The sequence below is a fragment of the Mastigoproctus giganteus genome, chromosome 7 (assembly GCF_048544385.1).
Source record: "Mastigoproctus giganteus isolate SK-2022 chromosome 7, ASM4854438v1, whole genome shotgun sequence".
Classification (NCBI taxonomy): domain Eukaryota; kingdom Metazoa; phylum Arthropoda; class Arachnida; order Uropygi; family Thelyphonidae; genus Mastigoproctus; species Mastigoproctus giganteus.
Window position 1 is genome coordinate 196,363,539 of NC_143581.1, and position 144,179 is coordinate 196,507,717.

The following is a 144,179-nucleotide window of genomic DNA, read 5'->3' on the forward strand; positions in this document are numbered from 1 at the left end:
TTAAAATAAGGCAGAAATGAACAAAGAAAGCAATAAGTATATATTTTCCTGATTTACTGTTTTAAAGAGTATTTTTTTAATGATTATTATATTAGACAGCAGATTTACAAAACTGCATTGTTAAAACACAAAACACTTCTATAAACCAGAGCCTAGCAGCTGTAACTTGATTCTATATTAATAGATATTAAAAAAAAAAAATCTCCCAATACAATTTCAAAGTATACTTTTTATAATCAAATTTTATCAGAAGTTAATTTCAATTTTTTTAAAATGGAATAACTTTTAAATAGACAAAAAAAAAAAAAATCTTTGCTAAGTGGTCCTTAAAAAATATGTAACAGAAAGGCCAGCCTTTAAAAAGGGATATGACTAAGTATGAGAAAAACCATGCTTTTACCGAAGATAACACATTTACTGTATTTTTGAGAATCCTCAGCTATACCCTACTCCAGCATTTCTTGAAATAATAGATAGCTATCTAATAAGTTGCATAATGATTTTAAATTTTCACTGGAACAGATTTTACTTTACACATACTATCCTTGACAGATAAGAGTAGTGTAGCTTGATTCTTTTAAGATACATGTTAAAATGAAACACATGTATCCGACTTTACTTACAATGGGCAGTCAGTTCAACCCCCAGCATAACAATGTCCATAGATGTCTCCTAGAAAATGAATGTTGTGGTTGTTGCTGCTGCTGTCAAAGCAGTCTAATGTGAGCCAATGGAAAACTCTAAATTCTTGTCAAATATATTGGGCGAGCCATCGAAACCCTTCACCATATCCTTGTCTTTTCAGCACACTACACATAAACAGTTCTAGAGGACGTCCCGGTAATTCTTGTCTTAGAACCTTTCCCTGTACAAGAAAATATGAGCATAAACTATACTGAGAAATATCTTAACATACTAATATAAAATACAAAAAATTACACTTTCATTTAAAGTTTTGCCTACAATTAAATTCATTTTAAGCATGTCATTGTTCAGTTAAAATATGCACAGTATATTTCTGACAGAAATATTTAGTCACAAAGTTAAAACTTAAAAAAAGGAAAAAAAAAAAAAAAAAAAAAAAAATTTCCTCCTGTTACCACTGTTTGCAAGAAAAGTTTTAAATGACATTTGACAACAGTTAAGGCTGCTAATTAGAGGTCTAAATACTAACATTTGAATCACTGAGTTGAATGAGAAAATTTTTGGCAGAGTCCAGGAATTCTGCAAAATCATGAAAAAAAAAAAAAAAAAAAAAAATTTCATGTGCTAGCTACAAAATTACTACAAATGCTTAATTTCACACCTCAAAAGTGACCACGCAGGCAGGAAACAATAAACAGAGGGATTGCCAAGCCTCTGACACAAGAGCAAGCTAGGTGCTATATATAGTTCTCATTATCAGTGCAATACCACCATTCCTTACATTTATAGGGAATAATTTAAACTGGTTTTCACGGGCCAGCCATAAGACAGAACCTATTGTAATGTTCTAAAGGAGAAAGAGGGGGGCATCCAAATTGGTGCTTCTTGCTCCTCTCTACTCTGCTAGTGATGACTGGAGCAAATCTAAAAACTTCATAACTCCATATTCCCCCTCCCCACACACCCAACTTTTATTTCATCAAGTTCACTAATAGATAAATGAAATATATGAACTTTTGTAATTTTTGACCAATTAAGTTTACCTAATCTTATATTGAAATAAACTGCAACTAGACAAGGCCCTAAAACTAAAAGAATCACGACCGTATACAGATAATTAACGTTCTGGAACCACTTTGGGCAGGCCCACTGGTAAATTAGTGATTCCAGAATGTTGACCGACCGCTATTTGCATACATCAGTATGTAATAGTGGTCCTGCTGTTACCACTTACTTTTGTCTTGAAAATGATTCCCAAGGGGTTTTAAAATGTCAACTATCTGCATTCAGGCTTACCTGGTTTATTATAAAAGTTAGTGTATTTCATTTATCTATTTAGCAATACTGCTTAGTCCTATATATGTCTTTCACTTATCTATTTAGCAATACTGCTTAGTCCTATATATGTCTTTCACACAACAAATTACATCTATGGATCATAAATAATCAAAGTAATGAAATGAAATCTGTAAAAAAGTACTAAAGCTCCCAAAAAGTTCCTAATTCATCTTGTAAATATACAGTTCTAATTTCAAATGACATTACACAATCTCTTAAGTCCCACTTGCCTCTTTCAACAGAATGTCAAGGTTGGCCCAATGACTGCTTCTCATTTGACATAATTATCTGTTCTACAATTCCTTCTGCTTTAAGAGTGATACTTCTGTATATATTAGCCTTAATACTCATTGTAAGAGATATACTAATAACTATTCTCAAATCTCATCTTTTTGATCTATTTCAGCTCAATCTCTTTATTCCCTTCTGTCAAATTCATTTGTTGTCCCCACTATTTCCCAAACTAATGGTTCCTGTATGGTGAACTCTATGTTATTTGTATTGTAGGTAATTAGCATTAGTAGAGGCATATGATGCAAGGAAGCAAGCTTATGCAGCATCAGCCAAAAGAAATAAAAAAAATAAAAATGCTCCCATTTCACCCCTCCGTTCGTTCCAAATACTTGTCCAGCTTATCCTTAAATTTATTTAGACTATCAACTTCCACAATGAAAGATGGAAGTCTGTTCCACCAATCAACTACCTGCTGGCTAAAGGCAAACTTCCACACATTTATCCTACATCTGTCTTTCTCAATTTGAATTTATGCCCTCTCAGGTGATTATTCTGAGCAAGAATCCCATCAGCATTGAGCATGCTCGAACCATTCAAGACTTTATACACCTCAATCAGATCACCTCGCAGGTGCCTAGTCTCCAGACACTAATTTGCAAAACTTAAGGCTTTCTTCATAAGAGCAACCCTTCGTTCCATTCACTAATCTTGGTGCCCATCTCTGTACTCGTTCCAAGTACAGAGAAGGATTAAGTTCTGCAAATGGTCAGGCCACACCTTGAGTACTGTATACAGTCTACATCCTTCTTAAAATGAGGCCTCCAGACCTGTATACAGTACTCAAGGTGTGGCCTGACCATTGCCTTATACAAGGGGATAATCACCTCCTTATCCCTGCTAGAAAAATTCCTGTATATCATTGACAAGACACCATGAGCTACTCTTGCAGACCATCTGCACTGCTCAGAAAACTTCATATCTGCCTGCACAATTATCCCCAGGGCCTTTTCATTCTCTACCACTGTCAGTGTAGTACTACAGAGTTGATACGTTGTTCTGGGGTTACTGCTTCCCATATGTAGTACTTTACATTTGTCAATGTTAAACTTCATTTGCCACCTCTCAGCCTATCTGCTCAACTTCTCTAGATCCCGTTGCAGCAGCATACTATCATTAGTGTCCTTAACAATCCTGCCAACCTTTGTATCATCTGCAAACTTGGACATTAAGCCTGATATACCATCATCAACATAATTTATAAATACAGAAAACAACAATGGACCCAACATTGAACCCTGAGGGACTCCACTAATAACATTAGTCCACAAAGAGCAGTGTCCATTGATTACCACTGTCTTCTCCCACTCAACCATCCCTTAATCTATAGCAGCAATTTGCTTCCAGTGCCACACTGCTCCAATTTGTGCAGCAGTATCAAGAGCCTTTCTAAGATCCAAATATATGATAAAGTTATTCCCTGCATCCAGTTCCTTTGTGACCACATCATAGTATCCAATCAAATTGGTCAGGCAAGACTTTCCCTTAACAAAACCATGCCGTGTCCAAGTTATAAGTGAAGTCTTGTCTAGAGGATTCTGCAGTGCTTCTTTAACCAGTGCCTCCATTAATTTCCGTGGAGCACAAGTTAAACTAATAGGTCTATAATTACTTGTGTCGCTCTTTGATCCTCCTTTGTGAATTGGGGTTACATTTGCACATCTCCAGTCCATGGGTTCCTCCCCTGAATCCAAGAATGCTCTCATAATTATGGCTAAGGGTTTGCTTACTTCCTTTGCTGCCTCCTTTAATATAACTGGATAGATCCCATCCACCCCAGGTGTCTTTTTTATGTTTATCTTCAACAATTTCTCCTCCACTTTCCTCTCAGTTATTACAAAATCATCCAGCTCACTGCCAGAGTTTAACTCACTTCTGGCATTCCCCTCCCTGAATAACTCCTTATGACCAGTTCTAGAATATTCTTGCCCCTAGTATTTTCTCTAACACACAAACAGTACAGTAATCTAATTTATTTAAAGTCTTCCCCTGTGTGTGTGTTTCCTTCTCACGTGTTCCAATTAATAAGAAACAACTTTAAATCACTCATAAGACATTTCCCACTTGCTAGCCCATTCCATTTGCAAGTAGAGGCTCTTCTAATACTCTTCTGCTTGGTAGAATATCCCTACTGTAATCTTACCTTTTTTTTTTTTTTTTTTTTTTGCATCAAACTACTCCATGACACACAAATTCTATGTGGTATGCATAAGTATTGGGAACTGTAGTCGTGTTCAAGCTACTTTTGATAAGAAGCATGAACATGCCCCTTCTATCTTGTTTATCTTTCGTAAGTATGGTATACGTACATAGATAATGAAATTCACCATCCTCTATTTCTGTTATCCCTATTATTTCAGTGTTAATTGTCAGCCTTAAATTTATTTAAGCTATCAACTTCCACAACAACAGATGGAAGTCTGTTCCACCATCAACTACCCACTGGTTAAAGGCAAACTTCTACACATCTATTCTACAAATGCCATTCCTCAACTTGAATCTATGCTCCTCAGGTTCTTAATTTGAGCAAGTGGAAGTACCCCATCAGCATTCAGCCTGCTCAAACCATTCAAGGCCTTATACACCTGAATCAGATCACCTTGCAGGTGCCTAGTCTCCAGATACTGCAATTTGCAGAACTTAAGCCTTTCTTGGTAAGAGAACCTCTTCGTTCCCCTCACCAACCTTGTGCCCTTCTCTGTACTCGTTCTAGAAACTCTACATCCTAACTAAAATGAAGCCTCCAGACCTGTATGCAGTACTCAAGGTGTGGCCTGACCATTGCATTGTACAAGGGGATAATCACCCTCTTGTCTCTGCGAGGGGATAATCACCCCCTTGTCTTTGTGACCACATCTTAGTGGTCACAAAGGAACTTTTGTTGTCGACTCCTAATTATCTGAGCTGGCTGGAAAATAAATCTGTCTGGATAATCAAACCCCATATAACCTGCAGAATGAGAGAAGGGGGGGAAAAAAAACCCTAAATGTAAAGAAAATGGAAATTTATTTACATATTTATCAATACATTAAAAGTTTTCCTCCTAGTAATATTAATTTGAGCCAGTGGGAGAAGAGGGCGGGGCAATTATGTCACTTTTGTTATTATTATATAAATAATAACAAAAAACTAAAATATCGACAAGATACTGAACTATTTACAATCATACCTCTACTGTATTGGGATGATAGGTTCCTTTGTCAGCTAACATTAATATACAAAAAACATTACAATGGAACACCAAATGATGCTGGGTGTGGTCATGTATTACACAGTGAAGCATGTGCACGAGGTTGGTGAACATTAAATGGAAGGAACACAAATGGGTTACTGGTTAGAATCAGACACTTGTTGACAATGTAGAGCACATATGTGGAATGCATTGCAAGACAACTCCTCCATAATATTCACCAACCTTGTGCACATGCTTCAGTGTCCTAAGTTTCATGTCAAAAGGTCATAAACTTTCCCTTGCAAAATATTTATTCAGTTTGTCAGCAATCTGAACAGGACCATCAATAGTTATGTGGCAGGGAGCTAAATGATTTTGTAATAACTGAGAGCAAAGTGAAGGAGAAATAGAACATAAGAAATGCACCTAGGGTGGATGGGATCTATCCAGTTATATTAAAGGAAGCAGCAAAGGAAGTAAGTAAACCCTTAGCCATAATTATGACAGCTTTAAGCAGAAGTTAGTTTAACTTCTGTTCCAGAGAAAATAATGGAGTCACTGGTTAAAGAATCAATGCAGGATCATCTAGACATGACTGCAGTTATAGTTAAGACACAGCATAGATTTGTTAAGGGGAAGACTTGTCTGACAAATTTGATTGGATACTATATGGTCACAAAGGAACTGGATGAAAAAAATAATTTTAATATCATGCACTTGGATTTTAGGAAAGCTTTTGATATTGTTGCGCATGGAAGACTACTGTACAAATTGGAGCAGTATGGCATTAAGAGAAAGTTGCTACAATGGTTAAAAGGTTGGCTGAGTGGGAGAAGACAGAGTGGTAATCAATAGACACTGCTCTTCATGGACTAATATTATTATTATTGGAGTCCCCCCAAGGTTCAGTGTTGGGCTCATTGCTGTTTTGTATATTTATCAATGATATTGATGAAGGTATATCAGGGTTAATGTTTAAGTTTGCAGATGATACAAAGGTTGGCAGGGTTGTTAATGACAGTAATGATAGTACACTACTAAAACAGGATCTGGAAAAGTTAAGCAGATGGGCTCAGAGGTGGCAACTGAAGTTTAACATCGACAAATGTAAAGTACTGCATATGGGTAGCAATAATGTACCAATTAGGTGGTACTACACTCAGGGTAGTGGAGAATGAAAAGGACCTGGGGGTAATTGTGCAGTCGGGTATGAGGTTTTTTTAGCAGAGCAGACAGGTTTCAAGGATAGCTCATAGTGTCTTGTCAATGATGTAAAGGAATTTTGCTAGCAGGGATAAGGAGGTGATCATCCCCTTGTATAAGGCATTGGGCCGCCCACATCTTGAGCACTGCATACAGGTCTGGAGGCTTATTTTAGAAGGATGTAGAGCTGTTGGAACAAGTACAGAGAAGGACAACAAGATTGGTTAATGGAACAAAGGGTTGCTGTTACCCAGAAAGGATTAAGTTCTGCAAATGGCAGCATCTGGAGACTAGGCACCTGTGGGGTGATCTAATTGAGGTGTATAACGCCTTGAATGGTTTGAGAAAGCTGAATGCCGATGGGACTCTTGCTCAAATTACTCACATGAGAGGACAAATTCAAATCGATGAAAGACAATTGTAGAATAGCGTGTAGAAATTTGCCTTTAGCCAGCAGGTGGTTGATAATTGGAACAAACTTCCATCTGCTGTAGTCGAGGTTAACAAGTTAAATAAGTTCAAGGCAGAACTACAAGCATTTGGAGTGAATGGAAGGGTGAAATGGAAAGTTTTTTTTTTTTTTTTTGGCTGATGCTATATAAGCTTGCTTTCTTGCATCATATGCCTCTACTAATGCTAATGTCATTCATACCAGTCAGCCAATGTGGTTCATCCCTTCATGTTCACATAAGCAAAGAATTCTTTGCACACAGCAGGCCAATTCTTCTCTCCTCTTTGTAGTGTTTTTAGATTAAGTTAGTTCAGGCAAAAATTTGAGCTCTATCTTTAATAATTTATTGTTGATAAAGGACATTGGTAGAATTCTGTATTCTTTTAATTTTCACCAAGTCAACTCCAGAAATTAGAAGCTGCAGAGTGGAGAGTCATTGTGACATGTGACCCTTTGCTGCATAGTCATGTTTGACCAGTTCTATGTGGGTTTATCTCCATGGTAGCTATTGTTAACTTCATACTACAGCAGTAAGTCTTCACATATGACCATTATGTGCTGCATAATTCTACTAAATTTCAAAAGAATTATGGGGTAAATTTTCTGGTATGTGCATTCCACACAAGAATGCAATTCATAAATTGCAATCAAACTACGGACCAAATGTGTATAGAAGTAAACCAAAGTGAGATTGGTGAGTATTAAGAGAGGAAAAACTGGTGCACAACTAGAATATTCACTGCATAAGTAGCAACTCTCACAAGAAATGGGAATTTAATTGCTGCACCAATAGCAATTGTTTTGTTCCTACAAAACAATAGTAGTGAAGCCTTTGTACCCAAGAACCAATAGCTAGAGTCAATTATTGTAAATGGTTCCTTCAGTCAGATCACAAGAAGAAATTGATCCACAATTGTATTTTTTTCCCCAGGTGAGGCATGGTTTTATTTGAATGGATATGTGAACAACGAATGTCAACGACAGGTACTGGAGCTCAGAAAATCCACATCTGCATGCAGTTGCTCTCCGCAATGTAAAAGTGGATGTTTGGCATGCTTTGAATGCAAGGAGGGTCGGAGCTATGTTCGTTGCAGAGATTAACTCAAAGAGTTATGCAAGTTTTTTATCTGATTTTTTTTTTGGTTCTGATATTGAAACCACTTTTAATTAAAAAAAAAAAAAAAAAAAGTCATATGAACATTTTCAAAAAGATCCTTCTACTGTGCATACCCACAAACACTCAATGAGAAGGCTGTTTGGTAAAAAGATAAGTCATGGATTACAGTGGCCTCGTTCTCCAAAAATCATGCAATGTTTTTTTTCTAGTAAGGTTATTTAATCTTTTCAAGATTATATACATAGATCTACATTTTTCATGTGAGGCCTCCTCAAGAATATGTACAGATGATAACATGAAAATTATCTTTGAAAATCAGGAAGACATCACCTGTTGGCCATTGTTGTCCAATCTTGACTTACAAATTCCAATACTGAAAATTAGTGAATACATAAATAGATGTAGAGGATATTATTATTACTTTGAGAAAAAAGGCAACAGTGAATTTATTTTTTAGCATTTTTTTAAAAATTCTGGTTTGTGATTTTTGAAAATATTATTCCAATCACAGCTATCAAAAATTCACTTTTGGGGACCCACCCATTTTTGTCAAACTTACTTGAGTGTTTGCCACATGTGGGTGGGTTAAAGTTACTTATTAGTACATGGTGATCTGACAACCCAGTAATGGTATAATTCACGACATGACAGATGTCAAAAAATATCAACTGTAAGTTTTTCAAATATAAGTTCAGAAAGCTCTGAGCCTATTTGCAATCATACATTATAGCTATAGTAGGATTTACACAACCTTGTTTTATAGCAGAAGAAAAGAAATTCAAAATTTTTTTTGAAAGGCAGTGATCTCACAAATTATAAGGCTATTATGAGTTACTCCATGCTGTAGTACTAATAAGTAACATTTCTATTAAGAGAAGAATAATGTTGCTTATTAACATGCAATGCCTCTCCCCCACCAGATAGTTATTTTGGTTTTGGCAAAAGAATTTTACCAAATGTTTTCCCAAAATAATGGCATTCAAATAATTTTGGTAGGGTAGCATACATTATACTCCCTGATATATTCATAAATTTTCCTCCAAAACTACCAAAATAGGTCTAATCAGCCTTGTGCATATCACAAGCATTTACATGACAAGCAGTTCCAAAGCTGTTAGTAACAGCCATTAGGGAACAGAATGGCTGTTCCCACTTACAAGTTGAAAAAGATGATTGCTGATGTCATATTAGCCATTTCTTTTTGCATGGTACTGAAAACCATTTGATCCTTCACAGTTAACTGCAGCAAAAATCCAGCATTACAAGAACACCTATGATGAGGAACTGTCTCTTAAGGAAGTAGCAATAAGAAGTCCTTCAACTATACATAGGAAGTTATGCCTTAGTTTCCATGGTTATTGTTATTGTGGTTGTTAGGAGCATTAGCAACTAAGGCCATATTGCTCCGGGGATATGCAGTGGTCATTCCCTGACCTTTCTGCATCCTCCTTATTTGGTGGCTCACGGGCTCGAACTCTGGTCTAATCAAGAAGCATGTGCTACACACTGCTGCTCTTACCCACCTGGCTACGGAGGCGCCTGTTTCCATGGTAGAGTTACAATTAAGTCCAACATAATTTCATTTTTTCAACCACTATTTGGAAGGTTTCGCTGCCCATTCTGTTCTTGATTTCTCTTATGCTGGAGAGATTTTATGGAACAACAAGTGGCATTATCCTATCAGAAATGTATATAAGGGGAGATGTTATTATGTAGTGCTACATCAGGATATTATACATTATTGTGCTGGTGTTTTATATCTGTAAAAGTATATGTTCACGGGCCAATTTGCATGGTGTATAGGTTGAAAAAACCTGGAATAACAAAGGGAAAGGTACCTCCACCTGAGATCAGCTAACTATACATTCCCAATTGAAAGGCTCTTAAAGAATTTCTCCAGTTTCCAACAGGATTTCTTTATCAGAAATATGTTAAGAGTGACTAGACCTGTCCGTGGAATAGACATACTGAATATCCCGCTCCTAGGCAACACGTTGATAAAGTTTGGAGCAGACAAGTTGGTGACTGAATGCAGTTAGCTGATGGCATATCAAACTTGATGGTTAGGTGATCACACGATTTTAGCAGCACTGTTCATCATACAGCTAGCCTACCACAGATTTATGCTGCTTTGTGTGGGGGCACAAAATGCTGCTCCCACATTGTTACCCCAAAACTTCTCTTCAATTCCTGTTTTGAGGGCAGTCAGGTTAATTATCTTTGCACTCAAACTCATGTCATTCCCTATCGCAGACATTCAGTTTGTTGTTTTTTTTTTGTTTTTTTTTTGATTTGGTAGTTGTTGGCGCATCGGCTTCTGTGGCCATATTGCACCTCCCAAGGTTTTTGCAGTACTTTGATCCAAGCCCGAGGCGGGAATCGAACCCACGACCTTTGGGTTGCCAGGCAGGTACTTAACCCACTCGGCTAGCCCGGTCGGCACATTCAGTTTGTGCTGCATGCCTTTTCTACAGATATTTCCGTGGACACAAGAATTATCTACTGACTTTGGAGTTACTGAAAACACGCACACAGGGAAAAGTGTTTGGGAAGCACAGTCAGAAAGTTTAAAGCCCCAACTTCACTTAAAATTTGTGGTTGTTCATATTGATGAGTGTGACAAAAATGCCCCTGGAGTGTAGAATTCATGTTTTGAATGAATTGGATATATTCTCAATGCATAGATAGGCTCTTTTTTTTTAATCATTAATATGATTAATTTCTCATTAATGTTTACAAACATGTACACTCAAGAAATGAAAACACATTAACATAGGCTACATATACAAATACTACTATTAATAAATATAATAAAGACTAATTAAACATTAGAATTATAAACGGTTCCAAAGTCCTAATTTCAATTTCCCATTCTATTTTTCTTCTATTCAATAAGAATGGCACAGGAAGAGATTTATATACAGTGAAACTTCTCCTAACGGACACCTCTCTACAACGGACATTTTCAAATTCCCCAACTCACCTCCATTGGTTTTAACGTGTTTGCAGCTTCTGTCTAGCGGACATTCTCTGTAACGGACGCGGACAGGCAATCTGCACTGTTTCGTTTAGATTAGCACTTAATTTGATCTTCCCAATTACGGACAGCGGGCGAGCTCACGGCCATTTTTCTAGGAACGTTTCTTCCACGTATTGCCCCAATCGTGTGTTTATTTTCTATTTCCGATTCTCTGAATTTTATCAAGGTTTATGTCGCGGTTCTAAACCCTTTTTCAAGAATTTTAAGGCACGTGTAAAACTTCTAATGAATTCGGTGTGCAGGGAGGGGGGGGAATATGGTCAGCCTTTCGTCTTTTCAGTTTCAGTTTTGTTCAGTGTCGTGTGAAGTGCACAATGTCTTCTTGTAAACATTTAACTTAAAAAGATAGTCGAACTCATTAATGCGTATGATCGGCAAAAAAATAGTGTTCGCAATCTTGCTGTAAAATTCAAAATCGAGAAGACTCAGGTAAGCGACATCCTAAAGAAAAAAAATGAACTGCTCAAACAATTTTGGCAACACGTAAATGATCAGGTTCAAAAATCATTCCCGAAAACTGTTGGACTTCAAATTTGTCGTGCACATGCTAAAAAAATTCCCATTAATGGGCCTATTATTAGGGAAAAGGCTTTGGAGGTTGCGAAATCTATGGGAGTAAATGAGTTCAAAGCTTCTGTGGGATGGCTAGACAAGTTCAAAACTTGGCATAAAATTTCTTGGAAAACCGTAAGTGGTGAAGGTGGATCTGTTGATACTGGGGTTGTAACAGAGTGGACCGTCAAATTGGAAGATTTATGTCATGATTTTGAAGCTAAGGATATTTACAACTGTGATGAAACAGGGTTGTTTTTTTAAAGCTCTTCCTGAAAACACAATGAGTCTAAAAAACGAAAAGTGACAGGGCGGAAAAATTTCTAAGGAACGCTTGACTGTACTATTGTGTACAAATATGCTGGGAGACTTTGAACAACCTCTTGTTATAGGAAACCCACAAAATCCTCGTTGTTTCAAGGGCATAAAGTTGAATCTTTTGGATGTTGACTGGAAGTCTAATAAAAAAGCGTGGATGACACGAGATATCATGAGGGAATGGATAAGTCACTTTAACCAAAACATGATTCGTCAAAACAGAAAAATTATTCTTTTCATGGATAATGCTGCATCTCACCCGCACATTGAATTGTCCAACATTCAAATCATTTTTCTGACACCAAACACATCTGCAGAGTGTCAGCCCTTGGATCAAGGGATAATAAAAAATTTTAAACTTCACTACAGAAAACGTGTTTTAAGACATCTCATTGCAAACATGAACGATGTAACATGTGCGAGTGACCTTGCAAAGAAAATCAGCATCCTAGATGCGATTCAATGGATTTCCTCTTCAGTAAATACAATTAGAAAACAAACTGTCGTGAACTGTTTTGTAAAATCTGGCTTCTCAAAAGCAAAAATTGAAGTTGTGAACAGCAATGTGGAGCACCAAGAAGAACAAGAACTTCAACATCTATTGATAATGTACGATACTTCCGCTACAAGTGACCCTGGCTACAAAGATATAGATTCAAACCTCACTACAGAAGATGGTGCTCTAGATTTCAAGAAGTTCCTCACGAGGATGAAGAAATGGAAGGAGGTCATTCTGTCGAAGAACATATTAACGACGAACCACCGATGAAAATATAAGCGCTCATACAAATCAATCGTTTAAAAATGTTTTTCGCCGCTGAAGAAGATACTGAAGGACTTTCGATGGTTTATTCACTCCAAACAAATGTTGAAAACAAAATTATCAGCCGGAAGAAGGTGCAGAAGAAAATAAGTGATTACCGTATGTATTTTTCTTAAGATAAAATCATAATATGCATAGCACAATTGTATGTATATTATTTACAAAAATATTGTGCAAAATCTGTATATAATTTAATTTTACATTAAACGTTTAACGATTTTTCTTTATCTCTTGTGTATGTAATTGTATATTATTTACAAAAATATTGTTCAAAATCTGTATATATTTTAATTTAATTTTACATTAAACGTTTAACGATTTTTCTTTCACCCTCAGACTTCTTGTTAGCGGACACTTCTCTCTAACGGACACATTTTCGTTCCCCATGGCTGTCCGTTAAAGGGAAGTTTCACTGTATATGCAAGGAAAAGCTTTCATTGATTGTTTGAATGCTGTGATATACTTTGCTACAATACTAGCTGACATCTTGATCAACTAGGCTTGCAGCAAAGTAGCACAACTCCATTAATGATTATCCAATAGGTGGCCACTGCCAGCAGTCATTGATACAGTTAGACTAACTTTATTGGCATGTGGAGGTCACTGCAGGAAGAACAATTAATGTCTTGACATGCAAGGATTTGTCTATAATAACAAGCTTAACTTTCTCAACTGTTCTGCTGAAGGAACACAGAAATATTAATGTCAACATGTCAAAAATTAGTTGAAAGTTCCATAAAAACTCGAACAATTCAATGTCCAAAAGGAATCCAATTTCTACAACCAAATGATAAAACCCTACGGACATATATAAGCGATAACAGGCAACAAAAATGTGTTTCTTATTTCTTTATCCACACTCACCAGAAAATCAGCTGTATTCAGGATCAATACTTTATTATTTTTTTTTATTTTATGACAATCATGTTACTATTACTATGGGAGTAGTAGCACAGCATTTCTTCTTCTGCGCACCCAGATTGTGGTTATCGTTTCTTTAACTTATCCTAAGTTATTGTTTCGTCTCCCTGCTGTTCTGTTTGCCTTATCTGCACAGAGTTCAATTTCTTGCAATTAATACATTTCAGCATATGCAAACAAGAAATTTGCACTCAATTTTGTAGCTAATTTTGATAGCTAGTGACAACTTAAAAGAATATCGAATTTTTTATTTTTAATCTTATAATATAACATGAATCAAATTAAAAAGTCAAAATAATAATTAAAAGGATTTTGGATTACAAAAGTAGATTATAACAGTTTAAGATACCAAAACACACCTTTCCTGTAGTCTGTCCAAAGAGCCCAAAATACGTTCTAAGTTCATCTTCACTAGCAGCACCTGGCCTATCAATTTTATTACCTAGTATAAGAACCGGACAATTTGCCAGCTGTTCATCTGTCAATAAACTCTAAAAATATAAACAGTTGCAAAATTAGCAAATGTACCTAAAATGTGATAAACAATCACATTTAATCTACAATAATTTTTTTCAATAGCTGCAATAATTTAAATAAACTAATTCCAAAAATGTCTACATGCAGAAAGAAAAAAGTGAAACTGAAGAGATGAAGAATCATTTTGATCATGAGAACTTAATAAAATAATCTAGATTTAAGTTCAAACTTCATCAATAACGAAAGTACTTTTACAGAAAGGCATTCTCATAAAAAGTTTTAAAAAGATAAGCTGTTATAATCTATCTAAATAAAAGCTTAAAATAATTAATTTTTAAAAATAAAACAAAGAAGGTAATTTTTCTATATTTCAGCAATACAATTAATTCAGCTCACCATTTTCCATCTCTAATACATCAAAAACCTGCACAATTAAAGTACCACTAGTAATAGATAGATGTTTAGTTATGGATACAACTATTCAATTAATTGGTTTTCAAGTTTTGTTGATTAAATAATATTGTATAAAACTGAAAAGGTTACTTAAAAAAATAAAAAGTGAACATCTTTTTTTTTTTTTTTAATGAAAGATCTCATCAATTTTGCAAGTTACTTTGACAACACAGCAAATTTTTCTAGAATATATCTAAACCTACTAAAAACATACAGGAAAGGCATGAATATATTTTTTTCATCTTTTATATAATGCGAAAAAACATCTTTGAGGTTCTACTTTGAGTCTGTCAACCATACTTGACTAGAAAATTACCACTTTTTAATGAATTCTTTAGTTTGAGGAAAAAAAAAAAAAAAAAAAAAAAAACACTGACACTGTACAACGTCATATGAATAAAGATTGTTTGTTATTATAATTATATAGTATTTGGAAAATATTCAGAAATTATCATAACAAACATAACCCTTATTCACATGACATTGTATAATGTCAGTAGCAATCCATGAGAGTAATCTCAATTCTTCCTTGTCCACAGATAAGGTCTCATTCCAAATGCATCCTTCAAGCATTTAATGATTTCTAAGTAATCATCACTACAGACTTAAGTAATTTATGATATTTTCTGACATCTGTCATGTGAATTATACCATTACTGGGTTGTCAAGATTGAGGTTCCAACAAGCACCAAAATGGTCATCTGAGGGTGGCACCATATGAATTCATAATGAATTATGTAGCTTTATAGCCAAAAAATAATTCTTAACTTTACCTTTAGACCTGTCAATCTCAATTTTATTCTAATACCACATTCCACCAATTCATACTACAATCATTTGTGTGGAGCAGTATCAAAAGCTTTACTAAAATCTAATTATATGATGCCAAAATTCTTTGCTTAGTATATTTTGTTTAGTAGCTGGTTTTATTTTGTGGTAGGTCTAAAACTATGAAAAGTGCAAGGATTTGCTCATCTGAACTCATATTTTTGTAGCCAGCAGAATTTAAACTGCCAGTAAATGGCACACACAGCAGCTTGTCATTTGATTAAAAGTAGTGTAACGGGGAAACTTGTCAATTTGTTCTGCTGTGGCCACTAACACCATCTTATTTATTAGCTTAAATTTTGCTAGCCACAAAACTACAACTGAGATAGCCCTCCTACTTTTCACATTTTTAAAGACCAAACAGCATCAGATATTTTATATGAGCAAAACTATCTATGATGAACACACTAACTTTAAATGTGAAGAAAGGTTTTTTTTTTTTATTAATTTTACTCCTACAATTCACTTTCTTTAATCACAGTGATTTGAATTTTAAATCCATTTTTCTAAGTTATATATATATATATATATATATATATATATATAAATTTTTTTTTTATACTTAAGTTATGCTTCAATTATTTAATCAAGTTATTTTCACTGCATAAAAAAAAAAAAAATTAATCTTGCCTATTTTATTTGGGGAAAGGGGTAGTTACTGATGCCTATCTTCTACTTGGATACACATTTCTGCTCATGGTGATCATGCTTTTATCGTTCTTCCTATTACATTGATTATTTAAAATGTAGTCTGTGGCATCCAAAATTTTCCAAAGCAGTGCATCCCTATTGTTAACTTTTGCATATGCCCTAATGCTTTTGCGTGATCTGAGATACAATAGTTTAAAGGGTTAAAGTCAAGATATTCAGATAGCCAAAGATAAGGATATCATCGACCAATCCAATGGTTGGGATAGTGATAGTTCGGACAATCAGAAACCTGTCAGAAAAAATAGTAGAGCATTATCGTTTGTTTGTTATTTGGTTTTAGGAGCATTAGCAACTAAGGCCATATTGCTCCGGGATATGCGGTGGTCATTCCTTGACCTTTCCGCATCCTCCGTATTTGGTGGTGACGGGCTCGAACCCCGGTCTAATCAAGAAGTGTGTGCTGCGCACTGCTGCTCCTTCCCACCTGGCTACGGAGGTGCCAGAGCATTATCGTAATGAAAATATGTATTGAAAGTTGTCAAGTCAATAAAAGGAAAATCCTTCTAAAAGGCCTGGCACTTTGACAAAAAATTAGGTATGTTCCCTCACCAAGATGAGCACATATGTTCTGGTTATTTGGTTTGAAACAACTCCACACCATACATTTACCAAAAATACATTTCAACTGTTGCATGAAGATTATCACCATGCCCACAAATGCTCACTATGAGTATTATTCATTCCTCAAGTAAATGTTGCTTCATTGATAAATAAAATGTATGTATTTGTAGATATCATGGTTAATGAGCATAAAACAAGAAAAGTTCACTTATGGCTCATAATCTGCCTCTTCAAAGTGCTGTACATGTTGCAAATTGCACAAGTATAAACACTCTTTAGTCAGCAACATTCAAATGGTCATTTTAAGAATTACAAAGCAAATGAATATTCACTGAGTAGTTGTTCCTGAATTGTACTAGGAATCAACACTATTCTAAACTTCTTGATTAATGTTATATTCTGATGCAACACAAATGATCCAGTTACCCACAGACTTTAAGGTGCATCAATAAAAATTTGTGGATTACAGAGAATACAGTCGGGAAATCACTGCAGTGATTACTCCGCTGTGTTTGTCCAAATCAACAATAGCAACTCTTGCATTACCGTCACAAAAACCATAAACAAAGTGAACACTGGCATACTTCTCATTTGAAAACTTAGCTGGGATCTTTTCAGTAAAACCACATCTGTCCAGAATTGGATCCATGTTGATATGAACATTTTTGTTTAAAATCACTAAAGGAATCAACCCCTGAAATTTGACAAATTCCTCCTGGGACACCTAAACATAAATTGAATATGATCTTTTAAGGATTACATAATGGCAAACATTCAGTGATTCCCTACATACATAGAGTTGGCTTTGCTAATACCTTGTGTGGCCATCTTTTGCCCAAAATATAGCCCATACACATTTTGGCATGGACTCCACAAGATGTTACAGGGTGCCTGTAGTAGTGCTACCAATGCATTGCACGTGCCCAGTAATTCCTGCACATTGTCAAGTGGATGGTCTTATGTCCTTTTCCAGCAAGTCCCAAACACACTCAATTAAGTTGAGATCAGGGGAGTTGGGCAACTGTGGGAGGATGGAGAATTCACTATCATGTTCCTGTTGGCAACTGGATGGGACTTGTGGTGAGGCACACTATCTTGTTGATAGCCTCTGGAGTTGCGTGGATATACTGTCACCATGAAGAGGTGTACTTGGTTGGCTATGATAGAGAGGTAACTGTTCTCATTGAGCCGTTGATTAATAGCAATCAGAGGACAGAGCATGCCATGAAAACAGACCCCAAAACATCTTGACACCACCACCTCCAGCCTGCTGACAACAATAAATCCAGGTGACATAGCCTCATGTTGATTTCTCTAAAATGGATATGCCCGTCAGCATAACAGAGCTGAAAATGGGTTTTATCAGACCAGGTAACAGATTTCCACATGTCAGTGGTCCAGTGTTGGTGCTGATATGCCATGAGAGGCAGTTTCTTGTAGTGAACATGTGTACCTGTGATTTCCATCAACTGCCATGGTTTATACGAGATGTACAGGGCATAGTCATGTGGATATTGGCCTTGTAACAGCAGAGTATGGGAGCACTTAAACATGTTGCACCCGCACATCTCTTGCTCCCACAATAATTCCACATTTGATGTTGAAAAGATTTTGATGTCGATCCATTCTTCCTTGCACATTCAAAACGTGATCACCATGTGTGCAGACTATAATTTTATATCAGCTGTTCCCAACTTTGAGCTTTCACAGTATCACAGACCAGTCCATTCCTACATAAGGTGTTTTTGCTAATACTAACAAAATTGAATGTCCACCACTAAGATGGCAGTTAACAATCAATGGCTATTTATTATAAGCTTTGTAGTGCAGGCATTAGGATGACAGAAATATAATAAAATATTTTAGGCTGTAGGGTTACATAATTTAAATGATCAAAGCTATTTACAAAGTATTCATAATAGAAGTATGAACTCACAGGGTGACTAATTTTCCATCCATTTTACATTGATGAGTTTCATTTCTACTTGACATCGATTGTATCTATCTTTCTAGCTCAGTTGCTGATTTTTAAACATCTTATTTCATTCTATCATATGCTTTATCATTTTACATAAACACCATTGACAGGTAACAGTTTGCTTTAGAATTTGCCAAGTGACATGGGTGTTACACATATATATATATTCAATTATTTAATGTTACTACAGCATACCAAAGAACAATTGTTTTATTATCAAAAATTATAACAGTTAACTCACATCTAACTCAGCTTTAGACTCATGAAATCTTTCTCTGTCACAGGCATCTATTAGAAAAACTATAGAATCGACTGCTGGGAAATAATCTTTCCAAACTCTTCTAGCTGAAAGGAAAACAAAAAGAGATGTTTATTAAGAGAAGGAATAATTATTTTCTATATACAAAATCTTTAATTTTCAATATGAAATAAATCAGACCATAATGAATTTAACAAAACAAGGAATTAGGAGCCCACTTTCCAAAAATAGTGAAAATTGAGACTATTTCTCAAGAAGGCAGATAAAAATAAAAATTTCCTTTAAGAGCACCTTTGGAATCCATGCACTTAAAATTTAAAAATTTTTTTTTGTATCACCCTGCAAACAACTATTATAATAAGGAGTCACCAAGTTAAAAAAAAAAAAAAAAAAGGTGTTAAATAGCCTTTTATTTAATTAAGCTCAATTCACCAATCTACACCACAGTTATTCTTTATATTAACACTTTGCAGTCAGCATTATTTTTGCCATCTTCTCCATATGATACATAAAAAAAAAAAAAAAAAAAAAAAAAAAATTAAATTTTTAGATTTTATTTATGGGTTTACATGGGTTAATATAAAAAACTATATAGTAAAACATTTAACATAGAGATCCTAGTTTTCTGATGAATGACTCACAATAACAAACGGTTTTTCTCCCAGCTTTAAAATAATCTTTCTTCTTATTTGAATTTTCATCTTTCATCACAAAATGAGGATAGCCATTCAATCTATCTTCCACATCTAAACTTAACAGCTTTTTACAAGAAAGAATTTTTTTATTTAGAACTACTAGTTGAATAAGCAACTTCTTTCAAAACTGCTTGTGATAAAGGTTCTTTTGAGATAGATCTGCCACCTTTATCAACATGAAGCTGTTCAAAATTAAGACTTAATATACAGGAAAAATAACTTCCTCCTCTATTTCACTGACTTTTGACTACAGTTTTCTTTACAAAAGCCAATGATCCTGTATTATTCAATTTTCTTTGAGGTATATAGGTTAATCTCTGGTTGTAATCCCATAACAGTGTTTATTAAGTGTATATTCAGTTTATGAAGTTCTGTTAGTTGAATACTAATGTAAAATTGGCCAGTGAATAAATGAAATCTACTAACTTTGATACAGAATAAACTTTCCAAAATAGAGAACAACAGCTGACACACAGCCTGTTTCTGAGTCAGCTAAAACAAATACATAACAAGCTCCATTTTGTTGGCTTTTGAGGGCTATAACAATTGAACAACCCTTAAGATAAAAAAAAAATTGTAAATAAAATTTTGCAAAAAAAAAGGATTTTTAAGTCCTAACATTAAAAGCATATATTTCTCTGTGAATTTTTTTCCTGTTAGTAAAGAATAGTATATTATATTCATATCTATAGTAGTTTTTTAATGAATTTTTGAACGTGCCTCAAAATATTTATGACATGATAAAATATAAAATACAGATTAATCATTCATTTTTACAAAAAATATCAAGGATACTCTTCTTATAGAAAATATAAATGATGGTAACCAATCACTTCTCAGATAACCAATTTTCTTTTTAATTTTAGAAAAAGTTTTGTTTTTTGAATTCTGCTTGCAGTATTTCATCTTTTAATGAACAAATATATAAAGAACATTAATTTGAAAAAAAAAAAAAAAAAAAATTAAACAAAAATACAAACATCAGTAAGCTTTTCAGTTTTAGAGATTATTAAGTATGTGAAATTTCACAAGTACAAGTCGGTTCTGCTGTAAAGTGCATTTTGGCAACACGAATTTGTTCCAACGTGACTGATATGTTGGAGAACAAGGCAAGTATAATGCAATTTCTGCGTTGGCTCATGCGTGATTTCGTCTGCGAGTAACACCAGGTAAACACAAAACCCCGACACCGACTAAAAGTAGAGACCTGTGCAGCAATACATACATGAAGCTTAAAAAATGTCAACCGTCGAATGTGTGAGTGCTATATTTCCAATTTACTGCAGTTGTATTGGTCAGAGACACAGACTGACTATTTTTTGTGCATGGCTTGTCACAATTGTGCTATTGACACATGAAAAACTGTGGATTTTATCAAATATTGGCTTCTTTCAAAGTGACTACAACCAACCAAAACAGTGTATTGATTATTTGACTGTATTTTGTTGCATATCAACAACAGATAAAGAGATGGCATTATTTAAAAAAAAAATTATAATCAGTTTTCCTCAAACATAGTGAGTTTCTTAGTAGGCCTATTCTTTCTTCGTTTTCAAATGGATAAAATGCCCTTGAGGATTGACCAAAGTCTTATGACTAATGGAGGGTTAAGACAAGCTATGAAAAATAATTTCAGCATGGTTTACAACATTCTGGTGGAGGATAATACCAAATCAAAAACTACTACTATCAGTACAAGTATATAAAATAATTTGAAACGCAAATAAAATTTACATACCTTGATGATGCCCTCCAAGATCAAATGTTGTGAACCTCATATTACCTATGGATAATTCTTCAGATGCTGTAAAGAACAAATATATGAATTACCAGTGGTGGGGAAAAAAGTTCTGAGAACAGAGTATTAATGAATTACAGAATAGATTATTGTATGAAGAATTATAATTCCAGGGCTTCTAGTTATCGCATTTCAATAATAATTGCTTAGTAATATCTTCCAAAATAAATCACCCGTTTATTCTGCATATATAAATGTGTGTGGTAAATGATTAAATTAAAAGAAAGAAACCTATTAAAAAGGCTATAACTCTGAAGTACACTTCACTGTGTAAAAACTTAACTGACAATAAAAAATAAACTAAACTCTTGAATAAATGTAATGGCAAGAAGAGAATTAATCTTCAGAAGCTCACTGTCAATTTCCATATTACATAATACGGCGATTGACAATGTGTACCTCTAGAGATTCAATATCAACTGCAAAGGTTTCTTGGAAATTAATAATATAGATAAAATTAAATTATTTCACTGTTTTTAATGATAAATATATTGTTAAAAACATTTTATAGAAATCATCAAAAAGTAATGCATGCAACATCAAAGTTACTTACTGGGATGGAGGGTAGGGACATGTTGAGCCATTCTATCATCTTTCAACATGTGTAGTAATGTGGTTTTACCAGCATTGTCAAGACCAAGAAATAACAGCTTACCACTTTTCTTCCATAAACCTTGGATAAGTATTAATAATAATATTATCAGAAATTCTTGTCAGGTACTGAGTAACAGTTTAAACAGAAGACCTCAGTTACTATAACTAGTAGAAAAACACATTGGAATAATAACAAAGAATAATTACCACTATGCAATGCTGACCAACAATAATTTAAAAAAATTTTTTTTTTTTCCATAATAAAATATGTACACTGAGTGATCATTGAATCATGACCACCTCCTAATACTTCATAGGTCTTCCTTTTTCCCTCAGTACAGCAGCTATTCGATGTGGCATCGATTCAACAAGATGTCGGAAGTGTTCGGGAGGTATGGCCAACCAAGCTGTGTGTAATGCAGTAAGCAATACAGGTATGGAGGTGATTGGTGTATCCAGATGCCTGATATTCCTTTCCATAGTGTGCCACAAGTGCTCTATGGGATTGATATTGGGGAGTTCAAAGGCCAATCGATATGCTGGAAGTCAAAACCATGTTCCTCAAACCATTCCTGCGCAACAAGTTTCCGATGGCTCGGTGCATTGTCATCTTGGAAGATGCCATCGCCACTCGGAAAAAAGTGTAACATAGTGGGGTGTACACATTCAGCAAGCAGTTGACGATGGCGGAGACTACTGATACGTTGTTCCACATGCACCACGGCTCCAAGTTCCTGCCAGTGAAACATGCCCCACACCATACAACCGCATCCACCAGCCTGCACTTTTGATACCATGCATGATGAATCAAGAGCTTCGTGTTCTTGACGCCAAATTCGTACATGACCATTACCAGTGTGGAGTAAATAACATGACTTATCCGATGAGCACACCTTCTTCAGGTCTTCTAATGTCCAACTTGCATGCTCTTTGCACCAGGCGAGTCTTTTACACCGATGAACCTTGGCTAGGAGAGGATGCCGTAGGGGGTCATCTGCCAGTATAGCTCATACGTGCAACGCATGGTCATGCCAGATATTGTTCTGGGTTGAACCATGTTGTATTGGGTAGTCAACTCTTCAACAGTGCTGCGCCTGTTCATCTATATGAGTCGTTGGACCCGGCATTTACCTTTAACATCAACAAACTGCAAAAAGGTTTTGCAGTTTTGCCATCGGGTCGTGGTTTGACCATTTTGACGCCAGTCCCGGTACACTTTAACTGAGGTGGCTCTCGAACACCCCACCAGTTCAGCCGTTTGGGAAATCGAGGCACCAGCTCGTTGAGTACCCACAATCTGTCCTTTATCAAAGTCTGATAAATCCTTCCTTTTACCCATCGTTCGGAATTTTACTACCCACTGACACCTTATCTATGCTACGTAGGTCGACTAACTCCGCACTCTCGTACCTCACGTGGTCAATAGGTTCCATTCAGTTTTCATATGAGTGGTCATAATTCAGTGATCACTCAGTGTATATTATCAATAGGTATTCTGCAGTGCTTTACACAAAAATTACCTTAAAATTTTTTTTTATCACATCTGCTTTTCAAGAAAATTTAAATTTTTGTTTTAATAGTTTATTAACACATCATGCTTAATCTGCTTGTAAGTTGCATTAAGATGCTTGTGCTTTTAAGAAGTTTTTCATTTAAGCCTAATTTGATACAAAGAGAGCAATAAAATTTACTTTATCAACTAGTGATAGATGGTCAATGTTTTTCTCTCCAGAAACAACATGTTCCTGGACAGAAAAATGACCAATAAGTTAACCAATTCTTGACAGTATGAGAATCCCTTCTGCTGTCACACATGAAAAACCAAAATTTTGTGAAACCAAGTTTCGAACTTAATAAATGTGGAATTATTTTCAGATCCCAACAAATTTTCCATTTATATATTTTATTAAGTGGCAATTCTATATTTTTTTATGATTCAAACAGTTAACATGTCCAATTGGTGTATATGTATAAGTATTTCCATTTCGTAACAGCATAGCCATTAAACTATGTTTCAATGAGTAATAGTATTTGAAGGCACCTCCATAGCCAGGTGGGCAGGAGCAGCAGTGCGTAGCACACGCTTCTTGATTAGACTAGGGTTCAAGCCCGTGAGCCACCAAATACAGAGAATGCGGAAAGGTCAAGGAATGATCACCGCATATCCCCGCAGTAATATGGCCTTAGTTGCTAATGCTCCTAAAAACCAAATAACAACAATAGTATTTGCCATATAGTGCAAGGAAGCAACCGGCTTTTGCTGCACTGGGGGAAAAAAAAAAAAAAAACCAAGTAGATAAGAAAATAAAAATTATGTACTTTCCTCCTCACAGGTAACTATCTAGTTGATCTTTGAATTTATTCAAACTGTCAACCTGAACTACATGTGAGGGCAACTTGTTCCAGCAAAATCAATGACTCACTGGCTAAAAGAAAACTTCCTACAATCTAATCTAAACCTCAACCCCTATAGTTTGAGTTTATGATTCCTAGTTCAGGAATTCTTTATAACAGTGAGAATTCCACCATCATTCATTTTACTAAACCCTCTCAGAGACTTATAAACCTCAAAGCAGGTCACATCCGAGGTGCCTGGTTGCCAAGCACTGTAGCCCACATAATCGGAGTCTTTCTTCATGCAGTCATCCTTCTGCCAAACTCATCATTTGAGTTACCCATCTTAGGACCTCTTCAAGAAGCTCAATGTCTATTTTCAGATGAGGTCTTCATACTTGAACACAGTACAAGTAGGTCCCGTTTTACAATGGTCCATTTTACGACTTTTCACATTAACAACTGTTTCAAAATATTACCTGAAAAAATTGAAAATAACAAAAAAAATCACAACTCAGTAACATGTTGCAGCAACACCTGCAAGTCCAAACACGCACTAGATGTTTCTTTTGTTTTTTGTGGTGCATTGTGGGTGGAATGATAGCTATGCCAAGAGTTATTATTAATAGCCATGTGGTGCAAGGAACCCCGAGGCTTATGCTGCACCAGAAAAAAAAAAAATTCCCCAAGTTACCCTGAGAGAGAGAGAGAGTCAAAAGTAGAAGGGAATCACCAAGAAAGAGAAGAATGATGATATCTAGCTCAGGACCCTGGGTGTGCCAAGCCCATACTCACCAAATGTGAGCCCCCCCCGGGGTTCTTTGTTTACATTCAGTGTGCCATGTTCATTTTATTGTGAATTTTCCCTCGATTGTTAACGGGTTACACAGTGTTATTTCTAATTATTAATAATTTTTGTGTAACCATGAGCTCTAAACGTAGGGCAGTTTCTGTGCCGGGGGGGGAGGGGCAAAAAGAGTGCAAAATACTAACAATTAAGGAGAAAAATGGATGTGATCGTCACATGGAGACTGGTGAGCATCGGTCGGATGTGTATAAGACGTTGAGTTTAGCACCTTCTACTGTATCAACAATTATGAACAATGTTGATAAAATAAAGCGCGCGTGCATGCACGCACACACACACACACGGATAACAAGTGTGTGATCCTCCAGAGCAACTTATTCATGCAGTGAGACAATGAAAAAAAAAAAAAAAAAAAAAAAAGGAGAAATTGTTAGTGTTGTGGGTTGATGATATGAACCAAAATAATATTCCTCTTACACAGGTGGTAATTCTGGACAAGGCAAAGTCGTTATTTGACAAAATGTGTGAGGAGTCTGGTAGCACCGAGACATTTACAGCCAGCAGAGGGTGGTTTCACCAGTTTAAAAACTGTTGTAAAATTCACAATGTGAAAGTCTGGTGAGGCTGCTAGTGCTGACGTTGCAGTGGTGGAAGAGTATCCTTCCGAATTTAAACGCTTAATAGACGAAGGCAACTACCACCCTGATTTAGTTTTTAATGTGGATGAAACGGGTAGTGGAGTCATCACTTGAGTAAATATGTACTCAAATGATGACTCCACAGGACCAAAGTAAAATTTTATTTTATTAATTATTTTATATATAAGTATAAATAAAACATGTACATTAAATGTTTGAAATATTTAATTATTTATAAAGAACAGAAATATTAGTGCATACTTGGAAAAATTTTGGAACCTATCTCATTCGATTACATTATAATTTGGTTTTGTTTTACAACTTTTCATTTTACGACCCTGTTTTGCTGGAACCTAACCATGTCGTAAAACGGGTCCTACCTATATTCCAAATGCTGTCTAACAGTTGGGATTATGACACTATTTCTACAGGATAACGTTCGATAAATTATCGATAGGACACCATGGGTTTTCCCAGCTGCCAGTTTACACTGTTCAGAAAACTTCATAACTGCCCGTTTTGTAACTCCCAGATCCCTTTCCTCCTCCACTGTTTTCTATTCAATCACCCCACCAAGTGCATAATTTATTTGTGGGTTGCTATTCCCCAAGTATAAGACCTTGCATTTAGCATCATTAAAACATAGCCACCATTTCTCTGACCACATTTGAAGTCTATTCAAGTCATCCTGAAGGAGTGCTGCTTGGCACTGATTATTAACGACTCTGCCATTCTTTGCATCATCTGCAAATTTTTAAATCATGCCTTCTATCCCTTTGTTGATGTCATTTATGAAAATGAGAAACAACAGTGGTCCAAGAACCGATCCTCGAGAGACCCCATTCCTAATGTTACACCAATCTGAAGAATATCCATTAATTACAACACTTACCTTCTGTCCTGCAGCCACTCATCCATCTTAGAATCTTTACCAGTATCCCAACCTGTTCAAGCTTATACAGTAACCTCACATGAGGGACCAAGTCAAATGCTTTACTAAAATCCAAATAAACTAGGTCGAAACTGTTCCCTAAATCCAGCACAGTAACTGTGTCAAAATAGCTTACTAAGCTAGTTAAACATGATTTTCCCTTAAAGCTACGTTGTGTGTCCTTCAGAATGCCATATCTATCTACATGTCCCTAGATTACACTCAATCATTGCCTCTAAGATTTTTCCTACCACTGAAGTCAGACTAACTGGTCTGTAGTTACCAACTTTACTCTTAGAGCCACTTTTATGTATTGCAATACACTGGAACTCCAAACCAAAGAAATATTCTCTGGGTCCAAATATGTCCTTACAATTAACCTCAATGGTTCAATATGCCCCCCTCAAAACTACAGGGTATTTGCCATCAATTCAGGAAGCCTTACTTACCTTTATGCTGAAAATTTTTTCTAATAAACAATAAATTTAATATATACAACGTAATAAAGTTACATTGTATGTATATCTACTACTTTTTTTATGTTAATAACTGTGTATTATTAGGCAACAAATGCTTTCTAAAGCTCAATTACACCACCTAATTTTGTATTAAAGAAAAATGAGGAATAATTCTATCTTTATAAATTTAATGCATGATTCCTTGGGATTCCTCATTTCCTAACTACATAATATGGTATATATAATTTGTTTTCTTTAATTACTAAAATTATTCCCTTTGTTTATTGATCGGTACCATTCATTTAAAAAAGTACACTTCAACAAAACTTAAAACTTTGGTCTCAGAATACCCATTCTATTTTAAATATAAACCATATTACAAACAACTGTTACCTAACATACTTTTAATCTAATATGATTTACTAAACTAGAATCCTCTCACTTTCCTGTGACCAACAAAACAAAAATATCTGATTTGCACAACCTAAAAATAGCTGATGTTTTAAGAATTTAATCAAATTCCTACAGCATACCTGAATATGAAATAAGAAATGCACAGAACTAGAAATAAAGGTAATCTGTGAAGGAACATGGCTACATGATGATTTCAAAAATAAATAAAAATAATATATATATATATATACACACACTGTACACACACAATCCCAGTTTAACAAATGAACCTCGAACTCTGGACAGTGCTTAATATCAAGATAACTATCAAACAAAGCTATCAGATTTCCAACAGATGCCACAAGTATATTTCTTAATATACTTACCAAACAAGTTTAAGAATCCAGTAACCCAGTCAACAAGGAACATTGTGCATATATAATCTAAAAAAAGAAAAGAAAAAAAGGTAAAGATCAGATGATAATGTCTAATATTAAAAAAATATATTATTATTACTATCATAAGAGCTTTAAGCATGAGTGACAAGATAAGATATCAGTATAACAAATAAGTACAGTAGAAGTATTTGAAACACCCATATGAATAATATAAATATGTCATCTAAGTCTGTATATAAACAGACTTTTAGGTGACATTTATATTAGGCGAAAAAAAAAATAAATTATAACAATAGTATAAAACTGTGGGACACGATTTTACTTCAAAATTTTAGAGATTACTTTCAATACCTGAATGTGAACAATAGTAAATGACAAAAACTAATTTCAAGTTTATATTAGTATAAAAAATGTTTGCTATCTTATCCTTCAGTAAAAGGATACTTCGAATTGTAACTAAGCAAATTTGCAGACTTCCCTATTTCATAACAAAGAAATTTGTGTAACTACATTAATCAATATTCTGAGGTGGGAAATTAGAAATGAGTGGCAATTTTCAAACTATCAATATTTTAATTAGCCTACTCGAAGGTTTATCAATGATACTCTGAATCTCTATTAAATAAAATTATTAAGCACAAACATTTTTCAATAAAATAAATTCCTAGCTTTCCCTGTAGGATGAGGTGAATGATGGTTAAATTATAATCAAATAAATCAAAACTTCCAAAATATATGCTTAATGAAAGAACTAAAAAATATTGACAACAGAAAAAATACTTGGATAAAAAATATTTGCTAAGATGATTTCATAATTAGTAGGAATAGACATTTACAGAAAAAAATATTTAGCAAAAATCATGGAGTTATGGAAAAAAAAAAAATCACAGAAGAGTTAAAGTAAAAAATATATTTTATTATCTTTAATATTTGTTTTACTGTGCTAAAGCTTGCTAGCATGCCAAGCAGTGACTGGTACCAAAGTTTAAAGAAAACCCTATCTATTAATATTATTAGATTTTAGCATCAGAACATCTCGGTCCAGCACACAGAACACTAGTGTTCTGCAGACACATGGTCTGAGAACTACTGGACTAAATATCAATTAACCAGGACATAAAAACCAATAATACTTGTGCAGTATAATAAAGAAATGCATGCGCTTCAAAGTTTCTGATTGCTAAATGTCATTATTTGCCATTGAATGTTTACTGAGGATATCTCCTTGGACCACTGGCCAAATTTGAGGCTCTGAGAATTCATGCAATTAGTGCCACTGCATTTTGAATTAAATATGGTGGCATTAATTTGAATTAAATATGTACTGTAAATTGAACAGTCTTAAAAAATAAACACATCCATGTGTCTTGAACTTCTACTTGTTTGCAGTTTCTAAGCATTTCCCATGACCAGTTCAGAATTTTGTAAACAAGCAAGAGCAAACCATTTAAATTAGTTATCAAACATTTATGGACTCTGAAATAAATGCTTCTTGTACAATAATTTAGAAAAGGTGACCTAAAAACACAAAACAATCCAATCTTAAATTAGTGATCTATTGAATCCATTGTAGAGCAGCCCAAATTTTAGAAATGAGAAAAAATGAATTCTAAAAATGATAAAACTTTTACAAAAAAAAAAAAAAAAAAAAAGGGGGGGGGGGTTAGAAATTGGCTATAAAAGCTGGGATGATGCCATTTTTAACTCCTTGACTCTTCCAGCAATTTAATATTAACAACACTAATATCATCTCATAAAACAGTCCACAAATAGATTCATAATTCCATTTTTGCTCCAAGAAAAAGTATCAATCAACAAATGTAGAACACAAATTCTAATCTAGATACAGTTATCACATTTCGTATAATACATTAACTACAAGAACACAAGAGTCAAAATACATTTTACATTTAAAAACACACCAGTTAATCATATTCGTGACCATTTCATGTTTTCCATTACGTCTTGTTTTTTTTCCCCCTTGTTGATTTTGCTTTTCTCTTGTGGAAAGTGAATATAATAATATTTTCTTATTATATCACACAAGAATTTGCTTTAAGGAACCTAAAAATGCTAAATCTGCCACTAGCTAAAACCCTTTTCACAATAAGCTTGCTACTTTATTATTAAATCACAAGTCTTTCTATTCTGACTGTGTAAGTAGAAAAATATATAAAAGTTTACTAAAATGCCACATTTTCACTTACAGTAAAACTCCACTAATTCAAACTGGGGGATGGGTAGTCCTAATTATTGAATAATTATATTTATTCACAAATTTATTCACAATCCAGGAATACGTGTTAATTCAGATTGTATTAAGACACAAATATAAATATAACTAAAAGAAAAAATATTTTATGAAAATGCATATTTTTACAACAAAATTGAATACAAAGAATTGTATTGGCCTTGCTGTTCTTCATTTTTCTTAAGGCAAATTTTGCCTTATGATTTAACTTTTTCTTCATTTCTCAGTTTGCCGACTGGGCTAGCCGGGTGGGTAACGTGCATGCCTGGCAACCCAAAGGTCACGGGTTCGAATCCTGCCTCGGGCTTGGATCAAAGTACTGCAAAAACCTTGGGAGGTAAATTATGGCCACAGAAGCCGATGCGTCAACAACTACCAAAAAAAAAAAAAATTCTCAGTTTACCTATAGATATTTCCCTTGAAACATGGCTGCTATATCATATGTTTCTACATTCCACTATCAAAATATATATATATATTTTTCTGTGAACCCCAAACACGAGAGGTATTAGAACCTATAGTACTTAGTACCGTGCTTGGGTTGGAGGTTGAGAAGACGAAAGAAGATATTTGTTGACATTGGACTTGAACTTCTGTAGATTGTAATTTTCAGGAAATATGTATGAAGGAAGGTTGTTCCAGAAAACAGCAGTTGAATGAATAAATGAGGAAGATGAAAAATTGGTTCTGTGGGTTTGAAGTTGACAGTAAATGGATGTTGGCTGGTGGCAGCACGTGTTCAGACTGTTTTGAAAGAGAGAGCGGGAATTATAGAAGCCAATTCAGAAGAACAGTGCCCATGGAAGTATCTGTAGAAGAGGCATGCAGCAGAAACAGTACGTCTATGAGAAAGCGAGTGGAGAGACTCTGTTAGAGATGAATCATTAATTAACCTAACTGCCCTCTTCTGAATGCAATCAAGAAGCCTGAGAGAGGTTTTGGGGGCACCACCCCAGATGTGGGAACAATATTCCATGGCAGGGCGGTTTTGCGATTTATACAGAGTGAGCAGCTGTTTGGAAGAAAAGTAACACCGAGAGCGAAACAGAAAACCAAGTTTTTTAGATGCAGAGGAAGCAATATTTGTAATGTGCTTGTGCCAAGAGAGATTAGAAGTCAGGGTAATCCCCAAAAGAGATATATCATTTTGCCTAGAAATCGGAGTGTCACTAAAGATAAGCATAGGAGCAGAAGAATCCTTTTTGCGAGATAAGGCAAGACAATTTTAGAAGGGTTGAAATCAACTAAGTTGTCTTTGCCCCACTGGAGAATTACCTGAAGATCGGCATTTAAGGAACTGGTAACAGATTTTCGAGAAGTTGAAGCTGATTGAGCAGGACAAGGTTTCTCAAAATGGAAAGCAATGTGCTATCATCAGCAAAACTATGGATAGGATTTCCAGTCAATGGAAGAAGGTCATTAATATACAAGAGGAAAAGAGAGTGGGGGAAAGAACTGAACCTTGGGGGACACAGGCATTAGTGGAGAAGTTAGAAGACAGAGAGCCATCTACCATCACCCTCAGTGAGCGATCAGAGAGAAAACTGGATAACCAATTACTAAAAACAGTTGGCAAACCATAAGATGGAAGCTTGTTTAGAAGACCTTTATGCCAAACACGATCAAAAGCCTTTGAGATGTCAAGAGCAACTACTTGTGTTTCACCGAACCTTTCCATTGAATTAGTCCATAAATGGGTAACATAAGCCAGAATGTCACCAGTGGATCGACACTGACGGAATCCATACTGGCGATCGTTGATCAGACGGAAGGTTTCTAGGTAGTTTAAGAGTTGGCGGTTAATTGATTTCTCCATTACTTTAGAAAGAGTAGAAGTAATTACAATGGGACGATAATTGGATGGGAGGGATTTATCACCCTTTTTAGGAACTGGCTGGATATGAGCAAATTTCCAAGCAGAAGGAAAAGCACCTTTGGAATAAGAAAGTGAAAAAAGACGGCAAAGAATAGGAGTAAGTTCAGGAGCACAGGGTTTGAGAACAAGTGGAGAAATACCACCAGGACCTGGAGCTTTCTTAGCATCAAGATTCATCAAAATCCAATATGACAAAAACAATAACAAATTTATGGAAATTAACACCATCCTTTTCGCACCAGAAAGTGGTCCTTTCTAGAGCAATATCTTTGTAGCTCTCTACAACTTAATTTTACCATCTTAGAAAAAGATCCTCCTCAGTGTACTTACTGCAATACTGTTCTCGTAATAAAACTTTTTACATAACAACAGGACAGATAAACATTTTTATCTTTCAGAAATCTGCAAAAACTCATCACACTGAAGCAAATCGAGATGAATTTGTTTTTCTTTTTAAAGGGCATATTCTCCCACTTCGGATCAGTGTGCCCACATAGAAACTGATCTCAAACAAAAACTTGAACGGTGTAATATGACCAGTATACTCCGTGTGCTAAAAGCTATTACATCAACCAACTTGTAGCCCAGTTGTAAATGCTGTGTTATACTCTTTAATATTAGCCACCACCTTTCCTCGTCTTCTCAGAATCATCAAAAAGCCTGCTCTTCAACTATTTCTTTGATAATATAAATGCCTATTCCTGAACTACAGGTTATATGAGGCTGTAGGGTTGGGAGGTTGAAAAGTCACTTGATACTACCATCACTGCTTGATAAAATTTCAATGGATGGATGTGTAGGGATATTATCCAACAATATCTTAATGTTTACATTTGCATTTTAATTTTTCCTTTTCAATGATTTCACTTTTTTTACAGTGACTGTGCAATCAATCTGCAAGAATATGGGATCAGTATCATTAAATTCGTGTTTAGAAGAAACTGTTCTGCATACATAAAATACACACATAAAAAGGGCATTCTAAATTAGCAAGGTTTTACTGTGCTTCATTATTCGTGTTATAATAAACAGCATAGTTCCCCCCCTTTTTTTGCTATTGTATCAGAGTTACAACCCTTCTATATGGTCAATTTCACCCAGAGCACTTGAGATGTAATATGAAACAATAATTGACAAGCTCTACTCAAGTAAGTCTTCTCAATTCTTTCAGTTCCTATACGTTTCAGATGGAGTGACATGGTATAGGGCTCACTGGGTGAAAGGGCTGTTAGTGTTATCACTGAATGGAACTATAGATCAATTTTTTTTTTTTTTAATTCGAATTTGTTTCTGTTTAATACTCTTACAGCAGGGAGGAAAACAACAGGTGACCTAAAGTCACTCAATTAGCGTCCAACTCAGTACTAATGCTGTGGAACAGGCCTAGATAACCTTGGGCCATCTATTGTTTTCCTCTCTGCTATAACAGTTCAGTTTATTTTCTCTGTCAAAATATTGCAAAAAAAAAAAAAAATTTTTTTTTTACTGATCTGCAATTACTGTATGTCTATTACTATCTCCTACCCCCATAAAAACAAAGAAACATTTCCTTTACAGCTTCATCAACTGTCTGTTGCAATAATGGATATTATTAAAGCTCCTGTTTTTGTTCATTTCTGATGAAAATTTGAGTCAGCATACAAAACATTTCCTAAATTACTAGTGCAAACAGCAAATTTAAAAGTATGATATTATATTGTAATAAGCTAGATTTTAACTCGGCATAACTGTTTTAATTTTTCATTGAAATACTGTTCAATTTAAAAAAAAGTTATTTTGAAGGACCTGCAATCAGAGCCACATTAACACAAAAGTCACGAAATCCAAGCTTCAGCTCTCAAGTGCAGAAAATAGTATTACTGTGACCTTCATATATAGTGTGGGGCAGCATTTTCCTCCATTTGTATATAGGCACTTAAAGCAGTCCTGTCTGCCAGGACCCGTCCTCAGGAAATGGGGAGAGGAAACAGCAGCTAGACTAAGACTATAAATGGCCCCAGGCAACAAATGACAATCCAGGCAAGGTGAATGCCTCCTTACTGTCCTTTTACTCAAACGTTGATCCTTGCACTTAGGTACCCCCTGAACTATAGGAGCAGTTCTGCTGGTTGCATTGGCAATTTTGCTTATGCAAGCTTTTATATCACAACACCCACCATGTCCATTGCTTTACAATGTTATTCATAGTACATATTCACCTTTGTCATCAAAGTAATCTTTCTCTTATATTATTAATGTTCATTCCTCTGAATAGTCTTCTTTGCAAAAACATTTATGCATAAGCATTGTACTGAATGGGGAGAAAACAGAATATTCACTCTAATTTTTTATAACAATTATAAAATGCTTATGTTTACCATGATTATTCCACAAAAACAATATGGCATATTTTGAATAAATAATGCATGAGCAAGCAATTATATAAATGCATTTCTGTTTATTATGATAATATTAGCTGTCATCTCAAATAAACATAATTGTATGCTATTAACTTTAATTACATATTTAGTTAAGAAAACAGCGTTACACAAAAAAATCATCCGCTACTTTTTTGAGAGGATGCCAGGACATTATGCTCAAAATTGGAAGGTCTAGTGAAGATGGCACAATGTAACTTCTAGTATAAAAATATAGCAACCAACTAAATTGAGTCTTCTTTTCTGCATGTTGGACAGACAACTTGTGTGATCGAGACCCACTAATTAGCAGGTCTCGATCACACAAGTTGCCTTTCCAACATATTTAGTAAAGTTTCAAGACAAGAGGATTCCCATAATGTTTTTTATACAATGCCAATGTCTCCTTTTCTGCCTGAACAACACTGGCCAACAAATTTAAACTTTGTTTTTTCTCATAATAAAACATTATCTATACATATTTAGTAGTGTTAAACATAAATATTACTCAAATTTTGCTATCCCTCTGATTTTTGAGAAAATTTATATTTTTGTGCTACTTCTTTATCAACAAATTATTTCACAAGCTTTAATAGAACATGAATTTTTATGGGCTAAAATTTTTGAGCTCTAATTTCTGTTTGTATGTTGTCCTGGCTTCTCTCATAAGTGTCCAACAGTAATTAACAAGAATGTGTAGGTTCCACTTGCTTTCATACCATTTTTCTATGCAAGAAATGTTCTGGTTAAAATATCCACCACATATCAACAAACAAATGTCAAAAATGAATTTTTGATCTCACATTGCAACCCAGTTCTTAGTACAGCAGGCCAACAAGTTCCTCACAGTTTCCCCATCTTTGATTTCCTACAAAGTATTAGCACAGTATCGAATTGGCTCAATCCATTCAAAATCTTCAGGGTCGTGTATCTGACTTAGAGAATCCACTAAGCCTTCAATATCACTGCAGAAAGTGAGATCTGTCAGTGAGAAAAACTGCATTAAATCCTTTTGGTAGTTGTGATATCCAGATATGGCTGTGTAAGCAAGTTACATCCCTGTAACATGGAACACACGTCATGTAGTTCCACCTGAGTAATCAAATTGAGACTGACTTTCTCTTCAGTTGGTATATATCCTTTGTTCTTGTTGGATACTTCCATTTGTTCATCATCTTTGTTTCGGGAGGCTTAGGAATTGGCACATCAACAGAATGGAGTGTTGATGTGCCAATTCTTAGATGAAAAGCCAAATCTTAAAATAAAAATATAGCACTCCACAAAATGGTCTAATTTTCAGCTAAAATACATATATAATTATGCTTTCTTGTTCAAAGAAGAAATTCTTCTGTGTTGTTCAATTAATATACTTACATAAAACAGTTTTATTAATAGAATAAAGTGACATTTTAGTTCTCACATTTCAGTATTTCATTTGCACATGATGAATTATGGAAACAACTGATCTCAAATTTGTACATTAAACAAAGACCTGTACTTCTACTTCATACAGTAAAAACAGCATCTAACTCTATGAGATAGCAGCACTGTCACTAACTTTTCTAAGGAAAACTATACAATATAAACAAACAATATTAAAGCTCAGGATCACTGAATCCAATAAAATCCCCATCATGAAGGAGTTATATACGTTTTTTATATAGGATAGGTAAAACTAATGATCACAATGTTGATAAAGTGAATAAATATTTTGTTTGTTATTTGGTTTTTAGGAGCATTAGCAACTAAGGCCATATTGCTCCGAGAATATGCGGTGGTCATTCCCTGACCTTTCCACATCCTCCGTATTTGGTGGTGACGGGCAAATATTTTGTATTAATGTTCACACAGCAACAAGCTGTCAGAGATGGGGTTAGCAGAAGTCTATCTAATGGTGATGACAGAAAGTAAAGTGAAAAATAAATTGTTGTGGCTAAAAGTAAAGCAAGCACCTAGGGATGATGGAATTTCTCCAATTGGATTAAAAAAGCTGCAAACGTAGTAGCTAAACCTTTAGCCATAATAATGAAAGAAGTACCTATTGACTGGAGTTGTGCAAATGTATCTGCTATTCACAAGGGAAGTTCAAAGGGTGAAGTGGGTAACACCCTTTAACCCTTTAATAAGTTTAACCTCTGTGCCAGAGAAAATAATTCCATTACTAGTTAAATAAGTAATTCAGGATTATCTTGATAGGAATAGAGCCATAAGGCAAATACACCACAGGTTTGTTTAAAGGGAATTCATGCCTCACCAATGATTAGTAACTATGAGGTTGTCAAAAAGGAACTGCATGCAACCGAATAATTTTGACATTGTATACTTTGATTTAAACAAAGCCTTTGATACTGTACTACATGTATGATTACTATATAAATTGGAGCATTTTGGCATTAATGGGTGACAAGTTACTATTATGAATAAAGGGATGGTTAAATGGTAGGAGACAAAGAATGGTTATAAACAGCCACTGCTCTTCGTGGACTAATGTAATTAGTGGAGTTCCATTGGGGACAGTGCTGGTCCCTTACTGTTTTTAATATTTATTAATGATATTGATGTAGGTATTTCAAGTTTAATGTCTAAGTTCGTGGATTAAAAAAAAGAGGGCACAGTGGGTAATGACAGTAATCACAGGAGATTACTTCAAGAGGTTCTAGATAAACTAAGCAGATGGGCTGCAATTAAGGCTTAACAGTGATATATGCAAAATACTGCATATGAGAAGCAGTAATCCCAGAATAGAATATTTGTGTGGCACTGAACTCAAGGCAGTTGATAAGGAAAAAGACCTAATGGTGATTATAGTCTGATATGAAATTCCCCGAGAAGTGAAAACAGGCTGCTAGAACAATGACATACAGAAACTTTGCCAGCAAAGGCAAATACATTCATCCTATTGTATAAGGCAATGGTTAGGACACATCTGGAATACAACAAAGAGGTTTAGAAACATATCAGGAAGGACACAGGTCTGATGGGTGTAGAAAAGAGCAACAGGATTGGTTACAGGAATGAAAAGATGTTCTTACCAGGGAAGATTGCAGTTTTTGGAAACTAGGCATCTTGCACAGTTACCTAATTGAAGTGTATAAGGTTTTAAAGCGGTTAAGTAAACTAAATGCCGATAGTATCTTTATCCTTTCTCAGTTGAAATAAACAAGGGTGCATAAATTTAAACTGGAAAAGAATGTTTGTAGATTAGATGTATGTAAATTAGCATTCAGCCAAAGGGTGGTCAACTGTTAGAATAATTTTCCACAGTGTTGTGGAGGTGGATACTTTGAGTAAATTTAAAGGTTTGGAGAAATTATTGGAAGGGGTGGTAATTTTTTTTTTTTTTTTTTTTTTTCGCTAGTGCTGTATAAGCTCTGCTTTGTAGCATCACATTACCAATACTAATTACAAATTCAATTTTGGTAGTAGTATAAGGGTAAGGGCAAAAAGTTATAATTTGAAGAAAAGATTACCCTAAACTAAGGAGATTTATCTCAATAATCAACCTGGATTAAACAAATAAGAAAAAAGTATACATCAACTATAGATACTTGCAAAACATTCGTCATTAAATCCACTAATGCAGTGGTGTTTCCCAAACTTTTTTAGTTACAGAACACTTATGAAAGTTTAGCAGGAGCCAAAGAACTGTTGCTAATATTTTATTACATATGATGCACTGTGCATCAGGAGCATCTTTATTTCCAACACATGTAAAGGCTAAATTCAAATAACTGTTATATAATACAGGTATACCTCGGTTAACGTTACCTCTGATAACGAAGCTTCGATATAACAAAGTCGGCAATTTCAAGCCCCATTTAACATAAAAAAAATATATTCCAGTTTAATCACCTGAAATCTAAACAAACTGAAGAAATTACGGAAACCTTTGGGGATTCTCGTGGTTGGTTCGAGAAATTTAAAAAAACGGGCCAGGATTCATAGTGTAAAATTAACAGGAGAAGCTGCAAATAAGTTTCCAGAAAAACTAAAGGAAATAATTGAACGTGAAAATTTTCCAAATTTGGTGTTCAATGTTGACGAAAGCGGTTTGTTCTGGAAACGGCTACCAACAAAAAGCTTCATATCTATTGAAGAAAAATCAGCTACTGGGTTCAAAGCAGCCAAAGACCGTTTAACGTTACTCTTTGGATCAAATGCCTCTGGCGATTATAAATTAAAATTGTTATTAGTTTACCATTCAGAAAATCCGAGGGCGTTAAAAGATAACATAAAAATGAATTTACCTGTAATATGGAAAGCAAATAGAAAAGCGTGGGTTACCAAGGAGTTATTTACTGATTGGTTTGTTAACCACTTTTGTCCTGAAGTAAAACGGTATTGTCAAAAAAACAACTTTGAAGAAAAAGCTCTTTTGTTGTTAGACAATGCTCCGGGACATCCTACTGATCTTAACACGTTGGACACATGCATTCCTGTCAAAGTTGTGTTTCTTCCAGCAAACACAACTTCCCTGATTCAACCATTGGATCAGGGAGGAAAAGCATCATTTAAAGCTTATTATCTGCGTCGAACATTAAGCAGTTTAACTGAACTAGATTATAAAGAGGAAATGGCAGTTAAAACTTTTTGGAAAAACTACACCATTAAAAACGCAATTGAAAACATTGATAGTTCTTGGAAAGAAGTCACTAAGAAATGCTTAAATGGAGTTTGGCGCAAAATATGGCCAGAAGTTGTACTAGAAGAAGAAAATAACATCCAAGAAATTGGAAATGAAGTTATCCAGATGGCTCAATCAATAGGTTTCGAAAATGTCGATGAAGAGGATGTTAGAAATTTATTGAATGCAGAAGATAATGGTTTTTTAGTGGAAGATTTAGAAAACCTTGTTAGCAATGAAGACGAAGTTAAAGAAGTTCCTGCCGAAAAAGTGTTAACAACCAAAGATTTAAAAAGGTGCTTAAATGACATTGAAAACGTTTTAAATTTTTTTTAGTGAAAATGATCCTGATTTAGGAAGAAGTTGTTGTTGTTGTTATTTGGTTTTTAGGAGCATTAGCAACTAAGGCCATATTGCTCCGGGATATGCGGTGGTCATTCCCTGAATGACCTTTCCGCATCCTCCGTATTTGGTGGTGACGGGCTCGAACCCCAGTTTAGGAAGAAGTATTATTGTTAAGCAATCAGTGTTAAATGCAATAACTCCGTATAGGCAATTGTTAAATGAAAGAGAAAAAGAGCATAAACAATCAACTTTAGACTCGTATTTTAAAATGTGATTTCACTTTGTATGTAAGTTGACTGTTTATTTAATAAAACTTTTCTTTGTCCGAAAAAAAAAAGCTTTTCATTTTCTTTACGTAAGAACGTATCCCTATTCTGGCCATAGTATTTTTACCTCTGAAAACGAAGTTTCGCTTAACGAAGTAATTTCGTGGAACGCATCCTATTCGTTATTCGAGGTATGCCTGTACTTTTTTTTTTTTTGGTCTTTTATTAGTTGGTTCCTGTTTTTTCACTTTGGATTTTTGGGGAACAAAAGGCTGCGATTGTGTTCATCACTTTGAAGTGTGACAATATTGTGTTTTCATCGACCACAGTTGCACCACTAGAAGTACTTTGCTTCTTGTTTTAAAGTTCCTTTTTTCAACCACAAATCCATGGTCATATATTTTAATAATAATATTTTAAAATACTAATAATTATCAAAAAAAATTTATACAAGGAAGTGAGTTTAGTTATGATATCAGTTCGCTTCCTCCTCTCCTTCAACCCGTGTACTCCAGGCTAAACTGCATACTAGATCACCACATTGCTACTTTTTCTGTAAGGAAGGAGAGGGGAGAGCTAAATGATTTTGTAATAAGGTAGCAAAGTGGCAGTAAATCTAGTGGGAAGATACGTTAACTTCCCATTACATTTACTGCCACTTTTTGGCTTCTGTGCACTCTTTTTCATCTTGATTTTGTCTTAACAATGCACTACATATATTTCATATCAGAAACCTTACTTCTTGTTATATTTCCTTTGTTTTTGGCTACTGATCCTTGATGAAGAAGTTAAATTCATCAGATCAATAGCATGAAATACCATTGTAATTCATTATTTTTTACTTTTCAGGTATCCTATGATTTTTTTCATTGTTACTAGTTCCAGTTTTGTCAGCCTTCTTCCACCTTTTTCCCCAATCTACTTATCTATACAGAGGAACTCCCTGACTTACGTAAGGGTTGCATTCCGCCGAACGCTACATAAGTTGGAATTTCCCCCATGCTTGTGCAGCACTCGCAACTGTGCTCGCTGAATTGATTGAATCAAAAAAGAAATGTTCAACAACATGTAAATAGAATTATTTATCGTATTTATTCAATTTTTTATCTCATGCGCAGGAAAAATTAGAAAAGTGTGCAATTTAAAAATTTCAAAAAAGAGAGGAGACAGGAATCGACATTGTAAGCTGATAAGAATGCCGCTGCAGAGGTTGAGGACTGTGGAGATTTAGAAGGGTTGGCCGCTTATGACTGGAAAGTGGCTTTTTTCATTTCATTGTAGATAGCAAGCATATCATTCGCCCCTCTGTTAACTTTTAAGAATCGTTCGCTGTCAGGATCCATCTTCTCAAACCTCGGCATTGCCGATACAATTTCACAAAATGCCATTGCCATCTCTCTGGTGATGAAGCATCTCGGCTCCTCATTTGGTTCATCTTGAGCTTTGTCGGCATTTTCTTCTTTCACTATCGCTACCTGCAAGTCAATACGTTCTTCGTTACATAATTCCTCCACTTCTATGGCATCAATCTCCAACTGAAATAGCTCTGCAACCTTTACAATCTTATCTGTAACCCCTTCATATGATTCTTCTTTTTCAAATTCTCCGAAGCCTTTTACGTGCCGTGGGCATATTTTATTCCATGCACCATCACTTTTAGTAATTTCTGCCCAGGCCTTATTAATGTTTATATTAATAAATGGCACAATAAATATTGTAAGATCTGAGCAAATGTTGTGCGTAAATAGTATGCTTTTTAAATTCGAAATAAGACCCTGATCCATAGGTTGGATGAGTGAAGTTGTGTTTGGCAGTAGAAATATGACTCATGTTCGAATGGAAATCATCTAGATGCGTAATGTCCAGGAGAATTATCTAATAGAAGAAAGATCTTGAAAGGAACATCATTGTCTTTACAATATTTTTAAACCTCAGGAATGAAGCAGTATTTAAACCAATCTTGAGAGATACTGTTATCCATGCTCTCTGGTTCGATCAGATATGTATGGATAGGGTGGCTATATTGATGCCCTTATATGCACAAGGTTTTCCAGAATGGTACACAAGCAGTGGTTTTAATCTGTAACCTTTCACTACATTAGCCCCAAGCAAGAGCGTGGCCCTACCTTTTGATGTCTTGAAACATGGCATTGTATTTTCCTCTTTGGCAATGTATGTTTGATCCGGCATTTTTTTCCAATACAGAGCAGCCTCAATATCAATAATTTTTTCAACACATCACAAAATTTCTCTGCAACTGCAGAATTGGCACTGGCAGCTTCACCACACACTTTAACGTTGTGGAAACCAGCATAATGCTTGAACGTATTAAACCACCTGTTGCTTGCCATGAACTTGGTTTGGGGTTTGCCGTACTTATCCTTAATATCTTTATAAATATTTCTTGCTTTTGCTTGAATGGTCATTAGACGCAGGGGCACTCACTTCTGAATCTGATTTTCCATCCATATTATTAACAGCTGTTTCATCTTCAATATAGCACCTGAACGCTATTTTGTGATCACTGTTGATCCTTTGACATGTCCTTTTATACGCGCGCTGTCCTTTAAAATAGTATTCACTGTTGAAGCAGCAAGGTCTAATTCCCTTGCGGTAGATGACAAACTTTGTTGTGCTTCGTACTTCTTAATCATTTTCATCTTCATTTCTAAATCAATTTTGTTTCGTTTCCTAGCACTGTCACAACACTTGCACTTTTCGTTGGTCAACATTGTAATACATATATAGGAATGAAGAGAAGTTTCTGAAAATTTATTTTTTATATGATTGAAGATTTCAGTGAAGGGAAACAGATTTCACCATAACAGTGCAAAAACCAACACAATTGCAGTTATCGGGTTTATCGCAAATGCAATAAGATCGAGTTTACTACTCGTTTATAATTAGAGGCACTAAAAGAAAAGGCCAATAAACTGGAAAGTGCAAATTGTTTCTTTGCCATGACTCTAGAAATGTGCTCATATTTATAATGGAAATTGCAATTTCCATTATAAATATGATCTTTTAGAGAGATAAATAGCTTAGTAATATAGTGAAATTTTCAACTTCCAAGGACATAGAACGAATTAAAAAAAAAAAAAAAAAAACCCAATGTGTTATTGCACTAGGTTTTTCAAATTCTTTCACCTGTTTAACCACTACTTCACTTCCACTATCACTTAAACTTCTCTTAGTTCTGGCACCTTGTGGACTTTTCGTTTCCATTTTCACAGACACCATTTATTGGACACCTCCGTAGCCAGGTGGGCAGGAGCAGCAGTGTGTAGCACTCGCTTCTTGATTAGACCGGGGTTTGAGCCCGTCACCACCAAATACGGAGGATGCGGAAAGGTCAGGGAATGATCACCGCATACCCCCCGAGCAATATGGCCCTAGTTGCTAATGCTCCAAAATAACAACAATAATAAAAAAAAAAAAAAAAAAACCACCATTTATTCTACAAACCACACATTATTTATATCCTTTTGCTTCCTCTACTGCACGTTTTGGAGCATTAGACATACTTTTATTTTCCTTTTTCTGCTTATTTTGCTTCTTAACTGTTACATATTACTACTATATATATATATATCTACACACACACACACACACACACACACACACTGGTGTACAAAGAAAGTGCATCATCTAAGAATTTCACATTTCTAACCTTTTTTTGCAATGGTATGTTACATTAATGACTAGCATCACAAATAGAAATATAAATAAAAGATATTTATTAATAGTTAAGGCAAAGCTAAGTAATATTTGACAGGTGCTCTCAAAATATTCCAAAATGAGCATTTGCAACCTTTATACAACAGTTTTGGTAAACACAACAATTAGGACTGAAATATTATCAAAAGCCCTCAATTTGCTTCAGTTCATCATTTTAAATGGAAAACAAAATGAAAAGTTCACCAGGTGCAAACTAATATTTAGTTGAACCTCCTCTGACCCTGATGATAGCAACACACAGTCGAGGCATTGACAAGATCAATTTCTGAAGATAATCAACTGATAGTTCGTGGTTCCAAACATGAATTATGGCTTCCTGAAATTCACGATGAAGGGTCTTGTTTCTTTCTGGCAACTGCAGATTCCGCACGATACCAACAATTCTCTATAGGATTCGGTCCGGGCTGTTTCCTGGCCAGCTAAGAGCTGTGATGGACCGTTCTTCCAACAATTTTTTCACCTGTAACAAATGTAAACACATTACTGTTGAACCTCTAATGCAGAAATGAAACTAAAATAACTACAGAAGTGCCTACTTACACTTTTTGCCTAATGAAAAGGAGCAGAGTCATCCTGAAAGATGCAGTTACTTGGCAGGTTGAAATGGTCTCTAATGGTTGGCAGCAATTTGCTTTCCAATATAGCCAGGTATCCATTGGTATTTATGGAACCTTTTATAAACTGCAGGTGACCTACTCCGCGATACGAAATGCACCCCCATATCATTTGGGTGGTAGAGAATTTCACTGTACACACCATGCAGTCTCGATGGTATTCTTCACCGAGTTTACGGCAAATCATGTCTCCCATCAGAGCCATGCAGGTTGAATTTCTTCTCATCTAAGAAAATAACTGACTTCGACTGCTTGGGGGGTCCATTTGACATGCTCCTTACACCAAATTAATCGGGCCTTTTTCATTTTTTGTATGAGGAGGGGCTTCTTCTTAGTACAATGGGCTACAAGTCCATTTTTGAAGATGTCTTCTGACTGTTATTGTACTTGCTACCACTCCTGTATGTTGTTCCCATTTTCTTTTCAGCTCAGATGAAGAAGCTTTACGGTTTTTAAGGAATAAACGCTTCAAAATGCGGTCCTGTTTTGGCATAGAGACTCGTTTGCATCCGGTTCCTTTTTTCTTATCAGCAGAACCAGTATTCTTGAGTTTGGAAAGAAATCTACTCACTGTCAACTGATTACGAGACACCCTATAAGCAACATGACGGGAAGAACATCCTTCCTCACCTAAGCAACAATAGCGCTCTTTCTTGGTGGCATCAACTGCATCTAACTCGCCATCCTGACACATGTAAGGAATGACTAACTCTTGAAGAGCATGCTTATATAGCTGAAAGTAACAGCTGATGCAACATTACATCATCACCTATGTGTGTCAATCTTATCTGATGCAATCTGTAAGAAATATTGCCATATACCTTTTTCGTACAACAATTACAATTTTAAGGGGTGAACTGGGACTGAAGGAAAAAAAAAAAAAAGGAATATACAAGTAAATAAATAACACTATGTTCAGATATGGGAGGGCAATTTTAGCAAGAGGTCTAATCAGGGGATGGCAAATATGCATAATCTGAATATAGTAGATGGAAAAATGATACATAGCCAGGAAATTCATCGGGGTACTGCTCCTGACCATATATCAGGCACTGCGTTTCCAAACTTGTCTGCAGAATTAGAAAAAGGGGGGCAAAAATACAGCGTTTTATCGTAATACTAGTAGACAAGGTAGTCCCTATGCAGTGTAAAACATGTAAATTAAAATAAATACAATTTTACAAAAGTGTAATGTGGAATATAATACAAATGTATGTGAAGTGCATGAAAAAGTATAAACAAGCAAATGGAATAGGGAATGGTATAGCAAATGGTAAAGGGAATTTTTTTGCACTAGGTTTTTCAAATTCTTTCACCTTTTTAACCACTACTTCACTTCCTACTATCCCTTAAACTTCTCTTAGTTCTGGCATCTTGTGGACTTTTCCATTTTCACAGACACACACATATAATATATACATATCACTTAGAAGTGATATTTCACACAATTTGGACCAGGTGCTAGTCAGAGGACACCACTAAATTTCATGTAAATTGGCATATTCAAAAATATTTGTTATTTAACATATTTTGCTCTTTCTAAATTATTTTATGAACGTTTCCTTCTGCAATACCCTTTACTTCATCCCCCCCCCATTTTGTTTTGTTTTAGAAGTATGATTTTTTTATTTTCACCCCACTGGATTGCCATGTACTGGCGTTCGATTTAATTTGTATTCTAATTTCAAGCAACATGCGGCAGATTATGCATTAGTGCTGCCCTGATGCTTGCAATGTTAATTTTATTATTTTCACTTTTATCATAAATAATTTTCTTAATTTCCATTTTGTTGTAATTAGTTAATTTTTCATATATATATATCTATATATATATATATATATCCATGATAAGCAAAATGCATTGATATATTTAATAAATATATCAGCATAAATAAATTAATTAAATTAACCCAGAACTGATTAATGCCCTCTATATAAGATTAAACATTACATCTGTCTGTATGTATACCATTGGCGTGCGCATAAGCCATTGTACGTTTCCCAGGTTGTTGCGTCGCACAGGTTGTTCTCGGTCTGCACCATATCCCGCAATATCTGTAACTATACCTCAAAGTAGATTCTGTATTTTACAACAGATATAATACTTAGACTATATTAAATAATATTAAAGATATATATACACACACATACACACACAGTATATGATTATGATATTCCACTAAAGCTATGATTATTACTAGAAGAAGAAAAAATATCAAACACTGATGGAAGATACAGTACTCTGACTGCATTAATAATACAGTCAGCACTTTACTCTGCCACACCAAATGTTTTTTAAAGATGAGATTTTCACCAAATTCTCTGTGCCACTGGATTTCTAACTCTCTAGTGGAGTTCTATTGTGTTTCTTAATAATTTGCTGGGATTTTTTTTTTTAATACACACATTTTTAATATCTCCTGGCAATACTGAGCCAACTTATTTCTATAACAAATCTGTTTACTCAAATTGCTGTATACAGGTACACTCATTTTCATTTTTATAAAAAAAACTATTAAAAACTTTTTTTTATAAAAATACTTTCCTTTTTTTCACCAACAAAAATTTACAAGACTACAAGTCTCAACCCCCTTGGGTTTTCAAACAGGACTAATCTTGATTCGTCTACTGATAGTTGCATAAAATCATATATTGTCACTGTGAGCAATTCTGATACTACTGAATAGCGATTTCCACATTTTTAATGGCAAAACTATGACAAAAAATATTACCCTGAAAAGCACATTATGAATTTCTGAACAAACAGAATGGTTTAAGAGGGAAAAAAAAAAAAAAAAAAAAAAATTACCCATTTCAAAATTAATAAAATGGTTAAAACAAGTTAGCTAATGCATGCAGTGTAACATTTCAGGTGCATTAGCAAATAGTAATAATTCGTGGTTTATAACAATAAAGAAAAAAAAAATGTTATACACAAACCAGGAACATTTCATTCCTGTGCATCTATACCAACACTGCCCATTCATTTCTCCAATCGGCATACAGCAACAAATAATATCCAGTGCTTTAGCTACAATCTATGGATAACTTATGTGATACAGTAGAACCCAAATAAATTCCCACATAAGAAGTTTTCCCCTATAATAAGTTTGGCTTCTTAATTCCCAATTTGAATTCGATATATCGTAATGTATTATTTTCCCACATAAAACGTTTTCCAGGTAAAAAGCTTTCCAGCATAAAAATGTGATAAAGAATACACAGTGTATTATTATAATGACATTTTCCCACTTAATACGTTCTTTAAATATAGAAATTCTAAAAATGTTTCAGGGCCGAAAGCCTCAGACTATAGAAAATTTACTAATCGAACAAGTTAGTGCAAGGTATCATTTTTTGTTACATCTCATATTGTGAATGCCTTCACAACAAATTACTCCACCTTGAATAAGCACTGCTTCACCAGTGGAGAAGACTAATGTTACTTATTCTTCCCAGATGGCACCGTTTCAAGGCTTGTTGGCCTTGAAACAGTGCCACCACCTGGCATCTCTCCCTCTCGTATTGTGGAGTTATACTTCATAATTGGGTTGTCATTAATTGTATTACAGGGGTACCTACCACCCACCGATCAGAGGACAACAAGCCTTGAAATGATGCTTGTTTGGGTGGTGGTATCTGCTGAGAATAAGTAACATTAGTCTTCTCCACTGGCGAAGCATTGCTTATTCGAGGTAGGGAATATCAGGGCAACTCGTTGTGAAGACATTCATAATAATAGATATAAAAAAACAATGCCATCACCTATTTTGGCGATTTACTAAGAACTAAAATGATGCTATGCACTAACTTGTTCGATATAGAAATTCTTTATTTTTATATTAAAAAATATAAACATTTTGATATAATGGAAGTGACATATTGCAACTGTTTTCATTGATATCCATAATTGGATAGCGTTGGCTATGTGAAGCATTTGCCATTCTCTGTTTGAGAGTATTTAGGAGCTCTATATTCAAAGATGGCAGGAAAGAAGAGAAAAATTCTTTTATTTGTCGATAACTGCCCTGCTCATCAAAAAAAAAACAATGTCCATGAGGAGTTCTTCCCTGGAGATTCCACGTCAGTTGTGCAACCAATGGATCAGGGGGTGATCAACATTTTAAAGATGCATTTTCCTAAATACCCTAGTACAGCGGTTCCAAAACTGTGCTGCAGCACCCCAGCAAACTCACAGGGCACTGAAGGATATTTTAAATTCTTGAGGGAAACAGCGATACTAGACATCTGTTGGACACCATGTGAACTACTAGATCTAGGTAGTTCACAGTTTCAACATTGCTTATTAGGTTGTTTGGATCTAACTACTTAATAAACAGAACTGTTAGGTATTTCTTGTGGCCTAGGGACACCGTGAAAAAATTACTGAGACACTAAGGGCAGCATGAACCGAGAAAGTTTGGGAACCTCTGCCCTAGTATATAAATTGATTACCCTTGTAAAACTGGAAAGTTCAAAATGTCTTTGTTAGATGCAATGCATTATTTAGCAGCATCATGGGATACAGTGAGCCCTACTGTTAAAATTAATTCCTTTAAAAAGGCTGGGTTCTATAATGATAAAGAAGAAAATTTTGAGTGTTGAAGAACAGAAAGGGATTCCTTTTGATGAATGGGATTTCCTACAGAGTAATTTGGGATTTACAATAAATGTTTATGCTTGTCTGAAGTATTTTGTAATGAGTTTAATGAACAGAATGTTAAGTAATTAGAAATCCTCAGTTTAAAAATGTTTCCCCATAGGCAGAGTAAAATATTTATAAATTCTAAAATAGTACTTAAAAATCATCTTTAGCTTATGTATGTGTATCTATATCAGAGAGATCATACACAGTTTAGTCACTAGCCAGAAATTCAAGAAGCAGGCAATCAAGTTCATGGAGAAGGGGATAGCCTGTGGACAGTGAGCCTGGTCGACCAATCAAATCTGTTCACTACAACCATCAGACCTGGCCAAATGGTGCATACTCCCCCCCCCATGGTACAGTACCCAGTACAACATAACTAACCTCATTAAAGTGTAGCTATGTGAAGAGGAACTAATAAAGGCCATCAACACTCTGGTCAATAAGAAAATGATGGGAAGTGATCTGTTCCCACCTTTTGTCTAAAAATCGCTTCCTACTTCATCAGTGAGGAGCTGTACAACAGAATCCTCTAACGGGGAGTCATCCCAGTCACTTGGCTGAATTATAGAGTCGTCCCAGTTCCAAAACCCCAACTCAACTACTGAATACAGGCCAATTTCTATTTCCTCACCTCTTCTCAAATGTCTAGAGAAGTGCATTTTCAAAGCAGTTGCCAATCAGATCCTCTCCCAGCGACCTCAGCACACACACACACACTCACAAATAACATGTCTACAGGCTCTAAACTTGAAAACCCTTCAGGCCTGGGAACAAGGCTCTGTTCTTCATGCTGTCTCCCTGGATCTGAAAGCTGCCTTTGACAGTACAGATTAATCCTCTCGTGTGCCTCCTGGAGAATTACTAGTTTCCCGGGTAATATCACTAAGCTCCTCAGAAGTTTACTCACCTTCCAGCAAGGGAATCACTGCATCACCAAGCAGGTGGAAGTCAGCATACTCTAAAGGTTGATGTTTGTTGGCAGTGCTATTTTCGGCGATATTTCTACCATTTATGACCTATGCTAACAATATCGTATGCTATCTACCAAGCCCTGCTAATACCTCAGCAGACCCGGCAAAGAATCTATCGAAATCTGTTATCCTCAACAAACATCTATAAATACGCCGCCTAAACTAAACCTGGAAAAATTAAAGTATATTGTCTTCTCACCGAGAGCACAAGCAGACCTCAATCCAGCAGTCTCTCTGGAGCCCTCAATTGAAGTCTGGTCTACAGCTCCTTTCTCCAGCCTGAAGACTCTTTGGGGTCTAGAATTCTGGGTCCTCAAGTGGGTGCACCTTCCCTATATGACATCAAGATCACAGCCCCGCAAAAATCTAAGCTACAACCCAGCCCAGCACATGTGCGGAAGCTCACAATGGCACTCAATCTGTGCTCTTCAGTTCATCACTTCATCAACATCTGGGAATTCGTGGGCTGAAAAATCCCAGGTAGAGCTCTCAGAAACTCTCCAGTACTCTGCTCAAACCTGCAGAAGATCTAGACCTTGAACGAAGCTGCACTTTCCCAAAAGCATCATTGGCGCACTGAGCTCCGTTGACACTGATTTTGATCTGTGGTCCAGTGATTTGGCCTACAGGGAAAAAAAGAAAATCTATATTCACGTGCCGCCACCATTCCTGTAATTAAAGCTAAAACTGACTCCAGGTGAAAGACGTCCAGACTGGCTCAATTGGTCTATCAGGTTTGTACTCTATGGTATGGCCCTATATCATCAGTTTAGGTTAATCTTATGTTGGAAAAAGCAATAGATTTGCTATGATTTATGTATTCTATGAATGTTATGTATTATATGGATGTTGTATGTATTCTTTGCAGTTTTTTAATGTTTTAGCAGTTTCCATGTAATATGTCTCCAATTAGACTGTTAGATTCCTCTGGATGCCTGTAAAGGGAATGTATCCTTGTAAAATTTTGTGAATAAAGAATTTTATTATCTTTACATTTTTATTTGTGTAGTTAACATTTCATATCCTTAGGTCATTTTCCCTCATAAGAAGTTCTAAACCTTCACTCCCTTGGAAAACTTCTTAATATGGTTCTACTGTAAGAAAAAATAATAATAATTGCTAGATTTCTATTGATCTGATTTTAATGAAATTATTTGAATGGCTCAAATCTTTCTAAAGAGCCAAATATAAAATCTTATGAAAATCTATTCATTAGGAGTAGTATTATTACATATGGATGCATTGACACAGTGAAGGCAACATGCTCTTTATGCATATGCACTAAAAACACCAAAAAAATTCTTGAATTGTGATATGGTTTTAATGCACAAGCTACAAATATTAGTCAGGGGAAAGAGAGGAAGGAGCCTACATTCAATTTTCTTTAGTAGTATTCCTCCCAAAGAACCTTAGTAGCTTAATTTCAGTAATCAGACAAGAACTAGATATATTCAGATTCCCTGAATCTAAATATATCAGTGTGATCGATTCTTAATGCCAAGAAGCCACCACATGCTGTTGGCAAACACTTCTATGGTTCTTAGAAGCACTGTCCAGAGGTAACCGATTTTATTCACCAGCCAGTTTCTAAGGGCAATATCCCTCCCACCCATTCAAAAAACAGAGAAATCCACAACTGTCAACTTGGCTGTGTCAACCTGATGAAGTCCATATAGGCTTTGCTCACCAATATGGATTCCATTAATACTTATCCACTGGTGATATCATGATGTATGCTACTCAATTCTAGGCAAATTTCACAGAAAAGTTGAAAGTTTTCACTTTATGGTTAGCTTTAATTTTTGTTACTTGATAGATGATTTTATCTATAACCACTCACTGTTTGTGATCAGTAGCTAGCTTTGTTTTATTATTTCTCAATGAATAAAAAATTTATTTTGAAGCTCCCAAAGCTCTGTTCTTTTTCCCCCAAACTCTTCCTTCTGTACAAATAACCTTCTCCCAATAACTGGAAATCCTGTAGTTTTGCCAATAATCATACACTACTCCACTTTCTAGTTCAAACCTTGTTCTATACAAAACAGCTACAACGTTTTGAATTTCTACAATTTCTAAAATGCAGATTCTAGTGGGGAGGAAAAGAGAAGGCCTGACGTAACCGAGTGGCCAGAAGCGAGAGTGCATAGCACGCATTCCTTGAGTGGACCGGGGTTCAAGCCCGTGACTACTAAATACAATAAATATTTGTATTGACAATTTGTTGTAAACTCTACTGACTTGATTGTCGTGCTGGAGTATAAACAGAAAACTTAACTTAAATTCTCAGCTTGTCTCACTTTTTACAAAAAAAAAAAGTCTGCTACTCCCTTGCTCATGTTCAACAGTACATTTCTAGAAAATAACATATCTTTACTAGGGACAAAACCACATCTCTAGATAGTGCTTCACCCCACCAAACCTCTCTCAAACAGCTTTATTAATATCTAAAATAATGATCAAGTTAATTAAAGGCCCATTTCTTTATAAACTATCAGCAACAGACATTTAGTGTTTGCTGCATGCCTTTTCCACAGAATGCGCACTATTCTTCTGAATTAGCAACAAACAAAAACTTCCTTCCAATCCAGCCCAAAGATTTTCATCAGACAGTTAGCATTCATTCACAGTTAAGCTCCTAACTAACTTTTCTGGGGTTTTTTTCCCCAGAAAATCTGAACGAAATGAAGAAAGTAGGTTGAATTTTAAAATGAGATGGAAGAACCATCTTTCCAATACATCTGATTCTCTCTCTATAGAACTGGAACTATCTTTAGAAAATTACAAACATGGATTTAATACAAAATTCATCTACTTAATTCTTATAAAAAGTTAATAAATATATATTTAACAATATCAGAGCTCATACCAATATCATGGAGCACATATCAAACCAATGTAATTTTTTTTTTGTTAGAAATAATCATACATACAGTTAAAAAAAATCTGCAGCAAAGTAATGGAATCCCTTAAAAGTGCAGAATTTCTTATGGAATTTATGCACTTTTGATTTTAAGTGAACGTTATATTAATTCATATAAACTGCAGCAGCTAGTTGAGGCAAGTTAAATAAAATAGTATTAGTATTATACAGAATCAGCCAAAAAAACACACCTTCCAACAGTTTATTTAGTTCTTCCTTGAATTTATTCAAGCTATCCACTTCCACATCAGATGGAAGTCTGTTACAGCAACCACCCATCCACTGGCTAAAGGCATACTTCCACACATCTTTTATTCTGCATATTTTTGCATTAATTTCATAAAAATTAACTTACATTAAAAACTGACCAGAATTTAGCTAGAGTTAAATTCTAGTTAATATCATAAACAATTCTAGGTTGACTTTTTGAATGATATACAATTTATCTCTGTACATGCAAAAACTGAGGCCGATAATTTTAGCGAATATTGAAATACATATATATTTATTTTGAATTCTCATAAAATAAGTTTATGCTCATGGCTCCATCAGTATTTTAAATGCTAATATGAAACAATGCATTTCAGATGCTGCTGATAAAAGGCGAAAGTGGTATGATGCTGTAGCATTGTCTCAACTTTTAAAGAAATAGCAAAAAAACATTTTGGCAAGACCATTTGTATGATGGTGCAATACAAGGGCAACTTGTGAAGGCAAAGTATGTTTTAGGGATTAAGACCATTGCTTTAACTAATGCTAGCCACAAAAATAAAGGACTAGATAGGCCTTCCACACTCTTTATAAATTTATTTCATTTTAAATTGGTTTAGACTATAGTGCAGGTTAAAAGCTGTTTCTCAAATAAAATTTCAATAATTATGCAAAAAAAACAACTACTGCACTGCATTTTCTAAATGCCCATTCTTTACTTTCTGAACAAAGCTAAAATTATTTCCCTTTATATAACAAAAGATTAGTTAGTTAAACAAACAAAGAACATTGTTAAACAATCTCATCCATGAAAAATTTATCTTCAAATCTTTTAATAGCACAAAAATTGGGACTGAACCAGAAACATTTGGTTCATCAGCTGCATGTTCTTTAAATTCATCCAATCAGCTACAGAAGACAAGTGGTCTCCTAACTTCACTATTTTGATGAAATAATACCAACAAACAGAACATCGATGATAATGGTTCAAATTTTTGTAACAAATCAACTAAAACCATAGTTTCTCACTAATTCAAATTAACAGTTTAGTTAGTTATCTTGGACATGAATGAAATGCTTTGATATTTAGTTTGTCACTGTGTATAAAAAAAATTGCTGCTGAAACCAAAAATGAAATCACAGAATACGATATGAACATAAATAACACAAAGATTAGTATTTATTTCTTCCACATCTTCTGTCAATATAAAAGTTGTTAAAAGCATGTCATTACTAGTATACTTGATCTAGAAAATATAACAACATCCTGAATGCAGTAAAATATACTGAAATAAAGATAAGGATTCAGGTACTGAGCAATCAAGGAGTCAGTGATCAATTGAAATTTGATCGTAAATAATAGTGATAAGACGAAGAAAGTTGTTTTTTTGAACTTTTCACTCAGTTCATTTAATTATAAGCTCTTAGCAGAACACTCAATACACACAGGTACAAAATGTGTGGATCCTCATTTGTTAAATCAAACTTAATTTAAATATTCAACGCGTATGTCATTGTAACTACTACATAGTTTTATTAAAATTAAATATATATTTTACAGTGATGGGCATAATTGAATGATTCCATAATCGATTATGGGAATTATTTCAATTATTAATGATTATGAACAAAAAAAAAAAAAAGTCAATGAATGGAATCAAACTATGTTATTAAAATTCTGTGTGCACATTTCCCACCTTCCTGGTTATGTTTCCATTCAATTAACAAAAATCATAATCAATTTTAATTATGTCCATAACTAATATTTTTGTTATTAATAGTGTAAATTACTATATGATTAGTACAGCTTAAAAGAAACAGTTGCCTCTTCATAAAAAGGTATGCTAATAATGCAATTCATCACATTTCACAGAACTTGAAGCTATCCTACATATCTACCATATAGCAGTACTGTGAATTATTTCATATAAAGGCTAATTTAAAGACCATAAAAGTGAACTTTTTGTTACAAAAAGTCATGATTAATAGTGATTGCTGAAGTAAACACATCTACATAAACAATATAAACCATCAGCAATAGGAAATATATCATTAATATGGTATGAGCATTTTCTTTTAAAAGATTGTTTCATAACGTTTTAATGCTGGCAATGTATAAAGTTCGCCCCCCCCCCAAGTGGTACATATTGGTAGCTATTTGTTCCGTCCTAGAATTCATGTTATATAAGGAAGAATGGAACACTGTACAAATAAATATAATGCCTTTTGGACTCTGATCCAAGAAGTTAAATGGACCTATAATTTACTGTGGAAATCAAGAAAACTCATCTACAGCACAGACGGTGCTTTGCTGTGTGCACATTTCCACAGTAAAGCACCGTCTGTGCTGTAGATGAGTTTTCTTGATTACCCAAAATCTAAGCTTATAATAAAAAACATTCAAGGCTATTCCTGAATTTTAAAATTTAAGACAACCGGCATTTTTTTTTTTTTCTGGATAACAAATGGAATAAAAACTTGTCTTAGTTGTGATTAAATATGATATTCGTATATCAAGGATACCTTGAGGAAAACTTGCATGCTCATCCATGCAGTCATTTTTAGTTAACAACAGTAAAAACACTACTTGAAATGCATAGTGATGGCATCATATAATAAAAATCACATTCTCTTGTATTTGAAATATTTCATTTTTTTTTATTAATACCACACACAACATTATTTAAAATCTTTTATTGCGATCTAATATGGAGGAGGAAATTACGTAAAAAAAAAAAAAAAAAAAAAGAAGGAAAACGAAAGAAAATAATGAAAAAAATGATACTGATTCAAAACAGCTGACTAATATCGGCAACTCGCTAATATATGGAATCTAGGGGAGAGAAATCACTTAAAAATGAAGAAATTTTCTTTGGGGTTTCATTATAATCATATTATACACAACAGAATTTGCAAATTACGTTCAACTCCAATAATAATAATGATTAATATGATTTTAGGAGATTATCATACGTAACCACATATTAGATAAACATAGTGCAGAATTAAACTAGATATTAAATTTTGTTAATGTATTCTGTAACAAGTTTAGTTTTGGACAGAATAAAACATTTATGCATAACAAAACAATAAATGAGAAAAACTTCAGTAATACTTATTAACTGTAAGTAGGCGTAGTGATAATTAAAGGCAGTCCAGTTTATGGGTTAATTCAGAAAATTTAAATACTTACTAATATAATTTAATAAGAAAATCCAGCGTGCGGCCTACTACCGAATACTGATTATTAATATTATTACAATAAATAAACTAGACTGAACTTTAACATGTACAACAGCGCAAATAAAACACTCCTAAACAGCAGGCAACTACGAGAATGACACGATACGTCGAAATGACTTATGGGATTGACATGAACAACATGGCAGAAATGACGTTTGTGTGACGTCACGTATTATTCTGTATTCTATGCAGACTATCAGGCATCGTGGTTTCTGCTTTGTCTTTCTTATTGTGAATTTATCCTATGGCGCTACATCTTTAAGCCTTAGTAAAATATGGCGTTATGTCAATTGGTAAGTCAGCAGTATGTTGCATATATGCAGAAATAAAGGCAGGCAATAGCTCAGAATGGTTGGTTGATACTACAGTAAGGAGAGCAAAAAGTCTCTTCGGGTCGTATTGTATATATATATTTCCCCAGTTTCTCAACTTATAGGCACGAAATTTTTAATTCTTTTTTTTTTTTTTTTTTTGTTTGAATAGATAAAGAAAATTCTGAGTAACCTTTCAGATTTTTGTTTATCTATCATATCCACACAAACATTATATTTAGCAAATTTATATACACAAAAGTAATACAAAATAAGAATTAACAGACAGAAAGGATTAACATTCCCTTTAATTAACGATCATATCAGAGGAAATCAGCTGTAGTAACTGTAAACTGATTGCTCAAACTTTCACCGTCTGAACATTGAGACGTCGTTCATACATCCTTAGAAACAAATGAGAGACTTGTCAGAAATTCCAACAAATAGGCACTCTGCAGCCAGTCGCGCCAAACATAGATGCCAAACTTTTGATTTTTAGCGTTGGGGGTAGGGAAAAAACTAGGAACAGCAGGGAAAAAAAATCTGTACTTATGCTACCAGTTGACAGTCTATGAAACGGCCCACAGGTACCTACACCTGTAAGTTTTAATTACTGGTCAGGAAGGAGTTTAATTTTCTAAAAAAGAAACCGCACTGTTGAATTCGATAAAAAATTATTTATTATTATTCAGAGGTTGGCTCTTTTTTTTTTTTTTTTTTTTAATTTATTATTTCTCTCCCAGAAATCCAATGTATTGTTTGTATCTATATTGGTGTTGGTATGTTAGTGTCTATGGTATTAATTTCATTTTGCATAACATGAACACTATGTAATTATATCATGGACTTTTGCTTTTATAGGGTTTGATGTTAAATTATGAAAAAAATTTATTAATTTAAATTTTTAATTTTTGGCATTTCAAATTTAAAATATTAGAAATATTTTAATAAAAATTTCTGAAGGTCTAATTAATATGTTAATGTCTATTTTGGGAATATTGATAAACTGGCATCTCCGTGGGTAGGAGCAGCAGTGTGAAGCACATGCTTCTTGATCAGACCAGGGTTCGAGCCCGCGATCCACCAAATACGGAAGATGCGGAAAGGTCAGGGAATGACCACCGCATATCCCCGGAGCCGAGTGGTCAGGAGCGGGAGTGCAATAGCACACGCTCTTTGAGTAGACCGGGGTTCAAGCCCCTGACTACTGAATACGGTCGATCTGCCAACCCGCACTGGACCAGCGTGGCGAATTATTATGGTCCATTTCCCTCAACATGAATTGTTGAAGGAGGCTTCCATCCTGCAGTGGGTTGATAATGGCTGCACTTTACCTTTTTTTTTTATCCCCGGAGCAATATGGCCTTAGTTGCTAATGCTCCTAAAAACCAAATAACAAACAAATATTGATAATCTAAGATATTACTTATCACTACTTTCCAATAAAAGGAAAGTGAGTTTATGAAATCACCATATCTGTATGAATCCTCTTCTCTCAGTGATTGAATAATGGCTACATTATTCATTACTTGTTTGGAAGGGTCTGAAGTTTGATTCCCATTGCAGGTCGAAGTGCAGTGTTTTCTTACCACATATTTGCAAACTTGTATAGAATACAAGCAGTTTTTAACATTGATATGCTGACAGTTCATGGCCTTAGATGTGTCATCACTTATCATATCTGTTTACAGTCTAATTTAAATCAACTTAACAGTACATGGAGGGCAGGGAAGAACAACCTATATTTCTATTTCTCTACACCTCATAGGGAATGTATAGAAATACATGTTCAAACCTGAAAAAAAATTACACAAATATAGATGGGTTAGACTTATGGGGACTGCTCAAAGGCAAAATAGGAGCATATGGATAAAGGGAAGAAAGACTAAAAAGAATGTACACCATGAAATGCATATTTTCAAATTTTTATAATTTCCAGAGTTCCAACCTAATAGATAAATATTCAGACAGCCAGTTGGGGGGGGGGGGGGCATGCCCATATTATACATGTGAGGTGAATGCCCCTTCCCTATAAACCAAGAAAGCAGTTTCAAACACACATATGTTATTGGTGATAACAAAGGAGACCGAGGAATTTTGAACCAAGTTACTATGTTGCATTTCTTCCTAATTGCAGTCTCTTTGGGAGTTTGGTTCTGTGGCTTCCAGATTCTTAACCCCTTGTAGATAGTCAGCCCTCACTGCCCCAACTAGTTTGTGCTGGCACAGCCTTCTACCCTTTTGGTAAGCTTTCTGTTTCCCAGTTTTAAGAATTTGTCTCAGCTTTGATTGTTTTCATGGTTCTTGAATGTGTGCTAATCATCACCCAAGGGTTTGTTTGTCCACTATGTCAACATAACTCATAACTGTAAACTTAAAATCTTATTTTGTTTTTATTGTAAATTGTAATTTTAACTTTGTTATCCCCTTTAGGACTGATGACATTACATTACTCATTTGAGTTTCGAAATGTCACCACATTGTTAAATTCCTATATTGTGATGGTTTATCTTGTTCTCTTGTAACCATTGAAATAAATGTTCTTAACATTTACACTTGTTTTAATAGTATCTTTTTTCTTAATGTCATTTGCTATGGATTACCATATGTCATCTCCATTTAAAATATTTTCAGACATTTTTTTCATATGCCTTACTTTTATCACAGCCAGTGAGTTCTGGACAGATTATTTCTCTTTGAAAGCTGGTAACTGAGATTGTCAATTTCAGATGGCCTTGGCCATCTGAAATTGACAATCTTGAGCTTTGTATCACACAGTTTCTTCTCTCTCTCACTCCTGTGTACTAGTTTTTGGAGCCGACCTGGCTAGCCAGGTGCGTAAAGTGCCTGCCTGGCAACCCAAAGGTCGTGGGTTCGATTCCCACCTCGGGCTTGGATCAAAGTACTGCAAAAACTTTGGGAGGTGCATTTTGGCCACAGAAGCCTATGTGCCAACAACTACCAAAAAAAAAAAACTAGTTTTTGGCCCAAAACAAAGTCAGTTGCTTGCTATTGCATTTACTGTCAACTTAACGATAAGAAACAAATGAGATGGAGTGCCAAATAGCAAAATTCTGGGTTTGGGGTGTAAAGTTATTTTTGGCACACAATGTTTTCATGCCAGAAAACTTTTGAAAACAGTGATATATACAATTCTCTATTTATATACAGGGTGTTTCAGTTAAACGTTTCAGAACTTCTAAGAGGGGTAGGGTACATCCTGACAACTTGAAATCATATAGCAATGTGGGGTCGGAAATGCTTTCCTGAAGCGGTGTTGTACACAGAAGCACCATAAAGAAAAGAGACCGTAAGTGAGAAATCGTTTTAATAATACATGAAAAGAAGCAAAAGGTACATGGATTAAAGTAAGTGTTCGAAGTTTCTTCCACGGGCTACAATGCACGCCTCACATCTCCGACGCATGGACATCCGAACATTCTGGAATACTCCAGGCGAATTTCGAATTTCTTCGGCAGCTACTGCGATTCTTGCAACCAGCTCCTCAGCATTGTCAACAGGGGTGTCATAAACTAGCGATTTCATATGACCCCAGAAATAAAAATCAAGACATGATAGGTCGGGTGACCGAGCAGGCCAACGCACGGGACCACCACGTCCGATCCACTGTTGACCAAATGTGACATCCAGGTAGTTACGAACATCTCCGCTATAATGAGCAGGGGCTCCATCGTGTTGGAACCACATTGTCTGTTGCGTCGATGCAGAAATCTGTTCATCTCTCAAAAGTTGTGGCAATACTTGCTGCAGAAAGATCAAGTAGATAGGTCCAGTTAGACGACACGGTAACAGGTAAGGTCCGATGAGGTGATCTCCCATAATACCGGCCCATACATTGACCGAAAATCGAATCTGTGCTGCACGACGTCGTATTGCATGCGGGTTCTCGACTGCCCAGATATGGTCGTTATGCGTGTTGAAAATTCCTTCCCTTGTGAAGGATGCCTCATCGGAAAACAACATTTCAGCAGGAAAAAGGGGATTTGTAGCACATTTTCCAAGGTACCACTGTGCGAAAGCAATACGAGGTGCATAATCCTCCGGTTGCTGTGTCTGGAGTATTCCAGAATGTTCGGATGTCCATGCGTCGGAGATGTGAGGCGTGCATTGTAGCCCGTGGAAGAAACTTCGAACACTTACTTTAATCCATGTACCTTTTGCTTCTTTTCATGTATTATTAAAACGATTTCTCACTTACGGTCTCTTTTCTTTATGGTGCTTCTGTGTACAACACCGCTTCAGGAAAGCATTTCCGACCCCACATTGCTATATGATTTCGAGTTGTCAGGATGTACTCTACCCCTCTTAGAAGTTCTGAAACGTTTAACTGAAACACCCTGTAAGTGGTTTTGTCACTTGTTTGGAGAGGTTTGGGTTCAGATCTTCTCAGTGATGAGAAATTTCTAACAGTCCTCTCAATTGAGATTGTAGTTCACTGATCTCAGGAGGAGGGAGTAGAGTTCCCCCATGAGGTATTTTGTATTTTTCATCCTGCTCAACATGCATTAGAGGCAGATAATAATGCAAGAAAGCAAGCTTATGTAGTATCAGCCAAAAAAAAAAACATTTCACACATCCATTCTCTCTACAGGTCTGAAGGCGTCATTTTGGATAGGATGTAGAGTTGCTAGATTGAGTACAGAGAAAGGTAACAAGATTAGTTTGGGATACAAAGGGGTCCTCTTACCAAGAAAGGCTTAAGTTCTGCAAATTGCAGTGTCTGGAGACTAGGCATCTGTGAGGTGATCTGATTGAGGTGCATAAGGCCTTGAATGGGTTGAGCAGACTCAATGCTGATGGGATTCTTCCTCTTGCTCAGATTAACAACTTGAGGGGAAATAAATTCAAATTGAGGAAAGTCAGTTGTAGAATAGATGTGCGGAAATTTGCCTTTAGCCAGAGGGTAGTTGATTGCGAGAACAAACTTCCATCTGTCGTTGTAGTTGATAGCTTAAATAAATCCAAGGAGGAACTGGACAAACTTTTAGAGGAAATGGATGTAAAGTGTGTGTTGTTGTCTTCTGTTGTTGTGGAAAAACACACTTTAAATCCGGGCACCTCCATAGCCAGGTGGGCAGGAGCAGCAGTGCGTAGCACACACTTCTTGATTAGACTGGGGTTTTAGCCCGTGACCACCAAATACGGAGGATGCAGAAAGGTCAGGGAATGACCACCGCATATCCCCAGAGCAATATGGCCTTAGTTGCTAATGCTCCTAAAAATCAAATAACAACTTTAAATCCATTCCCTCTAAAAGTTTGCTCAGTTCCTCCTTGAATTTATTTAAGCTATCAACTTCCACAATGACAGATGGAAGTTTGTTCCAGCAATCAACTACCCGCTGGCTAAAGGCAGATTTCTGCACATCTATTCTATAACTTTCTTCAACTTGAATTTATTCCCCCCTCAGGTTGGTAATCTGAGGAAGAATCCCATCAACATTGAGTCTGCTCAACCCATTCAAGGCCTTATACACCTCAATCAGATCACCTCGCAGGTGCCTAGTCTCCAGACACTGCAATTTGCAAAACTTAAGCCTTTCTTGGTAAGAGAACCCCTTCGTTCCCCCATCAATCTTGTTATCCTTCTCTGTACATGCTCAAGCAACTCTACATCCTTCTTAAAATGAGGCCTCCAGACCGGTACTCAGCACTCAAAGCATGGCCTGACCATTGCTTTATACAAAGGGATAATTGCCTCCTTTTCCGTAATAGCAAAATTCCTGTATATCATTAACAAGACCCCATGACCTTCTCTGTCTGTACTGCTCAGAAATCATATCTAACTGCACAATTACCCCCAGATCTTTTTCGTTCTCTACCACTCTGAGTCTAGTGCCACACAGTTACTGTGTGGTACTAGGTACTATATGGGTGGCATTACTGCTACCCATATGCAGTACTTTGCATTTGTCAATGTTAAATTTCAGTTGCCACTTCTCAGCCCATCTGCTCAACTTTTCTGGATCCTGTTGCAATAGATTACTGTCATTAAAAACCTTGCCAACCTTTGTATCATCTGCAAACTTGGACATTAAGCCCTAAATATACAAAACAACAATGGGCTCAACACTGTACCCTGGGGACTCCACTAATGCATAGCCTTTGATCACACACTATTGTATAATAGTGTGTGATCAAAGCATGTCGACATGCTGGCCAAAAAAAAGCCACCAGACTGAGATGGATAAGCAAGCAACATCTTCAACATGTAACAGACAAATCCACCATGGTCATGTACATCTCAACAATAGTGTATACTCCACTTCTCTATGTTACAGAGATTTGGGCATCAGCATCTCCCCCTACCACCAAACTAGTGTTCTCAACTGAGTATTGGCTTCTTAAGTGGGCCTGCCACAAGCTTAGCCTGCCTTCCCAGTCCTTGACCATTGCTATGGCCAAGGCTCACATGGCTCATTAATGAAAGGAGGCTCATCACAACAGTCAAGCTCATGACTGGTCCCATCTCCTCCCCCTTCTTCTGGAACAACTGTGCATGAAGGATCCCAGTGGCACATCCACAAGCAACTCCCCAGCTATGCCCTCTGCAAAGACTCCTTTACTTGTCAGACCGGTTTCTTCTGCAGCAGATACTATCTCGAGTCCAGGACTTAAAAATGTCAATCTCAACGAATTCTGTCAAGATTGACAATATAGGAAAAGAATACTCAGAGGGATGGCCAAGGCTATGGCTGTTATCATATACTCTTAATCTAAATCAATTATGCACTTCAATGTATATCCTTATATTATGTATTTTTGAAACAAATGGTTCATAGACTCACTGTTCTGTATAACATTATGTAGTATACTCAAGTCATTTTGCCATTTTCCTGTACTTTATTTCACTTATATATTTTTTATTTATGTATTTTCTGGCTTATTGAGGCAATATCTCTGTAGTACATTGTTAACCCGCGGACACTGTGCTGTGACGGGCTGTTGCCACTACTATTATGTAAATTATCATTCTAAGTGTTGCAATAAAGATTCTTCTTTTGAAAGAAATGTACAAAAATATGGAATTCCTCCTGAAAAAAAAATTAATTGCACAAGATATAATCGTGAAATTTGTTGTGACCTGAAAATGGTTGCATTTTTACTTGGTTTGTGTGAGTGGGACAGCAGAGAAAATGGTTCCGATTACATTATGGCAAGAATTGGTCAACTTGAAAGGTATATGTTCCTGGACAGGAGAACATTCACTATCCACCACAAACTGATAGAGAAAGATTTTCTGTCCCTGCTTCATATCAAATAAGCGTAATGAAAAACTAAAAAATGATATTAAGAGTAGGAGACCAGCAGAATTACTTAACAAGTACAAGACAATGCTGAAAAAAAGCCGTGAGTTAGAGTTGAACTTGAAAGTATTTGCAGTTCTGCCCTTGAGCTGAAGTGGCTCAAGGGGCAGAATTTTTCTCAGCCTGGTCTGTGCTTGTTAACAGCAGAGACTGCTTCTACAGGGATGGGATACACTCAAAAAGAAAGGGTGCATGAATATTTGCTGATGCTATTGAGGCAGAGTTAGGCAGGTCGGAAAACTGCTAGATTGGGGAGATACACAGACTAATAAATTAACAGTAGCCACTGGCATAGGTTAAAGTTATTCTTGCACTACTTCTATTGAAATGCAATTGAGCAGCAGCCTGGAAAGCAAGGCAATCGAAATGTCCAGGACTGCTTGGAGTCATAATGAAACAAGTAAATACATGGGCTGTGTTAGGGTAACTAAGAATAGAAACAGGTGCATGTATACTTGCATGTACACCAATGCTAGGAGTATAGCATTGGTGTACATGCTATACTCGTGTACAGTTAATAAATTCAATGAGCTTGAAGTGCTAGTCAAGACATCAAAGACAGATATTGTTGGGATATCAGAGACATGGTGTCACACAGACATAAGCAGTGCAGAACTGGAATTTGGGGAGTACAATGTGTACAGAAAGGATAGACAGGAAGCGAGGAGGGGTTATGCTGTTAGTTAAGAAACACATAATCTAAGGAAGTGCATTGCATTGTCCACCCACATCCAATTGATGTGGGTGGATAATGCAATGTTTGGTGTTGACATAAGCACTGGGAAAGGAAAAATGAAAGTAGATGTGTGTTATAGGCCTAATGAATCTGATGAGTATAATGAGCAATTGTGCAGAGAAATAGAGTGGGCCAGTAAATTAATGTCTTATAATGGGAAATTTTAATTTCCCAGATATTGACTGGATTTTGTGGGTTGGTCCTCACATACTAGCAAGGCTTTTGTGGATTTATTGAATGATTGTTTTCTACAGCAACATGTTCGGGAGGTAACTAGAGGGAGTAATATTCTTGATCTGATTATCAGTAGTGATTCTTCATGCATCAAGAATCTGCAGATAAAGGAACCACTAGGTGGCAGTGATCACAGTGTGCTGAAGTGGGATTTACTCAAAAGAGGTAACTACCATCAAGAGTAAAGGGAAGGGTTTTTGCTTTCGTAAAGGTGACTATGGTGGTCTGAGACAGTATTTAAATTCTATACAGTGGAACCAACTGATGATGTTACCAACAGCAAATTCAAAATTGGAAGCTACTAGGCTTTTCATACCAACAAAGAGCTGACCGGGCTAGCCAGGTGGGTAAAGTGCCTGCCTGGCAACCCAAAGGTTGCGGGTTCAAATCCCCCTCGGGCTTGGATCAGAGTAAAACGCAAAAACTTTGGGAGGTACATTGTGGCCATAGAAGCCGATGCACAAACAATTAACAAAAACAAATATATATATATATACCAACAAAGAAATATTGTTCAAGATTTAGGCCTAAATGGATGTCAGATGAACTAATTGGACATGTTTTTTTTTTTTTTTTTGATAGTTGTTGGTGCATAGGCTTCTGTGCCCATAATGCACCTCCCAAGGTTTTTACAGTACTTTGATCCAAGCCCATGGCGGGAATCGAACCCGCGACCTTTGGGTTGCCAGGCAGGCACTTTACTCACCCAACTAACCCGGTCGGCATTAGATATGTGACAGAAAAGAAAAATGCATGGGATACATATAAATTAACATGTGACACAGAAGCCTATGATAGATATAAGCTGGTCTGTAACTAAGTTACGAAGGAGGTTAGGCAGGCGAGGGCATATTACGAGCAATCTTTGGCCAAAGGCTGCAAAGAGTTCTGTAAACTCTAGAAGGATGGGGATGAATCAGATTGGTCCACTTAATATCGATGGTTCAACTGTTGATGATTCTGCTCAGGTAGCTAACAAACTACAGTAAATGAATATTTTGCATCAACATTCACACATGAGGAGTTATTCAGGGAGGGGAATGCCAAAGGTGTATTCAACTCTGTCAGTAAGCTAGATAATCTTGTAATAACTGAGAGTAAAGTGGAGGAGAAATTGTTGAAGATAAACACAAGAAAGGCACCTGGGGTGGATGGAATCTATCCAGTTATATTAAAGAGGCGGCAAAGGAAGTAAGCAAACCCTTAGCCATAATTATGAGAGCTTCCCTGGACTCAGGGGAGGTACCCATGGACTGGAGATGAGCAAATGTGACCCCAATCCACAAAGGGGAGACAGGTAATTACAGACCTGTTAGTTTAACTTCTGTTCCAGGGAAATTAAATGAGGCACTGGTTAAAGAAGCATTGCAGGATCATGTAGACAAGACTTTGGTCATAGCTCGAACACAGCATGGGTTTGTTAAGGGAAAGTCTTGTCTGACTAATTTGATTCGATACTATGATGTAGTCACAAAGAAACTGGATGCAAAGAATAACTTTGATATCATGTATTTTGGATCTTAGAAAAGCCTTTGATACTGTTGCAAATGGAAGACTGCTGCACAAATTGGAGTAGTGTGGCATTGGAGGCAAATTGCTGCTATGGATAAAGGGATGGTTGAGTGGGAGAAGACAGAGTGGTAATCAATGGACACTGCTCTTCGTGGACTAATGTTATTAGTGGAGTCCCTCAGGGTTCAGTGTTGGGTCCATTGTTGTTTTCTGTATTTATAAATGATATTGATGATGGTATATCAGGCTTAATATCCAAGTTTGCAGACGGTACAAAGGTTGCAGGGTTGTAAATGACACTAATGACAGTACACTACTGCAGCAGGATCTAGAAAAGTTGAGCAGATGGGCTGAGAGGTGGCAAATGAAGTTTAACATTGACAAATGTAAAGTACTACATATGGAAGCAGTAATCCCAGAGTAATATCTGCCTGCACAATTACCTGGGGGTAATTGTGAAGGCAGATATGAAGTTTTCTGAGCAGTGCAGATGGTCTGCAAGAGTTGCTCATGGTGTCTTGTCAATGATATACAGGAATTTTTCTACCAGGGTTAAAGAGGTGATTATCTCCTTGTATAAAGACAATGGTCAGGCCACACCTTGAGCTGTATACAGGTCTGGAGGCCTCATTTTAAGAAGGATGTAGAGCTGTTGGAACGAGTACAGAGAAGGGCAACAAGATTAGTGAATGACAAAGGGTTGCTCTTATGAAGAAAGGCTTAAGTTTTGCAAATTAGTGGTTTGAGCTTGCTCAATGAGGATGGGATTCTTCCTCTTGCTCAGAATAATTGCCTGAGAGGGCATAAATTCAAATTGAGGAAAGACGGTTGTAGGATAGATGTGCAGAAGTTTGCCTTTAGCCAGCGGGTGGTTGATTGGTGGAACAAACTTCCATCTGTTGTTGTAGAAGTTGATAGCTTAAATAGATTCAAGGCAGAACTTGACAAACATTTGGAGCGAGTGGATGGGTGAAATAAGGGTTTTTTTTTTTGGCTGATGCTATATAAGCTTGCTTTGTTGCATCGTGTGCCTTTACTAATGCTAATGCAATGCAGTGAAGGATGTGGTTTCCAATACTTGGAACAAAAGTTATTAACAAAGGAGGATTCTTCTGATAGTGTCCCCAATGTATGCAAAAAAGCATCATGGAATGCCTTCAAGGCCAAAACTTTATAGCAAACTGTGAGCAGCTTTTTGACCAAATCCTGCAAGTGTTTAATGAACTGAGTTATATATTTTTTTTGTGAAACCTCGAAACATGAACGATATTAGAACCTATAGTACTTAGTACTGTAATCGGGTTGCAGGCTGAGTAAACGGATGATATTTTTGGTAAATACATGTGAAGGAAGTTTGTTACAGAAAACTGAAGGGATAAATGAGAAAGAGGAAAAACTGGTTCTTTGCGTTTAGAGTTGGACAGTGAATGGATGCCAACTGCTTTTGGTAAATGTTTGGACTGGTTTGAAAGTGGCAGAACTACAGGTGCCAATTCAGAACAGTACCCATGGAAGTAACTATAGAAAACAGTATGCAGCAGAAACTGAAGATCTATGAGATAGAGAGTAGGAGACTTTGTAAGAGATGGGTCATTAATTAACCCGAGTGCTATCTTTTGAATGGAGTCAAGAATATTGAGAGACTCCAGATATGGGAACAGTATTCTGTGGGAGAGCAGATTTGAGATTTGTGCAGAGTGAGCAGCTGTTGGTAGAAAAGTAACACAGAGCGAAAGAGAAAAACCAGTTTTTAGATGCAGAGGAAGCTATATTTGTGATGTGCTTATGCCAGAGAGATTTAAAAGTTAGGATAATCACTAATAGAGCTTTGTCTTCTCTAAAAATCTAGATGTCATTGAATGTAAACATAGGAGCAGTAGACTTTTTTTGAGAGAAAACTAAACTGACTTTTTAAAAAAATTCAGTTAACTAAGTTTTCTCTGTCCTGTTGGAGAATTACCCGGTGATCAGCATTTAAGGAATTGGCAGTGTGTATTATAGATGTTGAGTCTGTGCACTGAAAGGTGGAATGTAATATGCTGTCATCAGCAAAACTATGGATAAGATTTTCAGAAGGTCATTAATATACAAGAGTGGGAGAAAGAACTGAACCTTTGGGAATACTGGCATTAGTGGAGTAGTTAGAAGACAGAGCACCATTGCTCCTAGTAAGCAGTGGTTTTCAACCGGAGTGCCACAACAACATTTCAAGGGTGCCACGTAATTGGAGTATAAATTGGCAGAATTTGTGACCAATAAATTTTAGTGAGAGGCCAGAATTTTATACTACCATTTTGATAAGAGACAGAGTGGCAACATTCCTCTGTGGTATTCATACATGTGTGTCATAGTTATTCATCTGTAGCAGCCATGCCTCAACCCTCTGCTTATGTTGGTTTACTCCTGGTTGGTCATCTCCAGTATACTAGGTGCAGTGTGTTTCAATCTTTCCACATGAGGATTACTAACAATCCCACCAAGTGAAGGTACAAGCAGAGAATTTGGTTGTCTCCAAATGACTGTACTTCAAATTTCAGTCCACTTGACTCTCAAGTGGGACCTGAATATCCGTCTATCGGTGTTTTAGACTCACAGGTAAGTTAGCCCAGAAAAAATGTCTGTGATGAGCTTCACGGACCACATGAAATCAAAAATTAATTTTGTACATTCTCATCTTAATTTTTATCCTCCAAACTTGGGTAATGTCATCAACAAACATGGGGAAAGATATCACCAGGGTATTTCTTGTATAGAAAAACAGTATGGAAGCAATTGAGTATGAACATGCTTATGGATGTAGCACTTGTGAGGGAAGTTGGGGAAGGGGGACTGCCAGGGTATAAACAGAAAATTTATTTACAAAAAACAAAAAAGTGTAAAGTTTTCACCAATGCAAGTAACAAGAATATTACCATTAATCATGTTATTGGTCATATGAGCTCAAACCGTGGTTAGTTCAAATCCATGTATTCCCACTTGGTCATGTTAATTGATCTTTCCCTATATGTAACTTTGTAATAAACTATTATACGCTACTGTTTGTTTATACAGGTAACCCTCGTGTAACATAGTAGTTTGGTTCCTACAAAATCTCGTGTAATGTGAAACTGTGTTATGCGGGACTAAGAACTAGTACAAAGGGGGGGTTATGTTCCAAAAGATAACAAAAATTAGCCTTTTTTTTATATAACTATCAGAAACTTAATTTTTATAGTAGTAATAACTTAAAATTTTAACTTTATTTTTATAATAGTAGTAACTTAAATAGTAACAACTGAACAAACGTCTTGCCTTACAAACCCTGATACTTATATGTGAGATAATGTACATTCATTTAATTTTCTTCCTCTTCATCTCTGCTAAGCACAATCTCTTCTGCAGCATCTAGATTTCGTGTACCTTCTACTCTCTTTAAAAGTCATGAACTACACTCTTTGAAGTTAGATATTTTTTATGGTCTCAAACAAGCACAAGTTCAATAGCACAGAACCTACTAACCCAGGGATCTCCCAACAAAATTCAGTGGACCCTCGCTTTAAATGATATGTGAAAATTGGAAGAATATTTTCCAGTTAGCAAAATAAAAATAAATTTATGCTTACGTACATTACTTAATTAATACATACTGTAATATGTATATACTAATTGATATTTCTGTTCACTGACTTTTTTTTTTGTTGTAAAATTTAAAACAGTAAAAATGATAAGCAATTAATAACAAAGAACACGGCCTGCACAAGTTGCAACAAACATGATTTGTTTTATTTGGTTTTTAGGAGCATTAGCAACTAAGGCCATATTGCTCCGGGATATGCGGTGGTTATTCCCTGACCTTTCCGCATCCTCCGTATTTAGTGGTGACGGGCTCGAACCCCGGTCTAATCAAGAAGCGTGTGCTACGCACTGCTGCTCCTTCCCACCTGGCTACGGAGGCGCCTCAACAAACATGATACGAGGTAATGAGTTTCTGAAAATTTATTTATGTTTTTTATATGATTGAATATTTCATGGAAGGAGAAACACATTTCACCACAATAACGTGAAAACCCACAGAATTCCAGTTATAAGTACTATAGCAAATGCAAGATCGAGTTTACTACCCGTTTATAATTGATTACACCAACAGAAAAGACCAATAAACTGGAAACAGCAAATTGTTTTTATTGTTTTATAATAGTGACCTCCAGAAATGTGCTTTAGAAAAATGTCACGAAGATGATAACAACTAGCAAATCAATCATCTGTTTGAACTATCTTGAACAGATGATTTGCAAAAAGGAATAGAAATGTTGAAAATTACATCTAACATAATAGCAGGGCATCCCCAGCACAAAAGCTCAAAAATACCGTGTTATGTGATATTTCCAGCAATTCTGAAACTGTGTTGTAGAAATACCGTGTTATACAAGGGTTGCCTGTATTAGTTTTATCTTATCATATTTTGCTTTTAATTATTTTGCATTAAAATTTCCATATCGTTAAATTTTTTAGAATCTATTGGCTTACAAGAGTACTGTGTTATCATCACCATTGAAAAGATTTATACATACAAGTAGCATTTGCTGGAAGGTTCAAGCTGGAAAATATAAAGTATCTCGAAAGCATGATCGTCCACTCACCTACGAACAAGCAAATCCACCTCAATTCATTGCACATCGAAAGTCTTGGAATTCTTGGAATACAAGTAAGAAACATTGTCATAAACTATAATATCCTATTAAAATCAACATCACTCAAAAAAAATTAGCATTAAGCATAATTGGCATAAGGTTGTGGTTAATTGCTCTACCTATAATATATATACTCAGCCTGACTTCTGTTTGGTTGCAGTTCCTACTCAAGGCCAAATGCTGAAATACCAAAATGAAATACACTTACTTATCTCCTCACATGCTTTAGAAACAGTTACAGAGGAGAATTTGCATGTTTAATAGATATGAATGGTGAACTGCCATCAGTGTATAGTTAGCTATTTTAGTGGTGAAAAGGTCAAATGTTTCTTGAGTATTGTTCTTTTTTTCTCTACCATATTTGGTTGCTTTGTCTGAAATAAGAGTTGTTGCACTTGAACTACACCTGGAATACTGGTTCTCTCTTTGCAGACTGCTAGGGCAATGGCATCATATACAAGGTGTGACAATAAAGTTCCTGGACTAATGCTGTTGCAGTCATGTTCAATGAGTTTGAAAATAAACAGAAGTGCTATGTGTTCTAGTTTGAACTATCTCGAACAGATGATGGTATAGAGATTGTCCAGTAGGCTGACAGGTTGCAAGTAACAACCAGTTTCTTTAGCAGCATTAATATTCCATGTCACAATTTTGCACCAGTGAATGAATATCAAATTTTGCTTTGAACTGGAAAATCTACAACAGAAATGTATAAAATGTTAAAAACTGTTTATTGTGATGAAATTAAGTCATACCAGTGTGTTTGAATGGTGAGCGATTCAAAGACATACATTAGGATGTTCATTATGATCAAAGAATTGGACATCCATTAACCTCTTGAAACGAGGACAGAGTTGAAAAGTTCAGGAAATTGTGGATTGGAATCATCGTTTGGCTCTCAGAATGATGGCTGATGAATTGGATTTGAATAAGGAGATGATTTGTATATAAAGTGCTTAGCATCATTGATTTGTCAAATTCTACATGAAGATTTAGGGAAAAGGAAGGTCTCTGCAAAATTTGTGCCCCACAGATGAGCAGAAGCAACTAAAAGTACTGCGCAGTACTTTCTCCCACCGATCACAAAACATTGGCTCGGCTGTACATGTAAATCAGTCAAACTTGACTTAAATTATTGCATGTATTTAAAAATTTGGTGAATAAAAAATTTATTCCCACATGCAACACCACCTTGCAAAATATCCTGCCAGTGCCCATGCTGTCTTATAAACATTATACAGCAATTGTTGCTGTTATATCTGCTATAATAAATATTGTAATATCTTCTAATTGTTTTCAGTAATATATTTATAAATAGGGTGTATATTTATATATTTTCATTTTGTGAATTTTATCATCTAGGTATGATACATAAATATAAAATAGGTCTGATTTGTAATTAAATTACATATCGGATATTTTGATTAAGAAAGTCCCTAACGGTTTATTGTTATAACAAGCACATCAAAGTTGAACTACAGTGATACCTTAAATCAGCTTACTAGGCTTTGGGATAGAAAAATTCATGAATGAAACTAAAATTATGGTATTCCGAGGTGCTTTCACGGCTCAAAATAACGTAGAGTTGAATATTTGAATCAAAAAGGCAGAGGAAAAAGTAATGTGATGCAAGGAGACAAGCTTATATAGCATCAACCAAAAAAAAAACACTCCCCATGTCATCCCCTCTAATAATATGTCTAATTCTTCCTCATGTGTATTCAAATTACCGACCTTCAACACAAGATGATAGGCTGGCCTTTTTCAATTTAAGTTAGTGTCCCCTTGTGAGTGTTGTCCAAGAAAGAGCAAGAATACCATCATCATTAAGTGTTTCAATCCATTTAAAGCCTTAAACACTTCAATCAGGTCTTCTTACAGGTGTCTAGATTCCAAGCATTGCAATATGCTGAATCAAAGTCTTTTGTGGTAAGAGTATCCCTGTGCATTTTTAACTAATCTTGTTGCTCATGTCTGCACCTGTTCCAAGGGGTCCTTATCTTTCCTAAAATGAGGCTTTCAGACCTCTATGCAGCACTCAAGATGTGGCCTAACCATTGCCTGATAATTACCTCCTTGTGTTGAGCCACATAATTGCATTGGTTTTGTCTTGGGCAAAAGTACAAATGTATATAAGCCAGAGCTGAAATAAGTTTGTAGAATCATGATATGGACTGCTTCCTTGAAGACAGGATTCAACAAAAGCTGTCACCAAGTTGAATACCTTTGCGTACAATGTCAAAGGAGTTGTTATTTGTTATCATGGTTGAGATGGTTTCACTCTTAATGCATTTGACTACTTTTTACAGCAACAATTAGTGCACTGTTTGTGAACCACCACAATAGTTTAGTGAGTTTGCTGCTTATCGCTCAATTTTTTGCTTGTTTGGTGAAGGCTAGGTTTGACTCCTGTTAGACTAGACAAAATCATAAAGGCCTCTGTGAGTTATTTTGGCTTTTTCATTTTGTACAACGTGCAGATTGTTCTGTGAACCCACATACAGAAATAATGAATGGCAGAGTATATGAACTGGAACATAAGAATTGGTGCACTATGACCTGAGTAGTTGATGCACCAAAAAGTTCTTAGAACAAGAACAACCATTCATTTAGAGAGCCAGTGTTCAAATCTTATTTGTGACTGGAATAATTATTTTTAATTATTTTTCAGTCAAATTTCTAGTTAGCCCACCTTGAGCAGAGGGAGTAAGGACTCCACAAGTCACAAACTGCATTCACTTGATCTCAGCCCATTTATTGACATGCGCAGATGCCTCCATAGCCAGATGGGCAGGAGCAGCAGTGCGTAGCACACACTTCTTGATTAGACCGGGGTTCGAGCCCATCACCACCAAATACGGAGGATGCGCAAAGGTCAGGGAATGACCACCGCATATCATGGAGCAATATGGCCTTAGTTGCTAATGCTCCTAAAAACCAAACAACTTATTGACATGCTTACAAGGAATATTAGCAGATGAACCTGTTTTTGGAGGACACTTGTGCTTAAGTGGATGCATTTTTTTTTTGGTAAATTTTATTGGTGTTACAATTATATTATTATGAAAAAGTATACCACTATTATAATTAGTATTGTGTTGAATGTATTGTGATATTTTTGTAATTTTTTCACTTTAATAATGATTAACACAGTTGAGTCAGAATGATACAACTCACTATTATGTGATTCTAATAGAAATCTCGTGCATGCCATTAATTCGTCACTTGTATAGCCCATGGCATGTATTCCTAGATCACATTTTATAGATAATCCTCTCTCAGCTGATGATTCTCTTATATGTCCCAGATGTATGGAGTGTGGTGAACTGAAACTAAACTTGTTGCATTACTACATGAGATTGACTTACTGAGGGAGTGAACTGATGTTATGGAGCAGTGATATTCACTTTTTTGTTGGCATTCACCTACAATTCAGCCTTTTTTGTTGACATACCTCTTACAAATTTCTTCTATATTTTTTTTATTTTTTTATTTATGTCCGCTAAATATATTTTTGATATAATATCTGTTAGTAATACTGATAATAACTGAAAAATTAATCCAAACACATGATTAATTCAAATAAATTTGCCATATAGATACTAAAATTATAGATAATTTTTTAATGATTTCATATGCCAGTATACTCTCTGAAAGGTCCTCATATACTACTGTCCTAGAGTGAAAAGAACTTAGAGACCTGCCATGGATAAAGTATCCGGTTACCTGCCAGGTGATGCACTCCTGATTTAAGCTTCTTTAGAAATCTCAAATGCTGACTGCTCTGGTTTTTCTGAAAGGATGTAGTTTTATTGGAGGGGGGGCTGTCTTTTGGAAAGGAAATGTGTAACTTTTTTTGGTGGACTAGAACCAGGGTGTCTGCCTAGAACAGAAATTGATGATGTAACAAACATCAGTTTTTTTAGGTACCTAAAGAGGGCATTGTTATTTGTGTGCAAACTAAGAGCATTAATTTCATATGAATTAATGACTTTGTGGATAAAATATAGAGCATGCCTAAAAAACATTGCAAGTTAATTCAAAATGTATTTGTGTCTGGCATTATGTCCAGAAATGATAAGGAAATATATGCCAAAACTTTTATGGATTAATTGAAGTCTCAAATAACTTTGTAAGGCTTTGGGTAGGATGGTAGGGGATTTTGCTTCACATGACCTGCCATAGTAGGTATAAAGAACTTAGAATTCATCCGAGCAGAGGAGGTTCAATGGTGTTTGCTAATGCCACAGAGGAGGCCTTAAGGGGTCAGAGAAACTGATAATTTGGGGAATTAGTGGAATCGCTAGAAAGTGTCAGGTTAGCAACATGGACAAGTTTATATATATATATATGGCACTTGTGCCTTTGCTGGAAACCTTGTATGCAACCTCAAATTACCATTTTCACTGAAAGTGGTAAAGAAATGGGTACTTAGATCACAGAATACACAGATTACAGGAAAATAATTGATTAAGTTACCAGTAGCATTCAATAAATTATCTACCTAAGGTACTTCCCATAGTTATATTTCAGTGATTCATGATTTATCATGTTCCTATATATCTCAACTTGAATCATACTAATTTTGATCCCACTATATTTTTAGGGTGTGCGGCTATAACAAAGAAGGAAGATGCCTGCATCAAATTATGGATTTGCTGAAATTGTAGCATTGTTCAGTCATCAAGTTTCTCACCAAAGAAGGAAATGGGCCATTCATGAAAGGATAGTGGCTGTGTATCGCAACAATGCACCTTGAGAGTACCAGGTGAAATTCTGGTCAAAAAATTCAAACGGAGTAGAGAGTCCATCAAAGATGATCTACGTCCAGAAAGGCCTATGACAACAACAACCACTCCTGAGATGTACCAAGCAGTGTAAACCCGTCTGCTGAATGACAAACGTTTAAAGATGTCCCAAGTTTCTAGGGAATGTGACATATCTGAAAGAACAGTTATAACCATCCTCCTTGAACATTTGGGGATGACTAAGGTCAGTCCTGATTGGGTAGAACATGCATTGAAGAAAATGAAGAATCAGAAAGAATTAGCATTAGTTGGGGCATATGATGCAAGAAAGCAAGCTTATACAGCAACAACCAAAAAAAAAAAAAAAAAAAAAAACCCTTCCTGTTTCACCCATCCGGTCACTCCAAATGTTGTTTGTGTAGTTCAGTCTTAAATTTATTTAAGCTATCGACTTCCACAACAACAGATGGAAGTGTGTTCCAACAATCAACTACCTGGTGGGTAAAGGCAAACTTCCGCACATCTATTCTATAATAGTCTTTCCTTAATTTGAATCTATGTCCCCTCAGGTTCTTAATCTGAGCAAGCAGAAGTATCCTGGCAGCCTTGAGGGTGCTCAAATTATTCAAAGCCTTATACACCTTGATCAGGTCACCACGCAGATGCCTAGTCTCCAGATGCTGCAACTTGCAGAACTTAAGCCTTTCTTCGTAAGCACACCCCTTTATTCCTCTCACCAATCTTGTTGCCCTTTTCTGTACTCGTTCCAGCAACTCTACATTCTTCCTAAAATGAGGCCTACAGACCTGTACAGTACTCAAGGTGTGGCCGGACCATTGTCTTATACAAAGGGATAATCACTTCTTTTTCTCTGCTAGCAAAATTCCTATATATCATTGACAAAACAACCATGACCTGCTCTGGCAGCCTGTCTGCATTGCTCAGAGAACTTCATATCTGACTGCACAATTACCTCCAGGTCTTTTTCATTCTCCACCTCCCTGAGTGTAGTACCACACAGATGGTACATTTCTCATGGGTTACTGCTACCCATATGCAGTACTTTGCATTTGCCAATGTTAAACTTCAGTTGCCACTTCTCAGCCCATCTGCCTAACTTTTCTCTATCCTGTTGCAGTAGCATATTGTCTTTACTGTCATTAACAACCCTGCCAACCTTTGTATCATCTGCAAACTTGGACATTAAGCCTGATATTCCTTCAAAAATATCATTGATAAATACACAAAACAACAATGGACCCAGCATCAAACCCTGGGGGACTCCGCTAATAACGTTACTCCACGTAGAGCAGTGTCCATTTATTACCACACTCTGCCATCTCCCACTTGGCCATCCCTTTATCCATTGCAATAACTTGCCCTTATTGCCGAACCGCTCCAATTTGTACAGCAGTCTTCCATGTGCAACAGTATCAAAAGCTTTACTGAAATCGAAGTATACAATATCAAAATTATTTTTTGCATCCAGTTCCTTTGTGACCACATCATAGAATCCGATCAAATTGGTCAGACAAGACTTCCCCTTAACAAACTCATGCTGTGTCTGAACTCTTACTGCTGTCTTGTCTAGGTGATCCTGTATCACCTCTTTAACCAGTGATTCCATTATTTTCCCCGGAACAGAAGTTAAACTAACAGGTCTCTAATTATTTGTGTCACCCTTTGAACCCCTTTTGTGAATTGCGGATATATTTGCACATCTCCAGTCCATGGGGAACTCCCCTGACTCTAAGGATGATCTCCTAATTATGGCTAAGGGTTTGCTTACTTCTGCCGCCTTCATTATAACTGGATAGATACCATCTGTCCCAGGTGCCCTTTTTATGTTTAACTTCAGCTACTTGAGAATGATCATCAATAGTCGAACCATATATGTAAGTGGACCAATCTGATTCATTCCCTTCCTCCTAGAGTTTACATAAGTATTATTATTATTATTATTAGCCATATGGTACAAGGAAGCCTGAGGCTTATGCTGCACCAGCCAAAAAAAAAAAAAAAAAAAAATTCCCGAGTTACCCCCCCCTGTGTGTGTGTGTGTGTGTGTGTGTGTGTGTGTGTGTGTGTGTGTGTGTGTGTGTGTGTGTGTGTGTGTGTGTGTGTGTGTGTGTGTGTGTGTGTGTGTGTGTGTGAGAGAGAGAGAGAGAGAGAAAAGTAGAAGGCATCACCAAGAAAGAGAAGAATGATGATATCCAGCTCAGGACCCTGGGTTTGCCAAGCCCATACTCACCAGATGTGAGCCCCCGGGGTAGTAAAGAACTCTTTGCTGTTTTTCTTTGCATCCTTTGCCAAACATTTCTCATAATCTGCCTTTGCCTGCCTAACCTCCTTTGTGACTTGATTACAGACTAGCTTATATCTGCCGTAGGCTTCTGTGTTGCCTGATAATTTATATGCATCCCATGCATTTTTCTTCTCTGCCATGAGCCTCATTAAATCATCTGACATCCATTTAGGCCTGAACCTTTAACAGTATTTCTTAGTTGGTATGAAAAGCCTAGTAGCCTCCAAGATTAAGTCCCTGAAGGCTTCCTATTTAGAATTCACCATTGATAACATCATCAGTTGATCCCACTGTATAGAATTTAAAAACTGTCTGAGATCACTGTAGTCACCTTTACGTAAACAAAAACCCTTCCCTTTACCCTTGTTGGTAGTTACATTAGCATTAGTAGAGGCATATGATGCAAGAAAGCAAGCTTATGCAGCATCAGCCAAAAAAAAAAAAAAAAAAAAAAATCACTTCCATTTCACCCCTCTGTTTGTTCGAAATACCTGTCCAGCTGAGCCTTGAATTTCTTTAGGCTATCAACTTCCACAACAAGGGATGGAAGTCTGTTCCACCAACCAACTACCTGCTGGCTAAAGGCAAATTTCCTCACATCTATCCTACATCTGTCTTTTTTCAATCTGAATTTATGCCCTCTCAGGTGATTATTCTGAGCAAGAGGAAGAATCCCATCGGCATTGAGCATGTTCAAACCATTCAAGGCTGGCTAAAGGCAAATTTCCACACATCTATCCTACATCTGTCTTTTCTCAATCTGAATTTATGCCCTCTCAGGTGATTATTCTGAGCAAGAGGAAGCATCCCATCAGCATTGAGTATGTTCAAACCATTCAAGGCTTTATACACTTCTGTCAGATCACCTCGCTGGTGCCTAGTCTCCAGACACTGTAATTTGCAAAACTTAAGCCTTTCTTCATAAGAGCAACCCTTTGTTCCATTCACTGAAATCTTGTTGCCCTTCTCTGTACTCGTTCCATCAGTTCTACATCCTTCTTGAAATGAGGCATCCAGACCTGTATACAATACTCAAGGTGATTCCTGACCATTGCCTTATACAAGGGAATGATCACCTCCTCATCCTTGCTAGAAAAATTCCTGTATATCATTGACAAGACACTATGAGCTACTCTTGCAGCCCGTCTGCACTTTTCAGAGAACTTCGTATCTGCCTGCACAATTACCCCCAGGTCCTTTTCATTCTCTACCACTGTCAGTGTAGTACCACAGAGTTGATACGTTGCTCTGGGGTTGCTGTTTCCCATATGTAGTACTTTACATTTGTCAATGTTAAACTTCATTTGCCACATCCCAGCCCATCTGCTCAACCTTTCCAGATCCTGTTGCAGCGCCGTAGCATCAGTAGTGTCCTTAACAACCCTGCCAACCTTTGTATCATCTGCAAACTTGGACATTAAGCTTGATATACCATCGTCAATATCATTTATAAATACAGAAAACAAGAATGGACCCAACACTGAACCCTGAGGAACTCCACTAATAACATTAGTCCACGATGAGCAGTGTCCATTGATTACCACTCTCTGTCTTCTCCCTCTCAACCATCCCTTTATCCATAGCAGCAGTTTGCCTCCAATGCCACACTGCTCCAATTTGTGCAGCAGTCTTCCATGTGTAACAGTATCAAAAGCCTTTCTAAGATCCAAATATATAATATCAAAGTTATTCCTTGCATCCAGTTCTTTTGTGACTGCATCATAGTATCCAATCAAATTGGTCAGGCAAGACTTTCCCTTAACAAAACCATGCTGTGTCCAAGCTATAACTGAAGTCTTGTCTAGATGATCCTGCAGTGCTTCTTTAACCAGTGCCTCCATTAATTTTCCTGGAACAGAAGTTAAACTCACAGGTATATAATTACTTGTGTCAGCCTTTGATCCTTCTTTGTGAATTGGGGGCACATTTGCACATCTCTAGTCTATGGGTACCTCCCTAAGTCCAAGGAAGCTCTCATAATTATGGATAAGGGTTTACTTACTTCCTTTGCTACCTCCTTTAATATAACTGGATAGATCCCATCCACCTCAGGTGCCTTTCTTGTGTTTATCTTCAACAATTTCTCCTCCACTTTACTCTCAGTTATTACAAGATTATCTAGCTTACTGCCAGAGTTGAATACACCTCTAGCATTCCCCTTGCTGTATAACTCCTCATGTTTGAATGTCGATGCAAAATATTCATTTCGTTTGTTAGCTACCTGAGCAGGATCATCAACAGTTGAACCATCGATATCAAGTGGACCAATCTGATTCATCCCTTTCCTTCTAGAGTTTACATAAGTAAAGAACTCTTTGCTGTTTTTCTTTACATCCCTTGCCAAAGATTTCTCGTAATCTGTCTTCGCCTGCCTAACCTCTTTTGTAACATGGTTACAGATCAGCTTATATCTATCATAGGCTTCTGTGTCACATGTTAATTTATATGGGTCCCATTCATTTTTCTTCATTGCCATATGTTTTATTAGGTCATCTGACATCCATTTAGGCCTACACCTTGAACAATATTTCTTAGTTAGTATGTGAAGTGTAGTAGCTTCCAAGATAAGTTCTTTGAAAATTTCCAATTTTGAATTTGCTGTTGGTAACATCATCAGTTGGTCCCACTGTATAGAATTTAAATACTGTCTCAGACCATCATAGTCGCCTTTATGAAAGAAAAAACCCTTCCCTTTACCCCTGATGGTAGTTACCTCTTTGAGTAAATCCCACTTCAGCACACTGATCACTGCCACCTAGTGGTTCCTTTAACTGCAGATTCTTAATGCATGAAGAATCACTGCTGATAATCAGATCAAGAGTATTACTCCCTCTAGTTGCCTCCCGAACATTCTGATGTAGAAAACAATCATCCAATAAATCCACAAAAGCCTTGCTAGTGTGTGAGTGACCAACCCACAAATTCCAGTCAATATCTGGGAAATTAAAATCCCCCATTATAAGACTCCCTGATTTACTGGCTCACTCTATTTCCCTGTATAGTTTCTTATTATACTCATCTTTAAGTAAATCCCACATCATTGGTGCCTCCGTAGCCAGGTGGACAGGAGCAGCACTGCTTAGCACACGCTTCTTGATTAGACCAGGGTTCAAGCCTGTGACCACCAAATATGGATGATGCGGATAGATTAGGGAATGACCACCACATATCCCTGGAGCAATATGGCCTTAGTTGCTAATGCTCCTAAAAACCAAATAACAACAACAACAACAAATTCCACATCAGTACACTGTGATCACTGTCACCTAGTGGTTCCTTTATCTGCAAATTCTTAATGCATGAATAATCACTGCTGATAATCAGATCAAGGGTATTACTCCCTCTGGTTGCCCCTTGAATGTGTCGCTGCAGTAAACAATTCTCCAATAAATCCACAAAAGTCTTGGTAGTATGCGGGTGACCACCTCACAAGTTCCAGTCAATATCTGGAAAGTTAAAATTCCCCATTACAAGACATTCTGATTTACTGGCCCATTCTATTTCTCTGCACAACTGTTCATTGTACTCATCAGAGTCATTAGGCCTATAACATACTCATACTCTCATTTTCCCTTTCCCAGTGTTTGTCACACCGAACAGACTCAACGTTGCACTGTCCACCCTTGTCAGCTGGATGGACTTCCTTAGATTTTATGTGTTTCTTTACTAATAGCATAACCCCCTCCTCCCTTCCTACTCTGTCTGTCCTTTCTGTACACATTGTACTCCCCAAATTCCAATTCTGCACTGCTTATATCTGTGTGACTCCCCATGTCTCTGATATCCGAACAATATCTGCCTTCGATGTCTTGATCAGCACTTCAAATTCATCAATTTATATTTACTGTACTTCTAGTATTAGTGTACAGGTGGTAGATGACTTTCATCAACTGGTGAAATACCACCACTTTGCTTATTGGAGGCTTGAAGTGGTGAAACCCATGTTTAGTCTCTAGAGCAAAGTTTTCCGGCATCCCCCTCTCTCCCATACTTCTTCTTCAACCCATGCACGGTACTAAGTACTATAGGTTTTGATACCTTTCATGTTTGGGGTTTTCATAAAAAAAAAAAAAAAAAAAAAACATGCAACTATACATGCACTTGTTCTTACTCTTAGTTACTCTAACACAGCCCATGTATTTACTTGTTCCATGACTCCCAGCAACTCTTGAAGTCCCGAGCAACTTGCTCTCTAGGCTGCTGCTCATTACAATAGAAGCAGTGCAAGAATCGCTTTCACATCTGCCTGCAGCTACCGTTAATCTTTTAGTCTGTGAATCCCCCCAATTTAGCAGTTTTCTGAACCACCTTACACTGCCTCGATAGGATCAGCAAATATTCTTGCACCCTTTCTATTTAAGTGTATCCCATCCCTGTAGAAGCAGTCTGTCCTATTAACAAGCACAGACCACACTGAAAAAAATTCTAATCCCTTGAGTCTTGCTTGATTGATTTTGATTTGGTAGTTGTTGGCGCATCGGCTTCTGTGGCCATATTGCACCTCCCAAGGTTTTTGCAGTACTTTGATCCAAGCCCGAGGCGGGAATCGAACCCGCGACCTTGGGGTTGCCGGGCAGGTACTTTACCCACTCGGCTAGCCCGGTCGGCCCTTGAGTCTTGCACGATCTCTCTAGGGCCGAATTGATTGACAAGGCTGTCATCCTATACTCCCTCCTATCATGTCTAGGCAGAATTGCAGACACTTTCTCACTACTTTTTTACAGCATTGACCTGTACTTGTTAAGTAAATCTGTAGATCTCTCGCTCTTAAGGTCATTAGTGCCAACGTGTACAACAATATCACCTTTTGTGCCCCTAAAATATAATATCTGCCCTACAACGTCATCAACTTTTGCCCCTGGCAGACATACCTTGGTCCTGTTCCACCTATCCTTTTTGCATAATATATTCCCCATCTCCCTGACAAATAGTCACTGATAATAACTAGTTCCTGTGGGACCAGCGCATTCTGCCTTGGAGATTGCTGCTGCTGTGTTGCATAATGCACAGGAGTGAGCTCTGGCATTGAGTTGGGCAGCTGAGAGCTTGATGTGGGCCCCTCATATTAATTTCTTCGAGGGCATTTACCCTACACCTCAAACTCTCATCGATGCCTGTCGGAACGCTGAGTTGGTACCTAATTTCTTCACAGTCTCTGCACCTAGCACACACACACACAAAGGCATCCTCCTTGGCTAGATCATGTCCTGTACTAGACAGGTCTGCAAACATTTCACATTTCGTGCATTGTTTTAGACTGTGATGTGTTGGAGAATCGCCCCTTTGTTTTTCCACCGAGCCATAGCACTCTGGCTATTCTGGGAACGTTGCTTTGCTGCTCTAGTCTGGGTCATGATTCCGTTAAGTATAATTTAATTAACAATGAACTTTAATAAGATTAATAAATTTTACTGATTAATTGATAATACAATACTAATCTAACAGATTTCTAATACAGTACTATGTATTTTGCTATATAGTTTTACGGTAAACCTTACGCTATCCCGTATCTTATAACAGTGGCGGCAAGTTAAAAACGTAAAATCTACAGACACTAAGTATTAACTTTCAAAATCGCTATCTAATTTCAAAAATAAACCACGGAGCTTGGCTAGAACTAAAGGTACTTATAGAAAATAATTTAGTATAACAATTAAGTCAATAAAATGACTAAATATAAATGAAAACATGGCATTCGCCACAGCTACAAAAATCTTGGTCAACGTAGTAATAACCTCGTACCGAACTCCCAAGCGAAGATGAAGTTACTGTAGAGTTGTTAAAATTGGGAGGAAGAGAACACATAAACTGGCAAGACTCTTCACAAAATACATTAGGAAAGGTGTGATGCCTAAGGAGTGGAATAATGCAATCATAATTTTGCTGCATAAGAAAGGAGATAATTCAGAAATTGGAAATTGTAGATCAATTAGCTTGCTGTCTCACATCTACAAGTTGTTCATAAGGGTCATTACTAATAGATTAGAAAGAATACTTGATGAGAATCAACTGAAAGAGCAAGCTGGCTTTAGGACAGGATTCTCGACTATGGAACACCTTCATGTAATATCGCAGCTAATGGAGAAAGCAAACGAATATAAAACACCATTATGCTTGGCATTTTTGGATTATGAAAAGGCATTTGACTCCATACAGCATAAGGCAATGTTTCGGGCACGGGAAAGACAAGGCATAGATATCCCATGCATTATGATTTTGAAGAAAATATATGAGAATGCTACCTCCTTTATTAGACTAGACAAAGACAATAGCAAATTTAAAATTGAGAAAGGAGTTATTATTATCATTAGCCATGTGGTGCAAGGAAGCCTGAGGCTTTTACTGCACCAGCCAAAAAAAAAAAAAAAAAAAAAAAACATTCCTGATGTACCCTGAGAGAGAGAAGGGAATCACCAAGGAAGAGAAGAATGATGATATCCAGCTCAGGACCCTGGGTGTGCCAAGCCCATACTCGCTAGATGTGAGCCCCTGGGAATTCACCAAGGAGACGCAATATCTCCGAAGTTGTTTGCTGCTCTTGAGGAAGCTTTCAGAAGATTAGACTGGTCACAGAAAGGAGTCAATGTGAATGCAGAGTACCTAAACCATTTACGATTTGCAGAAGACATTGTGATCGTAAGCCATGATCTCAAAGAATTAAAGGAAAATCTTAATCAGTTATGCAGAGGTAGTAAGGATTTTGGACTAAAGATGAATATGGCTAAAACAAGTGTAATGATGAACAAGTATGCCACAGAAAGGGATATAATCATTGAAGGAGCAGTAATTGAAAAGGTGGATTCATATGCTTATCTGGAACAGCAGTCTTATTTGCCTCAGCAATCTTCAAAAGGTGTTTGTATCATCTCTCCACGTCTGATCCCACAACATAGACATCCAGACCAGACGTTCCTGAAACCGCTATGATCTCTCCTTGTACCTGCTCTTCCCTCATCACCAGCGACTATCACAACTAAATGAACACCCAACTGGACATCTTCTTAGTATGGATGACGGCACTGAACTGATAGCAATTGAACTCACACACTTCCCATTATACCTACCCAACTTTGCAGACCTCCCTTGTTCTGCAAGCACTTCCTTTCCCTGGCCTTCAGTGGGCTCCCAGACCAGGGGTGATTCCTACTTCTCCCTTCCCACCTCTTTTTTCTGCTGGAGGATGCCTTCTTTTGCCTACTTTGACTCCACCACTTGTACTATCCCCCCCCCTTTTTTTTTCTTTTTATTGGTCTCCGTCCAAAAAGCTTAGGCAACCCTGGCAGAGATCAGCCAGAGTATGAGGGCAGCCTGGCTCACCTCCCAGTGGTGGTGGTGGCGGTAGCGAGCAACGTAGGATCCCACTAGGAGCTCTGCAGCCAAGTAGCCAGAGACACAACAACAGAACATAACACAATACTGCATAAACCAGACTACACTTTTTCTGGCTTATACGGTAGTTCTGCATTCCATCACAGAATACATACGGCACAGATTGGGAAACCACAGGCAGCTCCTAACCCTAAATACTATGCCACACTTATCTGGGACAAGTTATTAGCTGTAATAATGATAAATGGCTGGAAGTCAAGAGAAATATAAATTTCGGATGGATAGCATTCAGGAAATATAGTCACATACTGAGGAACAATATCCCAATTTGTCTGAAACATAAAATAATGAATCAATGTATACTCCCCACCTCATATGACTTATGGAAGGGAAACTTTGGGCATTCACTAAAAAAAAATGGAAAAAAGGCTGAAAACTACACAGCAAAGAATGGAACGAATTATATTAGGAATCAGACCATTAGATAAGAAGGATTAGGCAGCAAACACAAATAAAGGACATTCTTATCAAAACTAAAGAACTGAAATGGACTTGGGCAGGACACACAAGGCTTGAAGACATGAACACAGATGGACTAAGAAAATAACAGAATGGTACCCAAGAGGAGCTAAAAGAAAACCTGGAAGATAACAACGGAGAATGCCAGATGAAATTCACGAGCTCGTGCAGTGGATTGAGAACATCTGATGATGAAGATCAATGCAAGGTGGGTCCCCAGATTTCTGAGACCTGTGCAGAAGCAGTTCAGAGTATGGTGTTGTGAGGAGAATTTAGAGCTTTATGGAAGGGATCCTGAGCCCAAGCAAGAATTTCGGACACAACCTTCAGCTGACAAGATTATGGCTATCATTTTTTGGCATGCTGAGGGAATTTAGTACATTCACACAAGCAGATAGTCACTGGGGAGTCATATGCATCTTTACTATACAACCTATGGATGTCATAAAGGAAAAACACTATGGAAAACTTTCCAGAGGTGTGTTGCTTCTTCAAGGCAACGCACCAGTACACAGGTCACATACTATTGCTTTGAGAGACTGACTTTATAGAGCTTACCCACCCACCTTACAGACTGCATTTGGCCCCCAAAGACAATTTCTGGTTTCGACACCTCAAGAAAAACATACATGGACATTGCTTTGCTGATGATAATGAAATAAAATCTGCTGTTTCTGTGTTCTTTAATGGACAGGACAAAGAATTTTGTCTGGTATTTCCTCATTGCCCACAAAATGGAACAAGTGTATTAAAGTTCAGGGGAGTTACATTGAAAAATTGAAAAATAAAAACAGATTTTTACCTCTATCTCATTTCCTTCATAGGTAGGTAGATAATTTATTGAATGCTCCTCGAAAGGAATGTCTCAGTAATAAACAGTAACTGAATACAAATATTTAACCTGTCTATAATGTAATACCAGGAGTGCTGTAAACAAAATGAGGAAATTTGGGCTTATGGTCAGGTCACTTAACACTGATATTTTAGGACTAACTGAGACATGGCCATTTGGAGAGCTCTCGTGGGTAGCACAGTTGGTAGAATCACCGTCCTCACGACAGTAGGTGAAAAATTTGAGTTCAAGTCTTGTCCATGACATGAGGAATATTATGGGCCTTTTTCACAACGTGGTTGAGTTATTTGGTCTCAGGTGAGGGTAGCAGGTTTTTCTTCCAGCAAACAGAAAATTGACCATAGAAGACAAGCAATTTACAGACAGCATATGCAGAGCAATATGGCCTTATTTGCTCATGCTCCTAAAAACTCTATTACAACAGACATTTAGAGATAAGAGACAAAAGAATTTTATTAAAGTGAAATAAAAGTACAGGTAACCCTCGTATAATATGGTTATTAGGTCCCTGTAAAATGTCGTGTTATACGGAACTAAAAAAAAGTACAAAAAGGAGGTTACGTTCCAAAAGCTAACAAAAATACACCAGTCTAGATTTTGTGTATCTTCTGCTCTCTTTAAAGAATTAGTAATCTGGGTTTGTTTGCTTTTGCTTGATAAATCTTTGTGAATTTCATCATATGGAACTAAGCAAATTTTAAGCTCCCTTTTGAACTTTGGGCTCCTTTCATTCAAAAATTAAGATTCTAATTGATCGGCTAACTTTATTCCTTCCCCATGCTTTTTAGGGTAAAATTTGGAAGTTTAGAAATTTCATCTGCACTATCATCTGAATTAATTTGATTTTACATCTGATGCCATTTGCACCAAATTCGCTACACCAACTTCTTTTTCTATCAGTAATTCTTGAACGTCTTCAGTAATCATATCTTTTGTTATTTTTTAGGAGTATTGGCGACTAAGGCCATATTAATATGTGTATATTGTCTATAAATTGAATGTGTCCTGAATTAGATTTTCTGTTTTGCTGGAATAAAAACCAGAGTTCCCGGGAGAAAAAACCATGCTACCCGAGCCCAGCTAACTCAAACACGTGAAAAAGACCCATAAAAATTCCTCCCTTTGTCGATGGGATTCAAACTTGGGTCTTTTCTAGCCGGTGTGGGGAAGAGGCGATTCATGAACTGTGCTCTGTGCTACCCACGAGGGCTTCAGTAGTCATATCATCAAAACCTTCCTCTCCTACCGACGTAGCAAGTTCTACTATCGCACCGATTCCTTTTTCTGCCCGTTTAATCAAATTTCCTGAATGAACTGACTCTGGCCATACATTTTTCCACACGAATTGAACTTCTTTCAGTAATAAACCTATGATTCTGATACAGTCCACAATCAAGAAATGTTTCCATGCCTCCATTACTTCAATAGATTCGGAATCAATTTTTTCCAAAATCCATTGTAACGATTTTCTGATGAAATGAGTTTTAAAGGTGGATATAATACCTTGATCTAACGGCTGAATGAAAGAAGTTAACCCAGTACAACTGTGGCAGTAGGAACATAACTTCAACGTTTGGATGACTTAAATGTTTTGGAATTAAAAATATATAACTAATTAATTAAAATACAGTATATAACTATTTTTCTTCATTCTTCTGAGGATATGTGGTTTTTGTAATTTTGGCATATCACGGATATAGTAGTAATAATATTGTATTAGTCATTCCCGAGTGTAAAACTTGATTTACGCAAGAAGTCCTGGAATGTATCATTTACGTATGTCTGGGACTTACTGTATAGTGAATATATCCTGTACATGTATTCGTTATAAGAGGATTTCCTTTGTCTCTCCTTGATAGGGAGAGACAAGATGGTGGGGAAGTTGTACTTATCAAAAGCTGTCTGACAGTAGTGAGGTCATTTCCAGAACCTGTTCAATGTATGAAAGAAAGATAGTGTAGGTATGTTTACAGGCCAGGTGACTTCAATGACTGATAAACATGTCTTCAGTTAATTTGAATGGGCAGGTGAGCATAATTACCTCATTATGGGTGACTCTACATGGATTAGTAATACACCAGGTGTTGTATCAGAATTTTGATGCAGCTTGTCAGAGAGTTGGGTACAAAAACCAAACTATTATATTAGGGTCACCCAGTAATTTCTTACATATACCCGTATTTGTGTCTGTAAATAGAGCATGTTTTCTGGCCGATTTGCCTGTTTTGCTGTATGAAAAAAACCACAGTTTCTGGGGGAAAAAACCTTGCTATCTACACCTGAGATTAACTCAACCACAGAGTGAAAAAGTCCATTAAAATTCATGTCTTCGATGGGATTTGAACCTGGGCCTTTTCCACCTTGTGTTGGGAGGACAGTGGCAATACCACTGTGCTATCCATGCAAACAGAGTTGGGTACAGGGGATCATATGTTCTTGATCTGATTCAAGGATCCAGGCAGTATATGAAAGATGTGACAGTGTAGGAACCAACAGCAGATAGTGGCCACAATGTCATAAAATGGATAGTGTTCAATGAAATTTTGTTGATCAAAAGAAAGGTTTCAGTTTCAAGGACTGTAATAGATGTGAGGTACTTCTTGGCCTCATGAATCAAGTATACTGGGATAAAATTCATTATGGGAAGCCATTGACACATTCATTACAGTGAAGAAGTATACCATATAATTCTGGAAGATACTAGAGTAGATGAAAAGCAGGGGGCATGCTGCCAATTTGTTAACATGGGACTTGCTCGAAGAATTTTAGCTAAGGGTCATCCCTCATAATTTTGACTGACATTACTTTACAATTAGTCATGATATTGACACAAGCTTTGGCACACAACTGGAAGTAGGAACTATTTTCCGTGTGCAATCTCATTAATTAATAGCCATGCCTCATACATATCTCTTATATCACAAACTGTTTCTCAAATACGACCAACAAACTTTCAATGTATTCAAGAAAGACAGAAAAAATTCTCACGGGACAGCAGTTTTGAATGTTATAAAAAGGCTTTTTACTTTTGCATTTGTCTAATTCAGGTTGCCATGTTTGGTAAAATATATTTTTTATTGATTATTACTATATATGAACATTTATTATTATTATTTATTTTTTTTTATTCAGCCAATCTCTATGAAGGCTTACGAGCATGCGAAACAGCAGTGGAAGACATGTTTATTCGTAAGTTTATGTTCGGAACATGGCATGGATTATTTATTTCAGAGGTCATAATAAAGCGACGATATAATTTAATTGTCATTGCTGGTATCATACATCAAGTTATTCTTGCCAGAAAGATTTACTTTCTTATTGGATACACAGAAGAAATATTGAGCTATGTTCTTAAATGTCCTGTAAAATTAGAATTGCAAAGTACACCTAATAAAAAGGATGTTGTATATAAATATATATAATTTTTATAAGATATATATATATATAGTTGCTTTAGTGTTATTTAAGATTTATGTATATCAATAAATAAGAAGTTACAAGAATTCTAGTTTTCTTTATTTTACTCCTTTATTTTTAAAAAATTTCTTTTTACAGTTCAGTATATAATCACTATTCACATGACAGTCTTATAAAACAATATGTACAGTATATACATTTATACAGAGCTGCATACTTATATGAACCTAGGAATCAAAATTGTTTTAGTTGCACTTTTATGATGGCTTCATACAGCTAAACCTTTTTATTAACCTTCCTTTTCTTACTGATCTTCTTCTTATTATGTTTTCTCTTCAAGTACATAACACTTTTGATTGTTTTGTAGTTCTTGATATTCATTTCCCTAGTGAAAGAGAAAATTTTATTAATATATAGCTATAAACATTTTATTTCACATATCTTTAAGATATGAATAACTTAAACTTTTTCAATCCAAGTAAACCATTTCAATGGCTTACTGGTTAAGAATATCTGTAAAATGACATACTTTTATATATCTGTGTTCAGAATAATAAACAATTTCATATTTATATTCAGTAAAGAATTCAAATATCAAATAAAGAGCAATTTACCAGCCTAGAGGTGGAAAACAGATAATTGGGTGTGTACTGAAGCCCTGAGTGAATAACATTCAGATTATACCAAAATCTGAATGTCATTCATTCTTGGAAAAAAAAAAACTTAATTCAAACTATATACTATGTGCTGCAGTGCAAATTTGAAGCCAATGAAAAATGGGACACTACATTCATTCTAAACAGTGCATATCATACATAAAAACTTTTCTAAACTCTAAAATTTATGTTATATGTGTAAGGGCTGAGAATAAACAGGTCACATGTTTTATTAATCATATATCATTGATGGAAATCACAAGTAAATGTGATTTCCATCAATGTCTAAAATAGTATTAATATAGACTGTGCAATACAGCAAAAAAAAAAAAACACTATCTATACAACTCGTATCCTTTTTATCACACTACTAAAAGTGTATTTACCAATTTTCCCTTAAACTTCACTGGACTGTCAACCTCGATCACCCAAGAAGGCAGTTTATTTCAATGATCAATAATATGCTGATCAACCATGAACTTCCTGCAATCCAGTCTGTTAATTTGCCACAGTAGTTTATATGTATGCTCCCTGGTTTGTGTGTCACATTTCAGTGTGAAAATTCCACCAGCGATTCAGTCAGATAACCATTGAAATGCCTTATTTCCAAGCTCTGTAACCCACCTTTATAATCTCTCTCTCTCTCTCTCTCTCTCTCTCTCTCTCTCTCTCTCTCTCTCTCTCTCTCATGAAGATGAGATTTTGCTGTTTGCACTAGACAAGTCACCTGTCTTTGGATTCTTTCAAGAAGCTCAGTGTCAATGGAAATCACTTTTCTATTGCAGTCTCAATCACAACTTTGATCTCTTCAGCAAGAGTCTTCTGAGGCTCCAGAAATATCTATTACCTGAAAATTCCTCAACTCACTGAGGAAAAAACATTCTTATTCATTCCTTTCAGGTTGCAATATTATAATATCTCTTTTTTATTACTGCTATTCTTGGAAACCGCCTTCACCAGTGATACAAAATTCTTTGTACTGAGTTTCATAATTAACTTTAGTCTATTGCCATGTTCCATTTTCTCAGGTAATTTCTTTTTCTTACAATATTCTTTTCTGCTTGTTCTGAATACCATTCATTCAAATTTCATCACTGCCTGGTTATTAGTTCTTTGTCTAGTGACCTCTAAGGTGGTGCCACCAGGCAAAAGGAATATATAGTAATTTCAAAACTTATATTAATTTATTAAAATAAATTGTTATGAAGTGTGTTTAAGTTACCATTAAATCATATCAATAGGTTATTACATAAAATATCAGTTTTAAAATATGAAATATAATACTAAGTTCCAGAAAACTGTGAAGATGCTTTTCCAAATTAAACTAGATGCTTTCTCTAACATAGCATATATGCTGAAATGGATCCAACAACAGCTGCACTAGAAAAAGAACATGAAGCAATTACCAAGGTAAAATATGTAAACAGAATACAATTTGGAAAGTATGAAATAGATGCATGGTATTTTTCTCCATTTCCTGATGAATATGGAAAGCAACCCAAGTTGTGGATATGTGAATACTGTTTAAAATATATGAGGCTAGAAAAAACATACTGGTATGATCGGGCATGCCCCAAAATTTATAATACTTGCTTTGGTTTCAAATGAAATGTGATAATATCAGAATATAATAACACTGTAGAATACAATATTTATTTCCCAAGTAATGCGATGAGTGTTATACTGTAAAATAAAAAAACATAAACATTGTAATACTGTATTTTATTGCACTAACCAGAATATTTTAACTAAGAATAGTGTATCCTCAACAAATTCTTATTAAGCAGAAACATATATATCAGTATGGACAAAAAAAACCAAAAAAAAACCTGTTCACTCCCCAAAAAGGGATAGAATAATAATAAATTCCACAAGCAAAAAGTGATTGCAATCCCCAAGTCAACTCATTATAACTATGTATTTTTGAGAAGATTGCTTCTCAAAAAATTTCATTTGAGAAATAGTTACATAAACACAACTTAAAATCCAATTTTGACAATATATGTAGGTAATTGGGATTATAATTTGCATGCCTTTTTACTATATTTGTTAAAAGACCTTTGAATTTCAGGTGAGGGTGCAGAAGTACATGCATTTGAGTGACTGTAGTTCAGCCCCACATAACTTAAATACAGCAATGTTCTTATATTCTCTCCACCTTGTGTTGAAGTATGAACAGAAAATTTATGTACCTTAAATAATAATATATTGGGCGCCTCCGTAGCCAGGTGGGCAGAGCAGCAGTGTGTAGCACACGCTTCTTGATTAAACCGGGGTTCAAGCCCATGACCACCAAATAAGGAGAATGCGGAAGTTCAGGGAATGACCACCTCATATCCCAGCCCGGATAAAGGGTGAGGGTTGGCATCAAGAAGGGCATCCAGCCATAAAAGTTGCATTCCAGAACAATAACAAAAACGCTGACCCCCATATATAATGGAAAAGGTGATGGGGGAAAGCATATAGTGGACTCACCACTTGTTACACATTTTTGAGAAATGTGTTCAAATCCTCTGAGGAATTCTTAAGAGCTTCTTCATTTGGTGCTAGTTACCTGACCTCAGGTAGAGGTAGTAGGACTGTCCCATAGTTATTCCAGGTGTTGTTTTTTTTTTTTAGCTCATACAACGTGCAGATCTATCCAATTAAAATATTAAAAGAAGTGGAAAAAAAAAATGAGGTGAGAAAACCTTTGGCCATAATTATGAAAGCATGTGCAACTGTCTCTCTCCTATTCACAAAGGGTGAAATGACACCTGTGTATAAGCTTGCTTCCTTGCATCATCATCAGTTTGCAACTAATAATAATGGCTCATGAACAAACAGTCAAAATAATGTAACTCATCTTAAGAACTAGGACACTATGACCACTTCTGCTGACATGGCAAGAAGCTAGTCACCAGCTCTATTTCTCTGAAATTTCTGAATTATTCTGTAAATTAATATTAACTGGCAAAATTATTATATTGTTGCATGCACTCTTTTGTACGATGTTAATGTGAACATGCAGTGTGAGGAAACTCCAAACTTCTGACCTCTGTCATGAGCACACCTAAATTGTAAATGTCACTATAGAAATTGAACAACTGATCACAATATAGCTAACGGGATGTACTAGGTTGCTGGATGAATTATGCAAAAAAGTACAAGCTTTTCAGTGTGTGAGAAAGAGAACCTCGGGCTACAATCTTCTTTATGCAAGCAAAATGTTTTGCAAATTATTATTCTCTGTTCATTATTAGTCTCTACTGTTTGAATATTGTTGAGTCTGTTTGCTGTGACATAAGCACTGGGAAAGGAAAAATGAGAGTAGGTGTGTGTGTTATAGGCCTAATGAATCTGATGAGTATAATGAGCAATTGTGCAGAGAAATAGAGTGGGCCAGTAAATCAGAATGTCTTATAATGGGGGATTTAAACTTTTCATATATCGACTGGAACTTGTGGATTGGTCACTCACACACTAGCAAGACTTTTGTGGATTTATTGGATGACTGTTTTGTATAGCAACATGTTCGAGAGGCAACCAGAGGGAGTAATACTCTTGATCTGATTATCAGCAGTGATTATTCATGCATTAAGAATTTGCAGATAAAGGAACCACTGGGTGACAGTGATCACAATGTACTGATGTGGGGAATTACTTAAAGATGTAATTACCATCAAGGCTAAAGGGAGGGGCTATTACTTTTGTAAAGGTAATTACAGGAGTCTCAGACAGTTTTTAAATTCTGTACAGTGGGATCAACTGATGATGTTACCAACATTGAATTGTAAATGGGAAGCCTTCAGGGACTTAATTTTGGAGGCTACTAGGCTTTTCATTCCAACTAAGAAATACTGTTCAAGGTTTAGGCCTAAATGGATGTCAGATGAACAAATGAGGCTCATGGCAGAGAAGAAAAATGTATGGGATGCATATAAAGTGTCAGGTGACACAGAAGCCTATGGCAGGTATAAACTAGTGTGTAATCAAGCCACAAAGGAGGTTAGGCAGGCGAAGGCAGATTACGAGAAATCCTTGGAAAAGGATGCAAAGAAAAACAGCAAAGAGTTCTTTACTTATGTAAACTCTAGAAGGAAAGGGATGAATCAGATTGGACCACTTAACATGGATGGATTAACTATTGATGATCATGCTCAGGTAGCTGATAAACTGAATGAGTATTTTTTATCTACATTCACACATGAGGAGTTAATCAATGAGGGGAGTGCCAGATGTTTATCAAACTCTAACAGGGAGCTAAGTGATTTTATAATAACTGAGAGCAAAGTGGAGGAGAAATTGTTGAAGTTAAATATAAGGAAGGCACCTGGGGTGGATAGGATCTATCCAGTTTTATTAAAGGAGGCAGCAAAGGAAGTAAGCAAACCCTTAGCCATATTATGAAAGCTTCCTTGGACTCCGGAGGTGTGCAAATGTATCACCAATTCACAAAGGGGGTTCAAAAAGTGACACAAGTAACTATAGGCCTGTTAGTTTAACTTGTGTTCCGGGGAAAATAATTGAATCCTGGTTAAAGAAGCATTGCAGGATTCATCTAGACAAGTCTGCAGTAATAGTTAAGACACAGCAAGGGTTTGTTAAAGGGAGGTCTTGTCTGACCAATTTGATTGGATACTATGATGTGGTCACAAAGGAACTGAATGACAAAAATAATTTTGATATCATATACTTGGATTTCAGGAAAGCTTTTGATACTGTTGCACATGGAAGACTGCTGTACAAATTGGAGAGATAAGGCATTAAGGTAAGTTGCTACAATGGATAAAGGGATGGTTGAGTTTGAGATGACAGAGTGGTAATCAATGGACACTGCTCTTCGTGGACAAATGTTATTAGTGGAGTTCCCCTGGGTTTGGTGTTGAGCCCATTGTTGTTTTGTATATTTATCAGTGATATTGATGATGGTATATCAGGTTTAATGTCCCAGTTTGCAGATGATACAAAGGTTGGCAAGGTTAGTAAAGACAGTATGCTACTCCAACTAGATCTAGATAAGTTGGGCAAATGGGCTGAGAAGTGGCATCTGAAATTTAACATTGACAAGTGAAAAGTACTGCATATGGGTAGCAATAACCAAAGAGAAATGTACCAACTGTGTGGTACTACACTCAGGGAAGTGGAAAGTGAAAAAGACATGGGGGTAATTGTGCAGTCGAATATGAAGTTCGCTGAGCAGTGCAGATGGGCTGCCAGGGCAGGTTATGGAGTCTTGTCAATGATATATAGGAATTTTTCTAGCAGGGATAGGGAGGTGATTATCTCGTTATACAAGGCAATGGTCAGGCCACACCTAGAGTACTGTGTACAGGTCTGGTCTGGAGGCCTCATTTTAAGAAGGATGTAGAGTTGCTAGAACGAGTACAAAGAAAGGCAACAAGATTGGTGAGAGGAACAAAGGCGTGCTCTTACTAAGAAAGGCTTAAATTTTGCAAATTGCAATATCTGGAGAGTAGGCACCTGCGAGGTGATCTGATAGGTGTATAAGGCCTTGAATGAGTTGAGCAAGCTGAATGCTGATGGGATTCTTCCTCTTGCTCAGATTAAGAACCTGAGGGGGGGGGCACAGATTCAAATTGAAGAAAGACAGTTGTAGAATAGATGTGCGGAAATTTGCCTTTAGCCATGGGATAGTTGATTGGTGGAACAGACTTCCATCTTTTGTTGTGGAAGTTGACAGCCTAAATAAATTTAAGGCTATGCTGGACAGGCATTTGGAAAGAATGGAGGGGTGAAATGGGAGGGTTTTTTTTTTTTTTTTGGCTGATGCTGCATAAGCTTGCTTTTTTGCATCGTATGCCTCTACTAATGCTAATATAATTATTGCAACCAAGGAAAAGCTTCAATTTTAATTACAGTTGAACAGTTTTGAAAAATAAATTAACCACATCGTGTGCATTATCATGAGTAAGCCAGTGAATAATCAGCTAATTGACAACGAGTAGTGCTGTTCCTCACAGACTTTTGCACCAGTAAAATCCAAATCAAACTCAAGCCTCATAGACAATGGCAACACAGCATAAAATATTGTTGCATTGTTGCTTTTATTGTTATAATTCATTGTTTATTGTGTTGCTTTAACCACTGTAATAACATTTTTAATATTGCTAAGATCAATAAAACTGTTAGAGAGCCTGAAAGTTTATGCACTGTAGTGTAAAGCACAATATTAAAGTACATTATCCATATAAGAGTAATACGGTATGTAGTATGTACTAATGCAGTATATATTAAATAAAAAAATAAGAACTCTGTTATTGACTGTTTAACTTACTTTTTAACATTCTGTTGCATGATTGATGGCATTCGCATTGACTTTGGACCTGGTATAGCTGTAAAAACTTTTCCACTGCTATTTACTACGCTAGCTGGGCCACGGATGTAAACATAAGGCTTCCATGGATCTGGCATATGGGCTGGGAACTTGTCAAAGCAGCCAGCCTTCATTCCTCCAAGCTAAAGAATTAAGAGTTAAAAAAAATATATTAACTTCTTTGTGTCATTATAGAGCCACTGCTTTCTTTAATAATAAAGAGGTTTTCTACCTTCCAATATTGTACAATGCTCATTTTCTCCTTAGGTTGTTAATTTTATTGTATTTCTGTGCCCCAATTACAAGTCTTACAAATTTTCCATCACCTACCATTTTTATGGAAGAGTACATTTGTGATTTCTTTGGAAAAAAAATACAAAAATGTCATCTCTCACACAGATTGCACTTAGAGAGTCAAGCCTGCAGCTTTTGGTTAATATAATGCCAAATGTCACTCAACCATTGGTTGGAAGACTGTTGTATCATCCACTAATTGATGATAAAAACTCATGTCATATCTAGCTGGCTATATTATAATATAGGGAAATGTCATATCTAGCTGGCTATATTATAATATATATTAAAAATATTAAATTAGAACTAAATTAGGAAGATGTTAAATTAAAAAGATATTAGCAACAGGCTAAACCATGGATAATGGTATTTGTCTCTAAGTTGGACATAAGACCAAGTTTAAATGACCTTTGGACAGAAAAGAATATTCCACATGATCAGCCTAACACAGCAATGCATTTTAAAATCTGTGCATTTTATGGTTTTCTTACTGCCCATTGTATGTTAATGTTGATCTTTGTTTAATTGTTCTCTGATGTCACAGTTACTGTTATATATAATGCCTTAGAAGTATGTTTATAATCCTCGTTAGTTGCTATTTGTGTAGGGAATTTACTTGGACATCCTAAAAAATTGTTTACTCCATTGATGAAGAAGGTGTATACATTATACTTCATATACTTCAATGGAAGGTTGGAGATCAGGATCATATGAAAGAATACTTTGAAATGTGCAAGTGCTTTTTAAAAGTATTAACTTATATTAAATACTTTTGGATAACCCTGAAAGTGATAACCTTTCTTGGGATGCAACTAGGCTATGTGAAATATTGCTGCTTTTCGCGACCAGGATAGCCAAGCAGAAGACAGGCAATTATATAGTTCAAGAATTGCCTGTTAGCAGAACTTATTTCCAAAACAGAAAAATTGTTGCATCAGCTTCCCATAAATAGATTTTATTTTATTATTTTTTTTTTTGCTTCCCATCCATATTAAATCAGACCTAATTAAAAATGGTAAAAGCTGTGAATAAGGATGGTGATGGATTTTTATATTTAAATAAAAAAGTTCCTGAGAATAAATTGAAGCAAAAATTGAAAATGAGATTTTTTTTTTTCAGCCAACAGAATTAGAAAACTTATGCAGTACAGCACATTGGAATTCACATTAAAGTCAACTGAAAACCAGTGTCGCATGCTTTTAAGTTACTGCCAATTTCCTCAGCAATGTTAGAACACAAAATTATGATGATATTGCCTTTAAAAAAAAAAAAAAAAAAAAAAAAATGGGCTGTAGTATGTCCCTAACCCTTCAAGGGGTACATATATAAATTTATGCTTTCAAAGATCATTTCATATGATTCAAATAAGGCACCTATTAACACTTTAAAATCTTCCAACATATGCTGTTGGTAATTTTATTGTACTTTTATGCCCTGATTACAAGCCTTACAAATTTTCCATCACCCACAATTTTTATGGAAGGTTACATTTGTTATCTATAATTGTTTTTTTCTGAATAATAGCAAATACAGTTTTAATAGATGAGAAAATCTAAAGAGGAGATTGTGTCTGTTGGCCATTGTTGTCCAGTTTAGTTGTTAAAAAAAAAAGCAAAAATCAACTCAAAATAACAAAGAAATAATATATAAAAGTATTTAGGTGCAAAGTTTTATTTTTACAAAATTTCATGAAGAAACTCACACTGAGCCTGCTGCTATTGAAAATTCACTGTGAGTGACCCACACACACACACAGCACACTCAGTCGTGAAAGGGTTAAAGGTATGTTTTGTTCATTTTCACTTACTAGTTTTTGAAACAAAACTTTGTTTCAAAACAAGGTTACCAAATAAATACAGAGGCAAGTCAATACTGTACTCAGCAGTATTTACTTAAATCTCACATTCACATGACTGATAACTGCAAGTTTGAGTTTATGCAGCAATACTTTTTTGTTAGGGGGGGGGGGGGGGGCACAGGAGAAAATTAAACTCTAAGTATTTTATAAATAAATATTCCAGTTTTGAAAAGGATAAAAGCTAATGTTCCAAATTTAAGCACTGTTTTGGGGGTGAGGTAGAAATGGGAGGCAATGGAATCTGACTGAATCTTTCCCAGAGACTAACAGAACATGTTATGAATATGTTGTATCACTCATTTTTTTCTTTCTTGAAAAGTTTCATTAGATTTCTAGTTATTCAAAATTTGAAAAAGCTTGACAAATCTTTCTTTAAGAGCCAAATATAAAATTTCATGAAAATTTACATGTTGAGAGTTGAGTTGTGACATGTAGTTGGGCATCTTGAAGCTAATAGCTGCTTTACACATTTGTGAATATATATCTAAAAAGTGCTCCTAATTTTCCATTATACTGTACATGAAATATTGATTTTAAACCCCCATCCCCTCCCAAATATGAAGTTTTTAAACAAGTTAGCAAAAACTGATTTTTAATGTAAATATAATTGAAAATTTTCCCTATCAATTGAAATTTTCCTCCCTGTTCCAACCTCTGAGTATGCTGCTATGTAGCTATAAAACTTCATATACTTAGGAATTTTTACCTTCTTGCCAGGATTTGATGGGACAAATGGAGTTCCTTTGAACCTTTCTTTCTTGATTACCAGTGGTGGTAGTGGTTTTTCAACAAAAAATGGATTTGGATCAAAGTATTCTTGGGGATAGGATCCCAGAACTAAAGGCTTGGTGATTTCAGGGAACTTTGGTCGTAATATCTACAGAAAATAAACATAAAAAAAATTTTCATTATTGCTTATAATAAAAAACAAAAAAACTTAATGTTTAAAAAAAAAAATTGCCCATTTCTGCTCTGGTGGTCTAATATGAAATAGATTTTTTAGCTTGTTTTGCACTTGTAAAAAGGATCAACTTTAATAATAATTTTATAACAGCTCAAAATTATTTTAAAAATGTAAATTACATTATATATTATAAATACTAAAACTTAATTATTGATATCTTTAACATCTCAAAAGATCAAGGGAGAAAGGGGTGGGTGATCTCTGTGGCTGAGCACATTTTGCACTTATCACCTACTTGAAAATTTTGGGTCCAAACCCTGTCAATAATGGATGAACTTGGCCTTTTCGAGAAGGGCAGGGCTGAGTTAAACAGATTCAACAGGAATCTGCTAAATTTGTTTTTACCCAAGTTTTCTTCCCAGAAACAAATAAATAAGCTTTAGAAGATGTACAACTTGATATGCTGATGCCTTGATACTATTTTGTACAGCCTAACTCATGAAAACTTACATATATATTTCAATATAGCAATGGTATATAAAATTGATTTTTAAATATTCAACAAATCCAGAGATTTTCTAACTAAAATACAGTTGATCCCCACTATAGCATGGTTCACTCAGCACTTGTTCACTGTACCACTATTTTTTTGATATCCTCCCTCAGAGTTGTGCTCTGTACCCCTGCAATAGCACTATTCATTTCAAATACCTTGGGAGATTACTCATTAGCAGGTGTTTGGTTGCCTGAGAGTGTCCCATAGATAAAGAAAAAAAAATAATAATGCTCTTTATTTCAATTAACTGATTCACAATGTTTGCCTTCAAAGCAGTGTTCTTTAATTTAAACAGACTTTTAACCAATATTGTAATTAAAGAAAAAACAGCTGAATTGACAGCCAAACTTGAAACATGAAACTGAGTTTCCAATTTTTAATTTTTAATATCCAAGAAATTAAAGCCATGCACCTCTTCCTAAGACTGACTAACTACAACCCAAGTGAAAAATGTTTTTCTGGAGAATTCTGGTGGTCTACAGTGAGAATTTAACCTTAAGCATTTTTCAAATACACAATATAGCAGCTTATCCAATGCGCTGCTGCTGCTGCTGCTGAAAAGGTCACGTCCATACAGGAATTTACAGGAATTATAACATACAGGAGTTATACAGGAATTTTTCCAGCAGGGATAAGGAGGTGATTATTCCCTTGTATAAGGCAATGGTCAGGCCACACCTAGAGTACTGTATACAGGTCTGGAGGCCTCATTTCAAGAAGGATGTAGAGCTGCTGGAACGAGTACCGAGAAGGGCAACAAGATTAGTGAATGGAACAAAGGGGTGCTCTTACGAAGAAAGGCTTAAGTTTTGCAAATTACAGTGTCTGGAGACTAGGCACCAGCGAGGTGATCTGATAGAGGTGTATAAAGCCTTGAATGGTTTGAGCATGCTCAATGCTGATGGGATTCTTCCTCTAGCTCAGAATAATCACCTGACAGGGCATAAATTCAAATTGAGGAAAGACAGATGTAGGATAGACGTGTGGAAATTTGCCTTTAGCCAGCGGGTGGTTGGTTGGTGGAACAGACTTCCATCCCTTGTCGTGGAAGTTGATAGCCTAAATAAGTTTAAGGCTCAGCTGGACAGGTATTTTGAACGAACAGAGGGGTGAAGTGGAAGTGGGATTTTTTTTTTTTTGGCTGATGCTGCATAAACTTGCTTTCTTGCATCAAATGCCTCTACTAATGCTAATGCTAATATAAGCTAGTGACCCTTGCAACATGTTTCATTTCTAAGTATCAGTAATAAAACAGCATTGGCTATAAAACTGGCCTCTACTTTTATATTACAAACTGGTTATCAATGTGATAACATTTAAGGTAATTTCAAGTACATTTAAAATGATGTCCCTTTATGGACAAATTGTCTTGAAATTTTTCAAGAAGATTCTATATCTTATCTTTTATTAGTATTTCCAGCTACTGGCCATTGTCCATTTTAGACTTACAAAAGCTGAAATTGAAGAAATTCTCTTGAAGAAAAAAAACAGAATTGAAATCTAGAAGTTGATGTAATCAAATTAAGTTGTCAGGCATGAGGGCGCAGAAGTATACATGCTTTGAGTAACTGTAGTACAAGCCCACATGATTACTAAATGTGGTAATGATCTTGTATTTCTCTCTATCTTGTGAACTCCAATAACCTTATGTGGCTGTCCTAGAGTATAAAATAATATTTAAAAGCATTTATAAAGAAGGTTTCCATTTTTACAAAACTCAGTTTCATGGAAAAACTTGCTCCACGGAGTCTACCCGTGAAAGAATTATGGACAAGTGAATTAGTACCACTTATAACATAATTTAACTAGCTGTGGGTTAGTATACATACGGATTTAATGGCGGGCGCACCAGGCGCACGCCCTGGGCCCCGACTTCTGAAGGGCCCACGCAAAACCCCAACAAATTAGTTGAACATATTAGTTCAAAACTTTGTGATTATTATTATGCTATTATTAATTATATTATACATATATTATATTCAAATTTTATTGGAAATAAAACATTAATAGTACATAATATTTTTTATTTATTTAAAAAATTGGTTAACATGTATTTTTATTTTCCCTGTCTCTCTCTTTTTTTTTAAGGGGCCCAATATTTTGCGCCCGGGGCCTCAACCAACCTTAATCCGCTCCTGCTGATAGAGAAGACATTCAAATAGCTACAGCTTTTTCGATAAGCATGGCAGTGCTAAAACCGGAAAACCTGATCAAACCGATCCCAAAGTATTAAAAGCACAATTTAAAAAAATTCACACAATTAGAATAATAAAAAAACATGAAGTAGCTGACTGGAAGTTTGACAAATAGAAATATGTTCTGCTGCCACTGCACTTTATTTTATATTGTGTGTGTGTGTGTGTATTAAGTGCCAAAGCAATTAAGGCTATGAGGCAGCAGCATATTGCATCTATTTTATGGGGAATTTGTCTATTTGGGGGAGGGACGAAAAATTTGAATTCATATTAGATTAATACATTCATATTATTTATATCATATTAATTTCATATTAATACATGTTATATGGAGCAATGTTTGCATCCATATTTCATTGTGAGCCACACTTCAGGTGTCAAAGAGCACGGTTTCATTACTCCTATCTTGCTCGTAGGTAACACAGTTGATGGAATTGCCATCCTACCCAGGGAGCTCACATTCACTGGGAGAAGCTCACCCGTGAAAGAATTATGGCCAAGTGAATTAGTACCACTTATAACATAATTTAACTAGCTGCAGGTTAGTAATAAAAGTGGAAAGAAATGCAATTGATCTTATTCACTGATCTTATTCTTTTTTCAAAGTACACTTTTATTAGTAGTTTTTTGTGATAAATAAATGGTAAGTGAACAGTATAAAGCAAAATTTTATCTATTATGCTTTTAAAAGTTAGTTCACTGTTACACTGCAGACAGTACACTCTGTGTATATTTTTACTACTTGATACTTAGTAAATAAGCAAAAATGCTTTTGCTCTCTTTTCACGTACACACTGATTCTCTGTACAATATACGCTGATGAGCCAAAACATTATGACCAACGAATTGTTATGCAAATCGAAGCAACTGCAGGTGAACTACGTCGCGTGTGTGGGTCGGGACGTGGTATAAAAAACACCTGATACTGAGCTCTGTTAATCGGTGTTACTCTTGTTCTTCAGATGGGAAAGGCAGCGGACTTAAGCAAGTTTGACAAAGACCAAACAACTGGGTCAGAGCATATCTGAAATGGCACCGCTGGTGGGGTGCCCATGGTCAGCTGTGGTTAGTATCTACCGAAAGTGGTCCGAGGAGGGGAAACCCATGAACTGCTGGCAAGGTGTTGGATGACCATGGCTCATTGATGCTCGAGGTGAACGAAGGCTCTCCCAGATGGTCAACAGAAGGGTGACTGTGACGCAACTCGCCAGTAATTGGAATGCTGGTAACGGGAGTAATGTGTTTGTTTGTTATTTGGTTTTTAGGAGCATTAGCAACTAAGGCCATATTGCTCCGGGATATGCGATGGTCATTCCCTGAATGACCTTTCCGCATCCTCCCTATTCGGTGGTGACGGGCTCGAACCCCGGTCTAATCAAGAAGCATGTGCTACGCACTGCTGCTCCTTCCCACCTGGCTACGGAGGCGCCGGAGTAATGTGTAACAACGCACAGTACATCAAACCCTGCTGAAAATGGGGCTGTGTAGCTGCGGGCTGCTCCGAATGCCCATGCTAACCACGGTTCACTGGCAACAGCGCCTTTTTATGCGAGCATCAAAACTGGACCTTGAGTGATTCGAAGAAGGTCGTCTGGTCTGATGAATCACATTTCCTGTTGCACCATGTGGACGGCCGGGTACATGTGCGTCATTTACCTGGGGCAGTGATGGTGCCTGGATGCACCGTGGGACGAAAACAAGCCGGCGCCGGAAGTGTCATGCTTTGGGAGATGTTCTGCTGGGATACCCTGGGTCTAGTCATCCATGTGCCAGGCACTCTGACACCTACAACCTACCTAAACATCATCGCTGACCAGGTACACCCTTTCATGGCAATGGTCTTCCCCTCTGGCGGTGCTGTCTTTCAGCAGGATAGTGCACCATGCCAACACTACTCGGATTGTTTGAGACTGGTTTGCGCAACATGAGGAAGATTTCCGGGTATTGCCCTGGCCTCCAAATTCCCCAGACATCAATCCCATCGAGTATGTGTGGTTTGTGTTGGAACAGCAACTCCGATCTGTGGCGTCTCAACCATGGACCTTACAGGAGTTAAAGGATCTGCTGGTTACATGTTGGTACCAGATACCACAGGACACGTTTATAAATCTTGTAGTGTCCATGCCTCGCTGGGTACAAGCGGTTTTGGCTTCACGTGGAGGACAAACATCATATTAGGTAGGTGGTCATAATATTTAACTCATCAGTGTATTTATTTATTTATCTGTAATATAGTGGGTTCAGTACTTTCTCATGGAGAGGTTTGGGTTCAAATCGCATTAGAGACTGGAGAAATATTTCGGGGCCTCTTCAATTGGGGCTATAGCTAACTCAGGCAAAGGAAGTAGGGTGCCCCTCCATGAGTTAGTGTTTTTCAGCCTGCAAAATATGCAGATTGACATGTGAACATCCTGGATGAATACTAAATATATACTAGATATGATCTTACTTTATACAAATATAGTGCAAAATAAGATTCTTTCTAGTATCATTTGCACAAAGAAATCCCATGAACAAACAACCAATAAATGAGAAGTCATAGTAGAGACTCTACAGTAAAAAATTCTAATTACAGGGTGAATATACATTTTTTTTTTTTTTTTTTTTGAGATTATCAAACATTGATTCCTAGTTTTTCACAGTGTTTCGTAAGTTTTTCACTTCTAAACATCGGGGTTTGAGCCCGTGACTGCCAAATATGGAGGATGGAAAGGTCAGGGAATGACCACCGCATATCCCCGCATAAGCCCTATGGCCTTAGCTGCTAATGCTCCTAAAAACCAAAAAAAATAAATAACAAATAACTTCTAAATATGACTTTGAATCATTATCTCTATAAGTTTGCTAAAAACAAGTTGATTACAAATTTACGTTATTACTAAATTAAGTTTGTAACAAACTTCAGCATTTCTGAAAAATCAAGCAAAGGATAGATTAACAGGATTTATTGAGAAAGTAACATGCATCTTAATGTTAAAATTACAATGTTTATAATTTTTTTTTTCTGATTTATTATTCAAGCTTCTTTACTTGAACTGCAGAATATACAAGTATTATTATTAAAAATATACCCTACCTTCACTTTTGCCAAGCGCTTTTCTTGCTCTGGAAGAATGTGCAGAGGATATTTGCCAATTGTCACATCGACGTAGCTGGAAAAATTAAAGGTAATATTAAAAAGTTTAATAATATATAAATAAAAATTTTAATTGATAAATGATTCCATTTTATGTCCAGTATGTATACTCAAATTAAAAATCTAGGAAGATATGCTTTTTCTTATCATGTTCTTGTATATGACATTATTATTATTATATTATTAGCTGTGTGGGGCAAGGAAGCCTGAGGCTTATGCTGCGAGAGAGAGAGAGAGAGAGAGAGAGAGAGAGAGAGAGTCAAAAATAGAAGGAGAATCACCAAGAAAGAGCAGAATGATGATATCCAGCTCAGGACCCTGAGTGTACCAAGCCCATACTCACCAGATGCGAGCCCCTGGGGTTATACATTTGTAATTCATAGAAAGAAACATACATACTTGTAACACAACTGATGGATGTTAATATATCTGATTAGTTTTATTTAATTTTAAATGTTTTTCTCATAAGAAATCAATGTTTCTTCTTTTATGTAATAGAAATTTAGTAATGTCAAATGTTAAAGAGACCTTTCTAAAGTTGGTAGCTATATATTCTGATATATATGTAGTGGTAGAGTCAAAACTAAACTTTCAATACACATTTATTACTGACTCTATATATGTAGTGGTAGAGTCAAAACTAAGCTTTCAATACACATTTATTACTGACTCTTGATTTTTTTAAGGAGTCCTTATGTGCTGTAATGTAATAACTAGATCATATGTGTAGCTTAGCTTAATTTTCAGCACTCACCTCATAGTAATCCGCTTAGCTGGTGGAGAGTTTTACCACTATAGGATTCTAATAACTTACAGGGATTATGGGTTTAAAACTAAGTTATGGGCTATAAAAATTTTTTAAGAAAGGAAAGTGCACCTTCCATTCTATGGTTGCCTAATTAAATTAAATTAAATTAAATTAAATGAAGAAAAAAAAATCTATTTTTTCTTAATTTAATTTAATTAGGCAACCATAGAATGGAAGGTGCACTTTCCTTTCTTAAAAAATTTTTATAGCCCATAACTTAGTTTTAAACCCATAATCCCTGTAAGTTATTAGAATCCTATAGTGGTAAAACTCTCCACCAGCTAAGCGGATTACTAAGAGGTGAGTGCTGAAAATTAAGCTAAGCTATACATTTATTACTGTTAACTAGTATATAACTTGTCATATAATGACAGGAAAAAGTAATGTGTAAATCCACTCTATGATGATCTCTTTTATTAGACTTTCTCTATTCTTTTGTAAGTTCTAATGTTTTCTCTGTAGTTTTTATACTGTGGAAAGCTTTGATTTGATATTAGCTCAAGAAGAAAGTCTAGAATGCTCATCTGAATTTTAATTTGCCTTTGCAATAACAAATATTGAATAATTCTGCAGGTGTTTGCAAAAACTTCTTAAGTTACAAAATTCACAAATAGTCACTCAACCACATTAGCCCTGTTCAGTATTTGGTTCTTCAGAATTTTGGGTTTCTTATCTCAATTTGTTTACTTAATTCTACGTGATTAGAATTTCTGACTGCATTGGCTTCTTTTCTTGCACTGGATTATTCAGAAGTCTGATTTTTGATTGTATTTCAACAACAGGCATTGTCAAGTGCTCATCTGACTTAAATTTGCTTAAAGGTTTCATTTTCTTTTGCAGTAGCCATTCCTTCCTTATGCATTTGAAGTTCTTATCCATTTCCAAGTTTCAAGACCTTGGTACAGCAACCTACTTCTTTTAAAATTGAACTGTCTTCTTCTAAACAACCACACCTTCAAAATAATCACTTCTACCCATGGCCATATCATTGTTGGAAAACTGTGATATGGCCATGGGTACAATTGCACAATCTGGCATTCTGCAGATTGTACAAAAACACCAGGATTCACTGCTAGTAATTATCCTGTTTAAGAAATCAGGACCTCAATCTATTCTGTCTATCAGATTATCTGCTAGCATCCTTGGAACAATGTGTACACAGATGCAATGAATGTATTGCATCTGTGTACACATATTGGTCATCTTGAAAGATAGTGTGTAAAGAGCCATGAGAAATTCCAAGAGTGTCGGTGAAATTTTCTGTCATTTTTTGGTGGTCGTGCCTGATATTTCCCATAATTTTTTTTTAATGAAAACCCCAAAAAATATGAAAAGGTATTAGAACCTACAGTGGTGGACAAAAAAACTGCATCACTTGTGAATTTTGCAAATAATGTATTTTTCTCTGCATTGTGGACTGCAGAAATGTTTGAAATGCATTTGTTAGATGGGATATATATATCTCTGTGAATGATTGGGATATATATCTCTGTGAGTGAAATATCTTCCCAAAAGGTAAAATGTGTAATTAATGGAAATATGAGAAATCATGCAAATGGAAATCATGACAACCAAACATACATTTTATTGCATTTACGTGTACAAACTGAAATGATAAGTTAACGTAATAGTATTATGTACTGTAAATCAGCAAAATAATTTTGTTGTTCCTTCTCTAGCTGCATTTACAGCCTTGCAACAATTTGGCTTAGAGTTAATCAACTTCTGGATATACAGTTGCCCAATTTCATGGTATCACAACCCTTACAATACTCTCATGCAGCTGAATCTTACTTATCTTACTTGTTGGCTTCTTCTGAGCAATTTTAGATGACATTAAGTACCAGCAATTTTCAATAGGGTTCAAATGTGGACTGTTGCCGGGCCAGTCCAACACTGTAATGCCAGCATTTCTGAGGTATGACTGCACCTTAAGGGAGAAAAACAGTGGTGTATGTTTTAAACCTTGTGAGGCAAGAAGACCATTGAATGTAAATAGCATAAAACTTGATTAAAGAGGCCTGTGCGCTCCGGATTCATTATTATTTTTGTGGATTATTGTGTAACACAGAGTGAAATGGAGACAGAATAAATAATGACAAGTTTAATACTAATTGGAAAACATACATATTAAATTAAATACATACAAAAGCTTTCGGTTAGTTTGTTGACCTTCATCAGTCAAACTAACAGTTAAGAGTGTGGAACATGAGGGCATGTACTGCCGGTCATGTATATGAACTGCATGATCTGATGATTAATTGTTGGATGTTGAAGCCTGTGAACGTTGCCAACATTTGTCATTCATCAAAATGATTGCTTCAATGATATGGTGGACACGACATCCACTCTTCCTGTTGACTGAGGTATTAGAGCATGTGATCTCCAAACAGGCGCATCGCCAGTAGTGGCAGGACCTATCTACGATCACGACATCACGGTGTGGGTCAATATCGTGGTGGGTTGACCAGAAGTGTTCAGCAATGGCCGAGTGTTCTATGTCCACTAAGCAGATGGCTCTCTCGTGTTCTGAAAGACGTTTTCCGAGCCGTCTTCCAGTTACCCCAATGTAGCAGCTAGTGCAGTCACGGCAAGAGATGCAGTAGACTAGACCACTTTGTAGTAAGGTGGGAACCGGTGTTTTCACTTTGAGATGAGGGATCGTAACTTTCTGCCTGGCAGTTGTACGCATTTTATCCCATTTTATTTTAGGACCCTAGAAACCTGTTGTGATAGGTTTGGGCAGTATTGGATAAAGGCACTCGCAGTTGAGTCATTAACTTGGATGTTCCTGTTGGTCACGATGCGGTCATGCATCTGTAGGTCACACCTGTCAAGGGAACTGGTGGGATAGCCGCACCTCGCAAAATCTGCTTTGATTTTAGCAATCCCGGTGCGCCTCTCATCTACAGAAGTAGAGTGGGTCCAGGCATGAGTTAACAAGGTTCATGCAGTGGCAAGAAGATGGCTGCACACGTGTGCTGACCGGAAGTTAGTAAATTGGTCAGCACACATTGGTTAACGACAGACAGTTGTCTTCAAGCGCATACCCTCGCGTCAGACAAGGGTGTCTAAGTATGGTAAGGTATTGTCTGATTCTAGATCGATGATGAATTTTATGAAAGGCAACAGAGAATTGAGGTGGGCAAAGAGGCGGTCACCCAAATTTCTGGGGATAACCACAAACACATCATCCACATAGCGACACCAAAAGGTAATGGGATCTGGTACATTCGTAAAAGCACGACCCTCTAATCCTTCCATCGTGATATTTGCCTTGACTGAACTAACTGGGGAACCCATGGCTGTGCTGTGCACCTGTTGGTAAGTGGCATTGTTGAACATAATTGCACCACCTGTTAAGCACAGTTTGAGGCCGGTGGAGATATTGTCTGGTGTTACTTTGGTTCTGCTGCCAAGGGTTTGGTCGTTATCTAAGAGTTCCTTTGTACATGTGATAGCAAGTTGCACTGGGATGGAGGTGAAAAGTGACACTACATCAAATGATGCCATGATTTGATTTTCTGAGATGAATAACTACCTCTTGGATAACAAGCAAACCCTTGGCAGCAGGACCGAACTAACCAGATGATATCTCCACCGCCCTCAGATTGTGCTTAATATGTGGTGCAATTATGTTCAATGACTCCATTTACCAACAGGTGCATGGCACAGCCATGGGCTCCCCAGTTAGTTCAGTCACGGCAAATATCGCGATGGAAGGATTAGAGGGTCGTGCTTTTACGAATGTACCAGATCCCATTACCTTTTGGTGTCGCCACGTGGATGACGTGTTTGTGGTTATCCCCAGAAATTCGGGTGATCGACTCTTAGACCACCTCAATTCTCTGTCGCCTTTTATAAAATTCATCATTGAGCTAGAATCAGACAATACCATACCATACTTAGGTACCTAGGCAGTTTTACATTCTCAGACAGGTTTTAAATTCTGTACAGTAGGATCAACTGATGATGTTACCAACAGCAAATTCTAAGTGGGAAGCATTCAAGGAATTAATTGTGGAAGCTAAAAGTTTCATACTTATTAAGAAATACTGTTCAAGGTTTAGGCCTAAATGGATGTCAGATGAACTAATTATACTCGTGGCAGAGAAGAAAAATGCATGGGATGCATATAAATTATCAGGCGACACAGAAGCCTATGTAAGATATAAGCTAGTCTGTAATGAAGTCACAAAGGAGGTTAGGCAGGAGAAGGCAGATTACGAGAAATCTTTGGCAAAGGATGCTAAGAAAAACAGCAAGGATTTCTTTATTTATATAATCTCTAAAAGGAAGGGGATGAATCTGATTGGTCCACTTGATATCAATGGTTCGACTGTTGATGATCCTGCTCGGATAGCAAACAAACTGAATGAGTATTTTGCATCTACATTAACACAGAAGGAGTTATTAAGGTTTGAAAATGCCAGAAGGTTATCAAATTGTAGCAGGGTGCTTAATGATTTTGTAATAACTGATAACAAAGTGAAGGAGAAATTGTTGAAGTTAAACATAAGAAAAGCACCTGGGGTGGATGGGATCTATCCAATTATATTAAAGGAGGTGGAAAAGGAAGTAAGTAAACCCTTATCCATAATTATGAGAGCTTCCTTGGATTCAAAGGAGGTACCCATAGACAAAGAAGGATCAAAAGCTGACACAAGTAATTATATACCTGTGAGTTTAACTTTTGTTCCAGGAAAATTAATGGAGGCACTGGTTAAAAAAGCACTGCAGGATCATCTAGACAAGACTTCAGTTATAGCTTGAACACAGCATGGTTTTGTTAAGGGAAAGTCTTGTCTGACAAATTTGATTGGGTATTATAATGTGGTTACAAAGGAACTGGGTGCAAAAAATAATTTTGATATCATATACTTGGATTTTAGGAAAGCTTTTGACACCGTTGCGCATGGAAGACTGCTGTACAAATTGGAGCAGAATGGTATTAAGGGTAAGTTGCTACAATGGATAAAAGGATGGTTGAGTGGGAGAAGACAGAGGGTGGTAATCAATGGGTGCTGCTCTTCATTCTGCTGTTAGTGGAGTCCCACAGGGTTCTTTGTTGGGTCCACTGTTGTTCTGTATATTTAAATAAATAAATTTTCAGTTTATACTCCGGGACGACCAAACAGTCAGAGGAGTTGACAACATAAACAGAATACAAGAAACAGCACCATATTCAGCAGTCACGGGCTTGAACCCCGGTCACTCAAGGCACGTGTACTTATGCACCCGCGCGCCTGACCACTAGGCTACGGCGGCCTTGATGAAGATATATCAGGCTTAGTGTCAGAGTTTGCAGATGATACAAAGGTTGGCAGGGTTGTTAATGACAGTAATGGCAGTGTGCTGCTGCAACAGGATCTAGAAAATTTGGGCAGATGGGCTGAGAAGTGGCAACTGAAGTTTAACATTGACAAATGCAAAGTACTGCAGATGGGTAGAAGTAACCCCAGAGAAATGTACCAATTGTGTGGTACTACACTTAAGGTGGTAGAAAATGAAAAAGATCTAGGAGTAATTGTGCAGTCAGATATGAAGTTTTCTGAGCAATGCAGCCAGGCGCTAGGACAGGTCATGAGGTTTTGTCAATGATATACAGGAATTTTGCTAGAAGGGAAAAGGAGGTGATTGTCCCTCAGTATAAGGCAATGGTCAGGCCACACCTTAAGTGCTGTGTACAAGTCTGGAGGCCTCATTTTAGGAAGGATGTAGATTTGCTTTTGCATTACAGAGAAGGGCAACAAGATTGGTGAGGGGAATAAAGGGATCCTCTTACGAAGAAAGGTTTAAGTTCTGCAAATTGAAATAGCTGGAGACTAGGCACCTGCGTGGTGATCTGATTGAGGTATATAAGGCCTTGAATGGGTTGAGCATGTTGAATTCTGATGGGATTCTTCCACTTGTTCAGATTAAGAACCTAAGGGGGCATAAATTCAAATTGAGAAGAGACAGATGTAGAATAGATGTGCGGAAATTTGGCTTTAGCCAGCGGGTTGTTAACTGCTGGAACAAACTTTCATCTGTCATTGTGAAAGTTGATAGGTTAAATAAATTTAAGAAGGAACTGGACAAACATTTAGAGGGAATTGTTTTGTAAATTTTTTTTTTTTGGCTGATGCTCCATAAGCTCATACACTTGCTTTCTTGCATCACATGCCACTACTACTACTACCCTTGTCCGACACGAGGGCACGTGCTTGAAGACAACTTTCTATCATAAACCAATGTGTGCTGGCCAATTTACCAACTTCCAGTCAGCCAGTAAGAAGATGCAGCCATCTTCTTGCCACTGCACAAACCTTGTTAACCCATGCCTGGACCCACTGTAGTTCTGTAGATGAGAGGTGCACTGACATTGATAAAATCACATGGGATAAAATGCGTACAATACCCACCTTACTACAAAGTGGTGTAGTCTACCGCATCTCTTACCACGACTGCACTAGCTGCTACATTGGGGAAACTGGGAGACAGCTCGGAAAACGTCTTTCGGAACACGAAAGAGCCTTCCGCTTAGTGGACATAGAACACTCGGCCATTGCCGAACTCTTCTGGTCAACCCACCATGATATTGACCAACACCGCGATGTCGTGATCATAGATAGGTCCCGCCACTACTGGCGACGTGCCTGGTTGGAGTCTTTGAACATCACATGCTCTAATACCTCAGTCAACAGGAGCAGTGGATGTCGTGTCCACCCTATTATTGAAGCAACCATTTTGATGAATGACAAATGTTGGCAAAGTTCACAGGCATCAGCCACAGGTTTTAAAATCCAACAATTAACCATCACATCACGCATTTCATATACATGACTGGCAGTACACACCCTCATGTTTCACACTCTTAACTGTTAGTTTGACTGATGAAGGTTAACAAACTAACCGAAAGCTTTTGTATGTATTTAATTTAATGTGTGTTTTCCAATTAGTATTAAACTTGTCATTATTTATTCTATCTTAATTTCGCTCTGTGTCACACAATAATCCACAATAATAGCATAAAACTTACCAATTTTGCTTGCTGTGTGGCAAGGTGCTGAGTCCTTTTGAAAAAATGCAGTTTTGGACGTCTGTGTGATGATCCTAATAATGGGTTTCAGGCACTCCTCCAAGATAGCAGTGTAGGTTTCTGCATTCACCGTTCCGTTAATAAACTTAATTCGCACCACCTCTTTGCTTGTTATGCATCCCCAGACCATCCAACTGGCAGGGAACTTTAGAGTCAGTGTTATGCAGTCAGGATGGTATGTCTCCGACTTTTGTCTTCTGACATATCGCTTCCCATTCGAACCATGCAGGTTGAATTTCGATTTGTCCGAAAAGATGACGGTGTCCCATTGTTCTTTTGCCCCTGAAACATGCGTTTTGGCTGAAGTCGCTTCTTCCTTATTTGTTGGGTCAACAAAGGCTTCTTCTTGGACCGATAGACATGCAGACCACATTCTGAAAACTGTCTTTGGATAGTTTTTGCATTTGTTTCAACACCAGAGGCCATCTCAAAGTCCAGTTTTAGATGAGGAGCACTAGCATGGCGATTACAAAGGCATAGCCATTTCAAATATCCTTAGGAAGGCGTAGTCATCTCTTACGGCCTAATCCAGATCTTCTCTTCGCATAACACTTTAATTTCAGCACCCGGGATACTGTTGACTGGTGGCAGCCTATTTTATCAGCGATAGCATGCGTAGAAAGCCCTTCCTGGGAGAGAGCAACAGCTACACTTTTTTTTTCTTGCTGTCAACTGAACATAAGGAGCCATGCTTACACCTCCGCAAAACAGGATACTAATGAGTGTGTATACCCTTCCAATGCCGTATTTATAGAAACAGCTGATGCAATGCAATACCTTTCAATTACTGTCTGATGCAATACCTTTGCTTTGTGACAAACAAAATGACTGTAATCAAACAATATCTTATATGCTTCACTGCAAATGTTACTTTTTTTAAGGTGATGCAGTTTTTTTGTCTGCCACTGTATAGTACTTAGTACCATGCGTAGGTTGAAGGTTGGAAGATATTTGTTGACATTAGACTTGAATGTCTGTAGAATATAATTTTCAGGAAATATATATGAAGCAAGATTGTGCCAGAAAGCTGAAGTTGAAGGGATAAGTGAGGAAGAAGAAGAAGAAAAGTTGGTTGTGTGAGTTTGAAGGTAGATGGTAAATGGATGTTGACTGGTTATGACATGGGTTTGGACTGGTTTGAAAGAGAGAGGGAGAAATTATAGAAGTCAATTCAGAAGAACAGTTTCATGAAAATATCTATAGAAAAGGCAAGAGACAGGTCATTAATTTTTAACCTAACTGCCCTCTTTTGAATGGAGTCTAGAAGTCTGAGAGAGGTTTTGGGAGCACCACCCCAGATGTGGGAACAATATTCCATGGATTTGAGATTTGTACAGAGCAAGTAGTTGTTTAGAAGAAGGGAAATGACGAAAGGGAAAACCCAGTTTTTTCAATGCAGAGGAAGCAGTATTTGCAATGTGCTTATGCCAAGAGAGATTAGAAATCAGGGTAATCCTTAATAGAGACATGTGATCTTGTCTAGAAGCCTGAATGTCATCTAAGATAAGCATAGGAGCTATAGACTCCTCTTTTGCAAGATATATGACAGGACTGAGTTTTAGAAAGATCAAAATTAACTAACTTTTCTTTGCCCTATTAGAGATTTACCTGGAGATCAGCATTTAAGGAATAGGTGGTTGATATTCGTGAAGTTGAAGCTGTTTATGCAGGTCAAAGTTTCTCAAACTGGAAGGTGAAATACAATGTGCTACCATCAACAAAACTATGGATAGGATTTCCAGTCAGTAGAAGGTCATTAATATACAAGAGGAAAAAGAGTGGGAGAAAGAACTGAACCTTGGGGAATATCAGCATTAATGGAGAAGTTAGAAGACAGAAAGCTATTATCTACCATCACTTACAGCATGTAATCAGAGATAAAACTGGACAACAAATTGCAAAAAACAGTCATCAAAAGAAAAAGTCTTGGAAATGTCGAGTGGCTGAGTTTCACAAAACTTTTCCACTGAATTTGTTCGTAGATGGGTAACATAAGTCAAAATATCACCAGTGGATCAACACTGACAGAATCTATATCGGTGATCATTGATCAGACAGAAGATTTGGAGATAGTTTAAGAGTCGCTGGTTAATGGATTTCTTCATTACTTTGGAAAGAGTAGAGGTAGCAATGGGACAACAACTGGATGTGAGGAATTTGTCACCCTTTTGAGGAAGGCTGGATATAAGCAAATTTCCAAGCAGAAGGAAAAACACTGATGGAATAAGAATATGTAAAAAGGTAATAGAGAACAGGAGCACAAGTTTTGAGAACAAATGGAGAAATATCATCAGGACCTGGAGCTTTCTTGGCATCAAGATTGTTCAAAATTCTTCTGACTATCCTTTTGACAGAAGACCACAGGAGATATTGAGTAGAGTGTAATGGGAATGATAGTAAGTGGCTTACCTGAATTGTCAGTAGAAGAGTTAGAAGAAAAGTAGGATGCTGGTAAGTCAGCTTTATCTATAGCTGAGGAGTCACTAGAACTATCAAGTTTTAACAACTTGACAGAGGTGAGAGTATAGATGGGCAAAAGTTACAGCCAATAGGTTTGGCAAGTGACCAGAATGCTTGACTACCATTTGGACAAGAAGCAAGTTTTCTATTCTTAGTCTCATCAAAATCTAGTTTAGACTGATTAATAGTTTCTTTCCAGTTGTTGCCAGCAGAAAATGAACCTGGAGATTTGGATGTGAGCCAGTTGCAATATACAACATTCTTATCTTGAAGTTGTTGTCCCATTGCCTTAGCAATGGGACAACAACTGGATGTGAGGAATTTGTCACCCTTTTGAGGAAGGCTGGATATAAGCAAATTTCCAAGTAGAAGGAAAAACACTGATGGAATAAGAATATGTAAAAAGGTAATAGAGAACAGGAGCACAAGTTTTGAGAACAAGTGGAGCCTTAACATGTTTATTGGAAAACCAAGTTTCTCAATAAGCATACACAATCCACCTTAAAATCTCATACATAAAGGATGAGATTTTAAGGTGGATTGTGGAATAAAGGATTTTATCTTTATACGAATAATTCCACTGACATGATCTGAGCAAATATTGACATCAAAAGATTTAATCCAAATCAAGGGGGAAAAAAAATAGAAATCCTGCAGAACATTCCATTTTGCATTCTTGTAGTGCCATACAATGCAAGGCTGAGAATAGCCACAAGAGAAAGGCTGTACTGGAGAAGAGCCCGTTGATAAGTTGTGATCTGAGGTGCCCAGAGGACCACCCTCCTTGACCATGTACTTGGAACGGTTGTTCTTGAGAAAAAGACCAAGAGTGTTGGGTGTGTGATTAGAATTGTCTGGTATTCTGGTAGGTAAATAAACAAGCTGTGCAAGGTCATTAGTAATTGCAAAAGCATTAGCATCTCAACCAGCTGGGTCCATGTAACTAGAAAACAGAAGCCAGCTGGAGTTGTGAACATTAAAATTACCAAGCAATATTACTTCACTGTTAGGAAAGTTAGATTGGAAAAAGTTGCATTGCAAAGAAAGGAAGTCAGAGTTCCAAGTGATTAGTGTTGTTGGGAAAATGATCGAGGCAGCAGATGAACTGGGCAGAATATAAGACTATAACATCATTTGCTGAAATAAACTTCCATCTGTTGTTGTGTAAGTTGATAGCTGAAATAAATTCAAGAAAGAACTAGACAAACTATTGGAGGGAATGAATATGTGAAATGAGAGGTGTTGTTTTTTTTTTGTTTTTTTTGCTGATGCTGTATAAGCTTGCTTTCTTGCCTAATTTGCCACTGCTAATGCGGATTTCTGAGAACCATGAACTGAACTGAACACTCTTCACATTTCCATTTGGACTGCCTCCTATAACTGTTAGATCACTGAAACATCGGTTTGGATATATGGTAAACACACGCTTCTCTGACGTTCTTGAAAAATTTTTAAAAAGTATTGTAAAGATTATAAACAATCTTTTAAATTTTCTTTATCAATTCTCTATTCTTTAGAAAAAAAAATAATAAGTATGTGTTTTGTTGGAAGAAAATTTTATTTGTAGGATATTGCCTTTAACTGAAAGTAAATGAATACATATGAATAGAATAAGGGAATATGAAATTGTTATTGAAAGGGTTTTTTTTTTTTTTTTATTCACAATTTAGAGTTCAAATGCTGGAAACCTAGTATTTCATAAGTGCACAACACATAGGATTGGTCATCTGACCTTGGAGGAAAAAATATTGCATAGATAGCGAAGCTTTAAAATAATGAAAATTTTTTTTGTGAAAAAAATTTTCTTAAAAGCACTTCTGGGATGCAGATCATCTGCTGCAGTTTTGAGTTTTTAGAGGGCAACTCCTGTATGCACAAACAGAAAATTCAAAAATTTTGATTTGGTAAACAGTTATATTGCTCTTACCCATATCCAGTTCCTTTTTTAGGAGGATTAGTCATAACATTAGGTCCAACAGGCCTGGATTCTGGTTCTTCCCTTCTAACTGGACTAAAAGATTCAATAATTCCTTGGAACGTTCCATAATGTGTTCCTGGTCCAGTTCTGTTATAAATATATACAGTAATTATAAGTACATAATACATCATATTTAAGAAGTAATGCAAAAGTTTCTGCTACATGAAACATCAAAGTTCTAACTTTATAAATAATGATAATTTAAGTTACTCACATTCCACAGTCACAATTACAAAGATTGATATTCATACACGCTGTGAAAGATTTATGGTTAGCACAAAAGTTTTACAACCTAAAAAAACAAATTCCAGATTTTTCTTATCAGTTGCCTGCATTAATTATTTAATTAGAATTTTTGCATTAATTTTCACTTCACCCCATAAATTAACCAGGTACTATAAAATCCTCTTACAACAAACTTATTGGGGTTGCATGAATCATTCCATTGTACCAAAATTTCATTCTAATGAATGTTACCCAAATTTATTTCAAAAGAATCATTTATATATTCTGCTGTATTTTTTACAAAAAAAAAAAAATATATATATATATATATATATATATATAAGTAATAATTTTTGCTTTGTTTTATTTAAATATCAACTTTAAAATCAATAATAAATAAATAAAATTATGACATGAGAACTACCATTTTTTATTTTTTTCCAGAAATTGTCACTCTGAAAGCTTGTATTTTACTTATAAGAAATACACTGAAAAGGACAGATTTCGTGGTATACCTGGTTCCTGGGCAATGCGACACTGTCACTCCTCTCGCTAGTGGACGAACCCATTGCTTGGCAGGTATATAGGTACACTGCATTCATGTAGACGGTAATTCGATGTCAGTATGGAGTTAACCGACTTTGAAAGAGGGATGATAGTGGGGGCCCAATGCATGAGTTACTCTGTCACGGAGGTGGTACAGTGCCCTATCCCATTTGACAGTATCAAGAGTATATCAGGAATATGCCATTTCCAGAATAACATCTCATTGCGGACATCACTGTGGGAGGAGAAAGGTGGTGGATGAACGTGGCTGTCGACATCTGTCTCGCATTGTTTCAGCCAACCGGAGAGCGACAGTGACACAAATCACCATCAACTTCAACAAGGGAGTACCAGAAACATCTCCACCAAGACCATCAGGTGATCATTAGCTGCAATAGGTTATGGAAGCTGCCAACCCACCAGAGTCTCATTGCTAACACGGTGAAAGAACATCGGCAATGGACCTTGGATGATTGGAGATGGGTCTTCTGGTCCGGTGAGCCCAGTATCCAGTTATTTCGAGCGGACAGGAGGGTGCGTATCTGGCAAAAACCGCACAAAACTATGCACCCATCATGTCAATAAGGAACTGTTCAGGCAGGTGGATGGTTGGTAATGGTCTGGGGCTTGTTCAACTAGCACATGTTAGGACCTCTGGTACATCTATATGCATCTCTGAATGGTCTAGGTTATGTGTCCATCCTTGCAGACCATCTGCATCCCTTCATGGTCATCGTGCACCCACAGGGCAATGGACTCATCCAGCAGGTCAGTGCACCTCTCCATAGAGCTGTGGTGACTAGAACATGGTTCAGAGAGCATTCCACAGATTTTACCACCATAGAGTGGCTACCCCATTCACCAGACTTGAAACCTGTGGAGCATCTTTGGGATGCTGTGGAAAAGCCCATTCGAGCTTTGGATCCTCCACCTAGGAATGCAATGGAATTATGGCTGGTGGTGCAGCAAGCATGGATGGAACTATCTGTGGAACCCTTTCGTGAACTAGTGGACTCACTGCCTCACCTTGTGACTGCTCTTATCCGGGCGAAAGGTGGGCCTACCCGTTACTAGGTAGGTATCTTATGATTTCTGTCCAGTCAGTGTATTATACATTCAGGAATACAGTAGAAATTTTTACTTTTCACATATTAATCAATTTTGTTTGTAAATTAAGCATTGAAGACTTGTCGTATGGCTTGAAGAGCACTAAACAAGCATGTGTAAATAACACTATATTAATTCCACACATCCAAATAGAATTTGGGCATATAATTCAGCATGTAACTGCTAAGCTTAGCAGTTATTTAGAAACTATGGTAATTGGGATGACTGCAACTGCACTAATGCTACAGTATTTTAGTATCATCCTTGTGCACTATATGAATTATAAAGGGCATTCAAATGAAAACTGCAAAAGTTAAATTAAAGTTTCATTTCACAAACAAGGAAACTATGCATGTTAATCTTCAATGTAGTCCCCATTATTGTTTGACACACCTCCTCAAATGCTACACTAATGCCTGGCTTCTTTGAGAGAAGAAGTTTTGTGGTTGGTGTTAAAGCCATTCGTTTACTGCCATCTTCATCTGACAAGAAGTAATGTCCTCTTAGCTAGTCTTTTAGTTGGCAAAAAAAAAATGATAATCATATAGAGCCAAGTCTGTGGATGTAAAGGATGGGAGTAATACCACAAACTTCATCTCCTGTATTTAATTCACTGTTGAATGTGTAAAGAGAGAGTATAGGCGTTATAGTGCTATAGGCACACACTTGTAAACAGCAAACCACAATGTTTTTTTCCATATTTCTGGCTTTAATTGGTTCAGAAGCACATCACTGAATACACAAGTTCAGCTGTATGGCACCACACTGAAATTGTGCATTAGTTTCCTGGCATGTAATAATATGCGTAGGCATGCATGCGTATGATACATATATTATATGAACATCAAAAGGAGCATAAATGTTAACAGGCAATTATGAGAATATGGAACATAGTAATCATTTATAAAGAGTTAGCATTGTTTTGGAAATGAGGAGATTTTTTGAAGGTTGCATAGCATTTTGCCAATAAAAAACAATGGATCCTTCTACAGGTTAATTCCAAATTCGAGCAGTCCAAATACGAGCAATTAAGATTTCTTATTTTACTGTCAGATTGTGCAATGAAATCATTATAAAAATTACGAAATTGAAAATGTTCACCTTAAATACATGAACACACTCTTTTCATCATATTCAATGACATCAGTGTTAGAACATCTGTGTTCACAGTTCCATTCCCTAGATTGGCATTCAGTTCCTCCAATGTGTGGGAATTATTTTTATACACTTTGACTTTCAAGAAACCCCACAAATAACAATCTGGAGATTCAACCACAATTTTTTTAGAAATAAGGCAATCACTGAAAAAGTCTCTGCATTGCCACTGTTTCATTGAAGGGGTGACAATTTGCTTCATCTTGCTGAAACCAATAGTAATGTTTGTTGTTGTCTAATAGCGCAATAAACTGGTGTATTAAATCTCAGTAAAAAGTAAAGTGCAGCCATTATCAACCCACTGCAGGATGGACGCCTCCTCAACAATCCATGTTGAGGGAAATGGACCATAATCTGCCACGCTGGTCCAGTGCGGGTTGGCAGATCGACCGTATTCAGCAGTCAGGGGCTTGAACCTCGGTCTACTCAAAGAGCGTGTGCTACTGCACTCCCGCTCCTGCCCACTTGGCTACGGAGGCCGTCTCAGTAAATCTCAGTACGTTTCCATAAAATACGTTCTCAAAGAAGAGGTGCAATCATTGGACATGAGACTTGCAGTCCTATGCATTTGTATTAGTAGTGGCAAATAATGCAAGAAGGCAAGCTTATGCAGGAGTGGCCATAAAAAGAAACTACTCAGTTCAACTTCCCATACTCTCTAATGTTTTCTTATTCTTCATTCATACTCTTCACTTCCACAACACCAGATATAAGTTCATTGTAATAATCAGTTACTCTCTGACCAAAAGCAAATTTTTGCACATCTATCTTGCAGCGATCCTTTTTCAATTTAAGTATATGATGCCTTATGTGTGTTGTCCAAGAAAGAGTGAGGATGTCTCAGCATTTACTTTACTCAATCCATTTAAAGTCTTAAATACTTCAATGGGGTCTCCCAGAGGTGTGTAGTTTCCAAGAGCTGCAGTTGCAGAACTGAATCTTTTTATGGTAAGAGTATCTTTTTTTTTTTTTTTTTTTTTCCTTTACTAAGCTGGTTGTTTGTCTCTGTACCTGTTCCATGGAGATTCACATCCTTCTTAAAATGAAGCTTTCAGATCTGTATGTAATACTCAAAGTGTGGCCTGCCTATTCCCTTATTCAATGTTATAATCACTTCCTAGTCCCTGCTGGCAGAATTTTTGTATATCATTGATAGAACCCTGTGAGGCTCCTACAGACTGTCTGCACTGCTGAAAGAGCATGTCGGACTGTACAATTTCCATTTCATCTCTTTAGTTCTCTACACCTTGAATGCGGTACCACCCAAATGGTGGTGTTATTCTGGGAGTAGGTATGAATACGATATATTAGTTCGCAATGCAGGTCTTTTCAGTGATTTTTTTGAGCAATAAATGTTAATACCCAGTTTTTCTTCACTTAGCACCGAAGGTCATCATTCTTTTTTCTTTTTTTTGACTGCCTGAATTTTTATTGGTTCATTTTTGATATTTTGTATATCAGGATATTTTTCTCAAAATTCAGCTTTGACATTCACATACAATTTTGAACAAAAGTATTGTTCAACCATAAGCATGCATTCAAACAGGGAAATATGTCCATGGTGGTTTTGTCACAAACAAACCTGCATGGATGAGTTGATGTAAATGTAATCTACAAACCACTGTTCTGCCTATGGAAGTATACAGTGTTGCCACTGAAATGGTTTTGTAAGAATTGCATATGGTTACAAAATGAGTGGGGGATTGTGCAAATTTTAAATCACCCTATATTACTACCTTCTGATTTTTTTTTTTTTTTATGAAAACCCCAAACATGAGAGGTATTAGAACCTATAGTACTTATTACCATGCTTGGGTTGGAGGGTGAGAAGATGAAAGAAGATATTTGTTGACATTAGACTTGAACTTCTGTAGACTGTAATTTTCAGGAAATACATAAGAAGGAAGGTTGTTCCAGAAAACGGCAGTTGAATGAATAAACGAGGAAGATGAAAAGTTGGTTCTGTGAGTTTGAGGTTGGACAGTAAATGGATGTTGGCTGGTGTTTGGACTGTTTTGCATGACTGTTGAGAATGTGTTTGGACTGTTTTGAAAGAAAGAGTGGGAATTATAGAAGCCAATTCAGAAGAACAGTGCCCATGGAAGTATCCGTAGAAAAGGCATGCAGCAGAAACAGTACATCTATGAGACAGAGAGTGGAAAGACTCTGTTAGAGATGAGTCATTAATTAACCTAACTGCCCTCTTCTGAATGGAATCTAGAAGCCTGAGAGAGGTTTTGGGAGCACCACCCCAGATGTGGGAACAATATTCCATGGTAGGGCAGATTTGCAATTTGTACAGAGCGAACAGCTGTTTGGAAGAAAAGTATCGCTAAGAGTGAAAAAGAAAACCAAGTTTTTTAGATGCAGAGGAAGCAATATTTGTAATGTGCTTGTGCTAAGAGAGATTAGAAAACAGGGTAATCCCCAAAACAGATATATCATCTTGCATAGAAATCAGAGTGTCACCAAAGATAAGCATAGGAGCAGAAGAATCCTTTTTGCAAGATATAAGACAGGACTGAGTTTTAGAAGGATTGAAATGAAGTAAGTTGTCTTTGCCCCACCGGAGAATTACCTGGAGATCGGCATTTAAGGAATTGGTAGCAGATATTCAAGAAGTTGAAGCTGGGCAAGGTTTCTCAAGCTGGAAAGTGGAATGCAATGTGCTATCATCGGCAAAACTATGGATGGGATTTCCTGTCAATGGAAGCAGGTCATTAGTATACAAGAGGAAAAGAGTGGGGGAAAGAACTGAACCTTGGGGGACACCAGCATTAGTGGAGAAGTTAGAAGAGAGAGAAAGACATCTACCTTCAGTGAGCGGTCAAAGAGAAAACTGGATAACCAATTACAAAAAACAGTTGCCAAACCATAAGATGGAAGCTTGTTTAGAAGACTTTTATGGCAAACACGATTGAAAGCCTTTGAGATGTCAAGAGCAACTGCTTATGTTTCACTGAACTTTTCCATTGAATTTGTCCATAAATGGGTAACATAAGCCAGAATATCACCAGTGAATCAACACTGACGGAATCCATACTGGCGATTGTTGATCAGATGGAAGGTTTCATCATTTCAGATGGAAGGATTGATATAGGAACTGCCATTCATCTCATACGTGCTGCTAAGCACGTATGAAATGAATTCTATTCACAAAATAGTGACTGATTTCTATTCACAAAACTACTTGTAATTAATTCTGATTTTATTTTATATAATTTTTGAACCATTAGCATAAGCTTTGCTTGACTTCACTTTGTTTTGGCTACAATGCTATTGCTGCAGTTTCTCTATTTCTTGTCTCTCATAGGCAATGCCAGCATTTCCCATCCTATCCCATTGTGATAGGTCTGCCAATTAGCATAGTGAAATAATGAAACTGTTTATTTTTCAGTTACTAAACCAAAATTATTTATGTTTCTTGGCTATTAAACAACCTCTTCATTTTACTTACTGTTTCTTAGTTGGTGCTGAAGGCCAGAATGGATCGGGAACTATTTTTTTTTGTAACGCCTTTAGTCTGTCAAGTCGACGATGTCTAATCATATCAGTATAACCTTCACCCTCAAACACGCGATAAAACTTTTCAAAGTATCCATCATTAGTTGCTGCTTTTTGCTTAAATCCAGGTCCATACATTTGCAGCCCTTTGGTGGCTTCCTCCCTGAAACCTGGAACAAAAAATACATACTGTAAAGCAACTATCAATTTTGACCAACGGGGTATGAAACAAACATGTACTTTATATGAATAATATAAATATTTCTTCACCAATTTATGGGAAAAGTCATGGTGTTATTGTTCTTTGTTTCTCTTATTTATGGAAACTGTTTATAGCCAGCAACAGGTAAACTTTGGAGCAGTGTCAAAAAACAATCAAACATTTCAAGATCGATGGCCCTATTATCAGTAGCATAAAAAAGATTTTAGTAAGGGAATAACAATAATTATGGAGATTATGTGTATAGACATATTAAATATAGACAGATTAAACCTGCTACGGAAGAGTAAAGAGTAACATAGTTAGTTTTTGATATATACACAAGAAAGTGCATCACCTAGGAATTTCACATATCTAACCCTTTTTCGCAATGGTACATTACATTAATGACTAGCATCACAGATAGAAATATAAACAAAAGATATTTATTAATAGGCTAAGTAATATTTGACAGGTGCTCTCAAAATATTCCAAAATGAGCATTTTCAACCTTTATACAACAGTTTTGGTAAACACAACAATTAGGACTGAAATATTATCAAAAGCCCTCAATTTGCTTCAGTTCATCATTTTAAATGGAAAACAAAATGAAAAGTTCACCAGGTGCAAACTAACATTTAGTTGAACCATCTCTGGCCCTGATGACAGCAGCACACCGTTGAAGCATTGACAAGATCAGTTTCTAAAGATAATCAACTGATAGTTCATAGTTCCAAACACCATGAATTATGGCTTCCTGAAGTTCACAAAGGGTCTTTGGTTTCTTTCTGGCAACTGCAGATTCCACACAATGCCAACAGTTCTCTATAGGATTCAGGTCTGAGCTGTTTCCTGGCCAGATAAAAGTTGTAATGGACCGTTCTTCCAATAATTTTTTCACATGTAACAAATGTAAACACATTACTGTCGAACCTCTAATGCAGAAATGAAGCTAAAGTGACCACAGAAGTGCCTACTTACACTTTTCACCTGGTGCAAGGAGCAGAGTCATCCTGAAAGATGCAGTTACTTGGCAGGTTGAAATGATCTCTAATGGTTGGCAGCAATTTGCCTTCCAATATAAGCAGGTATCCATTGGCATTTACGGAACCTTTTATAAACTGCAGGTGACCTACTCCACGATAAAAAATGTACCCCCATATCATTTGGCTGGTTGGGAATTTCACTGTAGACACCATACAGTCTGGATGGTATTCTTCACCACGTCTACGGCGAATTGTTTGTCTCCCATCAAAGCCATGCAGGTTGCATTTCTTCTCATCCGAGAAAATAACTGACTTCCACTGCTCGGGAGTTAATTTGATATGCTCCTTATGCCAAATTAATCAGGCCTTTTTCATTTTTTGTGCGAGGAGGGGCTTCTTCTTAGGACAATGGGCTACAAGTCCATTTTTGAAGAGGTGTCTTCTGACTGTTATTGTACTTGCTACCACTCCTGTATGTTCTTCCCATTTTCTTTTCAACTCAGACGAAGAAGCTTTACGGTTTTTAAGGCATAAGCACTTCGAAATGTGGTCCTGTTTTGGCGTTTTCAGCAGAACCAGTATTCTTGAATTTGGAAAGAAATCTACTCACTGTCGACTGATTACAAGACACTCTATAAGCAATATGACGGGAAGAACATCCTTCCTCATGTAAAGCAACAATAGCACTCTTTTCTTCGTGGCATCAATTGCACGTAACTCGCCATCCTGACACAAGCAATGAATGACTGCAACTCTTGCAGAGCATGCTTATATAGCTGAAAGTAACAGCTGATGCAATATTACATCATCACCTACACGTATCAATCTTATCTGATGCAATATGTAAGAAATATTACCATATACTTACGTTATTCGGACGACAATTGCAATTTTAAGGGGTGATGCACTTTCTTTGAACACCAGTGTATATATATTCAAATTGTATCGAAAGACATTTAGGTTTAAATATTAAATGGCGTAAGTATTGTATATATTGGCTCCAGTGTTAATACTATGGTGCCTCCGTAGCCAGGTGGGAAGGAGCAACAGTGCTTAGTACACACTTCTTGATTAGACCGGGGTTCGAGCCCGTCACCACCAAATACGAAGGATGCGGAAAGGTCAGGGAATGGCCACCGCATATCCCGGAGCAATATGGCCTTAGTTGCTAATGCTCCTAAAAACCAAATAACATTCCCGTTAATGCTATTGTCTGTGGACAATTAGACATTACATGTGCATGGGTTGTATATGTACTTAACTTATTTATACATTTCTGTTTTTAAATTGTTGTACTACTTTGGAGCATTCGGTTTGTAGTGACAAAAGTTAGTGGATTCACTAACTTTTGCCAATTTCTCCGGCTTTCTTTAAAATTTCATTAATTTTGTTGTTTTTATATGTATCTTTATATGTATGTATCTTATATTTTATATGTAGGGCTATCCATACCAGGGCTAGGTTTAAATAAAACTAGCGGGTTGGTTGGGGTCACTACAAACCTAATGCTCCGAAGTAGTACAACAATTTAAAAACAGAAACGTATAAATAAGTTAAGCATATATATATAAACACTTCTGGAGAGGAAAGCAATAATATGATAGACAAGGTCCGATTTGGGAAAAACTAAATTATTACCCCATTAATGTAGTTTCTATTTATTACACATGAGTTATAAGAGAAACCTACACCCACCAACATCTGCAAGCAGATGGATATATATAGATATATACAATGTAGGTTTTGTCTATTTGTTTCAGGTTTGGCCAAGTTAGTCTCATTTGAAGGTTGGAATATACTTCCCTCAGAAACTCACTTTTATTCCAACACAACAAGAACACCAACCATAAAAATACACACAATTTACAAATATATCACCAAAGAGTATGCAAAGTAAACTAAAGTTATGACCTGAGTCGCTTTGGCACAAAATAACAATTTGTCTGCCCCATAATAAAACCTATTAAGAAAATGCTGAGGTTGAAGTTCCAGCAATACCTATTAGCTTTTTGACCATTTTACCTGCAATAGACAATGGTCAAAGCTTTCCAAAAGAATAAATAATGGCTTCCTTGTGTCATTTGCAAGTACTAATAATAAATGAAATAAACTGAAATGACTTTTTTAAAAAATAGTAATAATAATAGAATTTGTCATATAATTGCAAGAAAGCAACAGCTTTTGCTGCACTGGCTAAAAAAAAAAGCAGATAAAATACAAATTATGTGCTTTCCTCCTCACAGGAAGAAAGCACATAATTTCCTCCTCCCCAGGTGACCTTTGAATTTGTTCAAAGCCTCGACTACCTGCGAGGGCAACTTCCAGCAATCAAAGATTTGCTGGTTAAAAGAAAACTTCTTACAATCTAGGCTAAACTCCTTCCCCTGTAATTTGAATATGGCCCCTAGTTCCAGAATTCTTTAAAACAATGAAAATTCCACCTTCATTCATTTTACTAACCCCTCTCAGAGCTTTATAAACCTTGATTGGGGTCACCTCTGAGGTGCCTGGTTGCCAAGCTCTGTAGCCCACATAATCAGAGTCTTTCCTCATACATGAGATTGGCCTTTTGCCAATCTCGCCATGCGAGTTGCTCACCTTTGAACCCTATCAAGAAGCTCATTATCTTTTTTTGGATGAGGTCTCCATACTTCAACACTATTCTAAAGGTGGTCTTACAACTGCCTTATCCAGTGGGATTATGACCTCCCTATCTTTACAGGATATTTGATAAATCATCAATAGGACACCATGGGCTTTCCTGGATGCCTGTTTACACTGCTCGGAAAAATTCATATCCGCCCATATTGTAACTCCCAGATCCTCTTCCTCTACTGTTTTTAATTCAATGTCACCAAATGTATAATTCCCCAAGTGTAAGAACTTGCATTTTGCTACAGTAAAACGTAGCCGCCACTTTTCTGACCATTTCTGAAGTCAGTTCGAGCAGTGCTGGATTAAGATATGGGCTAGCAGGGCTCCTGACTGGGGTGCCATTCTTTAAGGGACACCAAAAACAGAAAAACAATGAGGAAAAATATATATATATCCTTATTAAGGGTGCCAAGAAATCATTCTGCCGGGAGAGCAGAAATACCTTGGTCTGTCACTGGGTTCAAGTCATCCTGAAAGAAGCACTGCTTGGTACTAATCATTAACGATCCTACAAATCTTTACATCATCTGCAAATTTTGACATCATGCCTTCTATCCCTTTGTTGATGTTGTTTATGAAAATCAGAAACAGCAGTGGTCCATGAACCGATCCTCCTGGCATTACACCAATCAGAAGAATGTACATTAATTACAATCCACTGCCTTCTGCCCTGGAGCCACTCAGCAGTCCATCTTAGAATCTTTCCAGTAAATCCAACAGCTTATACAGTAATGTCTATGTAATGTTTCTAGTTTCATAGACATTTCTAGTAATGGCTATATACAGTAGCCCCCTCACAAGGGACTGATTCAAATGCTTTGCTAAAATCTAAATAAACTACATTGAAAATTGTTTCCTTCATCCAGCTCACGAGTAACTGTGTCAAAATAGCCTACTAAGTTAAACATGATTTTCCCTTAACAAAACCATGTTGGGTGTGCTTCCTTGACTTTCTTTACCACCGAAGTCAGACTAACTTGTCTGTAGTTACCAACTTCTCTCTTAGAACAGTCTTTATGTATTGGTGATACATTGGCATTTTCCCGATACAAACATGCCTTCATAATTAATCTCACTGGAAAACACTACTGCAGACTCTGCAGTGCCAGACCAAGGTATTTTCGTGCCCTGGGCAGAAATATTTTTCGGTGCCCCCTTTACTAAGAATATATATATATATATTTTTTTTTTTTTTTTTTTTTTTTCATGATTTGTAAAATTTAGCACCCCTTACAGAATGGCACCCCAGACAAGAGCCCTGCCTTAATCCAGCACTGAGACTGAGCCATCATACACTTTTGCAGTCATATGGACATGTTTAAGTCTGGAGAATGCTTGAAAGCAAGTTTGTTCAAATTGCAAAATTTGCATCTGACAGTGATGCTGCATGGAGGTTTTCACATTGTGTACCTTTGTCCACTGATCACTACGTGGTCACTCATGAGTAGCACATGCTAGAATTGCTGTCCTCCCCACACTTGGTGGAAAAGACCTAAGTTCAAGTCCGTTGAGGATATTAGGAATTTTTTTTGGCCTTTTTCAAAACGTGGCTGAGTTAATCAGTCCCTGCTGAAGGTAACATTGTTTTTCTTCCAAAAACTCAGATTTGTCGTCCAGAAAGCTGACCACCAAACACATTCAATTTACAGTCATATTATAAATGCCACAATATGGCCTTAGTCACTGATGCACCTAAAACCCTACAACCACTTAAAGTATATGGAACTCTGAATGCCGATTCCTACCTTCTGCAGCTTCTATTGTTGTTTTAGGCTCATCAGCAACTAAAGCCATATTGCGCCACATATTGTCTGCAAATTGTGTGTGCCTTATGGTCGATATTGTGCTTGCTGGAAGCAAATTCATAGTTTTTGGGAGAGAAAACCATGCTACCTTTGCTTGAGATCGACCAACTCAGCCATGTGAAAAAGACCCATAAAAATTCCTCACATCATCAAGGGGAATTGAATTTGGGTATTTTCCACCTGGTGTGGGGGGATGGCAATTCTGCAAAACTTTACTACACACGAGGGGCTACCATCATGCACTGGATAATGTATTTTATACTTTCCAGCGTGGTAATGTCCTGTGTCAAGTATGATGTGAACTCAATGGTTACAAACAATAGCATCACAACTAATGCCTCAGTCATTAAATAGCCCCAATTTCGAGCCAAGAGAATGCCTATGAAATAAATTCTAATGCCAGGTTCATGAGCTCCCAAGAAGCCCTGGGCATTGTTGGAACTTAGCATTAGCAGAGGCATATGATGCAAGAAAGCAAGCTTATGCAGCATCAGCCAAAAAAAAAAAAAAAAAACTTCCACTTCACCCCTCCGTTCGTTCGAAATACCTGTCCAGCTGAGAATTAAATTTATTTAGGCTATCAACTTCCACAAGGGATGGAAGTCTGTTCCACCAACCAACTACTCGCTGGCTAAAGGCAAATAAAATACTACTGCAAATAAACTTACTACTGCTTTGAAAGAATAACTGAGTGGATATCATAGTCCTTTGGATATTGATGGTGAATCTTTCACAAGCATTAGAGAAATGAAAGAAAATTATACCCACCCAGTATTAATTTTCGTAATAAATGACGTTTCGTTCTGAATTACATGTATCATATCACTTTTGGTTGAGAAAATTATAAAAATCTTTCCCATGTTACGAAGTGCGACGCCAATTTATTGAATATGTTCAAGATTTAAAATGCAGTCTAAACCATGGGGGAAACGTTTTTTCCATGGGGCCAAGTAAACAAGTCAGTTAATCTACACAATGTGTTACATTTCAGATGTGTTGGCAGAGCTGAGAACATTTAGTTTATGTGCATCCGCCATATTGCTCATTCATTCTTCCGATCAATGCCAGTAATAAACAGTATCCAGTGCTTCAACTACAATATGTGGTACAGGAATAGCTTATGTGATATGTATGGAAAAACTAATAATAATAATAATTGTCAATTTAGACTATGTATAGTCATTTAGACTATGTTTAGGGCTAGAGCCTCATGCAGTCATGAGGCTCTAGCCCTAAATGCGCCTTAGTCTAAATACATCATACACCATCAGGCATCTCTCATATTGTGGAGTTATACTTCATAACTGTTTTTGCCATCATTGCATCACTTGGGTACCTACCCACTCACTGACGAAGGGCCAAATAGCCCTGAAACAGTGCTGTCTGGGTGGTGGTACCTATCTGAGAATAAGTAACACTAGTCTTCTCCTTAGGTGAAGCGTTACTTATTCGAAGTAGTGCAATATCATGGCAACTCGTTGTGAAGGTATTCACAATATGAGATATAACCTAAAACGATGCCACCTTAAAAATTTTCTGTTTATTCAGAAATGGCTGTGTATTATGATGCTAAGCACTTTATATACATAGTCTAAATTTGTTCGCAGCTTGAGGCTCTAGCCCTAAATGCGCCTTAGTCTTAATTGTCAATTTTTATTCGTCAGATTTTAAAAATGTGGGGAGTCCACAAATCTTTGTAAAAGAGATCGAATTATAAAATGTTATGGAAATCCATCAATCAGAATTCTCCATGTCCAGCCATCCGTATGTAATAGGATTCCTGGACATGGAGAATATATATATTTTTAAGCGTAAATCGTTTAGCATTGACGTTTATAACTGTGATTGATGGAAATGCAGAAGCCAATGGTTCAAATCTATATTGATACGTTCATGCAAAATTCGTTACATATTTTATTATTTAAGCGTAATTTTTAAATTACGCATGATTTTTAAATACATTTTTAAATTTTTATACTGTATTTTCTATATTCTGTTTTTTATATTTTATATACTGTATACACATACATATTTTTTTAACGCACTGTATACGCCGGGAAGAAATAGAGTGTCTTGTTATATTTAAGCCGGTCAAAAACGTTTGTTTTTATTTGTATATACACCAAGGCAACTAAGGTCATTTGTCATCCGCATATTGTGTCTGTAAAGTGTATGTATTCTATGGTTGGCTCTCTTGTTTTACAGAATAAAAGATCCATATTTCTCAGACATCATGCACCCTTCAGCCAAAACCGACTAACTTGGCCTCAGTATGAAAATTAAAACAAACAATAATAATTAATTCCTCTCGTCTGGAAGGCATCCTATCGAGCGACGTAACTGGAAAAAACGTGAAGTACGCTAGATAAAAAATAGTACAGGATGGCATCAGCCATGCACATTACGCACTTCTTTAATGAATAACACTGAGTGATCACTGAATTATGACAACCTACTTAGGACCGTGTTGGGCGACAGTTTCCACAGATAACAGGCTATACAGCCTTTCCTAGGCATCTACTCCACTAGATATCTGAAGATGTCCGTGGGTATCTTCAGCCATGCTGCCTGCACCACTTTCCAGAGTATCAGAATATATGATTGTTGTGTGTCCATATGCCTCACTTCCTGTTCCTAAACATCCCATAGGTGTTCAATTGGATTGAGGTTAGGCGAATTTGGAATCCAATCAGGATGGGTGATATCCAATATATCCTTCCATTTGTGCATAGTGCGGGCCCGATGACATGGCGCATTGTCTTCTTGGAAGATAGCTTTTCTATCCGGGAAAAAATGCAACAAGGCAGGGTGAACATGGTCTCCTAAGAGCTGTCGGTAGACTTCGCCAGTGAAACATTTGTCCATAGGCACTAGGGGGCCTAGTTCATGCCAAAAAAAAAATACCACATATTAAGAAACCATGGCCACCTGTCTAGATGGCGGGTTCCATGCACAATGGGTTTGTGGACTCGTTGCGCCACACACGAAAGCGTCCGTCGGCATGTTGCTTCAGGTATTCGGACTCATGTGACCAGCATACTTGCTTCCAGTCCAACCAGTGTGTTGGCACCATAGCATTTGCTGTCGACGATGATCAGAAGTGTGGAGAGGATGCCTCTTGGTTTGTCTGCTGTAGAACCCCATACATCTCAGTGTTCTGTGTATTGTCATAGAGAAATTTGTTCTTGCATTCCCCATGTTGTGTTTCAATGTCAGCTGTTGCACTTTGACTTGTCGTTGAGTCCGCATCTTTTGTTCGCCATGAACCTTGCATAATTCTTTACAGTTCTGTCGGCTGGTGGCGGTTATTATTATTAGCCATTTGGTGCAAGGAAGCCTGAGGCTTATGCTGCACCAGCCAAAAAAAAAAAATTGAGTACCCTGGGAGAGAGGAGGGAATCACCAAAAGAGAGAAGAATGATGATATCCAGCTCAGGACCCTGGGTATGCTAAGCCCATACTCACCAGATTTGAGCCCATGGGTCCGTTCGACACCACTGTTTGTGGGCGACCAAGAGCAACCGACCAGAAGTGCCAATTTTGATATGGAAGCACCTGATGTACGAGCTCCCACAATCCTCTTCCTTTGAAACTCCCTAATCATCATTCTTTTCTTTCTTGGTGATTTCCTTCTACTCCTGTCTGTCTGTCTGTCTCTCTCTCTCTCTCTCTCTCTCTCTCTCTCAGGGTAACTCAGAAATTTTTTTTTTTTGGCTGGTGCAGCATAAGCCTCAGGCTTCCTTGCATCATATGGCTAATAATAATAATAATAATAATATCTTTAATACATCTCATATCTGCTATTTTATCCCTTTGACTTGCAAGACCAGATGCAAATTACCAATGCTTTAGCGTCTGAAGCTGTTCAACTTTTTATACTGTGGGCATAGTTCATTTCGGATGAGGCGGTCATAATTCAGTGATCACGTGTGTGTGAAGTCAAGTACAATAAAATAATTTTGAATAAAATTACATAAAATGGATTTAACAGAATTGATTAATTCCATCGAACCAGTGGTTAAATACTAATAGTACGTAATAAAGGCGTGTGATGCAAGAAAGCAAGCGTATGAGCATATGTAGCATCAGCCAAAAAAAAAAACCACCAACCATTCCCTCTAAAAGTTTGTCCAGTTCCTCCTTGAATTTATTTAAGCTATTAACTTCCACAACGACAGACGGAAGTTTCTTCCAGCAATTACCCACCCGCTGGCTAAAGGAAAATTTTCCCACATCTATTCTACAACTGTCTTTACCCAATTTGAATTTATGCCCCCTAAGGTTCGTAATCTGAGCAAGCGGAAGAATCCCATCAGAATTCAGCGTGCTCAACCCATTCAATGCCTTATACACCTCAATCAGATCACCTCGCAGGTGCCTAGTCTCCAGCCACTGCAATTTGCAGAACTTAAGCCTCTCTTGGTAAGAGAACCCCTTCGTTCCCCTCACCAATCTTGTTGCCCTTCTCTGTACACCCTCAAGCAAATCTACATCAGATTACGAACCTAAGGGGGCATAAATTCAAATTAAGAAAGGACAGATGTAGAATAGATGTGCGGAAATTTTCCTTTAGCCAGAGGGTGGTTAATTGCTGGAACAAACTTCTATCTGTCGTTGTGGAAGTTGATAGGTTGAATAAATTCAAGGAGGAACTGGACAGGCATTTGGAGGGAGTGGTGTGATTTTTTTTTTTTTTTTTTGGCTGATGCTGCATAAGCTCATACACTTGCTTTCTTGCATCACATGCCACTACTACTACTACATCATTCCTAAAATGAGGCCTCCAGACTTGTACGCAGTAGTCAAGGCGTGGCCTGACCATTTCCATGCTAGCAAAATAGGAACATATGGAGAATATTTAAATATAGGAAAGGTTGTGTGTGTTGTAGAGAGAAACATCTATTGGCGTTCGTGGTTTACATGAACACCAATAGATGTTCAGTCCAGCGTGTAAAAGCTCTAGAAGGAGCAAAAGGCCCTCGCAGTAGCACAGTTGGTATAATCACCGTCCTTTCGACACCAGGTGGAAAAGACCAGAGTTTGTATTCTGTTCATGACGCGATGAATTTTTATGGGCCTTTTTCACAACAACAACATGGCTGAATTAGTCCTTCTCAGGTGAGGGTAGCATAGTTTTTGCTGTCAAAAATCGAACAACAAAATGACCACAGAGCACACAATTTACAGACATTTTATACGGCGCAATATGGCCAAGATTGCAGATTCGCATAAAACAACCAAAAAAAAAAAAAAAAAAAAGGAAAAAAAAGAAATAGGTTGGTTAATTAAACAGTGGGGAAATGGTAAGAGTGCTGTGAACTAAAACCAAAGAGAAAGCCCTAAATAAATAAACAAATATATGTAATTTTAAAAAAAATATGTATATCTGTAATTTAGCTCTCTTTTTATGAAACTTCCTTAAATATACGGAAGAGATGGGGGGTTTGCTTTGCCATTCAAAAATAAAGGGTGGAAACAAAAGGTGAGAAATGGGACTGGGGTTAAATGAAACACTAAAAGAACAACCTAAATGATAAAACATTAATAACAGAAAACACTGAGAAGAACAAAGGCTGGAACCCAGAAAAAAAAAAGAGGGTTGGGGATCCTTTTTTTAATATTATAATTTTAAACTTTTTGCAATTTAATTCTTAAAGCATTTACAGATATGTTTTATTGGCTATTTTATTTTATTTATTTATTATTTTTGGTTATGGCTCAAAAGACTGTGCAGTGGCGCATCCGAAGAAAGTGTTTAACTATTTCACTATATATAATATTGGTGTAGATACATCATAGTTTACCCATAAATTTGAACTACGTATGTAGTATAAAAGGCATCGTTTTAATTGTATCTCATATTGTGGGTGCCTTCACAACGAGACAGCTGGTATTGCACTACTTCGAATAAATAACGCTTCTCTAAAAGACTACTGTTATTTATTATTACTTATTCACCATTTGGCATCTCTCATATTGTGAAAATAACTTCGCAACTGTGTAGTTAAGTAACATTTATTTACCATTCACTTTCAGTTCTTAGTATCCGCCCCAGCGCAAATAATAATAATTTATATTTTAATTTTTTCAGTACGACTGCCGTATCTAGAAAACTGTTTGAGGATGGTAATAAAATGATGGAAAGTATTCCAAATAATAATCAAAATAAGAATCGTACTGATAAAGATTGTAAATAGACAAAAAGAAAATTTTGTTGATTATGATGATTACGAGATGCATTTTTGATTTGTAGACCTTTGTATATCAACCTCTCCCCCCCCCCCCCCGAGATATTTCCTAGATTTTAAATCACGGATTATAAATTTTCTACTTGTGAAGTAATTGACTGGATACATACAATTACTACTAATTTATTTACATTTAGATAATAAAAAAAATAAAGTAAAATTTAAAAAAACTAAACAGCAGTTAAATACTGTATACAGATAAAGTGATCATGTTCTTTCTTTCTTGTTTTTCTCCCTAACCATAAATTACGTAAATATAATTTTGAAAAACTGTTTAAACACCCAAACTCTCTCTGTAAATTAGTAACTGCACTTTTATCCCCTTCCTTCCTCCCTCCTCCAAAGTTCTCATTATTACGTAATGAAATATTTCATTGCCACATTATTTAATTTTCTAATGAAGAAACATCTGACTTAACGTACCTACGATTCCCCCACCCATAATCTACCGTAACATTTTATCAAACTCCACTTCTTGTGTAATTTAAAAAAAAAAAAAAAAAACATACTGCAAGCTGCCCAGCATGTAGACGAGTTAACATGTAAACCTTGTTTTCCTATCAGACCCCCATCCGGCTGAATCCTGCTCGCGGGTATTGAGTTGCAGTAATCATGGTCGATTTACAGAGGTACAATTGTTCCAGGACTCCCCGTGACCTTATTTTAAGATTTCTAAAAATGTGTGCCAGGACTCCACATTTCTTAAATCCGGAATTTCAATTCTTGTTTATACTGCGGCACGACCACCAGGTCAGTGGAATTCATAATAAATCATCAATACAAACATTAATCATATTTAGCAGTTACGGCAGAGCCGGATTTAAACTTGTTGTAACCCTAAGCTATAACATGTATGAGGCCCTTCACCGGTTCACTGTGACAATTTTAAAAAAGAATTTTAAGGTGGATTGAGGCCCCAGGCTGTAGCTTGTTTAGCTTATGTGTAAATCCGGCCCTGAGTCACGGGCTTGAACCCCGGTCCACTGGAAGAGCGCGTGTTACAAATTTCACTGTTCCCCCTGACCACTCGGCTACGTCAGGCCTTTATAGGATCTGAAAAAATAATTGATCACCAGCTGTCTCTGAAAGCTTTATAATTTTTACAAATATATATTTTTAACACAATAATATTAAAGCTTGTTATGGGACTAATTCAATCCCAATGGGGGTTACGAAAATAAAGTTTTAAGAAATTATGATCTAAATTACTATGAAATAATTTCAATAAAATAAATACAGATTAGTAACTTAATTTTTGATTAAAATGAAAACTATCAGTTATCAAAAATGCATAAATAAATATAAAAATTTTAAAAATAACCTCTCTTAGGCCAGATGTATTTAGCTCCATGGAGGTAGCCCATCTCCTGGAACACACCGATCTTTTCCATATCTGTTTTACCTTCTGCCATTTTGCTGATTGATCTCAAAATTTACCAACAAGAAATTTTGTGATATTAATTTTTTGTGTTGTTACGAAGTACATTTATTACAGATGCTTTTGGCAACTGTATTAAATGTAATTTTAGCCGCAGAATTCACTCTGTAGCGAAAAAAAAAAAGCTACCCGGTATTACCCTACAGTACCGAATGTATAAATTGAATGTCACGTTGGCATGAGATCATTAAACCAGCTGATGTAAAGCATTATTGGTGATTCCAAAAAAATAAAAAAAAGAAAACTGCGCCATCTTTTTACGTGCTGACAATGTAAAAAAATTGGGAATACAAATTATTATAGCTCAATTAAATTAACTGTTTTGTATATAACAGCATAATATCAAAAACAGCAATGCTAAATTTGATGGAAAGAAAATTAAAATAAAAAAAAAGTCAGCCTGAAGTAGTGGTGGCGTGTGATGCAAGAAAGCAAGTGTATGAGCTTATGCAGCATCAGCCAAAAAAAAAAAAAAAATCACACCATTCCCTCCAAATGCCTCTCCAGTTCCTCCTTAAATTTATTCAACCTATCAACTTCCACAACGACAGATGGAAGTTTGTTCCAGCAATTAACCACCCGATGGCTAAAGGCAAATTTCCGCACATCTATTCTACTTCTGTCTTTTCTTAATTTGAATTTATCAAAGTACTAAAGTAGAAATTTCTTCAATAATTATTCTGTACCTTATTTATATGTAGGCTGACGTTTCATTTTAATTTTCAAAATTTAGCACATTGCTGTCGTTAAATTAAATTATAGAATTTTCGGTGTTGGCATCCCAATATATCTCACTTTTTGTCCACGGGCGTGAGGCTGCTACTATGGAAGTTGTATATGGGAGGTCGTGGACACGCCTAGAAATGGGAATTTAACAGGCCATTTCAGCTTTTTTAAAGTTTCCGTTTCTATCTATGGACGGCGACTGCGAAAATTTCCCATGTGTTCTAGCCCCGATCTCTACAGGCTTTTCAGATTGTATTATTTTGTTCATTGTGCTGTTATTAACCAAATTAAGATGTCAGTTCCGTTTTGTTTTACTCTCAACCCACAGAGATCCACAAATTGGCATTTAGCAACTTGAATTTAACATGCCATTTCCACACTGATTTGTAAACAAAAGTGTTTGGTTCTGTTTCAGTGCAGGGGGAAGTACAAAATATTGTCTGGATAACAAGTCACATACCTTTGACTTGGTGAGATTGTTGTGGCTCATATACATAACATTAAATTTGTGAATCGAGTAATGTTGTAGGGTTTAAGGAGCATCGGCGACTAAGGCGATATTCCTCCACGTATATTGTCTGTAAATTGCATATGTTATGTGTTTGATTTCTGTTTACTGGACAAATAACTCGAGTTTCCGGGAGAAAAAAACCATGTTATCCTCGCCTGAAACTGACTAAATCAGCCATGCTGTGAAAAAGGCTCATAAAAATTCCTCAAGGCATTGATGGAACTCGAACTAAAGTATTTTCCGCCCGATGTGGGTAGGATGGCAATTCCATCAACTGTGTTACCTACGAGCAAGATAGGAGTAATGAAACCGTGCTCTTTGACACCTGAAGTGTGGCTCACAATGAAATACGGATGCAAGCAAGTCATTGCTCCAAATAACATGTATTAATATGAAATTAATATGATATAAATAATATGAATACATATAACATGTATTAATCTAATATGAATTCGAATTTTTCGTCCCTCCCCCAAATAAAATAGACAAATTCCCCATAAAATAGACGCAATATGCTGCCGCCTCATAGCCTTAATTGCTTTGGCACTTAATACACACACACAATATAAAATAAAGTGCAGTGGCAGCAGAACATATTTCTATTTGTCAAACTTCCAGTCAGCTACTTAATGTTTTTTTATTATTCTAATTTCGTATGAATTTTTTTAAATTGTGCTTTTAATACTTTGGGATCGGTTTGACCAGGTTTTCCGGTTTTAGCACTGCCATGCTTATCGAAAAAGCTGTAGCAATTTGAATGTCTTCTCTGTCAGTGCTTCTAATATACAGTCACACGATTCAGCATTGGTAACGTCATGCTGCTGTATGCCATTCATTGTCTGACAAATTGAAAATAGAATACACTTTACTCTCCAAAAAGTATCTGGGCATAATTTTTTTTTTTTTTTTTTTATCTTCTGTTTTCATAGTCCATTGAACCTTCTTTGATAAAAAAAAGTATATAAGGAAAGCTAATGAGTCACACTATTGTTATTTGGAGCATTAGCAACTAAGGCCATATTGCTCCGGGATATGCGGTGGTCATTCCCTGACCTTGCCGCATCCTCCGTATTTGGTGGTGACGGGCTCGAACCCCGGTCTAATCAAGAAGCGTGTGCTACGCACTGCTGCTGCTCCTTCCCACCTGGCTACGGAGGCACCTGGTATACACTGTATACTATACAAGAACTTTACCCCGTGGACAAAGAGGTGATTATCGCGTTGTATAAGGTAATAGTTAGGCCACATCTGGAATAATATATACAGCAGGGGCGTATTCAGGGTGAGCAGAAGGGGCAGGGGGACATGTGTAAGGGGCAGCGCCTAGAACTTATGTTCAACTCCACCTCGTATTTCTGTGAAGAACAGAACCACTGTAAAAGGGCCAGAAATGTGTTGGTGTAGGTTTGTGTATGTTCTGGGCAGAAGGGGCACATGCTCCCCCGTAACTAAAAATTTAAAATTAAAGAAAAATAACGCAGGAGGCGTCCTGAAAAAAAAAAAAAAAAACACAAAAGCATGGTCGTGATGCCTCCTCCCCCCCTTACAATGATACCTGGACACGCCATTGATATACAATGTTCCAGATATGGCATAACCATTGCCACATCTGCAATATCTATACAGGTTTGGAAAAATCTCATTTTACAAAGGACATAAATTAGTTGGAAAGGATTCAGACCGTGCTGAGCGGCAATGGTTTCGCTAGAACCAGTAGTGGGCTGTGAATTTAACAATGGGCTCGCAGTTTTTCCGATTTTCTACAGAGTAAATCTGATCGGTCACAGAAGTGACGTCATCCAAGACTTCCACCAGAGGCGCTCCCCACGCTCCCACTACTAACTACTAGTAGAGTAATTAGAGCGCGTGACGCATTTTTCGTGACCGGTATGATATCTCAAGTCAGGAGCGGATTCAGGGGGATGGGGAGATCCGGCTTATTACCACCTTAACCATGCGTATAAGTGAACGTGTAAAACGTTCGTAGGGCTATCTAAAAAAAAAACATCCTAAAAACCTGGTCGTCATGCCGTACGATGATAACTGGATACGACAGTGTTTGGAGTTCTAACTTTTTGGAATGTTTGAATAGTATGACGTCGCAATCATGCTTCCAGAAGTTACTACTGCAGTAAGTATGATTGCAATAATACAAATATTTGTCAATAATTTCTTTTTTTTCGTCTCGCATTTTCGTTTCATTCCATTGTTATGTGCCTCTAACAGCTGCGTATGCCGTTTCAACTACAAGATCGGTACAGTACTTCAATCGACGCTGTTTTCCAGAGACATTTAGATACGTTGAAATCGCAAGTATAACTCTGTTACTTTAGTTATCATAAATCCATTGTACCTTGTCTTCTAGAAATTATAAAAATTTGCGAATGGTCAATAAAATATTTACAATAAAAAAGCTCTTTTATTTTGTAATCAATATATGCAAATCAAAATACCTAAAAGAAACGCGAAAAATGTTTCACATAAACTATCTACCGCGCGTGCTTGGCACGCGCGCAACTTTTTTATTCGTCTTTTTTTTTTTTTTTTTTTTTTAACACTACGGAAATATAATGGATACATTTCTTTCATGATAAAATTTTAATATTGCGAATAAAAAATAACACGCAATATTGCCCATATGACAAATAACAAAAACTATGACAAAACATTCCACAATATAAAAACAAATATTACATAAAAAAACAAACTACTCTAGAAAAGGTACACAAAAATCGCAGATTACATGAAAAAAAATGATTACACAAATATTCAAGAAAAATTTATTCTAAAAATTGCCATATACAGTTTACTTTATTAATATTTGTTGTCGATCTTCTTCTTTGCTCAATAGCTGAGCGATGATTACAGAGGAATGATTTGACGTAACGATCCAGATCAAATTGAAGCAATGGTTTTCCATTTATATGTATGGTCATCATAATCTACAACGTGTTTAATTGTCAACATTATTCATTTATTCACTCAATATCATTCATTACGCTGAAAGCTCGTTCAGCTTCAGCACTGCTAATCGCAATGGTTTCAAAGATATTTTTGGCTTTCTTAATTGAAAAGGGAATTTCACTCGATTTTAAAGATAAACAATCTTTGACAAAATCTCTAAAATCATTAATTTTTATTTCATATCTTATCAGAAAACTTAAAATTCTTATTCGGTTTTCACCGTCTTGCCACCAAAGTTCTTTCAATTTCCACGACTTCGTGTAGCATATGTTTAAAATTTCTTTAAATGGTATCGTTATTTTCTTTATTTAATTTAAAATCATTCTGTTGCATTAATAACTTATCCTTTAAGGATAAAACAATGCATTTAATAACTTGTCATTGGGTAATTTTTTAAATTTCGATTTTGATTCCTTCAAATTCTTTCCACACATGTTTTCAATTTTAGCTTCATAATTTCCTTCAGAATTTTTCAAATTAGCAATAGCATTGATAGTTCGAATAATTAATTTATCTGCTTTTACCATAGTGATTCTGTAAAGCTTCTGAAAGGTAAGAGAGCTCCTGCACCATGTCGATCATTAGTGCTAAATGATTTATTTATTAGTAAATTAATAAGAGGAGTTTACCTCAATATAGTACGTGGAACACTTCCGTATGATACCCCTCCAGAAATTAAAACGGAAAAAACGAAAAAATCGACAACTTACCTGTACATTAAAGTAAAATATAAATAATTAAAAAATCAATTTAACACAATTCAAAATCAATTTAAAACAATTAAAATTCAAATTAACGCAATTAAAAGAATCTAACGAAAATATTCAAAACGATTTTCCTGAGGAAGGAAAATCGTTTTGAATTTGTCAATGTTAAACTTCATTTGCCACCTCTCAGCCCATCTGCTCAACCTTTCCAGATCCTGTTGCAGCAGCATAGTGTCAGTAGTGTCCTTGACAACCCTGCCAACCTTTGTATCGTCTGCAAACTTGGACATTAAGCCCGATATACCATCATCAATATCATTTATAAATACAGAAAACAATAATGGACCCAACACTGAGCCCTGAGGGACTCCACTAATAACATCAGTCCACGATGAGCAGTGCCCATTGATTACCACTCTCTGTCTTCTCCCCCTCAACCACCCCTTTATCCATAGCAGCAATTTGCCTCCAATGTCACACTGCTCCAATTTGTGTAGCAGTCTTCCATGTGCAACAGTATCAAAAGCCTTTCTAAGATCCAAGTATATAATATCAAAGTTATTCCCTGCATCCAGTTCTTTTGTGACTGCATCATAGTATCCAATCAAGTTGGTCAGGCAAGACTTCCCCTTAACAAAACCATGCTGTGTCTGAGCTATAACTGAAGTCTTGTCTAAATGATCCTGCAGTGTTTCTTTAACCAGTGCCTCCATTAATTTTCCTGGAACAGAAGTTAAGCTCACAGGTCTATAATTACTTGTGTCAGCCTTTGATCCTCCTTTGTGAATTGGGGTCACATTTGCACATTTCCAGTCTATGGGTACCTCCCCTGAGTCCAAGGAAGCTCTCATAATTATGGCTAAGGGTTTGCTTACTTCCTTTGCTGCCTCCTTTAATATAACTGGATAGATCC

The 144,179-nt window shown here is 36.5% G+C and overlaps 2 protein-coding genes across 2 annotated transcripts; one reads left to right on the forward strand and one right to left on the reverse strand.

Moving 5' to 3' along the window:
- Positions 1–300: 300 nt before the first annotated feature.
- On the reverse strand, positions 301–56,347 carry Sar1 (Secretion-associated Ras-related 1). The gene is made up of 7 exons (XM_090377332.1): positions 56,238–56,347; positions 28,174–28,230; positions 22,185–22,304; positions 21,572–21,637; positions 19,121–19,224; positions 14,231–14,362; positions 301–865 (listed from the first exon to the last, which is right to left on the reverse strand). The coding sequence occupies exons 2-7, from the start codon at positions 28,214–28,216 to the stop codon at positions 752–754; spliced, it is 579 nt and encodes a 192-aa protein (XP_090233458.1). The 5' UTR covers positions 28,217–28,230; positions 56,238–56,347; the 3' UTR covers positions 301–751.
- Positions 56,348–56,485: 138 nt separating this feature from the next.
- Positions 56,486–90,253, forward strand: mRpS24 (mitochondrial ribosomal protein S24). The gene is made up of 3 exons (XM_090377333.1): positions 56,486–56,580; positions 70,899–71,091; positions 89,964–90,253. The coding sequence occupies exons 1-3, from the start codon at positions 56,563–56,565 to the stop codon at positions 90,251–90,253; spliced, it is 501 nt and encodes a 166-aa protein (XP_090233459.1). The 5' UTR covers positions 56,486–56,562.
- The last annotated feature ends 53,926 nt before the right edge of the window (positions 90,254–144,179 follow it).

Bases quoted from the DNA above. Each gene is read 5' to 3' on its own strand.
- mRpS24 (XM_090377333.1), top strand. The intron at 71,092-89,963 runs GTAAGAAACATT...TTTTTTATTCAG, and splicing joins TTGGAATTCTTGGAATACAA to CCAATCTCTATGAAGGCTTA.
- Sar1 (XM_090377332.1), bottom strand. From the start codon at position 28,216: ATGTTCCTTGTTGACTGGGTTACTGGATTCTTAAACTTGTTTG. The intron at 21,638-22,184 runs GTAAGTAACTTT...TGTTCTTTACAG, and splicing joins TGTCCCTACCCTCCATCCCA to CATCTGAAGAATTATCCATA. The intron at 19,225-21,571 runs GTATGTAAATTT...TTTTCCTTTCAG, and splicing joins TCTTGGAGGGCATCATCAAG to CTAGAAGAGTTTGGAAAGAT.